General features: G+C 46.3%; 3 non-coding genes and 26 pseudogenes across 3 annotated transcripts; 19 read left to right on the forward strand and 10 right to left on the reverse strand.

Moving 5' to 3' along the window:
• Window positions 1–14,684: 14,684 nt before the first annotated feature.
• LOC141268110 (5S ribosomal RNA) lies at window positions 14,685–14,804 on the forward strand (annotated as a pseudogene).
• Window positions 14,805–15,746: 942 nt separating this feature from the next.
• Window positions 15,747–15,865, forward strand: LOC141269398 (5S ribosomal RNA; annotated as a pseudogene).
• Window positions 15,866–25,667: 9,802 nt separating this feature from the next.
• LOC141266838 (5S ribosomal RNA) lies at window positions 25,668–25,786 on the forward strand. Its single transcript, XR_012320859.1, has one exon. It is a non-coding gene; the product is annotated as a 5S ribosomal RNA (ribosomal RNA).
• Window positions 25,787–26,412: 626 nt separating this feature from the next.
• On the forward strand, window positions 26,413–26,532 carry LOC141267664 (5S ribosomal RNA; annotated as a pseudogene).
• Window positions 26,533–40,088: 13,556 nt separating this feature from the next.
• Window positions 40,089–40,208, forward strand: LOC141269662 (5S ribosomal RNA; annotated as a pseudogene).
• Window positions 40,209–46,964: 6,756 nt separating this feature from the next.
• Window positions 46,965–47,084, forward strand: LOC141268034 (5S ribosomal RNA; annotated as a pseudogene).
• Window positions 47,085–48,035: 951 nt separating this feature from the next.
• Window positions 48,036–48,154, forward strand: LOC141267452 (5S ribosomal RNA; annotated as a pseudogene).
• A 621-nt stretch (window positions 48,155–48,775) lies between these two features.
• LOC141269006 (5S ribosomal RNA) lies at window positions 48,776–48,895 on the forward strand (annotated as a pseudogene).
• Window positions 48,896–50,549: 1,654 nt separating this feature from the next.
• On the forward strand, window positions 50,550–50,669 carry LOC141267567 (5S ribosomal RNA; annotated as a pseudogene).
• A 4,048-nt stretch (window positions 50,670–54,717) lies between these two features.
• On the forward strand, window positions 54,718–54,837 carry LOC141269235 (5S ribosomal RNA; annotated as a pseudogene).
• A 934-nt stretch (window positions 54,838–55,771) lies between these two features.
• Window positions 55,772–55,890, forward strand: LOC141266445 (5S ribosomal RNA). The gene has a single exon (XR_012320481.1). It is a non-coding gene; the product is annotated as a 5S ribosomal RNA (ribosomal RNA).
• A 6,766-nt stretch (window positions 55,891–62,656) lies between these two features.
• Window positions 62,657–62,776, forward strand: LOC141269774 (5S ribosomal RNA; annotated as a pseudogene).
• Window positions 62,777–63,709: 933 nt separating this feature from the next.
• Window positions 63,710–63,828, forward strand: LOC141270429 (5S ribosomal RNA). Its single transcript, XR_012321665.1, has one exon. It is a non-coding gene; the product is annotated as a 5S ribosomal RNA (ribosomal RNA).
• Window positions 63,829–64,449: 621 nt separating this feature from the next.
• On the forward strand, window positions 64,450–64,569 carry LOC141268341 (5S ribosomal RNA; annotated as a pseudogene).
• Window positions 64,570–65,667: 1,098 nt separating this feature from the next.
• On the forward strand, window positions 65,668–65,787 carry LOC141269270 (5S ribosomal RNA; annotated as a pseudogene).
• Window positions 65,788–73,465: 7,678 nt separating this feature from the next.
• Window positions 73,466–73,585, forward strand: LOC141269175 (5S ribosomal RNA; annotated as a pseudogene).
• Window positions 73,586–74,509: 924 nt separating this feature from the next.
• Window positions 74,510–74,628, forward strand: LOC141268079 (5S ribosomal RNA; annotated as a pseudogene).
• A 621-nt stretch (window positions 74,629–75,249) lies between these two features.
• Window positions 75,250–75,369, forward strand: LOC141268746 (5S ribosomal RNA; annotated as a pseudogene).
• A 932-nt stretch (window positions 75,370–76,301) lies between these two features.
• Window positions 76,302–76,420, forward strand: LOC141269839 (5S ribosomal RNA; annotated as a pseudogene).
• Window positions 76,421–79,308: 2,888 nt separating this feature from the next.
• On the reverse strand, window positions 79,309–79,427 carry LOC141268947 (5S ribosomal RNA; annotated as a pseudogene).
• A 921-nt stretch (window positions 79,428–80,348) lies between these two features.
• On the reverse strand, window positions 80,349–80,467 carry LOC141268616 (5S ribosomal RNA; annotated as a pseudogene).
• Window positions 80,468–81,410: 943 nt separating this feature from the next.
• LOC141267565 (5S ribosomal RNA) lies at window positions 81,411–81,530 on the reverse strand (annotated as a pseudogene).
• Window positions 81,531–82,151: 621 nt separating this feature from the next.
• On the reverse strand, window positions 82,152–82,270 carry LOC141270288 (5S ribosomal RNA; annotated as a pseudogene).
• Window positions 82,271–83,211: 941 nt separating this feature from the next.
• On the reverse strand, window positions 83,212–83,331 carry LOC141268663 (5S ribosomal RNA; annotated as a pseudogene).
• Window positions 83,332–83,952: 621 nt separating this feature from the next.
• LOC141267575 (5S ribosomal RNA) lies at window positions 83,953–84,071 on the reverse strand (annotated as a pseudogene).
• Window positions 84,072–104,817: 20,746 nt separating this feature from the next.
• Window positions 104,818–104,937, reverse strand: LOC141267395 (5S ribosomal RNA; annotated as a pseudogene).
• A 1,502-nt stretch (window positions 104,938–106,439) lies between these two features.
• On the reverse strand, window positions 106,440–106,559 carry LOC141269814 (5S ribosomal RNA; annotated as a pseudogene).
• A 620-nt stretch (window positions 106,560–107,179) lies between these two features.
• On the reverse strand, window positions 107,180–107,299 carry LOC141269163 (5S ribosomal RNA; annotated as a pseudogene).
• A 952-nt stretch (window positions 107,300–108,251) lies between these two features.
• LOC141267673 (5S ribosomal RNA) lies at window positions 108,252–108,371 on the reverse strand (annotated as a pseudogene).
• Between the last annotated feature and the right edge of the window lie 7,446 nt (window positions 108,372–115,817).

Below are 115,817 nucleotides of genomic sequence, written 5' to 3' on the forward strand. Positions count from 1 at the left end.
AGCAGAACGCCGCCATCCAGCCTGTCATCCCGCAGACACTGAGAAGAGCAGGCTTGCTTGCGCTCCACATTGTCTCTCTGTGACGGCATAAAGATGAGCCGAGGTCATGTCCAATGAACTCGGCTCACCTCATGCACGTCACATACAGCGTGGGAGAATTCTCACGCTGAAGCGCTGAGTGCAGGAGAATTTTCCCACGCTGTCAGTGAGGTGCATGAGGTGAGCTGAGTTCATTGGACATGAGCTCACCTCATGCACGTCACTGACAGCGTGGGAGAATTCTCCTGCACTCAGTACTTCAGCGTGAGAATTTTCCCACGCTGTCAGTGACGTGCATGAGGTGAGCCGAGTTCATTGGACATGACCTCGGCTCATCTGGATGCCGTCACAGCGAGACACTGAGGAGCGCAAGCATGCCTGCTCTTCTCAGTGTCTGCGGCATGACAGGCTGGATGGCAGCGTTCTGCTGCGGTCCAGCCTGTCATCTCGATGTAGCAGAGCTGAAGCTGTCGTGGGAACCATGGAAAGGTAAGGATGAGGTTGGTTTATTATTTTTCTTTTATTGCAGGAGATCGTTGGCTTCAGCTGGAATGGGTGTGATGGTAAGTATAGTTTAATTTAGAACAATAAAGAATTGTGTGTTTATTTCAATTAAAGGACTTTATTCTGGGTGTTGTGTTTTTTTTAAATACTTTACTAGAAATTCATGGCGGTCATGTCTAATACTGGCGTGACCACATGAATTTTGGGCTTGGGGCCAGCTGATAATACCAAGCTGGCCCTAACCCCTTTATTACCCAGTGAGCCACCGCACCAGGGCCCTGGATGAGTTGGGTACAGCGCCAGAAGATGGCGCTTCTATGAACGCGCCATTTTCCGGGGTGGCTGCGGACTGCAATTTGCAGCGGGGGGGCCCAGAAAGCTTGGGCCTCCCTGCGCTGCAGATTCCAGCCCCCAGCTGCCTAGTTGTACCTGGCTGGACACAAAAATAGGGCGAAGCCCCACGTATTTTTTTTTTAATTATTTCATGAAATTCATGAAATAATTAAGAAAAAAAGGCCTTCCCTATATTGTTGTGTCCGGCCAGGTACAAATAGTCAGCTGGTGGTTGGGGGCAGCCCGTTCCTGCCTGCTGTACCTGGCTGGACACAAATATAGTGCGAAGCCCCACTTCAATATTTTTTAATTATTTCATGAAATTCATGAAATAATTAAAAAAAAATTGACGTGGGGCTTCGCACTATATTTGTGTCCAGTCAGGTGCAGCAGGCAGGAACGGGCTGCCCCCAACCACCAGCTGCCTATTTGTACCTGGCCAGACACAACAATATAGGGAAGCCCTTTTTTTCTTAATTATTTCATGAAATAATTTAAAGAAAATTGACGTGGGGCTTTGCCCTGTTTTTGTGTCCAGCCAGGTACAACTAGGCAGCTGGGGGCTGGAATCCCCAGCGCAGGGAGGCCCAAGCTTTCTGGGCCCCACCCGCTGCAAATTGCAGTCCGCAGCCACCCCGGAAAATGGCGCGTTCATAGAAGCGCCATCTTCTGGCGCTGTACCCAACTCATCCAGGGCCCTGATGCGGTGGCTCACTGGGTAATAAAGGGGTTAGGGCCAGCTTGGCATTATCAGCTGGCCCTAAGCCCAAAATTCATGGGGTCACGCCAATATTAGACATGACCACCATGAATTTCTAGTAAAGTATTTAAAAAAAACACAACACCCAGAAAAAAGTCCTTTAATTGAAATAAACACACAATTCTTTATTGTTCTAAATTAAACCATACTTACCGTCACGCCCATTCCAGCTGAAGCCAACGATCTCCTGAAATAAAAGAAAAATAATAAAGCAACATCATCCTTACCTTTCCATGGTTCCCATGACAGCTTCAGCTCTGCTACATCAAGATGACAGGCTGGACCGCAGCAGAACGCTGCTATCCAGCCTATCATCCCGCAGACACTGAGAAGCGCAGGCTTGCTTGCGCTCCACAGTGTCTCTCTGTGAGGGCATCCAGATGAGCCGAGTTAATGTCCAATGAACTCGGCTCACCTCATGCACGTCACTGACAGCGTGGGAAAATTCTCCTGCACTCAGCGCTTCAGCGTGGGAGAAATCTCACACTGAAGCGCTGAGTGCAGGAGAATTCTCCCACTCTGTCAGTGACGTGCAGGAGGTGAGCTGAGTTCATTGGACATGAGCTCACCTTATGCACGTCACTGACAGCGTGGGAAAATTCTCCTGCACTCAGCGCTTCAGCGTGGGAGAATTCTCACGCTGAAGCGCTGAGTGCAGGAGAATTCTCCCACGCTGTCAGTGACGTGCAGGAGGTGAGCTGAGTTCATTGGACATGAGCTCACCTTATGCACGTCACTGACAGCGTGGGAGAATTCTCCTGCACTCAGCGCTTCAGCGTGAGAATTTTCCCACGCTGTCAGTGACGTGCATGAGGTGCGCCGAGTTCATTGGACATGAACTCGTCTCATCTTTATGCCGTCACAGCCAGACACTGCAGAGCGCAAGCATGCCTGCGCTTCTCAGTGTCTGCTGGATGACAGGCTGGATGGCAGCGTTCTGCTGCGGTCCAGCCTGTCATCTCGATGTAGCAGAGCTGAAGCTGTCATGGGAACCATGGAAAGGTAAGGATGATGTTGCTTTATTATTTTTCTTTTATTGCAGGAGATCGTTGGCTTCAGCTGGAATGGGCGTGATGGTAAGTACGGTTTAATTTAGAACAATAAAGGATTGTGTCTTTATTTCAATTAAAGGACTTTATTCTGGGTGTTTGTGTTTTCTTTTAACTTTGACTATGGGGTTAGTAATGGGGGTGTCTTATAGACGCCTCTCCATTACTAACCTTGGCTTGATGTCAGCTGGCATTATAAGCTGACATCAACCCCAGCCCTATTACCCCCTGCCACCGCTACAGGGCAGCGTGGAAGAGCGAGGCTAAGTGCCAGAATTGGCGCATCCTATGAATGCGCCATTTCTGGGGCGGCTGACGGCTGGTGTTTCTAGCCTGGGAGGGGGCCAATATTCATGGCTCCCTTCCTGGGCTATTAATATCAGCCCCCAGCTGTCTGCCTAGCCTTTGCTAGCTATTAAATTAGGGGGGACCCCACGTCATTTTTTTTGGGGGGTCCCCCATTTTAATAGCTAGTAAAGGCTATGTATTCAGCAGGGGGCTCATATTAGTAGCCTGGGAAGCTCCGTGGGTATTACCCCCTTCCCAGGCTTCAAACATCTGCCCCAGCTGTCTGCTTAACCTCCGCTAGAGACTAAAATTAAGGGGAACCCCACGCCAATTTTTTTTAATAATAAATCCTTTATTTTAATACTAAATGACAAGTACAGTAACCAACACTATCACTGTACTTCATATATATGTGACTGACATGTTTCTATTTATCTAATCTATGTGTGAAGCTCTATTCTGTCTGTTATAAATTGTCGGGTACAGATGCTGAATTGCCGGCCGGCTTTTTTAAAGAGACGGTGCATGAAAACACTATTATTTTTTTAAATAAATCCTTTACACTAAATGACAAGTACAGTAAGCAACATTGTCACTGTACTTCATATATATGTGACTGACATGTTTCTATCTATCTAATCTATGTGTGAAGCTCTATTCTGTCTGTTATAAATTGTCGGGTACAGATGTTGAATTGCCGGCCGGCTTTTTTAAAGAGACAGTGCATGAAAACACTATTATATTTTTTAATAAATCCTTTACACTAAATGACAAGTACAGTAAGCAACACTGTCACTGTACTTCAAATATATGTGACTGACATGTTTCTATCTATCTAATCTATGTGTGAGGCTCTATTCCTTCTTGTCTAAATTGTCGGGTACTGGTGTATGCCGCTGCTGAATTGCCGGCCGGCTATTTTAAAGAAAGCGTCTTCTGAGCAGTTTGTCAGCTTTTGGACACCTTTGAAGGTGTTTTCTATGTGTTTCTATGTGTTTTTGTTTGCCTGCCATTGGTTTTAACGGTGTTCGACGGTGTTCTAAGGTGTTCGACGAACAGTTCGACGAACAGTTCCTCGAACATCCCGGTGTTCGATGAACCGAACCGAACCCGAACACTACGGGGGTGGCTCAACACTAATTATAACACTCAGCATTCACACCTGTTACCTTCTGAGACGTCCGGATATCAGTTGCTTCTTCTTGTAACTTTTGAGAATCTCTTTGATTTATAAAAATTAAAAGTCTTTATTAAGATAGAATTCATAATTGCGATGTCTTGATTGAAGTCTTCATTCCCTAATCTGATACCAAATCTGGCAGTTTTTCCTAACCTATAATATCACAGCGTACCATAGCAATCAGTAATATCCATCTAATTATTATCAAAATATTAAAATAAATTATGTTTGGAATAATAAACAATAATAGATAATAATTCATTATCAATCAAGTTCTCCATATGATAGAACATTTTTATGTCATAGGTGTAATTACCTTTTCCAACCCATAGGTGTCAGTGTATTTTGAAAAAACAAGTTTTTATATCTTTATTAAACCAATAATATCAAAGAATGTATACTCCTGAACCAAAATGAATAAATATATGAATGTATGAATGAATGAATGAATGAATAAATGAATGAATGAATTGTTGTGTTTACTCAGAAAATGTAAACATGTTTTTCCTTAGCAATATATATTTAATGAAGCAATACTCTTGTATTAGACATTACTTTATTAAATATTAATGTGTTTTCTCAATTGAGATATTGAACTCAAATAAAATCAAATGAGAATTAAAAAATGAAAAAATAGAAAAATAAGAAGCATAAAGTAAGAATAAAATTTTAAAAATGAAAAATAAAATTAAGAGTAAAAATAAGAATAAAAATAAAAATAAGGCCTTTAAATTTTAATGACAAATGCAGAGTAATTATATTCTCCATAAAAAATACCCTTATATCTCCATTATCTGGATGATTTCATATTTGTCATAACCTTGTACCACCAAAAAATATTAAATTATGCAACTTTGCATGTAATACCCTTCTTAGTTATACCATAGTACCTTATTATTTCTTCTTTATTAAATGTCTGTAAAATAAGTATTGATCAAAAGTGATTATGTAATAAGGATCAAAAACACATTTTCCCCCTTAATACCAAAAATATTATTTTATAAAATTTATGTATATATCAGAACCCAATTAAAAATAAATATTCTTCTAGAAATATTGGGCATAAATTTCATATCGATGAGTAGCATAGATGTGACTAAAGAGAGGTGTGTACCTATTTAGGTAACCATTAAAAATAATATTATAGTTATTCAAGAATATTATCATGTGGAAAATTATTCTAAATATAAATTTGCTTTGTAAACCATTTTGATGTGTGGTTGCCCTTATCCACTATTAGTTAAATCAAGAAATAATAATTATTAAAGAAATATAGAAATATATATATGTAGATAATACCTAATTATGTATTATAATTTCCTCAGAATTAAATATATTTTTGTACCTTCACATTAAGAAACATTTTTTTTTTAAACATACAAACATACGAGGCCTCTGTCACATCAATCACACTTAGCAGCTGCTGATTTACTCATCTGTCACCTTCACTCTGACATTCACAGATCTGTTCAACTCAAACATTCCACATATGAAGTTTTAGATATATATATATATATTTAACCCAAAATTGTTGTATCCCAATTTATTAATGCGCATTGCCATATCAATTGAATATCTTTATATTTCTTTGAATATTCCCCAAGTACATATTATATAATATGAGAGTAAGTCACTGGAATTTCAGACACTTGAAAAAACTCTTGTCTTAGATTCTTTTTTCACTGGCTGCCCGGTCTTAAGTTACATCAGTTGAAAATAGAATGAATGGGATCCTATACTATTAGCTCAAAGTTCAAAGGCCGCAGCTGTCACACGTCATGCTGTAAAGCTACTTTAATTTGCACGAACACTTCATGCACAGAAAATATTAGCAACACAAAAGAATTAATAAGTATTACATATATATTATAGTTCAACTAGATATATTGTTATTATTTTAAAATGTTATACACATAAAATCATGCAATTTTTTCACTTCCTGTGTGAATAAAGAAATAAATCCATTTTAGAGTTCTTTGATCAAATCCTGCTTTGGAATGAAAACTCTAAGGAAATATAAGAAAATAAAATTAAATATCAAATTCATACAGAAACAGAATTATTTAAATATCTTATACATATATTGGTTGGTTCTAATGTAATTCAAAATATTGCTACTTAAATTTATATATATGAAGTTCTAATTTATTAATTAATATATATATATATTTTATAAACGTATATATAAATACAATTATACGCCATCTCTACTTAGATAAGTGTATATATATATATATATATATATATATGAACTATTAGAAACTATGTAACTACAATTTTACTGTATGAGATTATAAATAAATATTGAGACATTGTATTACATTTTGATACAACATTATAATTACAGTTTTTCCTTAGCCACTCCCTAAACCAAATCTTCTGTCTCTCTCAAATATCTCCAGGAACGCCCTATTTAGGAAAGACATTTTTCTATCCTTCAAAACCTCAGAGAACTGCCTGTTCTTCTGTCCACATTCCATGACGTCACAGTGAGTTGGTCGTCTCACCTGTCTCTGTCCATCAGTTTCAGCCATTTTCCTTTTTAGAGAATCACAGTTCTGACTGAGAATTAACTCATTCTGTGGAGAGATGGATCTTTGCACTGGCTGATATGGCTTATAACATATATGAAATCTTCTGCGTATTTGATAGAGTTCACTATGGGGATGACTCAGTCTAGGAGAGTTTGATATTGGCTTTTGGTAAGATTTTACCTTTCCTGGTTTTATAAATTTAGCTTGATTTATTTTCTTTTCACGATTCTCATGTTTTCTAACAAAATCCAGCATCTGCGCACATTCAAATAATGAATTTTTTTGTGATGCCATAACTTGGGAAACTGAATTTAGGAATTTGAATTTTTGTACAAAAGTTGTTATCATATGTTGTACTTTTCCATTTTTGATGAGAGCTTTGTACAACCGTTCAAATATGGACATGAATGTATATGTACATTCCTTCCTACCAATCCTTAGTTTCTGCAGATCTTCTATGTTGGGAAAATCCTTTGTGACACAATAAATCAAATATCTTAATCTGTCCGAATCATTTTCCCATCCATTAGGAGAATCATTTTCACAGGGCATTAAATGTAAACGTCTGGACAATGTCACAGGAATCCATATTTTAAATAATTGATTCCTCTCCTCATTGGATAAATCAAACTTATCAGAGAAGCTCTCAAATGTCTCTGAATTTCTACAGGCATGGATTTTGACATCATATTTTGGCATGATTTTGTATAATTTCAGCAAATTTTTCCTCATTTTAATTTGGAGTTGAGCCTGGGTAATTCCAGAATTCTCTGATATTTTTAGTGGCTCTTGTACGTCCGTTCCTCCTACGTCACTCACGTCTCCTCCCACATCACCTAGTATGTCGGTTTCTCGTATGTCAGTCATGTCTCCTCCCATGTCAGGTTTCTGTATGTCCGTCTCTTGGTCAGACCCAAGGTCACCTTCAGTTACAGACACGTGTCTTACTTCTTGTTCATTTTCCACATTACAGTCAGAATCAGTATCGCCGTCTGACACTTCTACACTATTTTCCTGCTTAGAAATCTCTAACACAAGACTATGAAAAAAATCTACCAAATGTAGAATATTTCTCAATTTCTGTTTGTCTCTATTTACCAATTTAGAAGTTAACTGTAAATTCTGCAATTCACATTCTTTGTATAAACTGAGCCACAAAACTTCTATGTCATCTCCTACATTACCTTTGAAATTAATATTACTTTGTTTAGCAAAAGAAGAAATTATATCCATATTTTGCTTACCTTAAGATTCCTTGGCTTCTCTTTATCAGCACGTCCTGTCTTCAGTTCGTCTGATTCTTTTCCTGTGTGATTCTGTTCCTTGTTAGTACCTCTGCTTCCTGTCTTTCCTCAGTCTGTAGGTCCTTTCTGCTTCTCGTGACAAACTAGTAAATTTACTGACACGTGAACAACAGCTGTTCAGCTCGTCAGGACTCCCCCCTTGTTCACGGAAGAAATTCACTTACTTTATTTAAAAAACAAAAAAACAGGACTGGCTGGCTCACCATTGTAAAATAATACTCTTCCTGTATTATTTTTTTCTACTGAGGACTTCTCAAAGTATCAATATCACGATATTCTTATAAAAAAATGTATCTATTTATTCTTGGATTGTCCATTAAAAAGAATCAGATTGCAGCAGGTACATACAATAATTAGTTATAAAGTAATTGTCCATTTGTCCATAATTAGCTTAATTGTTGAGATTCACCCATCTTTCCTTGGATCCTGGCTGGTAAATCATGTGTTTGTCCAGCATGTGTCCAAGCCTACATGTCATCTGCTTCTCAGCATGAAGATTCTGTGTCTTGTGGGGTGGGCAGAGCAAGAGAGCCCCCCCTTTCTGTACCATGGGCTTTTATAGCCAGTCGTATGGACACCTGTTCTACATATGGTAGTGAGCCAAAAATACACACACAAATAGCGCATGTCAACTAGACACGATGGCTGAGGCATAGAACTCAGAAAAATGATTATCGATTAACATTCCAAATGAATTTCCATAATTAACCATTTAACATTTCCCCCTTTTTTGAGAATAAAAGGACTTTAATTGAAATTTCTCAAAAGAAGATACATTCATCAATCATTTTTTCTTTACTTCTTCCTTGGCAATATCATTAAATTTCCATAATAATAATAATAGTAATAATAGTATCAATATCGGATTATTGCTATATAATGATGTGAATTCATGTTATGGTAAGCCGTGACTAATATTCATTTAATATGTATAATTATACTTCCCTATATCTAAATTGAAGCAATCGCGGGTTCAATCGTCATCATCTGTTGTCATCGGGTCGTCGTCTCGTCTTCTTCTTGGTTCTTTTATAACACAGTCTTTAGATGAAAACTCCTTTGAAATAAATTACAGCATGTAGATATTGTACAGTCCACAATTGTGTTCATTATTGTTCAGTCCATAAACTGTACTCTTTATTAGAAAGATCATGTGTGTCAGTTGATAAGAAAACAAAGTCCATGGATGAAATGTAGCTTTAATATCTGTGCAGTGTCACCTGGACTTACGTTGAATCGTCTTTGGAATCTTCCGTGTGTCCGCACTGGTCTCGTGTCAATTTTGGAACAGATGTGACGTCTTTGGTCAGTAAAGCAAGGGTTAACTTGACACTTTCCTGCTTTATATAGCACCATAACCAGTACTCAGTCCTTTATATACAGGACACATATGCCAGGTATTACCTGTTCACCAGCTTTCATTGAAGCGTTGCAGGTCATAAGAAACCACTGGAACGTGATGAAACTTGAACACAACACAGTACATATAGGATCATCGTCCTCTGCCGTCCTGGTGATCAGTGGTGTGAATTGTATTGTATGTAATGGACACAGTCTATTATAACACTCAGCATTCACACCTGTTACCTTCTGAGACGTCCGGATATCAGTTGCTTCTTCTTGTAACTTTTGAGAATCTCTTTGATTTATAAAAATTAAAAGTCTTTATTAAGATAGAATTCATAATTGCGATGTCTTGATTGAAGTCTTCATTCCCTAATCTGATACCAAATCTGGCAGTTTTTCCTAACCTATAATATCACAGCGTACCATAGCAATCAGTAATATCCATCTAATTATTATCAAAATATTAAAATAAATTATGTTTGGAATAATAAACAATAATAGATAATAATTCATTATCAATCAAGTTCTCCATATGATAGAACATTTTTATGTCATAGGTGTAATTACATTTTCCAACCCATAGGTGTCAGTGTATTTTGAAAAAACAAGTTTTTATATCTTTATTAAACCAATAATATCAAAGAATGTATACTCCTGAACCAAAATGAATAAATATATGAATGTATGAATGAATGAATGAATGAATGAATAAATGAATGAATGAATTGTTGTGTTTACTCAGAAAATGTAAACATTTTTTTCCTTAGCAATATATATTTAATGAAGCAATACTCTTTTATTAGACATTACTTTATTAAATATTAATGTGTTTTCTCAATTGAGATATTGAACTCAAATAAAATCAAATGAGAATTAAAAAATGAAAAAATAGAAAAATAAGAAGTATAAAGTAAGAATAAAATTTTAAAAATGAAAAATAAAATTAAGAGTAAAAATAAGAATAAAAATAAAAATAAGGCCTTTAAATTTTAATGACAAATGCAGAGTAATTATATTCTCCATAAAAAATACCCTTATATCTCCATTATCTGGATGACTTCATATTTGTCATAACCTTGTACCACCAAAAAATATTAAATTATGCAACTTTGCATGTAATACCCTTCTTAATTATACCATAGTACCTTATTATTATTTCTTCTTTATTAAAATGTGTGGAAAATAAGTATTGATCAAAAGTGATTATGTAATCAGGATCAAAAACACATTTTCCCCCTTAATACCAAAAATATTATTTTATAAAATTTATGTATATATCAGAACCAAATTAAAAATAATTATTCTTCTACAAATATTGTGCATAAATTTCATATCGATGAGTAGCATAGATTTGACTAAAGAGAGGTGTGTACCTATTTAGGTAACCATTAAAAATAATATTATAGTTATTCAAGAATATTATCATGTGGAAAATTATTCTAAATATAAATTTGCTTTGTAAACCATTTTGATGTGTGGTTGCCCTTATCCACTATTAGTTAAATCAAGAAATAATAATTATTAAAGAAATATAGAAATATATATGTAGATAATACCTAATTATGTATTATAATTTCCTCAGAATTAAATATATTTTTGTACCTTCACATAAAGAAACATTTTTTTTTTTCAAACAAACAAACATACGAGGCCTCTGTCACATCAATCACACTTAGCAGCTGCTGATTTACTCATCTGTCACCTTCACTCTGACATTCACAGATCTGTTCAACTCAAACATTCCACATATGAAGTTTTATATATATATATATATATGTATATATATATATATATTTAACCCAAAATTGTTGTATCAAAATTTATTAATGTGCATTGCCATATCAATTGAATATCTTTATATCTCTTTGAATATTCCCCAAGTACATATTATAAAATATGAGAGTAAGTCACTGGAATTTCAGACACTTGAAAAAACTCTTGTCTTAGATTCTTTTTTCACTGGCTGCCCGGTCTTAAGTTACATCAGTTGAAAATAGAATGAATGGGATCCTATACTATTAGCTCAAAGTTCAAAGGCCGCAGCTGTCACACGTCATGTGTGAATAAAGAAATAAATCCATTTTAGAGCTCTTTGATCAAATCCTGCTTTGGAATGAAAACTCTAAGGAAATATAAGAAAATAAAATTAAATATCAAATTCATACAGAAACAGAATTATTTAAATATCTTATACATATATTGGTTGGTTCTAATGTAATTCCAAATATTGCTACTTAAATTTATATATATGAAGTTCTAATTTATTAATTAATATATATATATATATTTTATAAACGTATATATAAATACAATTATGCGCAATCTCTACTTAGACAAGTGTGTATATATATATATATATATATATATATATATATATATATATATGAACTATTAGAAACTATGTTACTACAATTTTACTGTATAAGATTATAAATAAATATTGAGACATTGTATTACATTTTGATACAACATTATAATTGCAGTTTTTCCTTAGCCACTCCCTAAATCAAATCTTCTATCTCTCTCAAATATCTCCAGGAACGCCCTATTTAGGAAAGACATTTTTCTATCCTTCAAAACCTCAGAGAACTGCCTGTTCTTCTGTCCACATTCCATGACGTCACTGTGAGTTGGTCGTCTCACCTGTCTCTGTCCATCAGTTTCAGCCATTTTCCTTTTTAGAGAATCACAGTTCTGACTGAGAATTAACTCATTCTGTGGAGAGATGGATCTTTGCACTGGCTAATATGGCTTATAACATATATGAAATCTTCGGCGTATTTGATAGAGTTCACTATGGGGATGACTCAGTCTAGGAGAGTTTGATATTGGCTTTTGGTAAGATTTTACCTTTCCTGGTTTTATAAATTTAGCTTGATTTATTTTCTTTTCACTATTCTCATGTTTTCTAACAAAATCCAGCATCTGCGCACATTCAAATAATGAATTTTTTTGTGATGCCATAACTTGGGAAACTGAATTTAGGAATTTGAATTTTTGTACAAACGTTGTTATCATATGTTGTACTTTTCCATTTTTGATGAGAGCTTTGTACAACCGCTCAAATATGGACATGAATGTATATGTACATTCCTTACTACCAATCCTTAGTTTCTGCAGATCTTCTATGTTGGGAAAATCCTTTGTGACACAATAAATCAAATATCTTAATCTGTCCGAATCATTTTCCCATCCATTAGGAGAGTCATTTTCACAGGGCATTAAATGTAAACGTCTGGACAATGTCACAGGAATCCATATTTTAAATAATTGATTCCTCTCCTCATTGGATAAATCAAACTTATCAGAGAAGCTCTCAAATGTCTCTGAATTTCTACAGGCATGGATTTTGACATCATATTTTGGCATGATTTTGTATAATTTCAGCAAATTTTTCCTCATTTTAATTTGGAGTTGAGCCTGGGTAATTCCTGAATTCTCTGATATTTTTAGTGGCTCTTGTACGTCCGTTCCTCCTACGTCACTCACGTCTCCTCCCACATCACCTAGTATGTCGGTTTCTCGTATGTCAGTCATGTCTCCTCCCATGTCAGGTTTCTGTATGTCCGTCTCTTGGTCAGACCCAAGGTCAACTTCAGTTACAGACACGTGTCTTACTTCTTGTTCATTTTCCACATTACAGTCAGAATCAGTATCACCGTCTGACACTTCTACACTATTTTCCTGCTTAGAAATCTCTAACACAAGACTATGAAAAAAATCTACCAAATGTAGAATATTTCTCAATTTCTGTTTGTCTCTATTTACCAATTTAGAAGTTAACTGTAAATTCTGCAATTCACATTCTTTGTATAAACTGAGCCACAAAACTGCTATGTCATCTCCTACATTAACTTTGAAATTAATATTACTTTGTTTAACAAAAGAAGAAATTATATCCATATTTTGCTTACCTTAAGATTCCTTGGCTTCTCTTTATCAGCACGTCCTGTCTTCAGTTTGTCTGATTCTTTTCCTGTGTGATTCTGTTACTTGTTAGTACCTCTGCTTCCTGTCTTTCCTCAGTCTGTAGGTCCTTTCTGCTTCTCGTGACAAACTAGTGAATTTACTGACACGTGAACAACAGCTGTTCAGCTCGTCAGGACTCCCCCATTGTTCACGGAAGAAATTCACTTACTTAATTTAAAAAAACAAAAAACAGGACTGGCTGGCTCATCATTGTAAAATAATACTCTTCCTGTATTATTTTTTTCTACTGAGGATTTCTCAAAGTATCAATATCACGATATTCTTATAAAAAAATGTATCTATTTATTCTTGGATTGTCCATTAAAAAGAATCAGATTGCAGCAGGTACATACAATAATTAGTTATAAAGTAATTGTCCATTTGTCCATAATTAGCTTAATTGTTGAGATTCACCCATCTTTCCTTGGATCCTGGCTGGTAAATCATGTCTTTGTCCAGCATGTGTCCAGGCCTACATGTCATCTGCTTCTCAGCATGAAGATTCTGTGTCTTGTGGGGTGGGCAGAGCAAGAGAGCCCCCCCTTTCTGTAACATGGGCTTTTATAGCCAGTCGTATGGACACCTGTTCTACATATGGTAGTGAACCAAAAATACACACACAAATAGCGCATGTCAACTAGACACGATGGCTGAGGCATAGAACTCAGAAAAATGATTATCGATTAACATTCCAAATGAATTTCCATAATTAACCATTTAACAGAGACCGCCTGGGAATACCAGGTGCTGTAGGCTTTTGCTTTTTCCTTCCTTCCACCAGCAGGGGGCACTCTCTTCTATGCCTTTTTTCCATTCCCTTTCACAAGTGCACACATTCATTCTCTTTTCTTTTTTTCATTTGCTTTCTCTCTTGCGCTATTTCATCTCTGCAAAATACCAGCATCCTTCTGATCACCGTGGGCCTCCAGCATTGTTGCTCATTTACTTTTAATACTAGGCTCCTTTTCACCAGGACCAGCGTCTCCCGGGTGGCTGGAGGCAACCACCGGTAACCCCAAGCAGAAGACCTTTGCAGGCAACACGACCCTCCCCCCTGAAGAGCAGCTCAAAGTCACTGGCAACCATCTCACCCTCTTCCTTCATTCACCCCTGGACGTCTCGCTCCGCCCCCAAGTTACGGGTCCAGCTTGCTCTTTCTGTCACATTACCGTGATGAAGGGTTTAGCCTGCAGGAGACCTTGCGCCGAGACATTTTTGAAGACACCTGATGCGGCGGGTGAATCACTGCTATACAAACCACACCTGTAGGGACGGCACAGACTTTGCATGGACCCTTCGGAGCCCGCCCCGTCACAGCCAGATTGCTCGCCACCAAGCGATCCTGAGAAAGGCTGGCCGGGCGATGGATCGAGCAGCGTCTACTGGCCATACCAGCTTGGATACACCCGATCTCATCTGATCTCGAAAGCAAAGCAGGGCTGGGCTCAGACAGTACTTGGATGGGAGACCTCCTGGGAACACCGGGTGCTGTAGACCATTTTGATAACGTTTTGCCCTACTGCCCAGCTCGGCTAGCATGGAACGGAGCCTTGCCTGACACCGACCTTAAGTAACTTAGATGATGGAAGCCCCAAGGCCTCTGAGCCAGTTGGCAGCTAAGTACGCTACCCCGGTGCCCTTCACGCAGGCCTGACACCGAGCTCCTTGTCACGGCTAGGAGTGCTTATTGACTCCGCAGCTCGCCGTGTGGAAATGATGGCGTTAAAAGCACCCGGGGCCGTGAAGGGGCCAGGCTTTCAGTAGGTGCCCAGGGAAGGTTTTGGATGCCGGTCGCCTAGCGAGGGCCAGCAGAAGTAACATGTTTCTCTGCAAAGAAGCTTGTGTAACCAAGCCAGATGGCTGACAAAGAGCTAACCTCAGTGCAAGGAAGGCAAGGAAGGTGCGGAAGGAATTGGGGAGGGGGGGGTGATTCCTGCTAGGGCCCTGAAATCATAAAACAGGCAGGAGAGTCTGACGCATGGTGACGGAGAGGTTGTAGGGGCAGATAGGGAGTGTTGTCACGTGCGAGCACGTGTGTATGCTGGCTTGTGTGTGAGAGTGCGCTTCCTAGGTGTGGCGCGCTGCAGACAGTCAAAGGGATTGTTCCCTTTCATTAAAAGTTAATCCCCGGCTGCAGGCTATTAGAAAGCAACTAAGCGCGCTCTACTCACCCTACCCGGGTCTACCGGTGAGTCTCGCCTCTGCTCCCAGCCTGTGGCATTGGCCGTGAAGCTGACGTTCCGTCGACAGCGCTGCAGCCGATCAGTGAGCTCAGCGGCTCTGAGTGGGGCGTTGTGTCTACAAGACCTTTTAAGGAAGCCAGCAAGAAAATTGAAGAGAAGGGAAAGCACAAAAGGACCTGGTCTTGCTGAGCACTGGAAAGGGCAGCCGGCAGCCAGACGTCAAAGTAGAAAAGCAGCAAGTGAGAGGCTTGTTTCTGCCTATGGCCACACCACCCTGAACACGCCCGATCTTGTCTCATCTTGGAAGCTAAGCATGGTTGGGCCTGGTTAGTACTTGGATGGGAGATAACCTGGGAATACCAGGTGCTGTAGGCTTTTGCTTTTTCCTTCCTTCCACCAGCAGGGGGCACTCTCTTCTATGCCTTTTTTCCATTCCCTTTCACAAGTGCACACATTCATTCTCTTTTCTTTTTTTCATTTGCTTTCTCTCTTGCGCTATTTCATCTCTGCAAAATACCAGCATCCTTCTGATCACCGTGGGCCTCCAGCATTGTTGCTTCTTTACTTTTAATACTAGGCTCCTTTTCACCAGGACAAGCGTCTCCCGCGTGGCTGGAGGCAACCACCGGTAACCCCAAGCAGAAGACCTTTGCAGGCAACACGACCCTCCCCCCTGAAGAGCAGCTCAAAGTCACTGGCAACCATCTCACCCTCTTCCTTCATTCACCCCTGGACGTCTCGCTCCGCCCCCAAGTTACGGGTCCAGCTTGCTCTTTCTGTCACATTACCGTGATGAAGGGTTTAGCCTGCAGGAGACCCTGCGCCGAGAAATTTTTGAAGACACCTGATGTGGCGGGTGAATCACTGCTAAACAAACCACACTTGTAGGGACGGCACAGACTTTGCATGGAGCCTTCGGAGCCCGCCCCGTTACGGCCAGATTGCTCGCCACCAAGCGATCCTGAGAAAGGCTGGCCGGGTGATGGATCGAGCAGCGTCTACTGGCCATACCACCTTGGATACGCCCGATCTCGACGTTTTGCCCTACTGCCCAGCTCGGCTAGCATGGAACGGCGCCTTGCCGGACACCGACCTTAAGTAACTTAGATCAGGGTTCCCCAACTCCAGTCCTCAAGGCCCACCAACAGGTCATGTTTTCAGGATTTCCTTAGTATTGCACAGGTGATGGAATTATTGCCTGTGCAGGTGATGCAATTATCACCTGTGTAATACTAAGGAAATCCTGAAAACATGACCTGTTGGTGGGCCTTGAGGACTGGAGTTGGGGAACCCTGACTTAGATGATGGAAGCCCCAAGGCCTCTGAGCCAGTTGGCAGCTAAGTACGCTACCCCGCCACCTTCACGCAGGCCTGACACCGAGCTCCTTGTCACGGCTAGGAGTGCTTATTGACTCAGCAGCTCGCCGTGTGGAAATGATGGCGTTAAAAGCACCCGGGGCCGTGAAGGGGCCAGGCTTTCAGCAGGTGCCCAGGGAAGGTTTTGGATGCCGGCCGCCTAGCGAGTGCCAGCAGAAGTAACATGTATCTCTGCAAAGAAGCTTGTGTAACCAAGCCAGACGGCTGCCAAAGAGCTAACCTCAGTGCAAGGAAGGCAAGGAAGGTGCGGAAGGAATTGGGGAGGGGGAGGGGTGATTCCTGATAGGGCCCTGAAATCATAAAACAGGCAGGAGAGTCTGATGCATGTGACTCGCCCCCTGGGCCGTGGCGCACTCGGATCCGGGCAATAGGGAGACGATGGGGGTAGTAGTGGCGACCCGGTTCCGTGGCTCAGGGTGGTCAGGCCAATGGTAGTCTGCTACGTTCTGCTAATAATGTCCGACTACGCCACCCGTGGATTGCGGTTAATAGGAACCGCTGCTGCATGCAGACCGCTGGGGCTGATGAGGTGTGCAGCTATGATAGTGTGACTCCCCACGGGAAGAGTGCGGCCCCAGGGCAGTATAATGGATGGTGGGAGTGATGGTAGTGAGAATCCCAGTGCTGATAGTGCGGGAGGAGCAAGGAGCACACAGACAACAAGTTGCAGTCCAGGGTCTTTACTACAACAGGTAAACTGACCCATAAACAGTCCCGGCTAGGAGGGGACCTGGACGTCTGAGACCAACGGGGAAATTGGCCCTGGTCAGGGTGAGGGTGTAGGCCTACCGTGCTTTCTGCGCTCCTTCTGGCTATCTCCTCCTGATAGGGTAACAGCCCACGTTTCCGAGCTTTCCGTGTATTCTCGCCTGTATGGCCTGCGATGTGGGTTCCTTTCTGCTCCCAGCCTTGTACGGCTTTACTGGTCCCTTCAGTTGTGGCAGGGCCTCCAGGCTTCTTAGGCCAAGGAATATACAGTCCCTTGCGGACTGGTTCTCTGCTGGGGGATGTGGAATCCTTCCAGCCTCAGACACCAAAGTCTGGTAAAATTAAGTCTTTTCTCTGCCAAGACAGGCTCTCTTCGCCTCTTGCCTCTGGCTTGTGGCTCTCCTCCTGCCACACTTCCTCTTAGGTGCAATCAACTTTCTGTCCCTGCTCCACTCTGGGACACGTCTCAGAGCTGAGACAGGCAATCCAGTTCTCTCTAACCCTGCCCCCAGCACCAGCTTTTATAGGGGCAGCCTGCTCCCCCTACTGGCCTGAGACAGGAGGCATTGCATGCTAATGTTCCCCTGACCAGAGAACCCCCCCTTGCTCTTAGACACAGCTTTAATACATTTTGTGGCATCCAGGCCAGGGTGACACATTCCCACCTAGTGAAATTTAGTACTCCGGGACTAAACAATAAACAAAGACAATATGCATAACAATAAAACATTAATAGACAGACGACGCACAAATTGAGTTCTTAAGGTCACAGTGTGGCCTGTGACCGGGTGTCCATATCACCAATACAACGGGAGCCTTAACCAGGTGGGGGTCTGTCCTACCCCAAGTCCTTCACAGTCTTAGTTCATTCCTGGGTTAGGCTCAGAATGCAGTCCATACAAGGTCCCGGTTATAAAAAGTCCATAACCTGTGAGTCCTTACGGTAGCTGCAAGAAACTGAAACACACTATTAATAAACATGCATTTAACTTGGCAAACATTTCAACATTTGGCAACAGGGTTATTTACAATCTTAGTACACTCTATATTCTCCAGCGAGTGGGTATCTGCCCCTTTGTGCTCCTGGTTGACCTCCTTAACCCACTGTCTGGTGGTGGACCAACCTGGCTTTCCCCACTAGCGTTAGGGGTACAGCTACCAGCTGGGTGTACAGGTACGGCAGGCAGCTGTCTGCGGGTTCTTTGGCTTACCGCAGGCATGGCAGGCTCACTGTCAGCAGAGGGTTGACTCTCCTGGGCTGCTGGTACAGGCTCTTCTGCCTCTGGAACTGCTGGCTCCTCTTCACCTTCCGGCTCTGGTGTTGGTTGTTGCTGGGCCAGTTGCAGGAAATGCAGGACGGGTACCACTATGGCATCATTTATGCGAGTCCAGGACTGAGGGAACTCTCCGAGAATGGTGCTGATCATTTCTTCCTTGTCCTCTGCGGGTTCAAGGTCACTCTGATCCTCTTCTGCACTATGGAGTTGCTCGGGACACCTTTTGAGGTGGTCTCTGGAGACGACACTAGTGGTTTCTCCTCCGTCCTTGGTGATTACGCACACCTTTGGGTTGTCGTGGTCAGACTGCAGTACGGTGTAGGGTTCCCTTTCCCACTGGTCGTCCAACTTATGTAGCCTTCTTTTTCGCTTTAGGACTTGCTCACCAGGTTCTAGGGGACCAGCAGGGGCGTGTTGATTGAAGAGTCTTTCTTGCTTCTCTCTCACCTGGGCCAGGCTCTTCTCCACACTCTCCTGTACCTTCTTGTACTGCAGTTGCCTTTCCGTATCCCAGTCCGCATCCGGGGAGGTGTCCTCAGGTATTAGGACTCCCATCTCCAGGTCTACGGGCAGCTTACCCGGTCTGGCTCGCATCAGGTAAGCCGGGGTGCAGTTGGTAGCATTCACCGGGATATTGTTGTATAGGTCTATCAGGTCCGGCAGTTTTTCTGGCCACAGGCTGCGTTCCTCCAGGGGCAACGTCTTCAGGAGATCAATGACTATATTGTTCATCTTCTCACACATCCCGTTGGTTTGTGGATGGTAAGGCGTTGTCCGAATTTTCTTACAGCCAGAGAGGTTGCAGAACTCCTGGAAGATTTCAGCCTCGAATGCTGGACCCTGGTCTGTCAGGACCTGTTCCGGATACCCGTGTGGACGGCAGAAGTATTGCTGGAAGGCTCTGGCCGCTGTTTGGGCTGTCAAGTCCTTTACCGGGACCACCACTAGAAAACGGGAATAGTGGTCCACGATTGTCAGGGCATAGATGTATCCTGACCGGCTGGGAGCCAATTTGACATGGTCCAGAGCTACCAGCTCAAGAGGCTGCGTGGTGACGATGGGCCTCAAGGGTGTCTTCTGGCTGGTGCGGTCCTTCCTCCTCAGGTGACAAGGGCCACAGTCTCTGCACCATTTTTCTACAGCTCCTCTCATGCCGACCCAAAAGAACCTTCCTCTTAGTAGGAACTCCAGTTTCTTCCAACCGAAGTGTCCCGCTCTGTCATGGAAAGCCCCCAGGACCATAGCTGCATCTCGCCTTGGGACCACGACTTGCAAGGTCAGCTCGTGCGTCCGGTGGTTGACAATCCTTTTGCACAACTTGCCTTCGTAGAGGAACAGCTTGCTCTTCTCCTTCCATAGCTGCTTAGCTTCCTCTGGGGCATCTGGATCTAGGCGGGCGTCTTCCCGGGTCAGCAGATCTTTCACCAGGCGGACTGCAGGGTCACTATCTTGGGACTCGGCCCAGCTGTGGTGAGGTAGGGGATTCATCATCACAGTTGTTAGATCCTCCTTCTTCACGCGGTGAGAGTGTTGAGCGGCTCCATACCGGTGAAACGCGGGGAGTTCTACCTCCTCCAGCTCTTCTGGGTCTTCGTCACCTTCAGGTAAGTGAGGCATTCTTGATAGGGCGTCCGCGTTGGCGTTGGTTTTGCCTGCCCGGTACTTGATCACGAAGTCATAGTTGGAGAGACGGGCCATCCACCGCTGTTCCAGGGCACCCAGTCTTGCATTGTCCAGGTGTGTCAACGGGTTGTTGTCCGTGTACATGGTGAACTTTGCGGAGGCCAGGTAATGCTTGAAGCGTTCCGTCACGGCCCACACCACCGCCAAGAATTCTAGCTTGAAGGAGCTGTAATTCTCCGTGTTCCTCTCGGTGGGCCTCAGCTTCCGACTGGCGTATGCGATCACCCGTTCTCTGCCCTGTTGGTTTTGGGACAGTACGGCTCCCAGTCCCACATTACTGGCATCTGTGTGGAGAATGAAAGGCTGGCCGTAATCAGGGTAAGCCAGGATCTCATCCCCCGTGAGGGCCATCTTTAGCTGGCGGAAGGACTCCTCTTCCGGTTTATCCCACTTGAAGGGTGGCTTTTGACTTCGGGACTTAGACTGTCCGATCAGGAGGTCTTGCATAGGAGCTGCCATCTTAGTGAACCCGGGGATGAACCTTCGGTAGTAGCCTACCAACCCGAGAAACTGTCTCACCTCTTTGATGTTCGAGGGGCTTGGCCAGCTCTTGATTGCCGTGACTTTGTCAGGGTCAGGGGCCACTCCTTCCGCGCTTACCACGTGCCCTAGGTACTGGACCTTTGGTTTCAGCAGGTGACACTTCCATGGTTTCACCTTCAGGCCATAGCCTGCCAGGGCTTCGAACACCTCGGCCAGGTGCTTTAGATGGTCCTCGTAGGTCTTCGAATAGACGATCACGTCGTCCAGGTAAAGGAGGACCGTCTCGAAGTTTCGGTGCCCTAGACAGCATTCCATCAGCCGCTGGAAGGTCCCTGGTGCGTTGCAGAGCCCGAAAGGCATACAGTTGAACTCGCTCAGTCCCATCGGGGTGGTGAAGGCGGTCTTCTCCTTGTCAGCCTCTGTCACAGGAACCTGCCAGTACCCGCTAGTAAGGTCCAAAGTAGAAAAGAAGTTAGCAGATTTTAGTGCGGCTAAAGACTCCTCTATTCTAGGCAGCGGGTATGCGTCTTTGTGGGTGATACGGTTGATTTGTCTATAGTCCACGCACATTCTCATGGTGCCGTCTTTCTTTTTCACCAGAACCAAGGGGGCTGCCCAGGGGCTACAGCTATCTCTAATGACCCCAACTTCCTTCATCTCTCTTAGCATGCCCTTGGCGTTCTGATAATGTGCAGGGGGTACAGGCCTGTGTCTCTCTTTTATTGGTGGGTGGCTCCCTGTCGGGATGTGGTGTTCTATCCCCTTTACTCTGCCGAAGTCCAGCGGGTGCTTACTAAAGACTCTCTCGTACTCCTGTACCACCCGGTAGACTCCTTGTTTTTGGTGCAGGGGAGTGGAGTCAGCACCCACATGGAGTTTCTGGCACCAGTCCTCCTTTTGTTTCTGGGAGCCATTACCCTCCGCCTGAGGAGATGGAGGCAAGGGTTCCACGGCCCTGATAGCTTGGTGTTCGACAACAAACAGTTTGGCGAGTGTAGCATACCTGGGTAAGTGTACTTCCCTCTCCCCAATGTTGAGGATGCGGACGGGCACCCTCCCATGACGGACATCAACCACCCCCTGGGCTGTCAAAATGGTGGGCCTGCTGTCTGAGTACACGGGTCCTACCATGGCTTGGTAGTCTCTACCTCTCAACCCGATTGCAGTCAGACACCAGATCATCATTTCACTTTTGGGAGGCATGGAAATGGGGAATGGGTCACTCAGTCTTACGCTACCGATCTCACCACCAGACAGTTCTACCTGCTGCCGTCTCATCAGGGCTTTTATCTCCTTGTTGAGGACCCTCTGTTGGCTGGAACTAGCATTCACCGCCACCTGTTGTAGAATTACAATTACCTCTGAAAGACAATTTTCAATTATGTTAGTACCCACAGTTATTTTAGGGTGACTTTCATGACGGTCAATGTCCACAATTATCACTCCCTGTGTCGGCAGTTCAACTTTACCAATTTTAATGGTCATCTCCTTGAACCCCATCTGCGGCACGGGTAAGCCATTACTGGCGATGATGCTCAAGTTACTGTCTGGATACCGTGTGATATCAGCATCAGTCCAATACTGCTTAAAAAGTACATAAGGGATTGTGGTTACTTGCGACCCAGTATCCAGCAAGGCGCTCATGGGGATACCGTCCAGCACCACGGGTAAAACCGGGTGCCCCCCAACGTACTTATCACGCCAATTATAAGGGCCTGGTGATCTTATGCCTGGGGGTCGGCCCTCTGCCCCAGGTTGGACCCGTTTAAATTACAGTACCTGGAAATGTGTCCGGGCTGGTTGCATCGACGGCAAATGGGCTGTCCATCCTCTGCGTAGCGGTCTGTGGGCCTCCCTCGGAACGACGGGATCCTCCTCTGTCGACGCCACGGGACATCCTCCGGACTTGAAGCCAGCTCGATGGGTCTTGACGGGTCCACTTGCAACGCCTGGACGGTTCTGGTCAACGCCGCGACGCTCCTGGTTAGCTCCTGGACTTGGTGGTGCAGGCCTTTCGACAGGGCTTGGTTCAGGGCCTGTGCATCAGCCTCCACGGAGTCCATAGAGGAGGGCGCCGCCTCCTGGTGGTAGGTGATAGCAGGGCGCCGGGGGTTTATAGCGCCACTGGTTGCAGATTCACGGAGCACCCTTATGGCCCTGTCCATAAATTGGGCAAAGGTCAGGTCGGGGTTCTGAAAGAACATGAGGCGCAGTTGGGCCCTGTGAGCGCTAGACAGCAGACCTTCTATGAATTGTTCTGTTAGCAGATTATCGGTTTCCTGCACACTGCCAGGGTCAGTTTGTTGAATAGCCCTCAAGGCTTCCTGCAGATTTAGGGCATAGTATCTGATGCTGTCCTGTGCTCGCTGCCTACATCCATAGAACCTCATTTTAATCTCAGCGGAGGTACATGTATCAAAGGTACCCCGCAGCCGGGCCAGGATACCCTTCACAGTCCTTTTCTCCTCAGTGGGCCATGATTTTACCTCCCTTTGGGCTGCGCCAGTTAACTGCCCTGTCAATATGCTGACCTTCTGTTCCTCTGTCAGGGGGTAAACCTGGAACAAACTGTATAGCCTTTCCTTAAAGTCAGTTAGGGCATGGGGCTCCCCTGAGTATTTGGGCAGCCAGGCCGCTCCAGGGATGTAGGGCAGGGAAAAGGGCATCACTGCTGCTGCAGCTGCGTTGGTGGTAGTGGGCGCCTCTGTGTCTGACATCTTCCTCCCCCCTAGTTAAGCGTGGCCTACCTTCCGGCGATCCTCTTCTGTAGGCCGCGGCTCCGCTGCTGCTGCTATGGACGAGGACCTGGCGTCGCGTCCTGATGACGTCAGCGTCGCTCTCTCTCCCTTCCAGGACCTTGCGCAGCGTCGGAGCGTGGGGCGGAGCTTTGGATCTCGCGCGGTTTTGACGTCCACGCCCCTCTTCTTCCCGCGCGGCGTCCTGAAGATGGCGTCCGATGGCGGGAAGCAGCTGCGGATGGCGGGAAGAAGGCAGAAGACGGCGGGAAACGGTCCAAGATGGCGTCCGATGGCGGGAATTGGCTCCGGATGGCGGGAAACTTCGCCACAGGTAAGTTTACAAAAGTCTTTTTCAGGCACGCAGTACCCGGTGGTTGCGGGCACGAAATCCTGCCGACTACGCCAAAGCTGACTCGCCCCCTGGGCCGTGGGGCACTCGGATCCGGGCAATAGGGAGACGATGGGGGTAGTAGTGGCGACCCGGTTCCGTGGCTCAGGGTGGTCAGGCCAATGGTAGTCTGCTACGTTCTGCTGATAATGTCTGACTACGCCACCCGTGGATTGCGGTTATTAGGAACCGCCGCTGCATGCAGACCGCTGGGGCTGATGAGGTGTGCAGCTAGGGTAGTGTGACTCCCCACGGGAAGAGTGCGGCCCCAGGGCAGTATAATGGATGGTGGGAGTGATGGTAGTGAGAATCCCAGTGCTGATAGTGCGGGAGGAGCAAGGAGCACACAGACAACAAGTTGCAGTCCAGGGTCTTTACTACAACAGGTAAACTGACCCATAAACAGTCCCGGCTAGGAGGGGACCTGGACGTCTGAGAGCAACGGGGAAATTGGCCCTGGTCAGGGTGAGGGTGTAGGCCTACCGTGCTTTCTGCGCTCCTTCTGGCTATCTCCTCCTGATAGGGTAACAGCCCACGTTTCCGAGCTTTCCGTGTATTCTCGCCTGTATGGCCTGCGACGTGGTTTCCTTTCTGCTCCCAGCCTTGTACGGCTTTACTGGTCCCTTTGGTTGTGGCAGGGCCTCCAGGCCTCTTAGGCCAAGGAATGTACAGTCCCTTGCGAACTGGTTCTCTGCTGGGGGATGTGGAATCCTTCCAGCCTCAGACACCAAAGTCTGGTAAAATTAAGTCTTTTCTCTGCCAAGACAGGCTCTCTTCGCCTCTTGTCTCTGGCTTGTGGCTCTCCTCCTGCCACACTTCCTCTTAGGTGCAATCAACTTTCTGTCCCTGCTCCACTCTGGGACACGTCTCAGAGCTGAGACAGGCAATCCAGTTCTCTCTAACCCTGCCACCAGCACCAGCTTTTATAGGGGCAGCCTGCTCCCCCTACTGGCCTGAGACAGGAGGCATTGCATGCTAATGTTCCCCTGACAAGAGAACCTCCCCCTTGCTCTCAGACACAGCTTTAATACATTTTGTGGCATCCAGGCCAGGGTGACACACATGGTGACGGAGAGGTTGTAGGGGCAGATAGGGGGTGTTGTCACGTGCGAGCACGTGTGCATGCTGGCTTGTGTGTGAGAGTGCGCTTCCTAGGTGTGGCGCGCTGCAGACAGTCAAAGGGATTGTTCCCTTTCATTAAAAGTTAATCCCCGGCTGCAGCCTATTAGAAAGCAACTAACCGTGCTCTACTCACCCGACCCGGGTCTACTGGTGAGTCTCGCCTCTGCTCCCGGCCTGTGGTATTGGCCGTGAAGCTGACGTTCCGTCGACAGCGCTGCAGCCGATCAGTGAGCTCAGCGGCTCTGAGTGGGGCGTTGTGTCTACAAGACCTTTTAAGGAAGCCAGCAAAAAAATTGAAGAGAAGGGAAAGCACAAAAGGACCTGGTCTTGCTGAACACTGGAAAGGGCAGCCGGCAGCCAGACGTCAAAGTAGAAAAGCAGCAAGTGAGAGGCTAATCTCTGCCTATGGCCACACCACCCTGAACGCGCAAAATCTCGTCTGATCTCAAAAGCTAAGCAGGGTTGGGCCTGGTTAGTACTTGGATGGGAGACCACCTGGGAATACCAGGTGCTGTAGGCTTTTGCTTTGCTTTTTCCTTCCTTCCACCAGCAGGGGTCACTCTCTTCTATGCCTTTTTTCCATTCCCTTTCACAAGTGCACACATTCATTCTCTTTTCTTTTTTTCATTTGCTTTCTCTCTTGCGCTATTTCATCTCTGCAAAATACCAGCATCCTTCTGATCACCGTGGGCCTCCAGCATTGTTGCTTCTTTACTTTTAATACTAGGCTCCTTTTCACCAGGACCAGCGTCTCCCCCGTGGCTGGAGGCAACCACCGGTAACCCCAAGCAGAAGACCTTTGCAGGCAACACGACCCTCCCCCCTGAAGAGCAGCTCAAAGTCACTGGCAACCATCTCACCCTCTTCCTTCATTCACCCCTGGACGTCTCGCTCCGCCCCCAAGTTACGGGTCCAGCTTGCTCTTTCTGTCACATTACCGCGATGAAGGGTTTAGCCTGCAGGAGACCCTGCGCCGAGCCATTTTTGAAGACACCTGATGCGGCGGGTGAATCACTGCTAAACAAACCACACCTGTAGGGACGGCACAGCCTTTGCATGGACCCTTCGGAGCCCGCCCCGTCACGGCCAGATTGCTCGCCACCAAGCGATCCTGAGAAAGGCTGGCCGGGCGATGTATCGAGCAGCTTCTACTGGCCATACTACCTTGGATACGCCTGATCTCATCTGATCTCGGAAGCAAAGCAGGGCTGGGCTTGGACAGTACTCGGATGGGAGACCTCCTGGGAATACCGGGTGCTGTAGACCATTTTGATGATGTTTTTACCTACTGCCCAGCTCGGCTAGCATGGAACGGCGCCTTGTCGGACACCGACCCAAAGTAACTTAGATGATGGAAGCCCCAAGGCCTCTGAGCCAGTTGGCAGCTAAGTACGCTACCCCGCCGCCTTCACGCAGGCCTGACACCGAGCTCCTTGCCACGACTAGGAGTGCTTATTGACTCCGCAGCTCGCCGTGTGGAAATGATGGCGTTAAAAGCAACCGGGGCCGTGAAGGGGCCAGGCTTTCAGCAGGTGCCCAGGGAAGGTTTTGGATGCCGGTCGCCTAGCGAGGGCCAGCAGAAGTAACATGTTTCTCTGCAAAGAAGCTTGTGTAACCAAGCCAGACGGCTGACAAAGAGCTAACCTCAGTGAAAGGAAGGCAAGGAAGGTGCGGAAGGAATTGGGGAGGGGGGGGTGATTCCTGCTAGGGCCCTGAAATCATAAAACAGGCAGGAGAGTCTGACGCATGGTGACGGAGAGGTTGTAGGGGCAGATAGGGGGTGTTGTCACGTGCGAGCACGTGTGCATGCTGACTTGTGTGTGAGAGTGCGCTTCCTAGGTGTGGCGCGCTGCAGACAGTCAAAGGGATTGTTCCCTTTCATTAAAAGTTAATCCCCGGCTGCAGCCTATTAGAAAGCAACTAACCGCGCTCTACTCACCCTACCGGTGAGTCTCGCCTCTGCTCCCGGCCTGTGGCATTGGGCGTGAAGCTGACGTTCCGTCGACAGCGCTGCAGCCGATCAGTGAGCTCAGCGGCTCTGAGTGGGGCGTTGTGTCTACAAGACCTTTTAAGGAAGCCAGCAAAAAAATTGAAGAGAAGGGAAAGCACAAAAGGACCTGGTCTTGCTGAGCACTGGAAAGGGCAGCCGGCAGCCAGACGTCAAAGTAGAAAAGCAGCAAGTGAGAAGCTTGTCTCTGCCTACGGCCACACCACCCTGAACACGTCCGATCTCATCTGATCTTGGAAACTAAGCAGGGTCGGGCCTGGTTAGTACTTGGATTCGAGACTGTAAAATAATACGCTTCCTGTATTATTTTTTTCTACTGAGGACTTCTCAAAGTATCAATATCACGATATTCTTATAAAAAAATGTATCTATTTATTCTTGGATTGTTCATTAAAAAGAATCAGATTGCAGCAGGTACATACCATAATTAGTTATAAAGTAATTGTCCATTTGTCCATAATTAGCTTAATTGTTGAGATTCACCCATCTTTCCTTGGATCCTGGCTGGTAAATCATGTCTTTGTCCAGCATGTGTCCAGGCCTACATGTCATCTGCTTCTCAGCATGAAGATTCTGTGTCTTGTGGGGCACAGCAAGAGAGCCCCCCCTTTATGTACCATGGGCTTTTATAGCCAGTCGTAAGGACACCTGTTCTACATATGGTAGTGAACCAAAAATACACACACAAATAGCGCATGTCAACTAGACACGATGGCTGAGGCATAGAACTCAGAAAAATGATTATCGATTAACATTCCAAATGAATTTCCATAATTAACCATTTAACATTTCCCCCTTTTTTGAGAATAAAAGGACTTTAACTGAAATTTCTCAAAAGAAGATACATTCATCAATCATTTTTTCTTTCCTTCTTCCTTGGCAATATCATTAAATTTCCATAATAATAATAGTAATAATAGTATCAATATCGGATTATTGTTATATAATAATGTGAATTCATGTTATGGTAAGCCGTGACTAATATTCATTTAATATGTATAATTATACTTCCCTATATCTAAATTGAAGCAATCGCGGGTTCAATCGTCATCATCTGATGTCATCGGGTCGTCGTCTCGTCTTCTTCTTGGTTCTTTTATAACACAGTCTTTAGATGAAAACTCCTTTGAAATAAATTACAGCATGTAGATATTGTACAGTCCATAATTGTGTTCATTATTGTTCAGTCCATAAACTGTACTCTTTATTAGAAAGATCATGTATGTCAGTTGATAAGAAAACAAAGTCCATGGATGAAATGTAGCTTTAATATCTGTGCAGTGTCACCTGGACTTACGTTGGATCGTCTTTGGAATCTTCCGTGTGTCCGCACTGGTCTCGTGTCACTTTTGGAACAGATGTGACGTCTTTGGTCAGTAAAGCAAGGGTTAACTTGACACTTTCCTGCTTTATATAGCACCATAACCAGTACTCAGTCCTTTATATACAGGACACATATGCCAGGTATTACCTGTTCACCAGCTTTCATTGAAGCGTTGCAGGTCATAAGAAACCACTGGAACGTGATGAAACTTAAACACATCACAGTACATATAGGATCATCGTCCTCTGCCGTCCTGGTGATCAGTGGTGTGAATTGTATTGTATGTAATGGACACAGTCTATTATAACACTTTATTAAGATAGAATTCATAATTGCGATGTCTTGATTGAAGTCTTCATTCCCTAATCTGATACCAAATCTGGCAGTTTTTCCTAACCTATAATATCACAGCGTACCATAGCAATCAGTAATATCCATCTAATTATTATCAAAATATTAAAATAAATTATGTTTGGAATAATAAACAATAATAGATAATAATTCATTATCAATCAAGTTCTCCATATGATAGAACATTTTTATGTCATAGGTGTAATTACCTTTTCCAACCCATAGGTGTCAGTGTATTTTGAAAAAACAAGTTTTTATATCTTTATTAAACCAATAATATCAAAGAATGTATACTCCTGAACCAAAATGAATAAATATATGAATGTATGAATGAATGAATGAATGAATGAATAAATGAATGAATGAATTGTTGTGTTTACTCAGAAAATGTAAACATTTTTTTCTTTAGCAATATATATTTAATGAAGCAATACTCTTGTATTAGACATTACTTTATTAAATATGAATGTGTTTTCTCAATTGAGATATTGAACTCAAATAAAATCAAATGAGAATTAAAAAATGAAAAAATAGAAAAATAAGAAGTATAAAGTAAGAATAAAATTTTAAAAATGAAAAATAAAATTAAGAGTAAAAAGAAGAATGTAAATAAAAATAAGGCCTTTAAATTTTAATGACAAATGCAGAGTAATTATCTTCTCCGTAAAAAATACCCTTATATCTCCATTATCTGGATGATTTCAAATTTGTCATAACCTTGTACCACCAAAAAATATTAAATTATGCAACTTTGCATGTAATACCCTTCTTAATTATACCATAGTACCTTATTATTATTTCTTCTTTATTAAAATGTGTGGAAAATAAGTATTGATCAAAAGTGATTATGTAATCAGGATCAAAAACACATTTTCTCCCTTAATACCAAAAATATTATTTTATAAAATTTATGTATATATCAGAACCAAATTAAAAATAATTATTCTTCTAGAAATATTGTGCATAAATTTCATATCGATGAGTAGCATAGATTTGACTAAAGAGAGGTGTGTACCTATTTAGGTAACCATTAAAAATAATATTATAGTTATTCAAGAATATTATCATGTGGAAAATTATTCTAAATATAAATTTGCTTTGTAAACCATTTTGATGTGTGGTTGCCCTTATCCACTATTAGTTAAATCAAGAAATAATAATTATTAAAGAAATATAGAAATATATACATGTAGATACAGTGCCTACAAGTAGTATTCAACCCCCTGCAGATTTAGCTGGTTTGATAAGATGCAAATAAGTTAGAGCCTTCAAACTGCAAACGAGAGTAGGTTTTATGAACAGAAGCATAAATCTTACAAACCAAAAAGTTATGTTGCTCAGTTGAATTTTATTAAATTTTAAACATAAAAGTGTGGGTCAATTATTATTCAACCTCTATGTTTAATATTTTGTGGAATAACCCTTGTTTGCAATTACAGCTAATAATCGTCTTTTATAAGACCTGATCAGGCCGGCACAGGTCTGTGGAGTTATCTTGGCCCACTCCTCCATGCAGATCTTCTCCAAGTTATCTAGGTTCTTTGGGTGTCTCATGTGGACTTTATTCTTGAGCTCCTTCCACAAGTTTTCAATTGGGTTAAGGTCAGGAGACTGACTAGGCGACTCTAACACCTTGACTTTTTCCCTCTTGAACCAGGCCTTGGTTTCCTTGGCTGTGTGCTTTGGGTCGTTGTCTTGTTGGAAGATGAAATTACGATCCATCTTAAGATCCTTGATGGAGGAGCGGAGGATCTTGGCCAAAATCTCCAGGTAGGCCGTGCTATCCATCTTCCCATGGATGCGGACCAGATGGCCAGGCCCCTTGGCAGAGAAACAGCCCCACAGCATGATGCTGCCACCACCATGCTTGACTGTAGGGATGGTATTCTTGGGGTCGTATGCAGTGCCATCCAGTCTCCAAACGTCACGTGTGTGGTTGGCACCAAAGATCTCGATCTTGGTCTCATCAGACCATAGAACCTTGAACCAGTCTGTCTCAGAGTCCTCCAAGTGATCATGAGCAAACTGTAGACGAGCCTTGACATGACGCTTTGAAAGTAAAGGTACCTTACGGGCTCGTCTGGAGCGGAGACCATTGCGGTGGAGTACGTTACTTATGGTATTGACTGAAACCAATGTCCCCACTGCCATGAGATCTTCCAGGAGCTCCTTCCTTGTTGTCCTTGGGTTAGCCTTGACTCTTCGGACAATCCTGGCCTCGGCACGGGAGGACACTTTCAAAGGCTGTCCAGGCCGTGGAAGGCTAACAGTAGTTCCATAAGCCTTCCACTTACTGATGATGCTCCCAACAGTGGAGACAGGTAGGCCCAACTGCTTGGAAAGGGTTTTGTACCCCTTGCCAGCCTTGTGACCCTCCACGATCTTGTCTCTGATGGCCTTGGAATGCTCTTTTGTCTTTCCCATGTTGACCATGTCTGAGTGCTGTTCACAAGTTTGGGGAGGGTCTTAAATAGTCAGAAAAGGCTGGCAAATAGATCTTTAATCCACACATGTGAAGCTCATTATTCTTGGTGCCTGAACTACTTCTTAATACTTTAGGGGGAACAAACAGAATTCTTGTGGTTTGAGGGGTTGAATAATAAATGACACTCTGAATTAACTTTTAACGTTTTAAAAAAACAAAAAAACAAAAAAAAAGTTGCTGCAGTGCATTTCCCACTTCCAGGCTGATCTACAGTACAAATGTCACAATGCCAAGTTAATTCCGCATGTGTCAACCACCTAAATCTGCAGGGGGTTGAATACTACTTGTAGGCACTTTAATACCTAATTATGTATTATAATTTCCTCAGAATTAAATATATTTTTGTACCTTCACATAAAGAAACATTTTTTTTTTCAAACATACAAACATACGAGGCCTCTGTCATATCAATCACACTTAGCAGCTGCTGATTTACTCATCTGTCACCTTCACTCTGACATTCACAGATCTGTTCAACTCAAACATTCCACATATGAAGTTTTAGATATATATATATATATTTAACCCAAAATTGTTGTATCCCAATTTATTAATGCGCATTGCCATATCAATTGAATATCTTTATATTTATATACTGGATTTTGGCTGTTGGAGCTGAAAAGAGGACATCGGTAAACCAGGGGAGGAGTCCTGAGGAGATAATTTGCATATTCCCACTGCATTTTGGGGTAAGTGAAGAGTCTCCGCGAGCTCAAAGAACACTGGATTTTGGCTGTTGGAGCTGAAAAGAGGACATCGGTAAACCAGGGGAGGAGTCCTGAGGAGATAATTTGCATATTCCCACTGCATTTTGGGGTAAGTGAAGAGTCTCCGCGAGCTCAAAGAACACTGGATTTTGGCTGTTGGAGCTGAAAAGAGGACATCGGTAAACCAGGGGAGGAGTCCTGAGGAGATAATTTGCATATTCCCACTGCATTTTGGGGTAAGTGAAGAGTCTCCGCGAGCTCAAAGAACACTGGATTTTGGCTGTTGGAGCTGAAAAGAGGACATCGGTAAAGCTTTTTTTTTAAGCTTTTTTCACTGTTTTCAGAACATTAACAATAAGAACATGGAAGAGTCCAGGAGCTATTTGGTGAGCTGCATATCCTGCTACATGTTCACAGACTTGCCAGTGGAAAAGCCAAACTTCACATGCCAGAAATGCAAGCTTGTGTCCCTGTTGGAGGAAAAGTTGCGAAATCTAGAAGAGAGGTTAACTACCTTGAAAATCATTAAGGAAGGTGAAGAGTTCTTAGACAGAGCAGAATTATCTCTTCATGATTCAGAAGGAGAAGAAATTCGAACTGCACCTGACGAAACAGAGGAATGGAAGCATGTGACCCACAGAAGCAGGAGGATCGAGAGGCAGTCAGCACAGATACTGCTCAGGAACCAGTACCAGGCTCTCACGCAGGAGAACCATGAAAAAATACAGCAAAATAAGACTTTGCCAGCAATGAATAACCTTGTAAGCCCTCAGAATCCTCCTGGATGGAAAAAGAAGAATGTTGTGAAGAAAAAACGGAGAGTGGTGGTCATGGGGGATTCCCTGTTAAGAGGAACAGAGGCCGCTATCTGCAGACCAGACATAACCTCAAGAGAAATGTGCTGTCTTCCAGGAGCAAAAATTAAAGATGTGTCTGACAGGATATCAAGATTCTTCAGACCTACAGATCACTACCCATTCCTGCTACTACATGTGGGGACAAATGACACGGCAAGAAAGGACCTGTAAACCATCTGCAGTGACTTTGAAGACTTAGGCAAGAAAGTGAAAGAATTGGGAGCGCAGGTGGTCTTCTCATCCATCCTCCCAGTGGATGGCCATGGAACAATGAGGTGGAATAAGATTCTACAGGTGAACAACTGGCTACATCGATGGTGCCGTCAACAAGGATTTGGATTTCTGGATCACGGAATGAATTACCTATACGATGGACTACTTGCTAGAGATGGGGTGCACCTTACGAAGACTGGAAAACATGTATTTGGAAGTCGCCTTGCTACACTCATCAGAAGAGCTTTAAACTAGAACAATGTGGGAAGGGAAGCAAAAGGCCAGAAAAAGCCATACAGCTGACAAATACTATTGAGATCTCTGCTACTGGAAGTGGAAAGGAAGAACAAAGACAAAACAATTTAAATAATAAAAATATGGGAGGAAGAGAAACCAATCACAAACTAAAATGTTTTTATACAAATGCACAAAGCATGAGCAACAAACAAGGAGAATTGGAACTACTAACGCAGGAAAAGGAATATGATGTCATTGGAATCACTGAAACTTGGTGGGACGATACACATGATTGGAATAAAAGGCTAAAAGGATACAACTTATTTGCAAGAAACAGACTTGATAAACGAGGAGGAGGTGTTGCATTGTATGTTAGAAAAGCGTATATCTGCACAGAGATTGAAGCTTCAGAGACTGGGAGTTCTGTGGAAACTGTTTGGGTAAGAATACAAGGAGAGAACAACGGAAAGGACACCATTGTAGGCATTTAATACAGGCCACCTGGGCAAGCTGAAGATATGGATGAACTCTTTATGTATCAAATGACCAAGTTCTCCAAAAAATATGACGTAGTGGTCATGGGAGATTTCAACTATTCAGACATTTGTTGGGAATCTCTGTCAAGTAAAACTAACAGGTCAAGCAAATTCTTATCCTCTCTTGCTGAAAACTTTATCTTGTAGGGGAGAAAAAAAGTGGATCTGCTACTTTGGATCTAATCCTTATAAACAGGGAGGAAATGGTTGAGGAGGTAAAGGTGGCTGGGACCCTAGGAGGCAGCGATCATGCTATTATAGAATTTTGGATAACTAGAGGAGGAAGACATGTGAAGACTCAAACTTCAAGGTTAGATTTTAGAAAGGCAGATTTTAAGAGACTCAGAAAGAGAATAGGAGGGATCCAATGGCTGGATGTCCTTAAGGACAAAAATGTCCAGGAAGGATGGGAAATTTTTAAAAATGAGATTCTCAAAGCACAATCGTTAACAATCCCGAAAAGTAGGAAGAATGGGAAGCATTTAAGGAAACCAGGATGGATGAACACAGAACTTAAACACATGCTAAAAAGAAAGAAAGAAATGTTTATTAAATGGAAAGAGGGAGGCATATCTAAAGAAGATTATAATGCAGTCTGCAGATCCAGTAGGGCACGTATCAGGTTAGCTAAAGCTGACAATGAGTTAAGGCTTGTAAGAGATGTCAAAAGCAATAAAAAAGGATTTTGGGGGTATGTCAAAAGTAAAAGAAAAGTCAAAGATGCTATAGGATTTTTACAGGATGAAAATGGAGAAATGGTAAGAGAGGATGTTGAGAAGGCCGAACGTTTTAATTCTTATTTTGCATCTGTTTTCTCTCAGAAAGAAAATGTAACATCAACTGATCTCCACTGTCCTTTTAAAGGAATAGAGGAATCCAAGTTATCTGTAAACAGAAAGATTGTGAGGGAATATTTAGCTAACATAAATGAGTTCAAGTCTCCAGGTCCAGATGAATTACACCCCAGAGTACTGAAGGAGATCGTAGAAGTAATTTTAGAACCACTCTCCATAATCTTTGAAAATTCTTGGAGAACAGGAGAAGTCCCAGAAGACTGGAGAAGAGCAAATGTTGTTCCTATCTTCAAAAAGGGGAAGAAGGTGGACCCAGGGAACTATAGGCCGGTGAGTCTGACTTCTATACCAGGAAAGATCTTTGAACAAATTATTAAACAACATGTATGTAAGTACATGGATAAGAATGAAGTGATTAACCAGAGTCAGCATGGGTTTGTAACTAACAAGTCATGTCAGACTAACTTAATTTCCTTCTATGACAGAATCACTGACTGGGTGGATCAGGGAAATGCTGTAGATATAGTATATCTTGACTTCAGCAAAGCATTTGACAAAGTATCTCACACCATCCTTATTGAAAAAATGACCAAGTATGCAATGGACCAGGCAACTGTTAGGTGGATTCATAACTGGCTTAGTGATCGGACTCAAAGGGTGGTTGTAAATGGCTTCACATCCAGCTGGATGAATGTCTCAAGTGGGGTACCACAGGGCTCCGTCCTGGGACCTGTATTGTTCAACATCTTTATCAATGATTTAGATGAAGGAATTGAGGGTAAACTGATTAAATTTGCTGATGACACAAAGCTAGGAGGGATAGCTAATACTAGAGAAGAGAGAGAGAGGATTCAAAAATACCTAAATAAACTGGAGCAGTGGGCAGCAACCAACAGAATGGTTTTTAACAGGGAAAAATGCAAAGTACTACATCTGGGCAATAAAAAATGAAAAAAGCATATACAGAATGGGAGGAATAGAGCTAAGCAACAGTACATGTGAAAAAGACTTAGGTATACTAATAGATCATAGACTGAACATGAGTCAACAGTGTGATGCAGCAGCAAAAAAGGCAAATACAATTCTGGGATGTATTAACAGAAGCATACAGTCTAGATCACGTGAAGTCATTATCGGTCTTTACTCCTCTTTGGTCAGACCTCATCTGGAATAATGTGTACAGATTTGGGCACCACATTTTAAAAAAGACATAGACAAACTGGAGCAAGTTCAGAGAAGAGCGACCAGAATGGTGACTGGTCTGCAAACCATGTCCTATGAGGAACGGTTGCAGGATTTGGGAATGTTTAGCTTGCAGAAAAGAAGACTGAGAGGAGACTTAATAGCTGTCTACAAATATGTCAAGGGCTGTCACATTGTAGAAGGATCATCTTTATTCTCATTTGCACAAGGAAAGACTAGAAGCAATGGGATGAAACTAAATGGGAGGAGACACAGATTAGATATTAGAAAAAGCTTTTTGACAGTTAGGGTGATTAATGAGTGGAACAGGCTGCCACGAGAGGTGGTGAGTTCCCCTTCAATGGACGTCTTCAAACAGAGGCTGGACAGACATCTGTCTGAGATGATCTAGTGAATCCTGCTTTGAGCAGGGGGTTGGACCAGATGACCAGGAGGTCCCTTCCAACTCTACCATTCTATGATTCTATGATTCTATTTCTTTGAATATTCCCCAAGTACATATTATATAATATGAGAGTAAGTCACTGGAATTTCAGACACTTGAAAAAACTCTTGTCTTAGATTCTTTTTTCACTGGCTGCCCGGTCTTAAGTTACATCAGTTGAAAATAGAATGAATGGGATCCTATACTATTAGCTCAAAGTTCAAAGGCCACAGCTGTCACACGTCATGCTGTAAAGATACTTTAATTTGCACGAACACTTCATGCACAGAAAATATTAGCAACACAAAAGAATTAATAAGTATTACATATATATTATAGTTCAACTAGATATATTGTTATTATTTTAAAATGTTATACACATAAAATCATGCAATTTTTTCACTTCCTGTGTGAATAAAGAAATAAATCCATTTTAGAGTTCTTTGATCAAATCCTGCTTTGGAATGAAAACTCTAACGAAATATAAGAAAATAAAATTAAATATCAAATTCATACAGAAACAGAATTATTTAAATATCTTATACATATATTGGTTGGTTCTAATGTAATTCAAAATATTGCTACTTAAATTTATATATATGAAGTTCTAATTTATTAATTAATATATATATATATTTTATAAACGTATATATAAATACAATTATACGCAATCTCTACTTAGACAAGTGTATATATATATATATATATATATATATATATATGAACTATTAGAAACTATGTAACTACAATTTTACTGTATAAGATTATAAATAAATATTGAGACATTGTATTACATTTTGATACAACATTATAATTACAGTTTTTCCTTAGCCACTCCCTAAACCAAATCTTCTGTCTCTCTCAAATATCTCCAGGAACGCCCAATTTAGGAAAGACATTTTTCTATCCTTCAAAACCTCAGAGAACTGCCTGTTCTTCTGTCCACATTCCATGACGTCACTGTGAGTTGGTCGTCTCACCTGTCTCTGTCCATCAGTTTCAGCCATTTTCCTTTTTAGAGAATCACAGTTCTGACTGAGAATTAACTCATTCTGTGGAGAGATGGATCTTTGCACTGGCTGATATGGCTTATAACATATATGAAATCTTCTTCGTATTTGATAGAGTTCACTATGGGGATGACTCAGTCTAGGAGAGTTTGATATTGGCTTTTGGTAAGATTTTACCTTTCCTGGTTTTATAAATTTAGCTTGATTTATTTTCTTTTCACGATTCTCATGTTTTCTAACAAAATCCAGCATCTGCGCACATTCAAATAATGAATTTTTTTGTGATGCCATAACTTGGGAAACTGAATTTAGGAATTTGAATTTTTGTACAAAAGTTGTTATCATATGTTGTACTTTTCCATTTTTGATGAGAGCTTTGTACAACCGTTCAAATATGGACATGTATGTATATGTACATTCCTTCCTACCAATCCTTAGTTTCTGCAGATCTTCTATTTTGGGAAAATCCTTTGTGACACAATAAATCAAATATCTTAATCTGTCCGAATCATTTTCCCATCCATTAGGAGAGTCATTTTCACAGGGCATTAAATGTAAACGTCTGGACAATGTCACAGGAATCCATATTTTAAATAATTGATTCCTCTCCTCATTGGATAAATCAAACGTATCAGAGAAGCTCTCAAATGTCTCTGAATTTCTACAGGCATGGATTTTGACATCATATTTTGGCATGATTTTGTATAATTTCAGCAAATTTTTCCTCATTTTAATTTGGAGTTGAGCCTGGGTAATTCCAGATTTCTCTGATATTTTTAGTGGCTCTTGTACGTCCGTTCCTCCTACGTCACTCAAGTCTCCTCCCACATCACCTAGTATGTCGGTTTCTCGTATGTCAGTCATGTCTCCTCCCATGTCAGGTTTCTGTATGTCCATCTCTTGGTCAGACCCAAGGTCACCTTCAGTTACAGACACGTGTCTTACTTCTTGTTCATTTTCCACATTACAGTCAGAATCAGTATCACCGTCTGACACTTCTACACTATTTTCCTGCTTAGGAATCTCTAACACAAGACTATGAAAAAAATCTACCAAAAGTAGAATATTTCTCAATTTCTGTTTGTCTCTATTTACCAATTTAGAAGTTAACTGTAAATTCTGCAATTCACATTCTTTGTATAAACTGAGCCACAAAACTTCTATGTCATCTCCTACATTAACTTTGAAATTAATATTACTTTGTTTAGCAAAAGAAGAAATTATATCCATATTTTGCTTACCTTAAGATTCCTTGGCTTCTCTTTATCAGCACGTCCTGTCTTCAGTTTGTCTGATTCTTTTCCTGTGTGATTCTGTTCCTTGTTAGTACCTATTTTTCCTGTCTTTCCTCAGTCTGTAGGTCCTTTCTGCTTCTCGTGACAAACTAGTGAATTTACTGACACGTGAACAACAGCTGTTCAGCTCGTCAGGACTCCCCCCTTGTTCACGGAAGAAATTCACTTACTTAATTTAAAAAACAAAAAAACAGGACTGGCTGGCTCACCATTGTAAAATAATACTCTTCCTGTATTATTTTTTTCTACTGAGGACTTCTCAAAGTATCAATATCACGATATTCTTATAAAAAAGTGTATCTATTTATTCTTGGATTGTCCATTAAAAAGAATCAGATTGCAGCAGGTACATACAATAATTAGTTATAAAGTAATTGTCCATTTGTCCATAATTAGCTTAATTGTTGAGATTCACCCATCTTTCCTTGGATCCTGGCTGGTAAATCATGTCTTTGTCCAGCATGTGTCCAGACCTACATGTCATCTGCTTCTCAGCATGAAGATTCTGTGTCTTGTGGGGTGGGCAGAGCAAGAGAGCCCCCCCTTTCTGTACCATGGCCTTTTATAGCCAGTCGTATGGACACCTGTTCTACATATGGTAGTGAACCAAAAATACACACACAAATAGCGCATGTCAACTAGACACGATGGCTGAGGCATAGAACTCAGAAAAATGATTATCGATTAACATTCCAAATGAATTTCCATAATTAACCATTTAACAGAGACCGCCTGCTAATACCAGGTGCTGTAGGCTTTTGCTTTTTCCTTCCTTCCACCAGCAGGGGGCACTCTCTTCTATGCCTTTTTTCCATTCCCTTTCACAAGTGCACACATTCATTCTCTTTTCTTTTTTTCATTTGCTTTCTCTCTTGCGCTATTTCATCTCTGCAAAATACCAGCATCCTTCTGATCACCGTGGGCCTCCAGCATTGTTGCTTATTTACTTTTAATACTAGGCTCCTTTTCACCAGGACCAGCATCTCCCGGGTGGCTGGAGGCAACCACTGGTAACCCCAAGCAGAAGACCTTTGCAGGCAACACGACCCTCCCCCCTGAAGAGCAGCTCAAAGTCACTGGCAACCATCTCACCCTCTTCCTTCATTCACCCCTGGACGTCTCGCTCCGCCCCCAAGTTACGGGTCCAGCTTGCTCTTTCTGTCACATTACCGCGTTGAAGGGTTTAGCCTGCAGGAGACCCTGCGCCGAGCCATTTTTGAAGACACCTGATGCGGCGGGTGAATCACTGCTAAACAAACCACACCTGTAGGGACGGCACAGCCTTTGCATGGACCCTTTGGAGCCCGCCCCGTCACCACCAGATTGCTCGCCATCAAGCGATCCTGAGAAAGGCTGGCCGGGCGATGGATCAAGCAGCGTCTACTGGCCTTACCACCTTGGATACGCCTGATCTCGTCTGATCTCGGAAGCAAAGCAGGGCTGGGCTCGGACATTACTTGAATGTGAGACCTCCTGGGAACACCGGGTGCTGTAGACCATTTTGATGACGTTTTTGCCCTACTGCCCAGCTCGGCTAGCATGGAACGGCGCCTTGCCGGACACCGACCTTAAGTAACTTAGATGGTGGAAGCCCCAAGGCCTCTGATCCAGTTGGCAGCTAAGTACGCTACCCCGCCGCCCTTCTCGCAGGCCTGACACCGAGCTCCTTACCACGGCTAGGAGTGCTTATTGACTCCGCAGCTCGCCGTGTGGAAATGATGGCGTTAAAAGCACCCGGGGCCGTGAAGGGGCAGGCTTTCAGCAGGTGCCCAGGGAAGGTTTTGGATGCCGGCCGCCTTGCGAGGGCCAGCAGAAGTAACATGTTTCTCTGCAAAGAAGCTTGTGTAACCAAGCCAGACGGCTGACAAAGAGCTAACCTCAGTGCAAGGAAGGCAAGGAAGGTGCGGAAGGAATTGGGGAGGGGGGGGTGATTCCTGCTAGGGCCCTGAAATCATAAAACAGGCAGGAGAGTCTGACGCATGGTGACGTAGAGGTTGTAGGGGCAGATAGGGGGTGTTGTCACGTGCGAGCACGTGTGCATGCTGGCTTGTGTGTGAGAGTGCGCTTCCTAGGTGTTGCGCGCTGCAGACAGTCAAAGGGATTGTTCCCTTTCATTAAAAGTTAATCCCCGTCTGCAGGCTATTAGAAAGCAACTAACCGCGCTCTACTCACCCTACCCGGGTCTACCGGTGAGTCTCGCCTCTGCTCCCGGCCTGTGGCATTGGCTGTGAAGCTGACGTTCCGTCGACAGCGCTGCAGCTGATCAGTGAGCTCAGCGGCTCTGAGTGGGGCCTTCTGTCTACAAGACCTTTTAAGGAAGCCAGCAAAAAAATTGAAGAGAAGGGAAAGCACAAAAAGACCTGGTCTTGCTGAGCACTGGAAAGGGCAGCCGGCAGCCAGACTTCAAAGTAGAAAAGCAGCAAATGAGAGGCTTGTCTGTGCCTTCAAAGTAGAAAAGCAGCAAGTGAGAGGCTTGTCTGTGCCTTCAAAGTAGAAAAGCAGCAAGTGAGAGGCTTGTCTGTGCCTACTGCCAAACCACTCTGTACCCGCCTGATCTTGTCTAATCTTGGAAGCTAAGCAGGGTTGGGCCTGGTTAGTACTTGGATGGGAGACTACCAGGTGCTGTAGGCTTTTGCTTTTTCCTTCCTTCCACCAGCAGGGGGCACTCTCTTCTATGCCTTTTTTCCATTCCCTTTCACAAGTGCACACATTCATTCTCTTTTCTTTTTTTCATTTGCTTTCTCTCTTGCGCTATTTCATCTCTGCAAAATACCAGCATCCTTCTGATCACCGTGGGCCTCCAGCATTGTTGCTTCTTTACTTTTAATACTAGGCTCCTTTTCACCAGGACCAGCGTCTCCCAAGTGGCTGGAGGCAACCACCGGTAACCCCAAGCAGAAGACCTTTGCAGGCAACACGACCCTCCCCCCTGAAGACCAGCTCAATGTCACTGGCAACCATCTCACCCTCTTCCTTCATTCACCCCTGGACGTCTCGCTCCGCCCCCAAGTTACGGGTCCAGCTTGCTCTTTCTGTCACATTACCGCGATGAAGGGTTTAGCCTGCAGGAGACCCTGCGCCGAGACATTTTTGAAGACACCTGATGCGGCGGGTGAATCACTGCTAAACAAACCACACCTGTAGGGATGGCACAGCCTTTGCATGGACCCTTCGGAGCCCGCCCCGTCACGGCCAGAATGCTCTCCACCAAGCGTGTTACAACTCTCCTGTTAGTTTTTTTTTAGTTTGCTGGTCACATGACCATTTTGCCTATTTAATCCGGCTCCGCCCTCTTGGCTTTGCTGGACTTCATTTGTATTTACTACTGTTGAGCTAGCTTGTTGCTCTGTTGCCGTTCTCTGTTAGTTTTGCTAGGTCTTCTGACCCCTATGCCTTTTTGTTGTGTGTTTGTCTTTGACTGCTACTATTTCTGCTAGGAGGTGTCCAACTTTTCCCAGTCCCTAGATCTTGTAGGGATCCCTCCCTCACATCTATATGTCTGCGTTCAGACTAGCCGAGGACTTTAGCGGTTCTGATCGCAGGATCAGGTTCCCCGTTACATCGTAGGGATCTAGTTTAGTTCTATTGTAGGGATAGATCTCCTTTCTTTCCTTAGTCTCTGTAGCAGATCATAACAGTAATTCCAGCCATAAAAAGAAAAAAAAAAAAAAAATTTCTCTAAGGAAAGACCTCCAGTTTTCCATTATGGTCTCGGTGCAAGATTTGGCTCAACGCTTGCAGGGACTCTCTCTGGAGGTGACCAAGCTCCAACAACACATGAGTAGCTGTTCTGGAGCGCATTTTGTGGAACCTAAGGTACGTCTGCCTGATCTATTTTTTGGCAAACAACAAGATTTTTTTTCTTTTAAAAATGCTTGTCTATTATATTTTCGTTTGAGACCCGGATCCTCTGGTGATGAATCACAGCGCATAGGGATCATAATGTCACTTTTGCGCAAAGATCCTCAGGGATGGGCCTTCTCTCTCCAACCTAGCGATCCATGCTTTAGATCAGTGGATAGTTTTTTTTCTGCTTTGGGTTTGTTGTACGATGATCCTGATCGTGTCTCATCTGCTGAGTCTGAATTAAGACGTTTGAGGCAGGGATCAGGTAATGTGGAAAAATATTGTTCTCACTTCCGTCGGTGGTCTGCCCAGGTGGGGTGGAACGATTCTGCTTTGAAAAGCTTGTTTCTTGCAGGGCTATGTGAAAGGGTAAAGGATTTACTGATAGCTTATCCCACACCTGGAAACTTGCAGGAGGCAATGCAATTAGCTATACGGGTGGACAGGAGACTGCGTGAAAGGGTTAATGAGAGCAAATCCTCTGCTGTGTCAGCTTCGAGTTCTGAGAGGTTCTGTGCTGAGAATGGAGAGCCGATGGAAATTGGGGCGATGGCACCCCGCTCTCAGAAAAAAGACCGCCGACTTTCTGAAGGCTTGTGTTTCTATTGCGGAAATTCTGGTCATTTTATTAAGAGCTGTGTGCTTCGTAAGAAGAAAGAAAAAAAAATGGTCAGTCATGCTTGTATTGCCTGTTTAAATTCTAAGGGAGTATTCCTATCTGCCACTACTGCTGCTCAGGATGAATTAATTGAATTTCGGGTATTTGTGGATTGTGGATCTACTCTGAATGTGATTGATGGGGGATTCTTGAAAAAACTTAGATTAGAACCTAAAACTTTGTCATCCCCTATTGCTGTGGTTTCTGTCGATGGCTCTCCCTTGAAGAGTGTTACTCACAAGGTCTGTGAATTTCCCCTCACTATTAATGGTATTCATCAAGAGAATTTGGATTTGGTGGTATTGGATAATTTGCCTTCTCCAGTAATATTGGGGTTACCCTGGTTAAAATTGCACAATCCTGTACTGGATTGGACTACCAATGAAATTAAGTCCTGGAGCCCTAAGTGTTATGACAAGTGTTGTAACGGGCGCATTGTTGCTGTGGATAGAGGGGAATTGCCTGTACCTATTCAGGATTTTTGGAGAGTTTTTTCTGAGGAGGAGTCGCAGGTTTTGCCTCCCCATAGAGACTATGATTGTACCATTGAATTTGTCCCTGGCGCGACTCTTCCTAAGAGTCGTTTATTTAATCTTACTATTCCTGAAAGAAAGGCTTTGGAAGAATACATACAGACAAACTTGGCCGCCGGTCACATTAGGCCTTCCAAGTCTCCTGTGGCTGTTGGATTTTTTTTTGTAAAAAAAAAAGATGGCGGTTTACGTCCTTGTCTGGACTTTCGTGAGATTAATAAAATTACTGTACGCAATCCTTACCCACTGCCATTGATTCCTGATTTATTTAACCAGTTAGTGGGGGCCAAGTGGTTTTCTAAAATTGATCTCCGGGGGGCATACAATTTGTTGCGCAAGAAGGAGGGTGATGAATGGAAGACTGCTTTTAACACTCCTGTGGGTCATTTTGAGAATCTGGTTATGCCTTTTGGTCTCACCAATGCTCCAGCATTTTTTCAGAATCTTATTAATGATATCCTTAGACCTTTAATCGGCAAAAATGTGGTTGTGTATTTGGATGACATTTTGATTTATTCGCCGGATCTGGAGTCTCATTGGCGGAGCGTACGTGAGGTATTACAGTTATTAATGGACAATTCGCTTTTTGCTAAGCTGGAAAAATGTGAGTTCGCTGTACAGAGAATTAGTTTTTTGGGCTACATTATCTCCAGTGAAGGTTTTGAGATGGACCCGGTTAAAGTTCAAGCTGTGCAGGAATGGCCTAGGCCTATTGGTTTGAAATCGATACAGAGGTTTTTGGGTTTCGCCAATTATTACAGAAAATTCATAAAAAAAATTTCTATTATTGTCAAACCGCTGACCGATCTCACCAGGAAAGGTGCTAATGCGGTTCAGTGGACTTCTGAGGCCATTGAAGCTTTTGTGTTTCTAAAGGAGAGGTTCACCTCTGCTCCCATCCTTATGCAGCCTGATGTGACTAAGCCGTTTTTGGTTGAGGTTGATGCTTCTTCGGTGGGGGTTGGTGCGGTGTTGTCTCAGGAAAACAAGGATGGAGTACATCCCTGTGCCTTTTTTTCAAAAAAATTTTCCGAGACTGAACTTAATTATGATATTGATAATCGGGAATTGCTGACGATTAAACTCGCATTTGAACACTGGCGTCATCTCTTGGAAGGTGCTGAATTTCCCATTCAGGTTTTCACTGATCATAAAAATCTGATCTATCTTGATGCTGCCAAGCGCTTGAATGCCCGTCAGGCTAGGTGGGCACTTTTTTTCTCGCGGTTTAATTTTTCCGTTACTTACATCCCGGGTACCAAGAATGTTAAAGCGGATGCTTTGTCTCGCAGCTTTTCTCCCATGGTCGGTGTTGAGGAGGAAGAGGAGACCATTTTACAAGAAGGTGTTGTGATTGCTGCTTTGGACTCCGTTTTGGAGGATGAGATTCTTAAAGCACAGGAGAATGCCCCATCTAACACTCCCCATGGGAGGTTGTTTGTGCCTAGGACCTTTAGGAGAGATTTGTTTGTTGAGTGTCATGAGTCTCGGTTGGCAGGTCATCCAGGAATTTCTGAGACCAAGAGACTTGTGGGTCGCAGTTTTTGGTGGCCTGGATTGCAGAAGGAAGTCATTAAGTGGGTGCGCCAATGTACTGTGTGTGCAAGATCCAAGTCTTCGCATGCTCCTGCTGCGGGGTTGCTTTGCCCTCTGGAGGTTCCTAGTGCACCTTGGACACATCTGGCTATGGACTTTATTACTGACCTTCCTCCCTCTGAAGGTTTCACGGTCATCTGGGTGGTCGTGGACCATTTTAGCAAGATCTGTCACTTGGTTCCCTTCATCAAACTGCCTTGCGCTAAGACACTCGCTAAGGCCTTTGTCAAGGAGATTGTCAGACTACATGGTGTTCCTACTGACATTATTTCTGATAGGGGACCTCAGTTCGTGGCTCGTTTTTGGCGTGCCTTTTGTGACAGGTTGGGAGTTCATTTGTCGTTTTCATCCGGATATCATCCTGAGTCTAATGGCCAGACAGAAAGGAAGAACCAGGATGTTGAGCAGTTCTTGCGTTGTTTTGTGGCAGACAATCAAGAGGGGTGGTCTGAGTTTCTGCCACTTGCTGAATTTGCTCTTAACAACCATACATCCTCTTCTGCTAGGTGTTCGTCTTTTTTTTGTTGTTCTGGGAGACATCCGTCTTTTGGGTCATTTTCCAAATTGGTTTCGGCTGTGCCTGAGGAGGATAGTTTTTCCGGTGATTTGGAGAGAGTTTGGACGGATGTGCGTGGTAATCTTCAGGAGGCTAACAAAAAATCTAAGAGGTACTTTGATAGGAAACGGCAAGAGATTTTGTTTGCGGTTGGTGACATGGTTTGGTTGTCCTCTAAGAATCTGCGATTGAGGATTCCTTCTAAAAAATTGGGTCCCAAGTTCGTAGGGCCCTTTAAGGTACTTCAGATAGTTAACCAATCTGCTGTTAGGCTGGAGGTTCATACGTCCTGGAGGATTAATCCGGTGTTTCATGTTTCTCTGTTGAAAAAAGCTGATGTGTCGGATGGTGACGCCTCTGCCACTGTTCCTCCGGTGGTGGAGGACGGGGAATATGAAATTTCCCGCATCCTAAATTCTAGACGGTATAGAGGGAGTTTGCAGTATCTCGTCGCTTGGAAGGGTTTCGGACCTGAGGATAACTCATGGGTGAGAGCGGATTATGTTTCTGCCCCCAGACTTGTCCGAGCGTTTCACAGGAGGTTTCCTGGTAAGCCTGGGCCTAGGGGATCCGGAGGATCCTCTTAGAAGAGGGGGTACTGTTACAACTCTCCTGTTAGTTTTTTTTTAGTTTGCTGGTCACATGACCATTTTGCCTATTTAATCCGGCTCCGCCCACCTGGCTTTGCTGGACTTCATTTGTATTTACTACTGTTGAGCTAGCTTGTTGCTCTGTTGCCGTTCTCTGTTAGTTTTGCTAGGTCTTCTGACCCCTATGCCTTTTTGTTGTATGTTTGTCTTTGACTGCTACTATTTCTGCTAGGAGGTGTCCAACTTTTCCCAGTCCCTAGATCTTGTAGGGATCCCTCCCTCACATCTATAGGTCTGCGTTCAGACTAGCCGAGGACTTTAGCGGGTCTGATCGCAGGATCAGGTTCCCCGTTACATCGAAGGGATCTAGCTTAGTTCTATTGTAGGGATAGATCTCCTTTCTTTCCTTAGTCTCTGTAGCAGATCATAACAAAGCGATCCTGACAAAGGCTGGCCGGGCGATGGATCGAGCAGCGTCTACTGGCCATACCACCTTGGATGCGCCTGATCTCGTCTGATCTCAGAAGCAAAGCAGGGCTGGGCTCGAACAGTACTTGGATGGGATACCTCCTGGTAACACCGGGTGCTGTAGACCATTTTGATGACGTTTTGCCCTACTGCCCAGCTCGGCTAGCATGGAACGGCGCCTTGCCGGACACCGACCTTAAGTAACTTAGATGATGGAAGCCCCAAGGCCTCTGAGCCAGTTGGCAGCTAAGTACGCTACCCCGCCGCCTTCACGCAGGCCTGACACCGAGCTCCTTGCCACGGCTAGGAGTGCTTATTGACTCCGCAGCTCGCCATGTGGAAATGATGGCGTTAAAAGCACCCGGGGCCGTGAAGGGGCCAGGCTTTCAGCAGGTGCCCAGGGAAGGTTTTGATTGCCGGCCGCCTAGCGAGGGCCAGCAGAAGTAACATGGTTCTCTGCAAAGAAGCTTGTGTAACTAAGCCAGACGGCTGACAAAAAGCTAACCTCAGTGCAAGGAAGGCAAGGAAGGCAAGGAAGGTGCGGAAGGAATTGGGGAGGGGGGGGGTGATTCCTGCTAGGGCCCTGAAATCATAAAACAGGCAGGAGAGTCTGACGCATGGTGACGGAGAGGTTGTAGGGGCAGATAGGGGGTGTTGTCACGTGCGAGCACGTGTGCATGCTGGCTTGTGTGTGAGAGTGCGCTTCCTAGGTGTTGCGCGCTGCAGACAGTCAAAGGGATTGTTCCCTTTCATTAAAAGTTAATCCCTGGCTGCAGCCTATTAGAATGCAACTAACCGCGCTCTACTCACCCTACCCAGGTCTACCGGTGAGTCTCGCCTCTGCTCCCGGCCTGTGGCATTGGCCGTGAAGCTGACGTTCCGTCGACAGCGCTGCAGCCGATCAGTGAGCTCAGCGGCTCTGAGTGGGGCGTTGAGTTTACAAGACCTTTTAAGGAAGCCAGCAAAAAAATTGAAGAAAAGGGAAAGCACAAAAGGACCTGGTCTTGCTGAGCACTGGAAAGGGCAGCCGGCAGCCAGACTTCAAAGTAGAAAAGCAGCAAGTGAGAGGCTTATCTCTGCCTACGACCACACCACCCTGAACACGCTTGATCTTGTCTGATCTTGGAAGCTAAGCAGGGTTGGGCCTGGTTAGTACTTGGATGGGAGACCACCTGGGAATACCAGGTGCTATAGGCTTTTGCTTTTTCCTTCCTTCCACCAGCAGGGTGCATTCTCTTCTATGCCTTTTTTCCATTCTCTTTCACAAGTGCACACATTCATTCTCTTTTCTTTTTTTCATTTGATTTCTCTCTTGCGCTATTTCATCTCTGCAAAATACCAACATCCTTCTGATCACCGTGGGCCTCCAGCATTGTTGCTTCTTTACTTTTAATACTAGGATCCTTTTCACCAGGATCAGCGTTTCCCGCGTGGCTTGATGCAACCACCGGTATCCCCAAGTAGAAGACCTTTGCAGGCAACACGACCCTCCCCCCTGAAGAGCAGCTCAAAGTCACTGGCAACCATCTCACCCTCTTCCTTCATTCACCCCTGGACGTCTCGCTCCGCCCCCAAGTAACGGGTCCAGCTTGCTCTTTCTGTCACATTACCGTGATGAAGGGTTTTGCCTGCAGGAGACCCTGCGCCGAGACATTTTTGAAGACACCTGATGCGGCGGGTGAATCACTGCTAAACAAACCACACCTGTAGGGACGGCACAGACTTTGCATGGACCCTTCGGAGCCCGCCCCGTCACGGCCAGATTGCTCGCCACCAAGCGATCCTGAGAAAGGCTGGCCGGGCGATGGATCGAGCAGCGTCTGCTGGCCATACCATATTGGATGCGCCCGATCTCGTATGATCTCAGAAGCAAAGCAGGGCTGGGCTTGGACAGTACTTGAATGGGAGACCTCCTGGGAACACCAGGTGCTGTAGACCATTTTGATGACGTTTTGCCCTACTGCCCAGCTTGGCTAGCATGGAACGGCGCCTTGCCGGACACTGACCTTAAGTAACTTAGATGATGGAAGCCCCAAGGCCTCTGAGCCAGTTGGCAGCTAAGTACGCTATCCCGCCGCCTTCACGCAGGCCTGACACCGACGTCTTGCCACGGCTAGGAGTGCTTATTGACTCCGCAGCTCGTCGTGTGGAAATGATGGCGTTAAAAGCACCCGGGGCCGTGAAGGGGCCAGGCTTTCAGCAGGTGCCCAGGGAAGGTTTTGGATGCCGGCCGCCTAGCGAGGGCCAGCAGAAGTAACATGTTTCTCTGCAAAGAAGCTTGTGTAACCAAGCCAGACGGCTGACAAAGAGCTAACCTCAGTGCAAGGAAGGTGCGGAAGGAATTGGGGAGGGGGGGGGTGATTCCTGCTAGGGCCCTGAAATCATAAAACAGGCAGGAGAGTCTGACGCATGGTGACGGAGAGGTTGTAGAGGCAGATAGGGGGTGTTGTCACGTGCGAGCACGTGTGCATGCTGGCTTGTGTGTGAGAGTGCTTTTCCTAGGTGTGGCGCGCTGCAGACAGTCAAAGGGATTGTTCCCTTTCATTAAAAGTTAATCCCCAGCTGCAGGCTATTAGAAAGCAACTAACCGCGCTCTACTCACCCTACCCGGGTCTACCGGTGAGTCTCGCCTCTGCTCCCGGCCTGTGGCATTGGCCGTGAAGCTGACGTTCCGTCGACAGCCCTGCAGCCGATCACTGAGCTCAGCGGCTCTGAGTGGGGCGTTCTGTCTACAAGACCTTTTAAGGAAGCCAGCAAAAAAATTGAAGAGAAGGGAAAGCACAAAAGGACCTGGTCTTGCTGAACACTGGAAAGGGCATCCGGCAGCCAGACTTCAAAGTAGAAAAGCAGCAAGTGAGAGAGGCTTGTGCCTGCCTACGGCTACACCACCCTGAACACATGTGATCTCAGAAGCAAAGCAGGGTCAGGCCTGGTTAGTACTTGGATGGGAGACCACCAGGTGCTGTAGGCTTTTGCTTTTTCCTTCCTTCCACCAGCAGGGGGTACTCTCCTCTATGCCTTTTTTCCATTCCCTTTCACAAGTGCACACATTCATTCTCTTTTCTTTTTTTCATTTGCTTTCTCTCTTGCGCTATTTCATCTCTGCAAAATACCAGCATCCTTCTGATCATCGTGGGCCTCCAGCATTGTTGCTTATTTACTTTTAATACTAGGCTCCTTTTCACCAGGACCAGCGTCTCCCGGGTGGCTGGAGGCAACCACCGGTAACCCCAAGCAGAAGACCTTTGCAGGCAACAAGACCCTCCACCCTGAAGAGCAGCTCAAAGTCACTGGCAACCATCTCACCCTCTTCCTTCATTCACCCCTGGACGTCTCGCTCCGCCCCCAAGTTACAGGTCCAGCTTGCTCTTTCTGTCACATTACCGCGATGAAGGGTTTAGCCTGCAGGAGACCCTGCGCCGAGCCATTTTTGAAGACACCTGATGCGTCGGGTGAATCACTGCTAAACAAACCACACCTGTAGGGACGGCACAGCCTTTGCATGGACCCTTCGGAGCCCGCCCCGTCACGGCCAGATTGCTCGCCACCAAGCGATCCTGAGAAAGGCTGGCCGGGCGATGGATCAAGCAGCGTCTACTGGCCATACCACCTTGGATACGCCCGATCTCTTCTGATCTCGGAAGCAAAGCAGGGCTGGGCTCAGACAGTACTTGGATGGGAGACCTCCTGGGAACACCGGGTGCTGTAGACCATTTTGATGACGTTTTGCCCTACTGCCCAGCTCGGCTAGCATGGAACGGCGCCTTGCCGGACACCGACCTTAAGTAACTTAGATGATGGAAGCCCCAAGGCCTCTGAGCCAGTTGGCAGCTAAGTACGCTACCCCGCCGCCTTCACGCAGGCCTGACACCGAGCTCCTTGCCACGGCTAGGAGTGCTTATTGACTCCGCAGCTCGCCATGTGGAAATGATGGCGTTAAAAGCACCCGGGGCCATGAAGGGGCCATGCTTTCAGCAGGTGCCCAGGGAAGGTTTTGGATGCCGGCCGCCTAGCGAGGACCAGCAGAAGTAACATGTTTCTCTGCAAAGAAGCTTGTGTAACAAAGCCAGACGGCTGACAAAGAGCTAACCTCAGTGCAAGGAAGGTTATCCTTATCCTCTCTTGCTGACAACTTTATCTTCCAAAAGGTAGGGGAGAAAACAAGGGGATCTGCTACTTTGGATCTAATCCTTATAAACAGGGAGGAAATGGTTGAGGAGGTAAAGGTGGCTGGGACCCTAGGAGGCAGCGATCATGCTATTATAGAATTTTGGATAACTAGAGGAGGAAGACATGTGAAGACTCAAACTTCAAGGTTAGATTTTAGAAAGGCAGATTTTAAGAGACTCAGAAAGAGAATAGGAAGGATCCAATGGCTGGATGTCCTTAAGGACAAAAATGTCCAGGAAGGATGGGAAATTTTTAAAAATGAGATTCTCTAAGCACAATCGTTAACAATCCCAAAAAGTAGGAAGAATGGGAAGCATTTAAGGAAACCAGGATGGATGAACACAGAACTTAAACACATGCTAAAAAGAAAGAAAGAAATGTTTATTAAATGGAAAGAGGGAGGCATATCTAAAGAAGATTATAATGCAGTCTGCAGATCCTGCAGGGCACGTATCAGGTTAGCTAAAGCTGACAATGAATTAAGGCTTGAAAGAGATGTCAAAAGCAATAAAAAAGGATTTTGGGGGTATGTCAAAAGTAAAAGAAAAGTCAAAGATGCTATAGGATTTTTACAGGATGAAAATGGAGAAATGGGAAGAGAGGATGCAGAGAAGGCCGAACTTTTTCATTCCTATTTTGCATCTGTTTTCTCTCAGAAAGAAAATTTAACATCAACTGATCTTCACTGTCCTTTTAAAGGAATAGAGGAATCCAAGTTATCTGTAAACAGAAAGATTGTGAGGGAATATTTAGCTAACATAAATGAGTTCAAGTCTCCAGGTCCAGATGAATTACACCCCAGAGTACTGAAGGAGATCGTAGAAGAAATTTTAGAACCACTCTTCATAATCTTTGAAAATTCTTGGAGAACAGGAGAAGTCCCATAAGACTGGAGAAGAGCAAATGTTGTTCCTATCTTCAAAAAGGGGAAGAAGGTGGACCCAGGGAACTATAGGCCGGTGAGTCTGACTTCTATACCAGGAAAGATCTTTGAACAAATTATTAAACAACATGTATGTAAGTACATGGATAAGAATGAAGTGATTAACCAGAGTCAGCATGGGTTTGTAACTAACAAGTCATGTCAGACTAACTTAATTTCCTTCTATGACAGAATCACTGACTGGGTGGATCAGGGAAATGCTGTAGATATAGTATATCTTGACTTCAGCAAAGCATTTGACAAAGTATCTCACACCATCCTAATTGAAAAAATGACCAAGTATGCAATGGACCAGGCAACTGTTAGGTGGATTCATAACTGGCTTAGTGATCGGACTCAAAGGGTGGTTGTAAATGGCTTCACATCCAGCTGGATGAATGTCTCAAGTGGGTTACCACAGGGCTCCGTCCTGGGACCTGTATTGTTCAACATCTTTATCAATGATTTAGATGAAGGAATTGAGGGTAAACTGATTAAATTTGCTGATGACACAAAGCTAGGAGGGATAGCTAATATTAGAGAAGAAAGAGAGAGGATTCAAAAAGACCTAAATAAACTGGAGCAGTGGGCAGCAACCAACAGAATGGTTTTTAACAGGGAAAAATGCAAAGTACTACATCTGGGCAATAAAAATGGAAAAAGCATATACAGAATGGGAGGAATAGAGCTAAGCAACAGTACATGTGAAAAAGACTTAGGTATACTAATAGATCATAGACTGAACATGAGTCAACAGTGTGATGCAGCAGCAAAAAAGGCAAATACAATTCTGGGATGTATTAACAGAAGCATACAGTCTAGATCACGTGAAGTCATTATCGGTCTTTACTCCTCTTTGGTCAGACCTCATCTGGAATACTGTGTACAGTTTTGGGCACCACATTTTAAAAAAGACATAGACAAACTGGAGCAAGTTCAGAGAAGAGTGACCAGAATGGTGACTGGTCTGCAAACCATGTCCTATGAGGAACGGTTGCAGGATTTGGGAATGTTTAGCTTGCAAAAAAGAAGACTGAGAAGAGACTTAATAGCTGTCTACAAATATGTCAAGGGCTGTCACATTGTAGAAGGATCATCTTTATTCTCATTTGCACAAGGAAAGACTAGAAGCAATGGGATGAAACTAAATGGGAGGAGACACAGATTAGATATTAGAAAAAACTTTTTGACAGTTAGGGTGATTAATGAGTGGAACAGGCTGCCACGAGAGGTGGTGAGTTCCCCTTCAATGGACGTCTTCAAACAGAGGCTGGACAGACATCTGTCTGAGATGATCTAGTGAATCCTGCTTTGAGCAGGGGGTTGGACCAGATGACCCAGGAGGTCCCTTCCAACTCTACCATTCTATGATTCTATGATTCTATGATTCTATGAAGGCAAGGAAAGAATTGGGGAGGGGGGGGGGTGATTCCTGCTAGGGCCCTGAAATCATAAAACAGGCAGGAGAGTCTGACGCATGGTGACAGAGAGGTTGTAGGGGCAGATAGGGGGTGTTGTCACGTGCGAGCACGTGTGCATGCTGGCTTGTGTGTGAGAGTGCGCTTCCTAGGTGTGGCGCGCTGCAGACAGTCAAAGGGATTGTTCCCTTTCATTAAAAGTTAATCCCCGGCTGCAGGCGATTAGAAAGCAACTAACCACGCTCTACTCACCCTACCCGGGTCTACCGGTGAGTCTCGCCTCTGCTTCCGGCCTGTGGCATTGGCCGTGAAGCTGACGTTCCGTCGACAGCGCTGCAGCCGATCAGTGAGCTCAGCGGCTCTGAGTGGGGCGTTGTGTCTACAAGACCTTTTAAGGAAGCCAGCAAAAAAATTAAAGAGAAGGGAAAGCACAAAAGTACCTGGTCTTGCTGAACACTGGAAAGGGGATCCGGCAGCCAGACTTCATAGTAGAAGAGCAGCAAGTGAGAGGCTTGTCTCTGCCTACGGCCACACCACCCTGAACATTCCTGATCTCATCTGATCTTGGAAGCTAAGCAGGGTTGGTACTTGGATGGGAGACTGCCTGTGAATACCAGGTGCTTTAGGCTTTTGCTTTTTCTTTCCTTCCACCAGCAGGGGGTACTCTCTTCTATGCCTTTTTTCCATTCCCTTTCACAAGTGCACACATTCATTCTCTTTTCTTTTTTTCACTTGCTTTCTCTCTTGCGCTATTTCATCTCTGCAAAATACCAGCATCCTTCTGATCACCGTGGGCCTCCAGAATTGTTGCTTCTTTACTTTTAATACTAGGCTCCTTTTCACCAGGACCAGCGTCTCCCGCGTGGCTGGAGGCAACCACCGGTAACCCCAAGCAGAAGACCTTTGCAGGAAACACGACCCTCCCCCCTGAAGAGCAGCTCAAAGTCACTGGCAACCATCTCACCCTCTTCCTTCATTCACCCCTGGACGTCTCGCTCCGCCCCCAAGTTACGGGTCCAGCTTGCTCTTTCTGTCACATTACCGCGATGAAGGGTTTAGCCTGCAGGAGACCCTGCGCCGAGCCATTTTTGAAGACACCTGATGCGGCGGGTGAATAACTGCTAAACAAACCACACCTGTAAGGAAGGCACAGCCTTTGCATGGACCCTTCGGAGCCCACCACGTCACGGCCAGATTGCTCGCCACCAAGCGATCCTGAGAAAGGCTAGCCGGGCGATGGATCGAGCAGCGTCTACTGGCCATACCACCTTGTATACGCCTGATCTTGTCTGATCTTGGAAGCAAAGCAGGGCTGGTCTCAGACAGTACTTGGATGGGAGACCTCCTGGGAACACTGGGAGCTGTAGACCATTTTGATGACGTTTTGCCCTACTGCCCAGCTCGGCTAGCATAGAACGGCGCCTTGCCGGACACCGACATTAAGTAACTTAGATGATGGAAGCCCCAAGGCCTCTGAGCCAGTTGGCAGCTAAGTATGCTACCCCGCCGCCTTCACGCAGGTCTGACACCGAGCTCCTTGCCACGGCTGCAAGTGCTTATTGACTCCGCAGCTCGCCGTGTGGAAATGATGGCGTTAAAAGCACCCGGGGCTGTGAAGGGGCCAGGCTTTCAGCAGGTACCCAGGGAAGGATTTGGATGCCAGCCGCCTAGAGAGGGCCAGCAGAAGTAACATGTTTCTCTGCAAAGAAGCTTGTGTAACCAAGCCAGACGGCTGACAAAGAGCTAACCTCAGGGCAAGGAAGGTGCGGAAGGAATTGGGGAGGGGGGGGGTGATTCCTGCTAGGGCCCTGAAATCATAAAACAGGCAGGAGAATCTGACGCATGGTTACGGAAAGGTTGTAGAGGCAGATAGGGGGTGTTGTCACGTGCGAGCACGTGTGCATGCTGACTTGTGTGTGAGAGTGCGCTTCCTAGGTGTGGCGCGCTGCAGACAGTCAAAGGGATTGTTCCCTTTCATTAAAAGTTAATCCCCGGCTGCAGGCTATTAGAAAGCAACTAACCGCGCTCTACTCAACCCTACCCGGGTCTACCGGTGAGTCTCGCCTCTGCTCCCGGCCTGTGGCATTGGCCGTGAAGCTGACGTTCCGTCGACAGCGCTGCAGCCGATCAGTGAGCTCAGCGGCTCTGAGTGGGGCGTTGTGTCTACAAGACCTTTTAAGGAAGCCAGCAAATAAATTGAAGAGAAGGGAAAGCACAAAAGGACCTGGTCTTGCTGAGCACTGGAAAGGGCAGCCGGCAGCCAGACGTCAAAGTAGAAAAGCAGCAAGTGAGAGGCTTGTCTCTGCCTACGTCCACACCACCATGAACACGCCCGATCTCGTCTGATCTTGGAAGCTAAGCAGGGTTGGGCCTGGTTAGTACTTGGATGGGAGACCACCTGGGAATACCAGGTGCTGTAGGCTTTTGCTTTTTCCTTCCTTCCACCAGCAGGGGACACTGTCTTCTATGCCTTTTTCCATTCCCTTTCACAAGTGCACACATTCATTCTCTTTTCTTTTTTTCATTTGCTATCTCTCTTGCGCTATTTCATCTCTGCAAAATACCAGCATCCTTCTGATCACCGTGGGCCTCCAGCATTGTTGCTTCTTTACTTTTAATACTAGGCTCCTTTTCACCAGGACCAGCGTCTCCCGCGTGTCTGGAGGCAACCACCGGTAACCCCAAGCAGAAGACCTTTGCAGGCAACACGACCCTCCCCCCTGAAGAGCAGTTAAAAGTCACTGGCAACCATCTCACCCTCTTCCTTCATTCACCCCTGGACGTCTCGCTCCGTCCCCAAGTTACGGGTCCAGCTTGCTCTTTCTGTCACATTACCACGATGAAGGGTTTAGCCTGCAGGAGACCCTGCGCCGAGACATTTTTGAAGACACCTGATGCGGCGGGTGAATCACTTCTAAAAAAAACACACCTGTAGGGACGGCACAGACTTTGCATGGACCCTTCGGAGCCCGCCCCGTCACGGCCAGATTGCTCGCTTTTATGCACACGCCCGGACTGACTGGCGTATGCGGGAGTAGTGGTTCCACTGGACCATGAACCGGAGAGTGCCTGGAGGGGCGTGACTAAGTATCTGGCCGATCCGACCAAGGTGGCACGACGGCATACAACGCCAGTGCACCTACGAGAAACCGGGCAGAGGGACCAGGTGCTACTCCAATTCAAACTCTGGACACGGGGGTTGACCCACACAGGGATTACTGGAACAGGCAGGTTAGGCTGGCACAGACTGGTGGATATAAGCGAACACGGCAGGTATGCAGACGGGTGGATACAGGCGAGTATGCAGGCGGGGAGGTACTGGCCGAAAGGACGGGCTGGAGCACAGAGAGGAAAAGACCCAGTACAGACTGGGTCACAGAAACAGAACCGCAGATGCGGTAGCCAAACACAGCAGAGAGGGAATGCCCAAAGCGGTGGGCAAGAGCAGAGCAGGACGGGACTGCCGGAGCAGCGAGCGCAAGCAGAGCAGGACAGGACTGCCGGAGCAGCGAGCAGATGCAGAGCAGGACGGGACTGCCGGAGCAGCGAGCAGAAGCAGAGCAGGACAGGACTGCCGGAGCAGCGAGCAGATGCAGAGCAGAAACCGCAGGAGTGGCAAGCAAGGCAAGAGCAGAGTGGAAACCGCAAGAGCGGCAAGCTAAGCAGGAGCAGAGCTGAAACCGCAGAGCGGTAAACAAGGCAGGAGCAGAGCGGAAAACCGCAGAGCGGTAAACAAGGCAGGAGCAGAGTGGAAACCGCAGAGCGGTAAACAAGGCAGGAGCAGAGCGGAAACCGCAGAGCGGCTAAGTAGGCAGGAGCAGAGAGGAAACCGCAGAGCGGCAAACAAGGCAGGAGCAGAGCAGAAACCGCAGGAGCGGCAAGCAAGGCAAGAGCAGGGCAGAAACCGCAAGAGAGGCAAGCTAAGCAGGAGCAGAGCGGAAACCGCAGAGCGGTAAACAAGGCAGGAGCAGAGCGGAAACCGCAGAGCGGCAAACAAAGCAGAGCAGGGGGGACAGGGCTCTGTTCACACGGAACAGACAGGAAGAGAAAGGCAGAGCCAGATACCCACAGGGTACTTGCAGTGAAGTAGCGAGTGGATCACAAACTCACAAACGGGAGTACAGAGACAACAAGCAGGAGTTAGGTACGAGTTCAGACTCTGCAGAAAAAGGAAGGGAACGGACATAGAGGCAAAACAGGTAAAGGATAGGAGAGAGTTCAGACTGGAACTGAGTGTACGGAGGAGACCGACACTGCAGCGGGATACAGGAGCGGGTCTGGGAATACGGCCCCCAGAGAGGCGGGACGAACAGGCAAGGAGCGTGTTCAGACAGGACAGACAAGATACAGGAGCGGGTCTAGGTAATCGGCCCCTAGAAGGCGGGAGGAACAGGCTAGGAGCGTGTTCAGACAGGACTGGAAATACAGCCTCCAGGAGAGGCAGCAGGCAAGAGTACACAGACAGGACTCAGTTCAGACACGGGAACTGATACCGCAAGGCAGGAGACATAGACAGGACTCAGTTCAGACACGGGAACTGATACCGCAAGGCAGGAGACATAGACAGGACTCAGTTCAGACACGGGAACTGATACCGCAAGGCAGGAGACAAAGAACGGGACCTGGCACCTTCAGAGTGCAAGCACACACTGAATGAAACACTATGCTCAGGCAGGGATAGATGGGAGCAGCTGAGCTATATACCAGGTGACAGACAGCAATAGGCTGAGGACGCACAAGGGGTGTGACCCACAGCAGGTACAAAAAGCAGGAAGTGATCGGGCGCCGCCCTTAAGCAGCAGAAACAGACACAAACAGACAGCATGGAGGGAAGCCAGAGAGACATTCTGGACAGGAGATCAAGTGCGCGCTCTTGCACAGTGGGAGATGGACCACTATGCAAGGACGCCGCCAGGTATGTTACAGTACCCCCCCCTTACGCCCCCTCTTCTTCAGGCCTGCCAGAATCTCCCGCAGGGAATTTGAGGGCCAATTCTTCCCTTCGAAGAGATCACTTCCACTGTCCACCGGAAAAACTGGTCTCCTCTGGGTAGCTAGGATGCTACCTCCCATCCAGCCACCCTTAGCAACAGACGAAATGGGTGGAGTACCAGGAACAGCACACAAGGAAGTCTCACTCCACATACTTTCAGGTGGCATCCCAGAGGGTACAGGAGACAACTGGAAGTCCTCCACCGGGTTGGAGGGGGACAGAGACTTGGGGGTAATCTCTGCTTCGAGGTACATCTTGTCAAGCTCACAGGAAGAAATAGACGGGTTATCAGGTACAGGATGAGGAAAAGTCACTGCCTCTTTGTTATCTGGTGGTACCCCGGAGGATTCAGGAAACAACTGGAGGTCCTCCGCCGGGTCAGAAGAGTGCAGAGGCTCAGAGAAAACATCTGCTTCAGAGTACACAAGGTCGGACTCACTGGACGAAGCAGGCGAGGTATCGGGTACCGAGTATAGGAAAGTCTCTGTCCATTCACCACCAGGTGGCACCCCGAAGGGTTCTGGAGACAACTGGCGGTCCTCCGCCTGGTCAGAGGGGTGTAGAGACTTACGGGTAACCTCTGCTTCAGAGTACACTAGGTCGGACTCACTGGACGAAGCAAGCGAGGTATCAGATCCAGGATATAGGAAAGTCTCTGTCCATTCACCACCAGGTGGCACCCCGAATGGTTCTGGAGACAACTGGAGGTCCTCCGCCTGGTCAGAGGGGTGTAGAGACTCATGGTTAACCTCTGCTTCGGAGTACACTAGGTTGGACTCACTGGACGAAGCGAGCAAGGTATCAGGTACAGAGTATAGGAGAGTCTCTGTCCTTTCGCTACCAGGTAGCACCCCGAAGGGTTCAGGAGACAACTGGAGGTCCTCCGCCTGGTCGGAGGGGTGTAGAGACTCGGGGGTAACTACCACTTTGGGGTACCCATTGTCAGGCTCACAGGACGAAGCGGACAAAGTATCGAGTACCGGGTGTAGAGAAGTCTCTCTCCATTTGTTATCGAGTGGTATCCCGGAGGATTCAGGAGGCAACAGGGGGACCTCCACCAGGTAGTAGAGGTGCACAGACTCTGAGGTAACCACAGCTTTGGAGCATCCTTGGACATGCACACCGGTTAAAGTGGGTGAAGCATCTGATGCCTGGTGCAGGAAGTTCTCCTGTGTGGAGTCTGGATGGGCAGAAGTCTCTTCGGGCAGGAGAACTGGTGCACTACCCACGCACATTACCCGTTGGGGCTTCTCCGGGATACAGGGAGATGAAGCTTCAGTAGGGACTTCAAGGTTGGGGTCAGGAGGTCTCAGGGAGGACAGACCCTGGCGTGACGGCTTGCCTCTACGTCTAGCACGTCTGGACTGCCTCTTGAGGTTGGGAGAAGTATTCCGGAAAGCATAGTCACCCTGTGAGGATTCTGGGTGGGCAGTAGTCTCATTGGGCTGGAGGACTATTGCGCTACCCACACACATTACCCATCGGGGCTGCTCCGGGATATTGGGAAGTGAAGCTTCAGCAGGGGCTTCAGGGTTAGGGTCCTCGAAGACCACACGAAAGGCCACCAGGAAGGCCTGCAGGTCAAGGACAACAGGATCCCATGCTTCCCATAGGGGGGTGACCCATTTCAAGGCATCACCCGCTAGGTAGTCAATCATAAAGGCCACTTTAGCCCAATCGGAAGGAAAATAGAGAGGGTAGGCCTTAAAGTGTAGCATGCATTGCTCCACAAATGCACGACACTGTCTTGGAACCCCATAGTAACGTGGCGGATCCGCAGGAACGAGAGCTGATAGATCCATCTGGACGGTGCGTAATTCGCCTGGAACTCAGCTAAGGGAAAAAAAAATGTATCTATTTATTTTTAATGCATGTATTCACTAGAAAACGTCTCAGAGAGCGAAGGCCGTGGGGCTCAACGGGAACCATGGCCTGAGCATGCTGTTATGCACACGCCCGGACTGACTGGCGTGTGCGGGAGTAGTCGTTCCACTGGACCATGAACCGGAGAGTGCCTAGAGGGGCGTGACTAAGTATCTGGCCGATCCGACCAAGGTGGCACGACGGCATACGACGCCAGTGCACCAAGGAGAAACCGGGCAGAGGGACCAGGTGCTACTCCAGGTCAAACTCCGGACACGGGGGTTGACCCACACAGGGATTACTGGAACAGGCAGGTTAGGCTGGCACAGACTGGTGGATATAAGCGAACACGGCAGGTATGCAGACGGGTGGATACAGGCGAGTATGCAGGCGGGGAGGTACTGGCCGAAAGGATGGGCTGGAGCACAGAGAGGACAAGACCCAGTACAGACTGGGTCACAGAAACAGAACCGCAGATGCAGTAGCCAAACACAGCAGAGAGGGAATGCCCGAAGCGGTGGGCAAGAGCAGAGCAGGACGGGAATGCCGGAGCAGCGAGCGCAAGCAGAGCAGGACAGGACTGCCGGAGCAGCGAGCAGATGCAGAGCAGGACGGGACTGCCGGAGCAGCGAGCAGAAGCAGAGCAGGACAGGACTGCCGGAGCAGCGAGCAGATGCAGAGCAGAAACCGCAGGAGCGGCAAGCAAGGCAAGAGCAGAGTGGAAACCGCAAGAGCGGCAAGCTAAGCAGGAGCAGAGCGGAAACCGCAGAGCGGTAAACAAGGCAGGAGCAGAGCGGAAACCGCAGAACGGTAAACAAGACAGGAGCAGAGCGGAAACCGCAGAGCGGTAAACAAGGCAGGAGCAGAGCGGAAACCGCAGAGCGGCTAAGTAGGCAGGAGCAGAGCGGAAACCGCAGAGCAGCAAACAAGGCAGGAGCAGAGCGGAAACCGCAGAGCAGTAAACAAGGCAGGAGCAGAGCGGAAACCGCAGAGCGGCTAAGTAGGCAGGAACAGAGCGGAAACCGCAGGAGCGGCTAAGTAGGCAGGAGCAGAGCGGAAACCGCAGAGCGGCAAACAAGGCAGGAGCAGAGCAGAAACCGCAGGAGCGGAAAGCAAGGCAAGAGCAGGGCAGAAACCGCAAGAGCGGCAAGTGAAGAAGGAGCAGAGCGGAAACCGTAGAGCGGTAAACAAGGCAGGAGCAGAGCGGAAACCGCAGAGCGGTAAACAAGGAAGGAGCAGAGCGGAAACCGCAGAGCGGTAAACAAGGCAGGAGCAGAACGGAAACCGCAGAGCGGCAAACAAAGCAGAGCAGGGGGGACAGGGCTCTGTTCACACGGAACAGACAGGAAGAGAAAGGCAAAGCCAGATACCCACAGGGTACTTGCAGTGAAGTAGCGAGTGGACCACAAACTCACAAACGGGAGTACAGAGACAACAAGCAGGAGTTAGGTACGAGTTCAGACTCTGCAGAAACAGGAAGGGAACGGACATAGAGGCAAAACAGGTAAAGGATAGGAGAGAGTTCAGACTGGAACTGAGTGTACGGAGGAGACCGACACTGCAGCAGGATACAGGAGCGGGTCTGGGAATACGGCCCCCAGAGAGGCGGGACGAACAGTCAAGGAGCGTGTTCAGACAGGACAGACAAGATACAGGAGCGGGTCTAGGTAATCGGCCCCTAGAAGGCGGGAGGAACAGGTTAGGAGCGTGTTCAGACAGGACTGGAAATACAGCCTCCAGGAGAGGCAGCAGGCAAGAGTACACAGACAGGACTCAGTTCAGACACGGGAACTTATACCGCAAGGCAGGAGACATAGACAGGACTCAGTTCAGACACGGGAACTGATACCGAAAGGCAGGAGACAAAGACAGGACTCAGTTCAGACACGGGAACTGATACCGCAAGGCAGGAAACATAGACAGGACTCAGTTCAGACACGGGAACTGATACCACAAGGCAGGAGACAAAGAACGGGACCTGGCACCTTCAGAGTGCAAGCACACACTGAATGAAACACTATGCTCAGGCAGGGATAGATGGAAGCAGCTGAGCTATATACCAGGTGACAGACAGCAATAGGCTGAGGACGCACAAGGGGTGTGACCCACAGCAGGTACAAAAAGCAGGAAGTGATCGGGCGCCGCCCTTAAGCAGCAGAAACAGACACAAACAAACAGCATGGAGGGAAGCCAGAGAGACATTCTGGACAGGAGATCAAGTGCGTGCTCTTGCACAGTGGGAGATGGACCACTATGCAAGGACGCCGCCAGGTATGTTACACTCGCCACCAAGTGATCCTGAGAAAGGCTGGCCGGGCGATGGATCAAGCAGCGTCTACTGGCAATACCACCTTGGATACGCCCATTCTCGTCTGATCTCGAAAGCAAAGCAGGGCTGGGCTCAGACAGTACTTGGATGGGAGACCTCCTGGGAACACCGGGTGCCGTAGACCATTTTGATAACGTTTTGCCCTACTGCCCAGCTCGGCTAGCATGGAACGGCGCCTTGCCGGACACCGACCTTAAGTAACTTAGATGATGGAAGCCCCAAGGCCTCTGAGCCGGTTGGCAGCTATGTACGCTACCCCGCCGCCTTCACGCAGGCCTGACACCGAGTTCCTTGTCACGGCTAGGAGTGCTTATTGACTCCGCAGCTCGGCGTGTGGAAATGATGGCATTAAAAGCACCCGGGCCCGTGAAGGGGCCAGGCTTTCAGCAGGTGCCCAGGGAAGGTTTTGGATGCCGGCCGCCTAGCGAGGGCCAGCAGAAGTAACATGTATCTCTGCAAAGAAGCTTGTGTAACCAAGCCAGACGGCTGACAAAGAGCTAACCTCAGGGCAAGGAAGGTGCGGAAGGAATTGGGGAGGGGGGGGTGATTCCTGATAGGGCCCTGAAATCATAAAACAGGCAGGAGAGTCTGACGCATGGTGACGGAGAGGTTGTAGGGGCAGATAGGGGGTGTTGTCACGTGCGAGCACGTGTGCATGCTGGCTTGTGTGTGAGAGTGCGCTTCCTAGGTGTGGCGCGCTGCAGACAGTCAAAGGGATTGTTCCCTTTCATTAAAAGTTAATCCCCGGCTGCAGGCTATTAGAAAGCAACTAACCGCGCTCTACTCAACCCTACCCGGGTCTACCGGTGAGTCTCGCCTCTGCTCCCGGCCTGTGGCATTGGCCGTGAAGCTGACGTTCCGTCGACAGCGCTGCAGCCGATCAGTGAGATCAGCGGCTCTGAGTGGGGCGTTGTGTCTACAAGACCTTTTAAGGAAGCCAGCAAATAAATTGAAGAGAAGGGAAAGCACAAAAGGACCTGGTCTTGCTGAGCACTGGAAAGGGCAGCCGGCAGCCAGACGTCAAAGTAGAAAAGCAGCAAGTGAGAGACTTGTCTCTGCCTATGGCCACACCACCCTGAACACGCCTGATCTTGTCTGATCTCAGAAGCTAAGCAGGGTTGGGCCTGGTTAGTACTTGGATGGGAGACCACCTAGGAATACCAGGTGCTGTAGGCTTTTGCTTTTTCCTTCCTTCCACCAGCAGGGGGCACTCTCTTCTATGTCTTTTTTCCATTCCCTTTCACAAGTGCACACATTCATTCTCTTTTCTTTTTTTCATTTGCTTTCTCTCTTGCGCTATTTCATCTCTGCAAAATACCAGCATCCTTCTGATCACCGTGGGCCTCCAGCATTGTTGCTTCTTTACTTTTAATACTAGGCTCCTTTTCACCAGGACCAGCGTCTCCCGCGTGGCTGGAGGCAACCACCGGTAACCCCAAGCAGAAGACCTTTGCAGGCAACACGACCCTCCCCCCTGAAGAGCAGCTCAAAGTCACTGGCAACCATCTCACCCTCTTCCTTCAATCACCCCAGGACGTCTCGCTCAGCCCCCAAGTTACAGGTCCAGCTTGCTCTTTCTGTCACATTACCGCGATGAAGGGTTTAGCCTGCAGGAGACCCTGCGCCGAGACATTTTTGAAGACACCTGATGCGGCGGGTGAATCACTGCTAAATAAACCACACCTGTAGGGACCTCACAGCCTTTGTATGGACCCTTCGGAGCCCGCCCCATCACGGCCAGATTGGTCGCCACCAAGCGATCCTGAGAAAGGCTGGCCGGGTGTTGGATCAAGCAGCGTCTACTGGCCATACCACCTTGGATACGCCTGATCTCGTCTGATCTCGGAAGCAAAGCATGGCTGGGCTCGGACAGTTCTTGGATGGGATACCTCCTGGGAATATCAGGTGCTGTAGACCATTTTGATGACGTTTTGCCCTACTGCCCAGCTCGGCTAGCACGGAACGGCGACTTACCGGACACCGACCTTAAGTAACTTAGATGATGGAAGCCCCAAGGCCTCTGAGCCAGTTGGCAGCTAAGTACGCTACCCCGCCGCCTTCAGGCAGGCCTGACACCGAGCTCCTTGCCACGGCTAGGAGTGCTTATTGACTCCGCAGCTCGTCGTGTGGAAATGACTACGTTAAAAGCACCCGGTGCCGTGAAGGAGCCAGGCTTTCAGCAGGTGCCCAGGGAAGGCTTTGGATGCCGGCCGCCTAGCGAGGGCCAGCAGAAGTAACATGTTTCTCTGCAAAGAAGCTTGTGTAACCAAGCCAGACGGCTGACAAAGAGCAAACCTCAGTTCAAGGAAGGCAAGGAAGGTGTGGAAGGAATTGGGGTGGGGTGGGGGGGGGGGGTGATTCCTGCTAGGGCCCTGAAATCATAAAACAGGCAGGAGAGTCTGACGCATGGTGACGGAGAGGTTGTAGGGGCAGATAGGGGGTGTTGTCACGTGCGAGCACGTGTGCATGCTGGCTTGTGTGTGAGAGTGCGCATCCTAGGTGTGGCGCACTGCAGACAGTCAAAGGGATTGTTCCCTTTCATCCTTCTGATCACCGTGGGCCTCCAGCATTGTTGCTTCTTTACTTTTAATACTAGGCTCCTTTTCACCAGGACCAGCGTCTCCCGGGTGGCTGGAGGCAAGCACCGGTAACCCCAAGCAGAAGACCTTTGCAGGCAACACGACCCTCCCCCCTGAAGAGCAGCTCAAAGTCACTGGCAACCATCTCACCCTCTTCCTTCATTCACCCCAGGACGTCTCGCTCCACCACCAAGTTACGGGTCCAGCTTGCTCTTTCTGTCACATTACCGCGATGAAGGGTTTAGCCTGCAGGAGACCCTGCGCCGAGCCATTTTTGAAGACACCTGATGCGGCGGGTGAATCACTGCTAAACAAACCACACCTGTAGGGACGGCACAGCCTTTGCATGGACCCTTCGGAGCCCGCCCCGTCACGGCCAGATTGCTCGCCATCAAGCGATTCTGGGAAAGGCTGGCCGGGCGATGGAACGAGCAGCGTCTACTGTCCATACCACCTTGGATACGCCCGATTTCGTCTGATCTCGGAAGCAAAGCAGGGCTGGGTTCAGACAGTACTTGAATGGGAGACCATCTGGGAAGACCGGGTGCTGTAGACCATTTTGATGACGTTTTGCCCTACTGCCCAGCTCGGCTAGCATGGAACGGCGCCTTGCCGGACACCGACCTTAAGTAACTTAGATGATGGAAGCCCCAAGGCCTCTGAGCCAGTTGGCAGCTAAGTACGCTACCCCGCCGCCCTTCACGCAGGCCTGACACCGAGCTCCTTACCACGGCTAGGAGTGCTTATTGACTCCGCAGCTCGCCGTGTGGAAATGATGGCGTTAAAAGCACGCTGGGCAGTGAAGGGGCCAGACTTTCAGCAGGTGCCCAGGGAAGGCTTTGGATGCAGGCCATCTAGCGAGAGCCAGCAGAAATAACATGTTTCTCTGCAAAGAAGCTTGTGTAACCAAGCCAGACGGCTGCCAAAGAGCAAACCTCAGTGCAAGGAAGGCAAGGAAGGTAAGGAAGGTGCGGAAGGAATTGGGGAGGGGGGGGGTGATTCCTGCTAGGGCCCTGAAATCATAAAACAGGCAGGAGAGTCTGACGCATGGTGACGGAGAGGTTGTAGGGGCAGATAGGGGGTGTTGTCACGTGCGAGCACGTGTGCATGCTGGCTTGTGTGTGAGAGTGCGCTTCCTAGGTGTGGCGCGCTGCAGACAGTCAAAGGGATTGTTCCCTTTCATTAAAAGTTAATCCCCGACTGCAGTCTATTAGAAAGCAACTAACCGCGCTCTACTCACCCTACCCGGGTCTACCGGTGAGTCTCGCCTTTGCTCCCGGCCTGTGGCATTGGCCGTGAATCTGACGTTCCGTCGATAGCGCTGCAGCCGATCAGTGAGCTCAGCGGCTCTGAGTGGGGCGTTGTGCCTACAAGACCTTTTAAGGAAGCCAGCAAAAAAATTGAAGAGAAGGGAAAGCACAAAATGACCTGGTCTTGCTGAGCACTGGAAAGGGCAGCCGGCAGCCGGCAGCCAGACGTCAAAGTAGAAAAGCTGCAAGTGAGAGGCTTGTCTCTGCCTATGGCCACACCACCCTGAACACGCCCGATCTCATCTGATCTCGGAAGCTAAGCAAGGTCAGGCCTGGTTAGTACTCAGATGGGAGGCTGTACAATAATACTCTTCCATATTTTTCTACTGCGGACTTCTCAAAGTATCAATATCACGATATTCTTATAAAAAAATGTATCTATTTATTCTTGGATTGTCCATTAAAAAGAATCATATTGCAGCAGGTACATACAATAATTAGTTATAAAGTAATTGTCCATTTGTCCATAATTAGCTTAATTGTTGAGATTCACCCATCTTTCCTTGGATCCTGGCTGGTAAATCATGTATTTGTCCAGCATGTGTCCAGGCCTACATGTCATCTGCTTCTCAGCATGAAGATTCTGTGTCTTGTGGGGTGGGCAGAGCAAGAGAGCCCCCCCTTTCTGTACCATGGGCTTTTATAGCCAGTCGTATGGCACACCTGTTCTACATATGGTAGTGAACCAAAAATACACACACAACTAGTGCCTGTCAACTAGACACGATGGCTGAGGCATAGAACTCAGAAAAATGATTATCGATTAACATTCCAAATGAATTTCCATAATTAACCATTTAACATTTCCCCCTTTTTGAGAATAAAAGGACTTTAACTGAAATTTCTCAAAAGAAGATACATTCATCAATCATTTTTTCTTTCCTTCTTCCTTGGCAATATCATTAAATTTCCATAATAATAATAATAGTAATAATAGTATCAATATCGGATTATTGTTATATAATGATGTGAATTCATGTTATGGTAAGCCGCGACTAATATTCATTTAATATGTATAATTATACTTCCCTATATCTAAATTGAAGCAATCGCGGGTTCAATCGTCATCATCTGATTTCATCGGGTCGTCGTCTCGTCTTCTTCTTGGTTCTTTTATGACACAGTCTTTAGATGAAAACTCCTTTGAAATAAATTACAGCATGTAGATATTGTACAGTCCATAATTGTGTTCATTATTGTTCAGTCCATAAACTGTACTCTTTATTAGAAAGATCATGTGTGTCAGTTGATAAGAAAACAAAGTCCATGGATGAAATGTAGCTTTAATATCTGTGCAGTGTCACCTGGACTTATGTTGGATCGTCTTTGGAATCTTCCGTGTGTCCGCACTGGTCTCGTGTCACTTTTGGAACAGATGTGACGTCTTTGGTCAGTAAAGCAAGGGTTAACTTGACACTTTCCTGCTTTATATAGCACCATAACCAGTACTCAGTCCTTTATATACAGCACACATATGCCAGGTATTACCTGTTCACCAGCTTTCATTGAAGCGTTGCAGGTGATAAGAAACCACTGGAACGTGATGAAACTTGAACACAACACAGTACATATAGGATCATCGTCCTCTGCCGTCCTGGTGATCAGTGGTGTGAATTGTATTGTATGTAATGGACACAGTCTATTATAACACTCAGCATTCACACCTGTTACCTTCTGAGACGTCCGGATATCAGTTGCTTCTTCTTGTAACTTTTGAGAATCTCTTTGATTTATAAAAATTAAAAGTCTTTATTAAGATAGAATTCATAATTGCGATGTCTTGATTGAAGTCTTCATTCCCTAATCTGATACCAAATCTGGCAGTTTTTCCTAACCTATAATATCACAGCGTACCATAGCAATCAGTAATATCCATCTAATTATTATCAAAATATTAAAATAAATTATGTTTGGAATAATAAACAATAATAGATAATAATTCATTATCAATCAAGTTCTCCATATGATAGAACATTTTTATGTCATAGGTGTAATTACCTTTTCCAACCCATAGGTGTCAGTGTATTTTGAAAAAACAAGTTTTTATATCTTTATTAAACCAATAATATCAAAGAATGTATACTCCTGAACCAAAATTAATAAATATATGAATGTATGAATGAATGAATGAATGAATAAATGAATGAATGAATTGTTGTGTTTACTCAGAAAATGTAAACATTTTTTTCCTTAGCAATATATATTTAATGAAGCAATACTCTTGTATTAGACATTACTTTATTAAATATTAATGTGTTTTCTCAATTGAGATATTGAACTGAAATAAAATCAAATGAGAATTAAAAAATGAAAAAATAGAAAAATAAGAAGCATAAAGTAAGAATAAAATTTTAAAAATGAAAAATAAAATTAAGAGTAAAAATAAGAATAAAAATAAAAATAAGGCCTTTAAATTTTAATGACAAATGCAGAGTAATTATATTCTCCATAAAAAATACCCTTATATCTCCATTATCTGGATGATTTCATATTTGTCATAACCTTGTACCACCAAAAAATATTAAATTATGCAACTTTGCATGTAATACCCTTCTTAATTATACCATAGTACCTTATTATTTCTTCTTTATTAAATGTGTGTAAAATAAGTATTGATCAAAAGTGATTATGTAATCAGGATCAAAAACACATTTTTCCCCTTAATACAAAAAATATTATTTTATAAAATTTATGTATATATCAGAACCCAATTAAAAATAATTATTCTTCTAGAAATATTGTGCATAAATTTCATATCGATGAGTAGCATAGATTTGACTAAAGAGAGGTGTGTACGTATTTAGGTAACCATTAAAAATAATATTATAGTTATTCAAGAATATTATCATGTGGAAAATTATTCTAAATATAAATTTGCTTTGTAAACCATTTTGATGTGTGGTTGCCCTTATCCACTATTAGTTAAATCAAGAAATAATAATTATTAAAGAAATATAGAAATATATATATGATATATATGTAGATAATACCAAATTATGTATTATAATTTCCTCAGAATTAAATATATTTTTGTACCTTCACATTAAGAAACATTTTTTTTTTAAACATACAAACATACGAGGCCTCTGTCACATCAATCACACTTAGCAGCTGCTGATTTACTCATCTGTCACCTTCACTCTGACATTCACAGATCTGTTCAACTCAAACATTCCACATATGAAGTTTTATATATATATATATATATATATATATATATTTAACCCCAAATTGTTGTATCCCAATTTATTAATGCGCATTGCCATATCAATTGAATATCTTTATATTTCTTTGAATATTCCCCAAGTACATATTATATAATATGAGAGTAAGTCACTGGAATTTCAGACACTTGAAAAAGCTCTTGTCTTAGATTCTTTTTTCACTGGCTGCCCGGTCTTAAGTTACATCAGTTGAAAATAGAATGAATGGGATCCTATACTATTAGCTCAATGTTCAAAGGCCGCAGCTGTCACACGTCATGCTGTAAAGCTACTTTAATTTGCACGAACACTTCATGCACAGAAAATATTAGGAACACAAAAGAATTAATAAGTATTACATATATATTATAGTTCAACTAGATATATTGTTATTATTTTAAAATGTTATACACATAAAATCATGCAATTTTTTCACTTCCTGTGTGAATAAAGAAATAAATCCATTTTAGAGTTCTTTGATCAAATCCTGCTTTGGAATGAAAACTCTAAGGAAATATAAGAAAATAAAATTAAATATCAAATTCATACAGAAACAGAATTATTTAAATATCTTATACATATATTGGTTGGTTCTAATGTAATTCAAAATATTGCTACTTAAATTTATATATATGAAGTTCTAATTTATTAATTAATATATATATATATTTTATAAACGTATATATAAATACAATTATACGCAATCTCTACTTAGACAAGTGTATATATATATATATATATATATATATATATATATATATGAACTATTAGAAACTATGTAACTACAACTTTACTGTATGAGATTATAAATAAATATTTAGACATTGTATTACATTTTGATACAACATTATAATTACAGTTTTTCCTTAGCCACTCCCTAAACCAAATCTTCTGTCTCTCTCAAATATCTCCAGGAACGCCCTATTTAGGAAAGACATTTTTTAATCCTTCAAAACCTCAGAGAACTGCCTGTTCTTCTGTCCACATTCCATGACGTCACAGTGAGTTGGTCGTCTCACCTGTCTCTGTCCATCAGTTTCAGCCATTTTCCTTTTTAAAGAATCACATTTCTGACTGAGAATTAACTCATTCTGTGGAGAGATGGATCTTTGCACTGGCTGATATGGCTTATAACATATATGAAATCTTCTGCGTATTTGATAGAGTTCACTATGGGCATGACTCAGTCTAGGAGAGTTTGATATTGGCTTTTGGTAAGATTTTACCTTTCCTGGTTTTATAAATTTAGCTTGATTTATTTTCTTTTCACGATTCTCATGTTTTCTAACAAAATCCAGCATCTGCGCACATTCAAATAATTAATTTTTTTGTGATGCCATAACTTGGGAAACTGAATTTAGGAATTTGAATTTTTGTACAAAAGTTGTTATCATATTTTGTACTTTTCCATTTTTGATGAGAGCTTTGTACAACCGTTCAAATATGGACATGAATGTATATGTACATTCCTTCCTACCAATCCTTAGTTTCTGCAGATCTTCTATGTTGGGAAAATCCTTTGTGACACAATAAATCAAATATCTTAATCTGTCCGAATCATTTTCCCATCGATTAGGAGAGTCATTTTCACAGGGCATTAAATGTAAACGTCTGGACAATGTCACAGGAATCCATATTTTAAATAATTGATTCCTCTCCTCATTGGATAAATCAAACTTATCAGAGAAGCTCTCAAATGTCTCTGAATTTCTACAGGCATGGATTTTGACATCATATTTTGGCATGATTTTGTATAATTTCAGCAAATTTTTCCTCATTTTAATTTGGAGTTGAGCCTGGGTAATTCCAGAATTCTCTGATATTTTTAGTGGCTCTTGTACGTCCGTTCCTCCTACGTCACTCACGTCTCCTCCCACATCACCTAGTATGTCGGTTTCTCGTATGTCAGTCATGTCTCCTCCCATGTCAGGTTTCTGTATGTCCGTCTCTTGGTCAGACCCACGGTGACCTTCAGTTACAGACACGTGTCTTACTTCTTGTTCATTTTCCACATTACAGTCAGAATCAGTATCACCGTCTGACACTTCTACATTATTTTCCTGCTTAGAAATCTCTAACACAAGACTAAGAAAAAAATCTACCAAATGTAGAATATTTCTCAATTTCTGTTTGTCTCTATTTACCAATTTAGAAGTTAACTGTAAATTCTGCAATTCACATTCTTTGTATAAACTGAGCCACAAAACTTCTATGTCATCTCCTACATTACCTTTGAAATTAATATTACTTTGTTTAGCAAAAGAAGAAATTATATCCATATTTTGCTTACCTTAAGATTCCTTGGCTTCTCTTTATCAACACGTCCTGTCTTCAGTTCGTCTGATTATTTTCCTGTGTGATTCTGTTCCTTGTTAGTACCTCTGCTTCCTGTCTTTCCTCAGTCTGTAGGTCCTTTCTGCTTCTCGTGACAAACTAGTGAATTTACTGACACGTGAACAATAGCTGTTCAGCTCGTCAGGACTCCCCCCTTGTTCACGGAAGAAATTCACTTACTTAATTTAAAAAACAAAAAAACAGGACTGGCTGGCTCACCATTGTAAAATAATACTCTTCCTGTATTATTTTTTTCTACTGAGGACTTCTCAAAGTATCAATATCACGATATTCTTATAAAAAAATGTATCTATTTATTCTTGGATTGTCCATTAAAAAGAATCAGATTGCAGCAGGTACATACAATAATTAGTTATAAAGTAATTGTCCATTTGTCCATAATTTGCTTAATTGTTGAGATTCACCCATCTTTCCTTGGATCCTGGCTGGTAAATCATGTGTTTGTCCAGCATGTGTCCAGGCCTACATGTAATCTGCTTCTCAGCATGAAGATTCTGTGTCTTGTGGGGTGGGCAGAGCAAGAGAGCCCCCCTTTCTGTACCATGGGCTTTTATAGCCAGTCGTATGGACACCTGTTCTACATATGGTAGTGAACCAAAAATACACACACAAATAACGCATGTCAACTAGACACGATGGCTGAGGCATAGAACACAGAAAAATTATTATCGATTAACATTCCAAATGAATTTCCATAATTAACCATTTAACAGAGACCGCCTGGGAATGCCAGGTGCTGTAGGCTTTTGCTTTTTCCTTCCTTCCACCAGCAGGGGCCACTCTCTTCTATGCCTTTTTTCCATTCCCTTTCACAAGTGCACACATTCATTCTCTTTTCTTTTTTTCATTTGCTTTCTCTCTTGCGCTACTTCATCTCTGCAAAATACCAGCATCCTTCTGATCACCGTGGGCCTCCAGCATTGTTGCTTCTTTACTTTTAATACTAGGCTCCTTTTCACCAGGACCAGCATCTCCCGCGTGGCTGGAGGCAACCACCGGTAACCCCAAGCAGAAGACCTTTGCAGGCAACACGACCCTCCCCCCTGAAGAGCAGCTCAAAGTCACTGGCAACCATCTCACCCTCTTCCTTCATTCACCCCTGGACGTCTCGCTCAGCCCCCAAGTTACGGGTCCAGCTTGCTCTTTCTGTCACATTACCGTGATGAAGGGTTTAGCCTGCAGGAGACCCTGCGCTGAGACATTTTTGAAGACACCTGATGCGGCGGGTGAATCACTGCTAAACAAACCACTCCTGTAGGGACGGCACAGCCTTTGTATTGACCCTTCGGAGCCCGCCCCGTCACGGCCAGATTGCTCGCCACAAAGCGATCCTGAGAAAGGCTGGCCGGGCGATGGATCGAGCAGTGTCTACTGGCCATACCACCTTGGATATGCCCTATCTCGTCTGATCTCAGAAGCAAAGCAGGGCTGGGCTCGGACAGTACTTGGATGGGAGACCTCCTGGGAGCACCGGGTGCTGTAGACCATTTTGATTACGTTTTGCCCTACTGCCCAGCTCGGCTAGCATGGAACGGCGCCTTGCCGGACACCGACCTTAAGTAACTTAGATGATGGAAGCCCAAGGCCTCTGAGCCAGTTTGCAGCTAAGTACGCTACCCCGCCGCCTTCATGCAGGTCTGACACCGAGCTCCTTGCCACGGCTAGGAGTGCTTATTGACTCCGCAGCTCGCCGTGTGGAAATGATGGTTTTAAAAGCACCCGGGGCCGTGAAGGGGCCAGGCTTTCAGCAGGTGCCCAGGGAAGGTTTAGGATGCCGGCCGCCTAGCGAGGGCCAGCAGAAGTAACATGTTTCTCTGCAAAGAAGATTGTGTAACCAAGCCAGACGGCTGACAAAGAGCTAACCTCAGGGCAAGGAAGGAATTGGGGAGGGGGGGTGGTGATTCCTGCTAGGGCCCTGAAATCATAAAACAGGCAGGAGAGTCTGACGCATGGTGACGGAGAGGTTGTAGGGGCAGATAGGGGGTGTTGTCACGTGCGAGCACGTGTGCATGCTGGCTTGTGTGTGAGAGTGCGCTTCCTAGGTGTGGCGCGCTGCAGACAGTCAAATGGATTGTTCCCTTTCATTAAAAGTTAATCCCCGGCTGCAGGCTATTAGAAAGCAACTAACCGCGCTCTACTCACCCTACCCGGGTCTACCGGTGAGTCTCGCCTCTGCTCCCGGCCTGTGGCATTGGCCGTGAAGCCGACGTTCCGTCGACAGCGCTGCAGCCGATCAGTGAGCTCAGCGGCTCTGAGTGGGGCGTTGTATCTACAAGACCTTTTAAGGAAGCCAGCAAAAAAATTGAAGAGAAGGGAAAGCACAAAAGGACCTGGTTTTGCTGAGCACTGGAAAGGGCAGCCGGCAGCTAGACGTTAAAGTAGAAAAGCAGCAAGTGAGAGAATTGTTTCTGCCTATGGCCACACCACCCTGAACACGCCTGATCTTGTCTGATCTCAGAAGCTAAGCAGGATTGGGCCTTGTTAATACTTGGATGGGAGACTGCCTGGGAAAACCAGGTGCTGTAGGCTTTTGCTTTTTCCTTCCTTCCACCAGCAGGGGTCACTCTCTTCTATGCCTTTTTTCCATTCCCTTTCACAAGTGCACACATTCATTCTCTTTTCTTTTTTTCATTAGCTTTCTCTCTTGTGCTATTTCATCTCTGCAAAATACCAGCATCCTTCTGATCACCGTGGGCCTTCAGCATTGTTGCTTCTTTACTTTTAATACTAGGCTCCTTTTCACCAGGACCAGCGTCTCCCGTGTGGCTGGAGGCAACAACCGGTAACCCCAAGCAGAAGACCTTTGCAGGCAACACGATCCTCCCCCCTGAAGAGCAGCTCAAAGTCACAGGCAACCATCTCACCCTCTTCCTTCATTCACCCCTGGACGTCTCGCTTCGCCCCCAAGTTACGGGTCCAGCTTGCTCTTTCTGTCACATTACCGCGATGAAGGGTTTAGCCTGCAGGAGACCCTGCGCCGAGACATTTTTGAAGACACCTGATGCGGCGGGTGAATCACTGCTAAACAAACCACACCTGTAGGGACGGCACAGCCTTTGCATGGACCCTTCGGAGCCCGCCCCGTCACGGCCAGATTGCTCGCCACCAAGCGATCCTGAGAAAGGCTGGCCGGGCGATGGATCGAGCAGCGTCTACTGGTCCTACCACCTTGGATACGCCCGATCTCGTCTGATCTCAAAAGCAAAGCAGGGCTGGGCTCGGACAGTACTTGGATGGGAGACCTCCTGGGAACACCGGGTGCTGTAGACTATTTTGATGACGTTTTGCCCTACTGCCCAGCTCGGCTAGCATGGAACGGCGCCTTGCCGGACACCGACCTTAAGTAACTTAGATGATGGAAGTCCCAAGGTCTCTGAGCCAGTTGGCAGCTAAGTACGCTACCCCGCCGCCTTTACGCAGGCCTGACACCGAGCTTTTTGCCACGGCTAGGAGTGCTTATTGACTCCGCAGCTCGCCGTGTGGAAATGATGGCGTTAAAAGCACCCGGGGCCGTGAAGGGGCCAGGCTTTCACCAGGTGCCAAGGGATGGTTTTGGATGCCGGCCGCCTAGCGAGGGCCAGCAGAAGTAACATGTTTCTCTGCAAAGAAGCTTGTGTAACCAAGCCAGACGGCTGACAAAGAGCTAACTTCAGTGCAAGGAAGGCAAGGAAGGAATTGGGGAGGGGGGGGTGATTCCTGCTAGGGCCCTGAAATCATAAAACAGGCAGGAGAGTCTGACACATGGTGATGGAGAGGTTGTAGGGGCAGATAGGGGGTGTTGTCACGTGCGAGCACGTGTGCATGCTGGCTTGTGTGTGAGAGTGCGCTTCCTAGGTGTGGCGCGCTGCAGACAGTCAAAGGGATTGTTATCTTTCATTAAAAGTTAATCCCCGGCTGCAGCCTATTAGAAAGCAACTAATTGCGCTCTACTCACCCTACCCGGGTCTACCGGTGAGTCTCGCCTCTGCTCCCGGCCTGTGGCATTGGCCGTGAAGCTGACGTTCCGTCGACAGCGCTGCAGCCGATCAGTGAGCTCGGCGGCTCTGAGTGGGGCGTTGTGTCTACACGACCTTTTAAGGAAGCCAGAAAAAAAATTGAAGAGAAGGGAAAGCACAAAAGGACCTGGTCTTGCTGAGCACTGGAAAGGGCAGCCGGCAGCCAGACGTCAAAGTAGAAAAGCAGCAAGTGAGAGACTAGTCTCTGCCTACAGCCACACCACCCTGAAAACGCCCAATCTAGGCTGATCCCAAAAGTTAAGCAGGGTTGGGCCTGGTTAGTACTTGGATGGGAGACCACCTGGGAATACCAGATGCAGTAGGCTTTAGCTTTTTCCTTCCTTCCACCAGCAGGGGGCACTCTCTTCTATGCCTTTTTTCCATTCCCTTTCACAAGTGCACACATTCATTCTCTTTTATTTTTTTCATTTGCTTTCTCTCTTGCACTATTTCATCTCTGCAAAATACCAGCATCCTTCTGATCACCGTGGGCCTCCAGCATTGTTGCTTCTTTACTTTTAATACTAGGCTCCTTTTCACCAGGACCAGCGTCTCCCGCGTGGCTGGAGGCAACCACCGGTAACCCCAAGCAGAAGACCTTTCCAGGCAACACGACCCTCTCCCCTGAAGAGCAGCTCAAAGTCACTGACAATCATCTCACCCTCTTCCTTCATTCACCCCTGGACGTCTCGCTCCGCCCCCAAGTTACGGGTCCAGCTTGCTCTTTCTGTCACATTACCGCGTTGAAGGGTTTAGCCTGCAGGAGACCCTGCGCCGAGCCATTTTTGAAGACACCTGATGCGGCGGGTGAATCACTGCTAAACAAACCACACCTGTAGGGACGGCACAGACTTTGCATGGACCCTTCGGAGCCCACCCCGTCACGGCCAGATTGCTCGCCACAAAGCGATCCTGAGAAAGGCTGGCCGGGCGATGGATCCAGCAGCTTCTACTGGCCATATCACCTTGGATACGCCCAATCTCATCTGATAATATCACAGCGTACCATAGCAATCAGTAATATCCATCTAATTATTATCAAAATATTAAAATAAATTATGTTTGGAATAATAAACAATAATAGATAATAATTCATTAGCAATCAAGTTCTCCATATGATAGAACATTTTTATGTCATAGGTGTAATTACCTTTTCCAACCCATAGGTGTCAGTGTATTTTGAAAAAACAAGTTTTTATATCTTTATTAAACCAATAATATCAAAGAATGTATACTCCTGAACCAAAATGAATAAATATATGAATGTATGAATGAATGAATGAATGAATGAATAAATGAATGAATGAATTGTTGTGTTTACTCAGAAAATGTAAACATTTTTTTCCTTAGCAATATATATTTAATGAAGCAATACTCTTGTATTAGACATTACTTTATTAAATATTAATGTGTTTTCTCAATTGAGATATTGAACTCAAATAAAATCAAATGAGAATTAAAAAATTAAAAAGTAGAAAAATAAGAAGTATAAAGTAAGAATAAAATTTTAAAAATGAAAAATAAAATTAAGAGTAAAAATAAGAATAAAAATAAAAATAAGGCCTTTAAATTTTAATGACAAATGCAGAGTAATTATATTCTCCATAAAAAATACCCTTATATCTCCATTATCTGGATGATTTCATATTTGTCATAACCTTGTACCACCAAAAAATATTAAATTATGCAACTTTGCATGTAATACCCTTCTTAATTATACCATAGTACCTTATTATTATTTCTTCTTTATTAAAATGTGTGGAAAATAAGTATTGATCAAAAATTGATTATGTAATCAGGATCAAAAACACATTTTCCCCCTTAATACCAAAAATATTATTTTATAAAATTTATGTATATATCAGAAAAAAATTAAAAATAATTATTCTTCTAGAAATATTGTGCATAAATTTCATATCGATGAGTAGCATAGATTTCACTAAAGAGAGGTGTGTACCTATTTAGGTAACCATTAAAAATAATATTATAGTTATTCAAGAATATTATCATGTGGAAAATTATTCTAAATATAAATTTGCTTTGTAAACCATTTTGATGTGTGGTTGCCCTTATTCACTATTAGTTAAATCAAGAAATAATAATTATTAAAGAAGGATAGAAATATATATATGTAGATACAGTACATGTACAGTAGATGTCTAATACAAGAGTATTGCTTCATTAAATATATATTGCTAAGGAAAAAAATGTTTACATTTTTTGAGTAAACACAACAATTCATTTATTCATTTATTCATTCATTCATTCATTCATACATTCATATATTTATTCATTTTGGTTCAGGAGTATACATTCTTTGATATTATTGGTTTAATAAAGATATAAAAACTTGTTTTTTCAAAATACACTGACACCTATGGGTTGGAAAAGGTAATTCACCTATGATATAAAAATGTTCTATCATATGGAGAACTTGATTGATAATGAATTATTATCTATTATTGTTTATTATTCCAAACATAATTTATTTTAATATTTTGATAATAATTAGATGGATATTACTGATTGCTATGGTACGCTGTGATATTATCAGATGAGATCGGGCGTATCCAAGGTGGTATGGCCAGTAGACGCTGCTCGATCCATCGCCCGGCCAGCCTTTCTCAGGATCGCTTGATGGCGAGCAATCTGGCCGTGACGGGGCAGAATCCGAAGGGTCCATGCAAAGGCTGTGCCATCCCTACAGGTGTGGTTTGTTTAGCAGTGACTCACCCGCCGCATCAGGTGTCTTCAAAAATGTCTCGGTGCAGGGTCTCCTGCAGGCTAAACCCTTCATCGTGGTAATGTGACAGAAAGAGCAAGCTGGACCCGTAACTTGGGGGCGGAGCGAGACGTCCAGGGGTGAATGAAGGAAGAGGGTGAGATGGTTGCCAGTGACTTTGAGCTGCTCTTCAGGGGGGAGGGTCGTGTTGCCTGCAAAGGTCTTCTGCTTGGGGTTACCGGTGGTTGCCTCCAGCCACGCGGGAGACGCTGGTCCTGGTGAAAAGGAGCCTAGTATTAAAAGTAAAGAAGCAACAATGCTAGAGGCCCACGGTGATCAGAAGGATGCTGGTATTTTGCAGAGATGAAATAGCGCAAGAGAGAAAGCAAATGAAAAAAAGAAAAGAGAATGAATGTGTGCACTTGTGAAAGGGAATGGAAAAAAGGCATAGAAGAGAGAGCACCCTGCTGGTGGAAGGAAGGAAAAAGCAAAAGCCTACAGCACCTGGCATTACCAGGTTGTCTCCCATCCAAATACTAACCAGGCCCAACTCTGCTTAGCTTCCGAGATCAGATGACATTGGGCGTGTTCAGGGTGGTGTGGCCGTAGGCAGAGACAAGCCTCTCACTTGCTGCTTTTCTACTTTGACGTCTGGCTGCCGGCTGCCCTTTCCAGTGCTCAGCAAGACCAGGTCCTTTTGTGCTTTCCCTTCTCTTCAGTTTTTTTGCTGGCTTCCTTAAAAGTTCTTGTAGACAGAATGCCCCACTCAGAGCCGCTGAGCTCACTGATCGGCTGCAGCGCTGTCGACGGAACGTCAGCTTCACGGCCAATGCCACAGGCCGGGAGCAGAGGCGAGACTCACCGGTAGACCCGGGTAGGGTGAGTAGAGCGCGGTTAGTTGCTTTCTAATAGCCTGCAGCCGGGGATTAACTTTTAATGAAAGGGAACAATCCCTTTGACTGTCTGCAGCGCACCACACCTAGGAAGCGCACTCTCACACACAAGCCAGCATGCACACGGGCTCGCACGTGACAACACCCCCTATCTGCCCCTACAACCTCTCCGTCACCATGCGTCAGACTCTCCTGCCTGTTTTATGATTTCAGAGCCCTAACAGGAATCACCCCCCCCTCCCCAATTCCTTCCGCACCTTCCTTGCACTGAGGTTAGCTCTTTGTCAGCCGTCTGGCTTGGTTACACAAGATTCTTTGCAGAGAAACATGTTACTTCTGCTGGCCCTCGCTAGGCGGCCAGCATCCAAAACCTTCCCTGGGCACCTGCTGAAAGCCTGGCCCCTTCACGGCCCCGGGTGCTTTTAACGCCATCATTTCCAGACGGCGAGCTGCGGAGTCAATAAGCACTCCTAGCCGTGGCAAGGAGCTCGGTGTCAGGCCTGCGTGGTAGAGTACTTAGCTGCCAACTGGCTCAGAGGCCTTGGGGCTTCCATCATCTAAGTTACTTAAGGTCGGTGTCCGGCAAGGCGCCATTCCATGCTAGCCGAGCTGGGCAGTAGGGCAAAACGTCATCAAAATGGTCTACAGCACCCGGTGTTCCCAGGAGGTCTCGCATCCAAGTACTAACCAATCCTGACCCTGCTTAGCTTCCAAGTTCAGACGAGATCGGGCGTGTTCAGGGTGGTGTGGCCGTAGGCGTAGACAAGCCTCTCACTTGCTGCTTTTCTACTTTGACGTCTGGCTGCCGGCTGCCCTTTCCAGTGCTCAGCAAGACCAGGTCCTTTTGTGCTTTCCCTTCTCTTCAATTTTTTTGCTGGCTTCCTTAAAAGGTCTTGTAGACACAACGCCCCACTCAGAGCCGCTGAGCTCACTGATCGGCTGCAGCGCTGTCGACGGAACGTCACCTTCACGGCCAATGCCACAGGCCGGGAGCAGAGGCGAGATTCACCGGTAGACCCGGGTAGGGTGAGTAGAGCGCGGTTAGTTGCTTTCTAATAGCCTGCAGCCGGGGATTAACTTTTAATGAAAGGGAACAATCCCTTTGACTGTCTGCAGCGCGCCACACCAAGGAAGCGCACTCTCACACACAAGCCAGCATGCACACGTGCTCGCACGTGACAACACCCCCTATCTGCCCCTACAACCTCTCCGTCACCATGCGTCAGACTCTCCTGCCTGTTTTATGATTTCAGGGCCCTAGCAGGAATCACCCCCCCACCTCCCCAATTCCTTCCGAACCTTCCTTGCCTTCCTTACACTGAGGTTAGCTCTTTGTCAGCTGTCTTGCTTGGTTACACAAGCTTCTTTGCAGAGAAACATGTTACTTCTGCTGGCCCTCGCTAGGCGGCCGGCATCCAAAACCTTCCCTGGGCACCTGCTGAAAGCCTGGCCCCTTCACGGCCCCGGGTGCTTTTAACGCCATCATTTCCACACGGCGAGCTGCAGAGTCAATAAGCACTCCTAGCCGTGGCAATGAGCTCGGTGTCAGGCCTGCGTAAAGGCGGCGGGATAGCGTACTTAGCTGCCAACTGGCTCAGAGGCCTTGGGGCTTCCATCATCTAAGTTACTTAAGGTCGGTGTCCGGCAAGGCGCCGTTCCATGCTAGCCGAGCTGGGCAGTAGGTAAAAACGTCATCAAAATGGTCTACAGCACCCGGAGTTCCCAGGAGGTCTCCCATCCAAGTACTGTCTGAGCCCAGCCCTGCTTTGCTTCCGAGATCAGATGAGATCGGGCGTATCCAAGGTGGTATGGCCAGTAGAAGCTGCTTGATCCATCGCCTGGCCAGCCTTTCTCAGGATCGCTTGGTGGCGAGCAATCTGGCCGTGACGGGGCGGGCTCCGATGCCTCCATGCAAAGTCTGTGCCGTCCCTACAGGTGTGGTTTGTTTAGCAGTGATTCAACCGCCGCATCAGGTGTCTTCAAAAATGTCTCGGCGCAGAGTCTCCTGCAGGCTAAACCCTTCATCACGGTAATGTGACAGAAAGAGCAAGATGGACCCGTAACTTGGGGGCGGAGCGAGACGTCCAGGGGTGAATAAAGGAAGAGGGTGAGATGGTTGCCAGTGACTTTGAGCTGCTCTTCAGGGGGGAGGGTCGTGTTGCCTGCAAAGGTCTTCTGTTTGGGGTTACCGGTGGTTGCCTCCAGCCACGCGGGAGACGCTGGTCCTGCTGAAAAGGAGCCTAGTATTAAAAGTAAAGAAGCAGCAATGCTGGAGGCCCACGGTAATCAGAAGGATGCTGGTATTTTGCAGAGATGAAATAGCGCAAGAGAGAAAGCAAATGAAAAAAAGAAAAGAGAATGAATGTGTGCACTTGTGAAAGGGAATAGAAAAAAGGCACAGAAGAGAGTGCCCCCTGCTGGTGGAAGGAAAGAAAAAGCAAAAGCCTACAGCACCTGGTAGTCCCAGGCTGTCTCCCATCCAAGTACTAACCAGGCATGACACTGCTTAGCTTCCAAGATCAGACGAGATCAGGCATGTTCAGGGTGGTGTTGCCATAGGCAGAGACAAGCCTCTCACTTGCTGCTTTTCTACTTTGAAGTCTGGCTGTCGGCTGCCCTTTCCAGTGCTCAGCAAGACCAGGTCCTTTTGTGCTTTCCCTTCTCTTCAATTTTTTTGCTGGCTTCCTTAAAAGGTCTTGTAGACACAACGCCCCACTCAGAGCCGCTGAGCTCACTGATCGGCTGCAGCGCTGTCGACGGAACGTCAGCTTCACGGCCAATGCCACAGGCCAGGAGCAGAGGCGAGACTCACCGGTAGACCCGGGTAGGGTGAGTAGAGCGCGGTTAGTTGCTTTCTAATAGCCTGCAGCCGGGGATTAACTTTTAATGAAAGCGAACAATCCCTTTGACTATCTAGAGCGCGCCACACCTAGGAAGTGCACTCTCACACACAAGCCAGCATGCACACGTGCTCGCACGTGACAACACCCCCTATCTGCCTCTACAACCTCTCCGTCACCATGCGTCAGACTCTCCTGCCTGTTTTACGATTTCAGGGCCCTAGCAGGAATCACCCCCCCCTCTCCAATTCCTTCCGCACCTTCCTTGCCTTCCTTGCACTGAGGTTAGCTCTTTGGCAGCCGTCTGGCTTGGTTACACAAGCTTCTTTGCAGAGAAACATGTTACTTATGCTGGCCCTCGCTAGGCGGCCGGCATCCAAAACCTTCCCTGGGCACCTGCTGAAAGCCTGGCCCCTTCACGGCCCCGGGTGCTTTTAACGCCATCATTTCCACACAGCAAGCTGCGGAGTCAATAAGCACTCCTAGCCGTGGCAAGGAGCTCGGTGTCAGGCCTGCGTGAAGGCGGCGGGGTAGCGTACTCAGCTGCTAACTGGCTCAGAGGCCTTGGGGCTTCCATCATCTAAGTTACTTAAGGTCGGTGTCCGGCAAGGCGCCGTTCCATGCTAGCCGAGCTGGGCAGTAGGGCAAAACGTCATCAAAATGGTCTACAGCACCTGGTGTTCCCAGGAGGTCTCCCATCCAAGTACTGTCCGAGCCCAGCACTGCTTTGCTTCAAAGATCAGAAGAGATCAGGCGTATCCAAGGTGGTATGGCCAGTAGACGCTGCTTGATCCATCGCCCGGCCACCTTTTCTCAGGATCGCTTGGTGGCGAGAAATCTGGCCGTGACGGGGCGGGCTCCGAAGGGTCCATGCAAAGGCTGTGCCGTCCCTACAGGTGTGGTTTGTTTAGCAGTGATTCACCCGCCGCATCAGGTGTCTTCAAAAATGTCTCGGCGCAGGGTCTCCTGTAGGCTAAACCATTCATCGCGGTAATGTGACAGAAAGAGCACGCTGGATCCGTAACCTGGGGGCGGAGCGAGACATCCAGGGGTGAATGAAGGAAGAGGGTGAGATGGTTGCCAGTGACTTTGAGCTGCTCTTCAGGGGGGAGGGTCGTGTTGCCTGCAAAGGTCTTCTGCTTGGGGTTACCGTTGGTTGCCTCCAGCCACGCGGGAGACGCCGGTCCTGGTGAAAATGAGCCTAGTATTAAAAGTAAAGAAGCAACAATGCTGGAGGCCCACGGTGATCAGAAGGATGCTGGTATTTTGCAGAGATGTAATAGCGCAAGAGAGAAAGCAAATGAAAAAAAGAAAAGAGAATGAATGTGTGCACTTGTGAAAGGGAATGGAAAAAAGGCATAGAAGAGAGTGCCCCCTGCTGGTGGAAGGAAGGAAAAAGCAAAAGCCTACAGCACCTGGTATTCCCAGGTGGTCTCCCATCCAAGTACTAACCAGGCCAAACTCTGCTTAGCTTCCAAGATCAGACGAGATCAGGCGTGTTCAGGGTGCTGTGGCCGTAGGCAGAGATAAGCCTCTCACTTGCTGCTTTTCTACTTTGACGTCTGGTTGCCGGCTGCCCTTTCCAGTGCTCAGCAAGACCAGGTCCTTTTGTGCTTTCCCTTCTCTTCAATTTTTTTGCTGGCTTCCTTAAAAGGTCTTGTAGACACAACTAGTGTTGAGCCACCCCCTTAGTGTTCGAGTTCGGTTCGGTTCGTCGAACACCCGTGTGTTCGCCGAACTGTTCGTCGAACACCTTCGAACACCGTTAAAACCAATGGCAGGCAAACAAAAACACATAGAAACACATAGAAAACACCTTCAAAGGTGTCCAAAAGCTGACAAACTGCTCAGAAGACATAACTAACACATGGAAAAGTGACAAGTACATATAGTCATGCGAAAATAAAAGAGGTGGAGGAGTAAAAGGAGGGGGAGACACAGATATAGGCATGTCATGCCCTTCTAAAATCCAAAAAGTGAGAAGCCGACACGGCCAGTCCGCTCCTGCCCGTGCCACCTCCGTGTCGCCGGGTTTGTGCCAGAGCCGCGGTGGACCCTGACGGCCAGCCCCCCTCTCCTAATACTGGTGCCTGTCCGCTGGTGGGTGGAGCCCCCCGCGGTGGAGGGGGAGTAACATCTGCAGAAGAAAGACCATCTTCCAGCCAAACTAACATGTCGACTTCTTTTCGTGGACAATGTGATGCGATCCCTTTGTTACGGACACGCCCATCGCTACAAATTCCAGATGAGGCACAAAAACAGCAGGTGCTTCAGCGGATATCAAGTGCTCCTTCAAGTGGGCTCTCCTCCACCTCAACTTCAACATCACAAATACTCCAGTCCTCAGAGGTGTCACCCCAATCGCACTTGCTTCCTCACAGCTCCCAAGTCTCCAGCTGCCCGTCTGAGTATGGGGTAACACAGATGGTTGAGTCTGCACAGCTGTTTACTCATACTATAGCCTGGGAAACGGAGGTCTGCTCCAGAGCTTCTGTTAATCCAGACGAGGAAATGATCTGCACTGATGCCCAGAATCTTTATAAGTCGGATCCAGGACCAGATGAAGAAGGTTCTGAGCATAATGTAGACCCTCGTTCCCAAACTGTAACTCCTGTTGGTGGAGACAATGATGAAGACGATGATGAGACTCAAATACCTGATTGGAGCGACAACTTGACTTTTCGGTCAGGGCAGGAAGAGGTTGGCTTTGAGGACGACGGGTGTGATAACACACAGGGTGATGATGACAAGGTTGGAGATCCCACTTACTGTCAACCCACAGTCAGCCAGTCGATGAGGTCACCCGGGCCTTTGCCTGGCCTTTGGGATGTCGCGGTGGTCGGCTCCCTGGCCCGTACCCTGGGGTCACTCTTTAAAAGGGTGGATAATTGTTAATTTTATAAGAGTTTGTGACACCACCTGTGGTATCTGGTGATAAGCACCAGCGCTGCAGCAGTCCACTGAGGCCCGTGATAAGGCAGCTTGATAGTATAGCTCCCCACAGGTGGAGCTACGTCTCAGGGCAGCGTATGCAGGGGGAATGCAGGACAGGCGAGACCCAGCTGGGTCAGAGCAAGAACGGAAACGGACACGGTAGTCACTTCAGTACCTTTTACTGGAGGAAATTCAGGCACATCCTGGAGCACTGTAGGGTGAAGGGTGCATATCAGGATCATCCCCAATGAGCGGGTGTAGGGCCTCCTGTTTCTTGCCTCTGCGCAGTAAGTTTCTGACCTGCCTGGAGCTAGGCCTAACTTTGTCTCTGTCCTGCGCTGGCTGACCTTGTGGTAGGGCCTTCTCTTGAAGTTCACGCTCCCAGTATGCGGGGCCTAAGCGTCTCCTGGCTCTGTTACGTATCAGCACCTTAGCGATCCTGGGACTTGTAGTTCTCCAGGGATTCCGGTTATGCCTTACTGGGTCATAGAGATCCCGGTAAGCTCGGATCCGGTGTCCGGTAAATGCTTCGGGGTGAGCTGGTTAAGCTCCTCTGCCCCTTATGTACTAACTCGCCACTCGCCTTCGGCCTACTCGGGCCCTCAATAGGCTATACACACTAACGGCAGCTTGCCGCGCTTCACCGATCTTATGACGCCGGCACACGTTAAGCTCTATCTGGGCTCCCTGAATCTAGCTAGCAGGAGCCTCGTGCTCCACTGTTGAACTATTAACTGAGTTCTCTAGACTAGACTGAGCTCCACTGCAGACTGACCTCTCTTAGGCTTCTCTACTGCAGGAACTCTTCAGAGGAACTGAACTGCCTAGCTCCACCTTCCCTATTTATATCCCTAACGGGCTCCCTCTGCTGGTCTGAGGTGGAAGGTGGAGATGTGTGAATGTTTATGGGGGCCTCTTGTGGAGGATTCCATCAATACACTCTTCTAGGATCTGTGATACCAAGCGCAGCGGGGCGTCACAGATGCTATTGACGACGAGGTTAGGTTGCGCCTTCCTGGACAGAGACGGAGTACTGGAAGCACGTCAACAACTGCATCCTCAACCACAACTCCGCCTCTGACCACAAGTCATAGTGGCTCTTCAGGTCGCATGGGCTCTAAGCCTTGCATAGCCTGGGCATTTATTCAGATCGATAAGGATGACCCAACTCGTGTTATCTGTAATATTTGTCACCAAAAGCTAAGTAGAGGCCAAAAAATCCATAGTTTGAGTACTTCATGCATGTACCGTCACATGGATATGAAGCATAAGTTGCAGTGGGAAGCTCACTGTGCTACAATGCGGCCTAGCAGGCTGGGCCAACCACCGTCTGCCCCATCTTGTGCATTCGCGGCCTCTTCATCCTCTGTGACTGGGGGGACAGAAGTCACACATGTTTTTGGACGCAGACCTGCCACCTCTTTACCTGCAACAGCCAGTGTGATTGGCAGGTCGTCAGTTCATTGGGAAGTGGAAACACCTGCTGGTGTTGAGAGCTCTCTGACATCGAGAGCACCACCTTTGGATCAAGGCAACCTAACATGTCCGCCTGCATCTTCCTCACAGACCGGCAGTTTGCCAGGGACACCCTACTCAACCCCGTCAAAGCACAACAGCCAGCCCTCGGTCCCTCAGATGTGGACAAGTAAAAGACCATTTCCTCCTAGCCATGAGAAAGCTAAGAGGTTGAATTTCACCATCTGCAAGCTGTTGGCTACAGAAATGCTGCCTTTCCGCCTGGAGGACACAGTGGATTTTTGAGACCTTATGTCCGTCGCAGTGCCACAGTGTAGCATCGGCGTCTCTGCCCCGTTCTAGGCAGAGACGCCGTCCCTCTCACCTCCCCGCTCCTGGCGCGGTGTCCTCCAGCGCTGCTCTCCCCGCTGTTTCCGGCACTCGCTCCTTCCCCGGCAGTGTGCTTAGGGCGCGGGCGCGCGCTCCCCCTCTCTTGAAGGGACCGCGCGCGCCGTCCTAAGGAGTCCCCGGCCAATTGCCGGAGGACCTCCCATATAAAAGGCACCTCCTCCAAAATGGAGGTGCCCGAGCAATGTTGTAGCACTGTTCGCTACTCTGCTTCAGCCCTCAGGTCCCGTTGCCAGTTACCTGCCAGATACCTGCCAGATTCCTGCCAGTCTGCTGTCTAATTCCTGCCTGATATCCTGCTACCTGCCTGCTAGCCTGAGGTCCGACGGTCTGCCTTACTACTCCTGTCAGTCTGTCTAAGGACCAGCTTGCCCGCTCACCTGGGAGCGCACATCAACTACCTGCCTGCTTGCCTGAGGTCCGACGGTCTGCCTTCCAACTCTTGTCAGTCTGTCTATGGACCAGCTTGCCCGCTCACCTGGGAGCGCACATCTGCTACCTGTCTGCTAGCCTACCTGGAGACTGTCCCGGTCACCTGCTGTGACTGCCTGCCTGGTCGCCACCCGCTCCCTTACAAGGACCGCCCCCTTGTATAGTAGCCCAGAGGTTCCGCCTCCCAGACCCGTTACAGTTTGCTCGGGCCATGGAACCCGGTGGCCCCCAAGATCCCTCGCTCTCGGACCTGTGTCATGAACTGTCCCGTCAGAGGACAAAACAGGAGTCCATCCTGGGTCACCTGCGGAATGTCAATTCTCGCCTGGACACTCTGACTGCTCTGCCTGCAACCACCGCCAGTGCCATGACTCGCAATCCGGCAGCTCCACTGCCCACTAATAACAACGTATCCTACCCCGGACCCCGGCTTTCTACACCTCCTCGTTTCGGAGGCGACTCCGCCCAGGCTCGGGGCTTCATAAATCAGTGCACCCTGCACTTTGAACTCCTGTCTCACCAGTTTAACTCCGACAGGGCCAAAATTGCCTTCATCATGTCCCATCTCACCGGAGAGGCCCTGGCCTGGCTAAATCCTCTATGGGAGAGAGGAGACCCCCTGGTGTCCGACTTGCCTGCCTTTCTCACGGCTTTCCGGAAAGTCTTCGACGAACCCGGACGGAAGACCTCATCCGCATCATCTCTGCTACGCCTCCGTCAGGGAAGTCTCACCGTGGGCCAATATGCCATACGGTTCCGTACCCTTGCCTCGGAGCTGGCCTGGGATAATGACGCTCTGGTTTCCGTCTTCTGGGAGGGTCTGTCCGGCCATATAAAAGATGAACTTGCCGGTCGGGATATTCCTACCACTCTCGATGACCTAATAACTCTTGCCACCCGGATTGACCTGCGGTTCCAGGAGCGTGCCAAAGAGGTCACCCGTGAGAGGAGGTTTCCACGTCTAGCTCCTACTTTTCAGAAACCCGTCACTCCCTCCGTCTCTCCTCAGCTACACTCTCCTGAGCCTATGCAGGTCGACCAGACCAAGATGGTCGGTTCTCGCCAAGAATCTCGCCGACCGAGGGAAGCTGTTTCTATTGTGGCAGTATGAAGCACTTCATCCGTTCCTGCCCGGAAAAGCCGGGAAACGCCAGTGTCTAGGACCACTCGGAGAGGTCGTCCTAGACAAAAGTAAGCCCTCTCCGTCTCTGACCTTACCGGTCTCTATTGCTTGGGGAGAAAACCGTCTCTTTGAACTCGCCCATCTGGATTCTGGAGCTGCTGGAAACCTCATCTCCCAGTCTCTGGTAGAGAGATACCATATTCCCACCAAGTCCCTGGCTGAACCATTGTCAGCCGCCTCCGTGGATGGAAGACTTCTCTCGGAGACCATCCTGCTCGTCACAGAACCCATAACCCTGCAGGTGGGAATGCTGCACTCTGAGGAGATCTCATTCCATGTGCTGTCCGGACTTTCTCACTCCCTGTTGCTAGGTCTACCTTGGCTCCAGACACATGAACCCGTATTGAACTGGCGGTCCGGTGAAGTACTCCGATGGGGTCCTGATTGCCATAGGACCTGCCTGGTCCCGGTCCGTCCACTTCGCCCTCAGCCTACTCCAGCTAACTTACCTGGTCTCCCGGCTCCCTACTGGCCCTATGCGGACGTCTTCGGTAAGAAGAAAGCTGAGACGTTGCCACCCCATAGGCCATACGATTGCCCGATCGACCTGGTACCTGGCACCACTCCTCCCCGTGGGCGTATCTACCCGTTGTCTGCAGCCGAGACCCGAGCCATGTCTGAGTACATTGAAGAGAATCTGGCTAGGGGATTTATCCGAAAATCTACCTCCCCGGCTGGAGTCGGATTCTTCTTTGTCAAAAAGAAAGACGGCTCGCTACGTCCCTGTATTGACTACAGAGGACTCAATCTCATCACGGTAAAAAACAAATATCCCCTGCCACTCATCTCCGAATTGTTTGACCGTCTCAAGGGTGCCAGGATCTTCTCCAAGCTGGATCTACGAGGAGCGTATAATCTGGTCCGTATCCGTCAAGGAGACGAGTGGAAGATGGCATTCAATACCCGGGACGGTCACTACGAGTACCTTGTGATGCCCTTCGGTCTCTGTAATGCTTCCGCGGTCTTTCAGGAACTAGTCAACGACATCTTCCGTGACCTCCTGTACTCCTGCGTAGTGGTATACCTGGACGATATCTTGGTCTTCTCTCCGGATCTCCCCACACACCGGAGGGATGTTCGTCAGGTCCTGCTTAGGCTTCGGCAGAACCACCTTTACGCCAAATACGAGAAGTGCCTCTTCGATCAGACCTCCCTTCCGTTCTTGGGCTATGTCATCTCCCAAACAGGTCTGCAAATGGATCCCGAGAAGCTCTCTTCCGTTCTAAAATGGCCTCGTCCTGAAGGTTTGAAGGCGCTACAGCGATTCCTGGGCTTCGCTAATTATTATCGTCTTTTCATCCCACACTTCTCGTCTCGGACTGCTCCCATGTCTGCACTTACCCGTAAGGGGGCTAACCCCAGAACATGGTCGCCTGAAGCCGAGGAGGCCTTCCTTTCCCTAAAGAAAGACTTCGCCTCTGCTCCCGTCCTGCACCGTCCGGACTGTAATAAACAATTCTACCTGGAGGTTGATGCCTCCTCTTCCGGAGCCGGAGCGGTGCTCACCCAGAAGTCTTCTACTGGGAGAATGGTAACGTGCGGCTTCTTCTCCAAAATCTTCTCCTCGTCGGAGCGCAACTACTCCATTGGAGACTGGGAATTGCTAGCCATCATATTGGCACTGGGAGAGTGGCGCTATCTGCTTGAAGGGGCTCTCTACCCGGTAATTATCTACACGGATCACAAAAACCTGGCATATCTCCAAAATGCCCAGAGACTCAATCCTCGCCAGGCCCGGTGGTCGTTGTTTTTTGCCCGCTTCGACTTCATTCTTCATTTCCGTCCGGCGGACAAGAACGTCAAAGCTGATGCCTTGTCCCGGTCCTTCCTGTCCTCCGATCAAGAGGAGGAACCTACGCACATCATCGACTCCTCCAAGGTGATGAATGTGGCCCCCTTGGATCTGACTCGTCTTCCACCCGGTAACACGTTCGTAGCTGTGCCAGATCGGGAGAGGGTTCTTCGCTGGGGACATTCTTCTAAACTAGCTGGCCATGCTGGCCAAAAGAAGACCTTCCAACTTATTACCCGGCATTACTGGTGGCCTACCCTGCGTAAGGACGTGGTAGACTTCGTCGCGGCCTGTTCATCCTGTGCCCGTAACAAAGTTCCCCGACATCTACCTGCCGGCCATCTCCTGCCCCTTCCCGTACCTGCTGCTCCTTGGCAACACATCGCTATGGACTTTATCACCGACCTTCCAGTTTCTGCCGGTTGCACTGTCATTTGGGTTGTCGCTGACCGTTTTTCTAAGATGGCCCACTTCATTCCCCTGCCTGGTCTTCCGTCTGCACCCGAGCTGGCTAAAGACTTTATCCGCCACATCTTCCGTCTCCATGGTCTGCCCCTCCACATCGTGTCGGATCGTGGGGTTCAGTTCACCTCTCGCTTCTGGAGAGCCACATGTAAGCTGCTGGACATTACCCTGGATTTCTCCTCCGCTTACCACCCTCAGTCCAATGGTCAAGTGGAGCGGATCAATCAGATCTAGTCCAGCTACCTCCGGCACTTCGTTGATGCTCACCACTCGGACTGGGTGGATCTCCTACCATGGGCCGAGTTCTCTTATAACAACCATGAGAGCGAGTCCTCTTCCAAATCCCTGTTCTTTATAGTCGGTGGCCAACATCCCCGGATTCCACTTCCTGTCTCCGTTTCTGTGGACATCCCTGCTGCGGAGTCTCTTGTCAGCGAATTTTCTACTATTTGGGAGAGCACCAGGTCCGCTCTTCTTCTCTCCTCTGAGCGGATGAAGAGATATGCTGATAAGAGACGTCTGGATCTGCCCCAATTCCGTCCTGGAGACAAGGTTTGGCTCTCATCCAAACATGTGCGGCTCAAAGTACCCTCCTACAAGTTGGGTCCTCGATTCATCGGCCCCTTCGAAGTCCTCAGGCAAATTAACCCTGTGGCCTACAAATTAAAACTCCCGGCCACCCTACGGATCCCCAACTCCTTCCACGTATCTCTCCTCAAACCCGTTGTCTTTAACTTTTTTTCCAAAAATCCAGGTGCCCCTCCTACTCCGGTTTCTGCTGATGACATCTTTGAGGTAGAGAGTATTCTGGCCTCCAAGAGGGTAAGAGGAAAAACCTTTTTTCTGGTAGATTGGAAGGGATTTGGTCCTGAGGAGAGAACTTGGGAACCCAGGGAGAACATCAACGTCCCGCTTCTCCTTGAGAAATTTCTTTCTGGCCAAAAAAAGAGGGGGCCTAAAGGGGGGGGTACTGTAGCATCGGCGTCTCTGCCCCGTTCTAGGCAGAGACGCCGTCCCTCTCACCTCCCCGCTCCTGGTGCGGCGTCCTCCAGCGCTGCTCTCCTCGCTGCTTCCGGCACGCGCTCCTTCCCCGGCAGTGTGCTTAGGGCGCGCGCGCGCTCCCCCTCTCTTAAAGGGACAACGCGCGCCGTCCTAAGGAGTCCCCGGCCAATTGCCGGAGGACCTCCCATATAAAAGGCACCTCCTCCAAAATTGAGGTGCCCGAGCAATGTTGTAGCACTGTTCACTACTCTGCTTCAGCCCTCAGGTCCCGTTGCCAGTTACCTGCCAGATACCTGCCAGATTCCTGCCAGTCTGCTGTCTAATTCCTGCCTGATATCCTGCTACCTGCCTGCTAGCCTGAGGTCCGACGGTCTGCCTTACTACTCCTGTCAGTCTGTCTAAGGACCAGCTTGCCCGCTCACCTGGGAGCGCACATCAACTACCTGCCTGCTTGCCTGTGGTCCGACGGTCTGCCTTCCAACTCTTGTCAGTCTGTCTATGGACCAGCTTGCCCGCTCACCTGGGAGCGCACATCTGCTACCTGTCTGCTAGCCTACCTGGAGGCTCTGCCGTCACGTGCTGTGACCACCTGCCTGTCCAGTGACTCCTGCCCGCTCACCTGGGAGCGCTCATCTGCCGCCTGTCTGTTGGTCTTCCTGGAGGCTCCGCCGTCACATGCTGTGACCACCCATTTATCCAGAGACTCTCGCCTGCTCACCTGGGAGCTCACGTCTACCATCAGCCGCCACAGGTCGTACCAACCCTTTACCCAGAGACTGCCCCGGTCACTTGCCGTGACCATCTGCCCGTTCACCCAGAGACTGCCCCGGTCACTTGCCGTGACCATCTGCCCGTTCACCCAGAGACTGCCCCGGTCACTTGCCGTGACCATCTGCCCGTTCATCCAGAGACTGCCCCGGTCACTTGCCGTGACCTCCTGCCCGTTCTTCTAGAGACTGTCCCGGTCACCTGCTGTGACTGCCTGCCTGGTCGCCACCCGCTCCCTTACAAGGACCGCCCCCTTGTATAGTAGCCCAGAGGTTCCGCCTCCCAGACCCGTTACACCCAGTACCAGATGCCCAGTCGGCACTACTTCTCAAAGAAAGGTGTGCCTGCGCTCCACCAGCATGTCGCACACAACATCACCGCTTCTTTGAGAAACTCTGTGTGTGACAGGGTGCATTTCACCACAGACACTTGGACGAGTAGGCATGGACAGGGGCGTTACATGTCGCTGACAGGGCACTGGGTAACTATGGTGACAGCAGGACAAGGGGCTGCTGTCCAAGTCTTGCCGTCCCCGCGAGTTGTACGTCAATCCTCTTTATCTAGAAGTTCCTCCACTGCTTCTGCCTCCTCAACCTCCTCTCGGTCCTCCACCTGCACCCAAAGCCTGTCTGGTAATGCCACCTGCTTTCTAAGTGCGCACCTCCTTACTATGCTGGCAGCAGGGCTCAACGGCATCAGTGTTTACTTTGAAATGTCTGGGAAATGTGAGTCACACAGCTGAGGACTTGTGGTCAGCTCTGGAGACCCAGTTTCATGAATGGTTGTCTCCACTGGACCTGCAACCAGGGAAGGCCGTGTGCGACAATGCTGCAAACCTGGGTGCGGCCCTTCGCCGGGGCAATGTTACACACGTGCCTTGTATGGCTCACGTGTTGAACCTGGTTGTCCATAAATTTTTAGCCCACTATCCCGGACTAGATGGCCTTCTGCAGAGGGCACGGTCGCTGAGTGCTCACTTCCGCCGTTCGCATCCCGCAGCTCAACGACTTACATCTCTACAGAAGTCGTTGGGCCTGCCAGTTCACCGGCTGAAATGCGATGTTCCGACGCGGTGGAATTCAACTCTGCACATGTTGCAGCGACTGTGGCAGCACCGACAAGCCCTTATGCAATAGTTTCTGACGTATAGCCTGGGCCAACGAGATCCAGAGGTGGGGCAAATCACACAGCAGGAGTGGTCTCAGATCAGGGACCTATGAAGTTGACGCGCCCCCTGGGCCGTGGGGTACCCGGAGCCGGGCCGGTAGACGCTGGGGGTTGTAGTCACTGTGACGGTGACCCGGTCCGTGACCCAGGGCGGTCAATCCAACGGTAATTTGTATATATGGATTTTATAATCTCCGACTACGCCACCTGTGGAGTGCGGCCAAAGGGGCCGCCGCTGCGGAACAGTCCTCTGAAGCTGGTGGTTTTGCTGCAATGGTATTATTACTCACCACAGGAAGAGTGTAGCTTCAGGGCAGTGTGGGTGGATGATGGTGGTTGTAGTGCAGGGAGTCAGTAATGAACACAGAGTCCATGTGATGCAGTCCCAAGATCTTTACTCACAGTTGTTGCAGTCCAGATTACAGGTACCAGAGCTATCTCACCCGTCGTGCTGTGCGTACTCAGTGAGGGGCTCAGTCCACCCCCAGATAGCTCTGGAGTACTTAGCAGGACCCCCTTCTGTGTGTCCTTTCTCTGGCCTTCTCCCTGCACCTCACACCCAGTGACACTTCTATCCGGTATCCTCGGGCCTTGGCGGGCGACTTGTGTTCCGTCCCCTGGGTCCTATGTGGCTACCTTCTTAGTGAGACTGGTGTGGACTTTTGCCTGCAGTACATGAAATGCTGCAGCCTCCGGTTTCTAGTTGAGCCTTGCTGTTTCTCCTCTAGTTGAGGGACCGGTTCCCCTTATCTGGCCTGACCCCTCTACCTCCTGGTAGCAGCGGGAGTACAGGTGGCCTTCTGCACGGCCCGTAGCCCTAGGGTCCCTTCAGTTCCTGGAGCCTTCCTGCTCCCACTCCTCTCTTCTCTCCTTCAGTCCTGGGCCTCCCAGGCTAGGCCCGCCTCCGGAGCATAGCTCATGCCGAGCCTCTGCTCCTGTCACTTTTCCTCCTCTGACTGGCTTGCTCTTTCTAAGATGGCTTCCTATTTATACTCTCCCTGTCATGTGCTCCCCTAAACTGCTCCCCTAAGCACCCACTACATAGGATCCTCCCACCAGCTAGGGACCTGGGACTGTGCTCTCCCTTAGGAGCAATCTCGCCCTAACCCCACTGCGGGTATGTGTTGGATGCAGGTGTTAGGGTCCCAAGCCATACGCCTTCCTTACCTGAGGGTGAGATACCACACCTCTGGGTGAGATGCAGTAACTCTGTGGTGACTGCACCCTCAGGGGCGCCACACACTTTTCTGCACAGTTTTGAAATGGCGACGAAGATGTTTAGTGCTGACAACGATGCCATTATCAGTATAACTATTCCGGTGATTTACATGCTGGAGCACACATTAAACAGAATTCAGAGTCAGGTGGTCGGACAAGAGGAGTTGGAGGAAGTAGAGGAGGAGTCGTATGCGGAAGGGATAACATCTCCAAGGTCCAGACGGTTGGCAGCACCAAGGAGGCAGGCATGGGAGGGTGGGGGAGAGGGATTAAACAGGGCGCATGGTAGCAGCCAAACTGTTGAGGAAGGTGCAGGAGCCGAGGAAGAAGTGGAGGATGAACTGGCGATGGGCATGGAAGACTCATCAGATGAGGGAGACCTTGATCACATTTCTGTTGTGCGAGGTTGGGGGGAGAGGGCAGAGGAAAGAAGCATGATTCTTACCTCGCTACCAACACAACAAGGACTTGGTCCTCCTGGATGCGCAAGACACATGAGTGCCTTCTTGCTGCACTACCTGCAACATGACCCTCAGATTGCAGAATTCGAAGTAATCTCGACTACTGGGTTGCCACACTCTTAGATCCCCGGTACAAAAGTAAATTTGCCGAAATAATTCCTGCCATAAAAAGGGATTGACGCATGCAGGAGTATCTGCAGACGTTGTTGCAGAATCTTACATGTGCTTTTCCACAAAACACCAGTGGTGCACGAAGTGAATCTCACAGTTCTAACTTGCCAACCGCGGGACTGTCGAGTCTTCATCACTCAAACCGTAACAGTAACACAGTATCTGCTGGTAACAGCAATTTTGTGAAATCGCTTCACCACTTTTTTAGACCATCCTTTGCAAGGCCACAGGAGACAAGAAGTCTGACACATAGTCAATGCCTAGAGAGGATGGTGCAGGAGTATCTCCAAGTGAACATCGAAGCCATGACTGTGTCACTGGACCCTTGCTCATTTTGGTATTCCAATCTGGAAAAATGGCCGGAGCTCGCCACTCACGCCTTGGAGATCTTGTCATGCCCTGCAGCCAGTGTTCTCTCTGAACGTGTGTTCAGCGCTGCTGATGGTGTGCTGACAGATAAGCGCACGCGGCTGTCCACTGAGAATGTAGACAGACTCACGTTCATAAAGATGAACAAATCATGGATTCGCAAGGACTTTTCTAATCCTGTGTTATCCTTGGGAGGCTAAAAGCTTGAGGATTTGGTAATATCACCTCACCAACCGTTTTAAGCAACTGTGGGGCAATTGATGCCACTTAACCCTAGAACGCATGACCATAAAAATCTACACTTTCATATACCTGGGGCCTTTTAGGCCCGTGTGCAAATAACATTGAATAACTCAAACTCAAATGACAAACAACTATATACATGAAGAATACCTAGAGTTTCAAAATTCTAACTAAAGTAATCTTGCAGAAAATAGAAAACAATTAACAGGGCGGGACTGCGAGGCCCCAGGTATGCGTTCTAGGGTTAAGTGGTGTCTGTGCCACAATTTTGGGAAAAAATGGAAACTCTTTTTGGAGTCCCCTTGCTGTGTCTTACGTGACGTTGGCATCGTCAATTCCAGGTGGGTTGGGTCGCTCCTCCCCCCCTTTTAACTGTAAGAAACTACATACACTATGGCTTGGGGTAACACAGATGATTGAGTCTGAAGAGCTGTTTACTCAGAGGTCTGCTCCAAATCTTCAGTGTCTGCTAGTCAGCGTAGAATTTTTAACTACATCTAGCCTAGGCAATACTTTGGGCGTAGTAGCCCAGCTGCGAAGCAAGCTGCACCGCCTGTGTATCTAATAAGAATTTTTAAATGCATCTAGCCTAGGCAGACTGTGGGGACCCCCAACCAAACCCAGACGCTCAGCCCCCCTACCGCCCCCCTTTCCTTGACAATACAATAATGTAACTCTTACAACTGGATGGGTGAGGATCGGTCACAGCTTTATTAACTCTTTATACTCATTCCATTAGAAAGACATTTTATTTCTAAAATAATTCAGCTTGTTGCAGCATGCCCTGGGTCTCCACTCCGGCAACTTGGCCAACAAGTGTAACTCTCCAACATGTCCTTTCTATTTCCAGGCCACGGAGGATCCTGCGTACTCGTATGCAGGACTCTGACCCCCACCCATCACTCTTAACGCTTGTTCCACTCCGTCCTGGAGTCCTGACAGGAATATGTCCAGTCCAATATCCATTAAGTGAACACCGTCGGGCCATATGAGGCCTGCTTTATCTCCTTCCAGTTGTCGGTGTCGTACCACTACACCGCCTCTGTCTCTTCTAAATTTTGCCATCCGAATATTTATTACCCGCCTTGTCCGTTCGATGGCCGTGATGTCTCGCGCACCTTGCCATACCGCTATCGGCACAATCTCTGACCATACTATAGCTAATTTTGTGAAAAATTCTCTGAAGCGCTCAGTGTCTAGTTTCATTATTGCCATTAGTTATGCGCTCTTGTGATGACCTAGGTTGTTTCCCCCGGCCTGTATAACTAAGATGACCAGACATCTTGCCTCTCTCCCTACCTTGATTACCTCCATTAGTACCTGTGGCCATAGCAGGCCTCTAATACCTCTCCAGTTGAAATATGTGTTATGAAACTCTAATTTCCTCCCGCCTGGGCGGACTTTCGCCCTTTAATCTGCCCAATATATATACGAGTGGCCTATAACCCACACTGTTGGCTTAGCGTCACCTGTAAAAGAAACAAACCACGTTAGGATAACAAGTCCGGTCTTATGTATCTTGCCAAACACGTGGATCACCATCTCTCTATCCTCTGAACTTCCGTTTCTGACAGTCCTGCTCTTGCTGCTTCTGTGGCCGCGCCTATGCGGAATGAGTGTGTCCCGTAATCTTTGGGGTGGTTCCCTGCCGATGTTATGCATTTATTAAATATAGCTTGAAACTGGTATCTTGATAATGGCGTCCCATCAATGTGTGATAGGAACAAATTACTTTGTGATCTGATGGTTAGATATGGTTTTACTATTGTTACCCGACTCAGTGTACCGTTTGTGGGTTGTAGAAGTACCCAAGTGCCCCTGCCCGCTGGAACCATTTTCAATTTGTGTATGCGTAGACGTATTGCATTATTGCCTATGACTACGTCCTGGTGTAATAAGCCTCCACTGGTGGTAATTTTGGATTGAGGGACTAATTCGCTTATGCATAGCGCCCCGAAGAAGGCGATCACAAATGCAGTAGACAGTAGTGTTGCTTCAAATTGTGAGTGTCATGTTAATGGTGTTAGGGATATGATGTGAGAAATCAGTTTTAGTGACACGGGACGGGACGTCTACACTCCTGACTTGGCTGACCCCTTTTCCACCCTTTTATGGATTGTCTGATGATGAATCTTTGTCACATCTCCCCAATTCAGTAGTTGGAAGTGAAATGCTACTCCGGTCAGACACCGCTGCGCTGACGCCCCTGATATGCCCCTCATCATTAGCTGGTGGAGAAATTCTATGGTGACTTGTGATCTGGCTTGTTCACATTGGTCAACCCGTCTGCCTGCTACTAGTCGTGTCCACTCTTCCCATGCCTTACCGTATGCTTGCCACGTCGACGGGGCAACTGACGCTCTGATTAATGGCATCAACTATTCGCCACTAGATCCCATAGGGAAGGTGGGCAACTGTTGTCCCGATGGGTGGGCATTGTGGAAGAGCTCTGTGAAAATCTGCCAATTGAATTGTTATAAAGCGTTAGCAGCAGCTTTAGACCACTCAGCATAGTGGCTAGCGCGGACCCATACATTGTGTTTTAGGCACAGGAATGCTAGCCTGGGTAGTAGGCCTAGCACTGGGAGAGACAATGATGCCATCTTATTAATGCAGTGCGCTAAGCTGGTGTTTTTTGTTATGAAGCGTATATTTTTGTAAGCCAGGAGCGCGCCCCATATTTCTATTGCTACCACTATTGGGAAGAAAAATTATTTTCAGGGCTAGATGCAGCGAAAAATTATTATTAATTGAAAAGCTGGTGGAGCTTGGTATAGATGGCCTAATACAATGAGACCCACACACTGCTAGAAGGCCAAATATTTTTTCAGAGTTAGATGCAGAAAAAAATTATATTCAGTTTGCAACCTGATGGAGGTCAGTATAGATGGACTAATAGAACAAGTCCCACACACTGCTAGAAGGCCAAATATTTTTTCAGAGGTAGATGCAGACAAAAAATTATTTTGAATTTGCAACCTGATGGAGGTCAGTATAGATGACTAATAGAACAAGTCCCACACACTGCTAGAAGGCCAAATATTTTTTCAGTGCTAGATGCAGAAAAAATTAGATTCAGTTTGCAACCTTATGGAGGTCAGTATAGATGGACTAATAGAACAAGTCCCACACACAGCTAGAAGCCCAATATTTTTTCAGAGGTAGATGCAGAAAAAAATTATATTCAGTTTGCAACCTGATGGAGGTCTGTATAGATGGATTAATAGAACAAGTCCCACACACAGCTAGAAGCCCAATAATTTTTCAGAGGTAGATGCAGAAAAAAATATATTCAGTTTGCAACCTGATGGAGGTCTGTATAGATGGATTAATAGAACAAGTCCCACACACAGCTAGAAGCCCAATATTTTTTCAGAGGTAGATGCAGAAAAAAATATATTCAGTTTGCAACCTGATTGAGGTCTGTATAGATGGATTAATAGAACAAGTCCCACACACAGCTAGAAGCCCAATATTTTTTCAGAGGTAGATGCAGAAAAAAATATATTCAGTTTGCAACCTGATGGAGGTCAGTATAGATGGACTAATAGAACAAGTCCCACACACTGCTAGAAGGCTAAACATTTTTTCAGAGCTAGATGCAGAAAAATATCATATTCAATTTGCAACCTGATGGAGGTCAGTATAGATGGACTAATAGAACAAGTCCCACACACAGCTAGAAGGCCAAATATTTTTTCAGAGGTAGATGCAGAAAAAAACTATATTCAGTTTGCAACCTTATGGAGGTCAGTATAGATGGACTAATAGAACAAGTCCCACACACAGCTAGAAGCCCAAATATTTTTTCAGAGGTAGATGCAGAAAAAAATTATATTCAGTTTGCAACCTGATGGAGGTCAGTATAGATGGACTAATAGAACAAGTCCCACACACTGCTAGAAGGCCAAACATTTTTTCAGAGCTAGATGCAGAAAAATATTATATTCAATTTGCAACCTGATGGAGGTCAGTATAGATGGACTAATAGTACAAGTCCCACACACTGCTAGAAGGCCAAATATTTTTTCAGAGGTAGATGCAGACAAAAAATTATTTTGAATTTGCAACCTGATGGAGGTCAGTATAGATGACTAATAGAACAAGTCCCACACACTGCTAGAAGGCCAAATATTTTTTCAGTGCTAGATGCAGAAAAAAATTATATTCAGTTTGCAACCTTATGGAGGTCAGTATAGATGGACTAATAGAACAAGTCCCACACACAGCTATAAGCCCAAATAATTTTTCAGAGGTAGATGCAGAAAAAAATTATATTCAGTTTGCAACCTGATGGAGGTCTGTATAGATGGATTAATAGAACAAGTCCCACACACAGCTAGAAGCCCAATATTTTTTCAGAGGTAGATGCAGAAAAAAATATATTCAGTTTGCAACCTGATGGAGGTCTGTATAGATGAATTAATAGAACAAGTCCCACACACAACTAGAAGCCCAATACTTTTTCAGAGGTAGATGCAGAAGAAAATATATTCAGTTTGCAACCTGATGGAGGTCTGTATAGATGGATTAATAGAACAAGTCCCACACACAGCTCGAAGCCCAATATTTTTTCAGAGGTAGATGCAGAAAAAAATATATTCAGTTTGCAACCTGATGGAGGTCAGTATAGATGGACTAATAGAACAAGTCCCACACACTGCTAGAAGGCCAAACATTTTTTCAGAGCTAGATGCAGAAAAATATTATATTCAATTTGCAACCTGATGGAGGTCAGTATAGATGGACTAATAGAACAAGTCCCACACACAGCTAGAAGGCCAAATATTTTTTCAGAAGTAGATGCAGAAAAAAATTATATTCAGTTTGCAACCTTATGGAGGTCAGTATAGATGGACTAATAGAACAAGTCCCACACACAGCTAGAAGCCCAAATATTTTTTCAGAGGTAGATGCAGAAAAAAATTATATTCAGTTTGCAACCTGATGGAGGTCAGTATAGATGGACTATTAGAACAAGTCCCACACACTGCTAGAAGGCCAAACATTTTTTCAGAGCTAGATCCAAAAAAATATTATATTCAATTTGCAACCTGATGGAGGTCTGTATAGATGGATTAATAGAACAAGTCCCACACACAGCTAGAAGCTCAATATTTTTTCAGAGGTAGATGCAGAAAAAAATATATTCAGTTTGCAACCTGATGGAGGTCAGTATAGATGGACTAATAGAACAAGTCCCACACACTGCTAGAAGACCAAACATTTTTTCAGAGCTAGATGCAGAAAAATATTATATTCAATTTGCAACCTGATGGAGGTCAGTATAGATGGACTAATAGAATAAGTCCCACACACAGCTAGAAGGCCAAATATTTTTTCAGAGGTAGATGCAGAAAAAAATTATATTCAGTTTGCAACCTTATGGAGGTCAGTATAGATGGACTAATAGAACAAGTCCCACACACAGCTAGAAGCCCAAATATTTTTTCAGAGGTAGATGCAGAAAAAAATTATATTCAGTTTGCAACCTGATGGAGGTCAGTAAAGATGGACTAATAGAACAAGTCCCACACACTGCTAGAAGCCCAAACATTTTTTCAGAGCTAGATGCAGAAAAATATTATATTCAATTTGCAACATGATGGAGGTTAGTATAGATGGACTAATAGAACAAGTCCCACACACAGCTAGAAGGCCAAATATTTTTTCAGAGGTAGATGCAGAAAAAAATGATATTCAGTTTGCAACCTTATGGAGGTCAGTATAGATGGACTAATAGAACAAGTCCCACACACAGCTAGAAGCCCAAATATTTTTTCAGAGGTAGATGCAGAAAAAAATTATATTCAGTTTGCAACCTGATGGAGGTCTGTATAGATGGATTAATAGAACAAGTCCCACACACAGCTAGAAGCCCAATATTTTTTCAGAGGGAGATGCAGAAAAAAATATATTCAGTTTGCAACCTGATGGAGGTCTGTATAGATGGATTAATAGAACAAGTCCCACACACAGCTAGAAGCCCAATATTTTTTCAGAGGTAGATGCAGAAAAAAATATATTCAGTTTGCAACCTGATGGAGGTCTGTATAGATGGATTAATAGAACAAGTCCCACACACAGCTAGAAGCCCAATATTTTTTCAGAGGTAGATGCAGAAAAAAATATATTCAGTTTGCAACCCGATGGAGGTCAGTATAGATGGACTAATACAACAAGTCCCACACACAGCTAGAAGCCCAATATTTTTTCAGAGGTAAATGCAGAAAAAAATATATTCAGTTTGCAACCTGATGGAGGTCTGTATAGATGGATTAATAGAACAAGTCCCACACACAGCTAGAAGCCCAATATTTTTTCAGAGGTAGATGCAGAAAAAAATATATTCAGTTTGCAACCTGATGGAGGTCTGTATAGATGGATTAATAGAACAAGTCCCACACACAGCTAGAAACCCAATATTTTTTCAGAGCTAGATGCAGAAAAAAATTATATTCAATTTGCAACCTGATGGAGGTCAGTATAGATGGACTAATAGAATGATGCTATGCCCAAAAGATTTTACTTCACTAGGTGCAGTAAAAAAATTGGTATTCTATACACAGGTGGTATATCTTGCATCACAGATAGGCTACTCCACTGACTAACACACTCTGCAATAGGCCAAAAAGGATTAGCTTTGCTAGATTCAGCCAAATGCTGTGAAAAAAACTTGCACAGCACTGGCACAGACCTGCCTGGCAAAAACTGATAGGAACTGATGTAACCTAGTCCTGAAAAGGACTCCAATTACAATTAGTCTTTACTCCCACAATCTATCTATTTAAGAGCACAGACCTGCCTGATAAAAGTCGTAGGAAATGCTGTAACCTAGTCCTTAAAAGGACTGCAATCACAACTATTCCCTACTCCCAAGCTATCTGTAGATTTGTGCGAAAATTGGCTTGAAATTAACAAGGTATAGCGCACACAGCAACAGCGGTGCCGTCTAACACGCAGCTGCAGCAGTGAGAAAATGGTGGCGACGGGGAAAATGGCTTGGTCTTATAGGGCAAGGACATGTTACATACACTGCCAATGACACATGCCCTTGCTTGTGTGAAAAAAAGCACTTCGCTCCGTGTGTGCGCTGCTGATAGGCTGACAGATTGCACCTCCCCACTGCAAATGCAGGAAAGAGAAAAAAAAATGGAGATCTTCATTGTTCCTGCAGAGATCCATCCCCTGCCCCTCATCCGACCCCGCTGTACACTCAAACTGCGTATTAACATTAATTTTCATCATTACTGAGAAAAAATCCAGTTATGATTTTCGTGCACGAACAGTTATCGAACATAACCTCGAAGAGCCGAATTTTTCTCAAATTGTTCGTGTTCGCCGAACGGCTCGAACACCGCCCAAAACAGCTCTAATTTGAGATTGGCGAACAGTTCGAGTAGAACAACGCTCATCTCTAGACACAAATCCCCACTCAGAGCCGCTGAGCTCACTGATCGGCTGCAGCGCTGTCGACGGAACGTCAGCTTCACGGCCAATACCACAGGCCGGGAGCAGAGGCGAGACTCACCGGTAGACCCGGGTAGGGTGAGCAGAGCGCGGTTAGTTGCTTTCTAATAGCCTGCAGCCGGGGATTAACTTTTAATGAAAGGGAACAATCCCTTTGACTGTCTGCAGCGCGCCACACCTAGGAAGTGCACTCTCACACACAAGCCAGCATGCACACGTGCTCGCACGTGACAACACCCCCTATCTGCCCCTACAACCTCTCCGTCACCATGCGTCAGAATCTCCAGCCTGTTTTATGATTTCAGGGCCCTAGCAGGAATCACCCCCCCCCTCCCCAATTCCTTCCGCACCTTCCTTACACTTTGTCAGCCGTCTGGCTTGGTTACACAAGCTTCTTTGCAGAGAAACATGTTACTTTGCTGGCCCTTTCTAGGCGGCCGGCATCCAAATCCTTCCCTGGGCACGTGCTGAAAGCCTGGCCCCTTCACGGCCCCGGGTGCTTTTAACGTCATCATTTCCACACGGCGAACTGCGGAGTCAATAAGCACTCCTAGCCGTGGCAAGGAGCTCGGTGTCAGTACTGCGTGAAGGCGGCGGGGTAACGTACTTAGCTGCCAACTGGCTCAGAGGCCTTGGGGCTTCCATCATCTAAGTTACTTAAGGTCGGTGTCCGGCAAGGCGCCGTTCTATGCTGGCCGAGCTGGGCAGTAGGGCAAAACGTCATCAAAATGGTCTACAGCACCTGGTGTTCCCAGTAGGTCTCCCATCCAAGTACTGTCCGAGCCCAGCCCTGCTTTGCTTTCGAGATCAGACGAGATCGGGCGTATCCAAGGTGGTATGGCCAGTAGACGCTGCTCTATCCATCGCCCGGCCAGCCTTTCTCAGGATCGCTTGGTGGCGAGCAATCTGGCCGTGACGGGGCAGGCTCCGAAGGGTCCATGCAAAGGCTGTGCCGTCCCTACAGGTGTGGTTTGTTTAGCAGTGATTCACCCGCCGCATCAGGTGTCTTCAAAAATGTCTCGGCGCAGGGTCTCCTGCATTCTAAACCCTTCATCGCGGTAATGTGACAGAAAGAGCAAGCTGGACCCGTAACTTGGGGGCGGAGCGAGACGTCCAGGGGTGAATGAAGGAAGAGGGTGAGATGGTTGCCAGTGAATTTGAGCTGCTCTTCAGGGGGGAGGGTCGTGTTGCCTGCAAAGGTCTTCTGCTTGGGGTTACCGGTGGTTGCCTCCAGCCACGCGGGACACGCTGGTCCTTGTGAAAAGGAGCCTAGTATTAAAAGTAAAGAAGCAAAAATGCTGGAGGCCCACGGTGATCAGAAGGATGCTGGTATTTTGCAGAGATGAAATAGCGCAAGAGAGAAAGCAAATGAAATAAAGAGAATGAATGTGTGCACTTGTGAAAGGGAATGGGAAAAAGGCATAGAAGAGAGTGCCCCCTGCTGGTGGAAGGAAAGAAAAAGCAAAAGCCTACAGCACCTGGTATTCCCAGGCGGTCTCCCATCCAAGTACTAACCAATTTTTTTGCTGGCTTCCTTAAAAGTTCTTGTAGACACAACGCGCCACTCAGAGACGCTGAGCTCACTGATCGGCTGCAGCGCTGTCGACGGAACTTCTGCTTCACGGCCAATGCCACAGGCCGAGAGCAGAGGCGAGACTCACCGGTAGACCCGGGTAGGGTGAGTAGAGCGCGGTTAGTTGCTTTCTAATAGCCTGCAGCCGGGGATTAACTTTTAATGAAAGGGAACAATTCCTTTGACTGTCTGCAGCGCGCCACACCTAGGAAGCGCACTCTCACACACAAGCCAGCATGCACCCGTGCTCGCCCGTGACAACACCCCCTATCTGCCCCTACATCCTCTCCGTCACCATGCGTCAGACTCTCCTGCCTGTTTTATGATTTCAGGGCCCTAGCAGGAATCACCCCCCCCCCTCCCCAATTCCTTCCGCACCTTCCTTGCCTTCCTTGCACTGACGTTAGCTCTTTGTCAGCCGTCTGGCTTGGTTACACAAGCTTCTTTGCAGAGAAACATGTTACTTCTGCTGGCCCTCGCTAGGTGGCCGGCATCCAAAACCTTCCCTGGGCACCTGCTGAAAGCCTGGCCCCTTCACGGCCCCGGGTGCTTTTAACGCCATCATTTCCACACGGCGAGCTGCGGAGTCAATAAGCACTCCTAGCCGTGGCAAGGAGCTCGGTGTCAAGCCTGCGTGAAGGCGGCGGGGAGCGTACTTAGCTGCCAACTGGCTCAGAGACCTTGGGGCTTCCATCATCTAAGTTACTTAAGGTTGGTGTCCGGCAAGGCACCGTTCCATGCTAGCCGAGCTGGGCTGTAGGGCAAAACGTCATCAAAATGGTCTACAGCACCCGGTGTTCCCAGGAGGTCTCCCATCCAAGTACTGTCCGAATCCTGCCCTGCTTTGATTTCGAGATCAGACGAGATCGGGCGTATCCAAGCTGGTATGGCCAGTAGACGCTGCTCGATCCATCGCCCGGCCAGCCTTTCTCAGGATCGCTTGGTGGCGAGCAATCTGGCTGTGACGGGGCGGGCTCCGAAGGGTCCATGCAAAGGCTGTGCCGTCCCTACAGGTGTGGTTTGTTTAGCAGTGATTCACGCGCCGCATCAGGTGTCTTCAAAAATGTCTCGGCGCAGGGTCTCCTGCAGGCTAAACCCTTCATCGCGGTAATGTGACAGAAAGAGCAAGCTGGACCCATAACTTGGGGCGGAGCGAGACGTCCAGGGGTGAATGAAGGAAGAGGGTGAGATGGTTGCCAGTGACTTTGAGCTGCTCTTCAGGGGGGAGGGTCGTGTTGCCTGCAAAGGTCTTCTGCTTGGGGTTACCGGTGGTTGCCTCCAGCCACCCGGGAGACGCTGGTCCTGGTGAAAAGGAGCCTAGTATTAAAAGTAAATAAGCAACAATGCTGGAGGCCCACGGTGATCAGAAGGATGCTGGTATTTTGCAGAGATGAAATAGCGCAAGAGAGAAAGCAAATGAAAAAAAGAAAAGAGAATGAATGTGTGCACTTGTGAAAGGGAATGGAAAAAAGGCATAGAAGAGAGTGCCCCCTGCTGGTGGAAGGAAGGAAAAAGCAAAAGCCTATAGCACCTGGTATTCCCAGGCAGTCTCCCATGCAAGTAATCAACCAGGCCCAACCCTGCTTAGCTTCCAAGATCAGACAAGATCGGGCGTGTTCAGGGTGGTGTGGCCATAGTCAGAGACAAGCCTCTCACTTGCTGCTTTTCTACTTTGAAGTCTGGCTGCCGGCTGCCCTTTCCAGTGCTGAGCAAAACCAGGTCCTTTTGTGCTTTCCCTTCTCTTCAATTTTTTTGCTGGCTTCCTTAAAAGGTCTTGTAGACACAACGCCCCACTCAGAGCCGCTGAGCTCACTGATCGGCTGCAGCGCTGTCGACGGAACGTCAGCTTCACGGCCAATGCCACAGGCCGGGAGCAGAGGCGAGACTCACCGGTAGACCCGGGTAGGGTGAGTAGAACGTGGTTAGTTGCTTTCTAATAGCCTGCAGCCGGGGGTTAACTTTTAATGAAAGGGAACAATCCCCTTGACTGTCTGCAGCGCGCCACACCTAGGAAGCGCACTCTCACACACAAGCCAGCATGCACACGTGCTCGCTCGTGACAACACCCCCTATCTGCCCCTACAACCTCTCCGTCACCATGCGTCAGACTCTCCTGCCTGTTTTATGATTTCAGGGCCCTAGCAGGAATCACCCCCCCCCTCCCCAATTCCTTCCGCACCTTCCTTATCTTCCTTGCCTTCCTTGCACAGAGGTTAGCTCTTTGGCAGCCATCTGGCTTGGTTACACAAGCTTCTTTGCAGAGAAACATGTTACTTCTGCTGGCCCTCGCTAGGCGGCCGGCATCCAAAACCTTCCCTGGGCACCTGCCGAAAGTCTGGCCCCTTCACGGCCCCGGGTGCTTTTAACGCCATCATTTCCACACGGCGAGCTGCGGAGTCAAGAAGCACTCCTAGCCGTGGTAAGGAGCTCGGTGTCAGGCCTGCGTGAAGGGCGGCGGGGTAGCGTACTTAGCTGCCAACTGGCTCAGAGGCCTTGGGGCTTCCATCACCTAAGTTACTTAAGGTCGGTGTCCGGCAAGGCGCCGTTCCATGCTAGCCGAGCTGGGCAGTAGGGCAAAACGTCATCAAAATGGTCTACAGCACCCGGAGTTCCCAGGTGGTCTCCCATTCAAGTACTGTCTGAGCCCAGCCCTGCTTTGCTTCCGAGATCAGACGAGATCGGGCGTATCCAAGGTGGTATGGCCAGTAGACGCTTCTCGATCCATCGCCCGGCCAGCCTTTCTCAGAATCGCTTGATGGCGAGCAATCTGGCCGTGACGGGGCGGGCTCCGAAGGGTCCATGCAAAGGCTGTGCCGTCCCTACAGGTGTGGTTTGTTTTGCAGTGATTCAACCGCCGCATCAGGTGTCTTCAAAAATGGCTCGTCGCAGGGTCTCCTGCAGGCTAAACCCTTCATCGCGGTAATGTGACAGAAAGAGCAACCTGGACCCGTAACTTGGGGGCGGAGCGAGACGTCCAGGGGTGAATGAAGGAAGAGGGTGAGATGGTTGCCAGTGACTTTGAGCTGCTCTTCAGGGGGGAGGGTCGTGTTGCCTGCAAAGGTCTTCTGCTTGGGGTTACCGGTGGTTGCCTCCAGCCACCCGGGAGACGCTGGTCCTGGTGAAAAGGTGCCTAGTATTAAAAGTAAACAAGCAACAATGCTGGAGGCCCACGGTGATCAGAAGGATGCTGGTATTTTGCAGAGATGAAATAGCGCAAGAGAGAAAGCAAAGGAAAAAAGAAAAGAGAATGAATGTGTGCACTTGTGAAAGGGAATGGAAAAAAGGCATAAATGAGAGTGCCCCCTGCAGGTGGAAGGAAGGAAAAAGCAAAAGCCTACAGCACCTGGCATTCCCAGGCGGTCTCTGTTAAATGGTTAATTATGGAAATTCATTTGGAATGTTAATCGATAATCATTTTTCTGAGTTCTATGCCTCAGCCATCGTGTCTAGTTGAAATGCGCTATTTGTGTGTGTATTTTTGGTTCACTACCATATGTAGAACAAGTGTCCATACGACTGGCTATAAAAGCCCATGGTACAGAAAGGGGGGGCTCTCTTGCTCTGCCCACCCCACAAGACACAGAATCTTCATGCTGAGAAGCAGATGACATGTAGGCCTGGACACATGCTGGACAAAGACATGATTTACCAGCCAGGATCCAAGGAAAGATGGGTGAATCTCAACAATTAAGCTAATTATGGACAAATGGACAATTACTTTATAACTAATTATTGTATGTACCTGCTGCAATCTGATTCTTTTTAATGGACAATCCAAGAATAAATAGATACATTTTTTTGTAAGAATATCGTGATATTGATACTTTGAGAAGTCCTCAGTAGAAAAAAATAATACAGGAAGAGTATTATTTTACAATTGTGAGCCAGCCAGTCCTGTTTTTTTGTTTTTTAAATTAAGTAAGAGAATTTCTTCCGTGAACAAGGGGGGAGTCCTGACGAGTTGAACAGCTGTTGTTCACGTGTCAGTAAATTCACTAGTTTGTCACGAGAAGCAGAAAGGACCTACAGACTGAGGAAAGACAGGAAGCAGAGGTACTAACAAGGAACAGAATAACACAGGAAAAGAATCAGACGAACTGAAGACAGGACGTGCTGATAAAGAGAAGCCAAGGAATCTTAAGGTAAGCAAAATATGGATATAATTTCTTCTTTAGCTAAACAAAGTAATATTAATTTCAAAGTTAATGTAGGAGATGACATAGAAGTTTTGTGGCTCAGTTTATACAAAGAATGTGAATTGCAGAATTTACAGTTAACTTCTAAATTGGTAAATAGAGACAAACAGAAATTGAGAAATATTCTACATTTGGTAGATTTTTTTCATAGTCTTGTGTTAGAGATTTCTAAGCAGGAAAATAGTGTAGAAGTGTCAGACGGTGATACTGATTCTGACTGTAATGTGGAAAATGAACAAGAAGTAAGACACGTGTCTATAACTGAAGGTGACCTTGGGTCTGACCAAGAGACGGACATACAGAAACCTGACATGGGAGGAGACATGACTGACATACGAGAAACCGACATACTAGGTGATGTGGGAGGAGACGTGAGTGACGTAGGAGGAACGGACGTACAAGAGCCACTAAAAATATCAGAGAATTCTGGAATTACCCAGGCTCAACTCCAAATTAAAATGAGGAAAAATTTGCTGAAATTATACAAAATCATGCCAAAATATGATGTCAAAATCCATGCCTGTAGAAATTCAGAGACATTTGAGAGCTTCTCTGATAAGTTTGATTTATCCAATGAGGAGAGGAATCAATTATTTAAAATATGGATTCCTGTGACATTGTCCAGACGTTTACATTTAATGCCCTGTGAAAATGACTCTCCTAATGGATGGGAAAATGATTCGGACAGATTAAGATATTTGATTTATTGTGTCACAAAGGATTTTCCCAACATAGAAGATCTGCAGAAACTAAGGATTGGTAGGAAGGAATGTACATATACATTCATGTCCATATTTGAACGGTTGTACAAAGCTCTCATCAAAAATGGAAAAGTACAACATATGATAACAACTTTTGTACAAAAATTCAAATTCCTAAATTCAATTTCCCAAGTCATGGCATCACAAAAAAATTCATTATTTGAATGTGCGCAGATGCTGGATTTTGTTAGAAAACATGAGAATCGTGAAAAGAAAATAAATCAAGCTAAATTTATAAAACCAGGAAAGGTAAAATCTTACCAAAAGCCAATATCAAACTCTCCTAGACTGAGTCATCCCCATAGTGAACTCTATCAAATACGCAGAAGATTTCATATATGTTATAAGCCATATCAGCCAGTGCAAAGATCCATCTCTCCACAGAATGAGTTAATTCTCAGTCAGAACTGTGATTCTCTAAAAAGGAAAATGGCTGAAACTGATGGACAGAGACAGGTGAGACGACCAACTCAGTGACGTCATGGAATGTGGACAGAAGAACAGGCAGTTCTCTGAGGTTTTGAAGGATAGAAAAATGTCTTTCCTAAATAGGGCGTTCCTGGGGATATTTGAGAGAGACAGAAGATTTGGTTTAGGGAGTGGCTAAGGAAAAACTTCAATTATATTGTTGTATCAAAATGTAATACAATGTCTCAATATTTATTTATAATCTTATGCAGTAAAATTGTAGTTACATAGTTTCTAATAGTTCATATATATATATATATATATATATAAATATATATATATATATATATACACTTGTCTAAGTAGAGATTGCATATAATTGTATTTATATATACGTTTATAAAATATATTTATATATATTAATTAATAAATTAGAACTTCATATATATAAATTTAAGTAGCAATATTTTGAATTACATTAGAACCAACCAATATATGTATAAGATATTTAAATAATTCTGTTTCTGTATGAATTTGATATTTAATTTTATTTTCTTATATTTCCTTAGAGTTTTCATTCCAAAGCAGGATTTGATCAAAGAACTCTAAAATGGATTTATTTCTTTATTCACACAGGAAGTGAAAAAATTGCATGATTTTATGTGTATAACATTTTAAAATAATAACAATATATCTAGTTGAACTATAATATATATGTAATACTTATTAATTCTTTTGTGTTGCTAATATTTTCTGTGCATGAAGTGTTCGTGCAAATTAAAGTAGCTTTACAGCATGACGTGTGACAGCTGCGGCCTTTGAACTTTGAGCTAATAGTATAGGATCCCATTCATTCTATTTTCAACTGATGTAACTTAAGACCGGGCAGCCAGTGAAAAAAGAATCTAAGACAAGAGTTTTTTCAAGTGTCTGAAATTCCAGTGACTTACTCTCATATTATATAATATGTACTTGGGGAATATTCAAAGAAATATAAAGATATTCAATTGATATGGCAATGCGCATTAATAAATTGGGATACAACAATTTTGTGTTAAATATATATATATATCTAAAACTTCATATGTGGAATGTTTGAGTTGAACAGATCTGTGAATGTCAGAGTGAAGGTGACAGATGAGTAAATCAGCAGCTGCTAAGTGTGATTGATGTGACAGAGGCCTCATATGTTTGTATGTTTGAAAAAAAAAAAATGTTTCTTTATGTGAAGGTACAAAAATATATTTAATTCTGAGGAAATTATAATACATAATTAGGTATTATCTACATATGTATATTTCTATATTTCTTTAATAATTATTATTTCTTGATTTAACTAATAGTGGATAAGGGCAACCACACATCAAAATGGTTTACAAAGCAAATTTATATTTAGAATAATTTTCCACATGATAATATTCTTGAATAACTATAATATTATTTTTAATGGTTACCTAAATAGGTACACACCTCTCTTTAGTCAAATCTATGCTACTCATCAATATGAAATTTATGCACAATATTTCTAGAAGAATAATTATTTTTAATTGGGTTCTGATATATACATAAATTTTATAAAATAATATTTTTGGTATTAAGGGGGAAAATGTGTTTTTGATCCTGATTACATAATCACTTTTGATCAATACTTATTTTCCACACATTTTAATAAAGAAGAAATAATAATAAGGTACTATGGTATAATTAAGAAGGGTATTACATGCAAAGTTGCATAATTTAATATTTTTTGGTGGTACAAGGTTATGACAAATATGAAATCATCCAGATAATGGAGATATAAGGGTATTTTTTATGGAGAATATAATTACTCTGCATTTGTCATTAAAATTTTAAGGCCTTATTTTTATTTTTATTCTTATTTTTACTCTTAATTTTATTTTTCATTTTTAAAATTTTATTCTTACTTTATACTTCTTATTTTTCTATTTTTTCATTTTTTAATTCTCATTTGATTTTATTTGAGTTCAATATCTCAATTGAGAAAACACATCAATATTTAATAAAGTAATGTCTAATACAAGAGTATTGCTTCATTAAATATATATTGCTAAGGAAAAAAATGTTTACATTTTCTGAGTAAACACAACAATTCATTCATTCATTTATTCATTTATTCATTCATTCATTCATATATTCATATATTTATTCATTTTAGTTCAGAAGTATACATTCTTTGATATTATTGGTTTAATAAAGATATAAAAACTTGTTGTTTCAAAATACACTGACACCTATGGGTTGGAAAAGGTAATTACACCTATGACATAAAAATGTTCTATCATATGGAGAACTTGATTGATAATGAATTATTATCTATTATTGTTTATTATTCCAAACATAATTTATTTTAATATTTTGATAATAATTAGATGGATATTACTGATTGCTATGGTACGCTGTGAAATTATAGGTTAGGAAAAACTGCCAGATTTGGTATCAGATTAGGGAATGAAGACTTCAATCAAGACATCGCAATTATGAATTCTATCTTAATAAAGACTTTTAATTTTTATAAATCAAAGAGATTCTCAAAAGTTACAAGAAGAAGCAACTGATATCCGGACGTCTCAGAAGGTAACAGGTGTGAATGCTGAGTGTTATAATAGACTGTGTCCATTACATACAATACAATTCACACCACTGATCACCAGAACGGCAGAGGACGATGATCCTATATGTACTGTGTTGTGTTCAAGTTTCATCACGTTCCAGTGGTTTCTTATCACCTGCAACGCTTCAATGAAAGCTGGTGAACAGGTAATACCTGGCATATGTGTCCTGTATATAAAGGACTGAGTACTGGTTATGGTGCTATATAAAGCAGGAAAGTGTCAAGTTAACCCTTGCTTTACTGACCAAAGACGTCACATCTGTTCCAAAAGTGACACGACACCAGTGCGGACACACGGAAGATTCCAAAGACGATCCAACGTAAGTCCAGGTGACGCTGCACAGATATTAAAGCTACATTTCATCCATGGACTTTGTTTTCTTATCAACTGACACACATGATCTTTCCAATAAAGAGTACAGTTTATGGACTGAACAATAATGAGCACAATTATGGACTGTACAATATCTACATGCTGTAATTTATTTCAAAGGAGTTTTTGTAACGGGTCTGGGAGGCGGAACCTCTGAGCTACTATACAAGGGGCGGTCCTTGTAAGGGAGCGGGTGGCGACCAGGCAGGCAGTCACAGCAGGTGACCGGGACAGTCTCTGGGTGTACGGGCAGGAGGTCACGGCAAGTGATCGGGACAGTCTCTGGAAGAACGGGCTGGAGGTCACGGCAAGTGACCGGGGCAGTCTCTGGGTGAACGGGCTGGAGGTCACGGCAAGTGACCGGGGCAGTCTCTGGGTGAACGGGCTGGAGGTCACGGCAAGTGACCGGGGCAGTCTCTGGGTGAACGGGCTGGAGATCACGGCAAGTGACCGGGACAGTCTCTGGGTGAACGGGCTGGAGGTCACGGCAAGTGACCGGGGCAGTCTCTGGGTGAACGGGCTGGAGGTCACGGCAAGTGACCGGGGCAGTCTCTAGGTAAAGGGTAGGTACGACCTGTGATGGCTGAAGGTAGGCTCCAGGTAGGCTAGCAAGGCAGATGGAGGATGTGTGCTCCCAGGTGAGCAAGCGAGAGTCTCTGGAATAGCAGGTGGTCACAGCACGTGACGGCGAAGCCTCCAGGCAGGCAAGCAGGCAGGTAGCGGAGAAGCGCTCCCAGGTGAGCGGGCAAGAGTCTCTGGAATAGCTGGTGGTCACAGCACGTGACGGCGGAGCCTCCGGGCTGGCAAGCAGGCAGGTAGCAGAGAAGCGCTCCTAGGTGAGCGGGCAAGAGTCTCTGGAATAGCTGGTGGTCACAGCACGTGAAGGCGGAGCCTCCGGGCTGGCAAGCAGGCAGGTAGCGGAGAAGCGCTCCCAGGTGAGCAGGCAAGAGTCTCTGGAATAGCTGGTGGTCACAGCACGTGACGGCGGAGCCTCCGGGCAGGCAAGCAGGCAGGTAGCGGAGGAGCGCTCCCAGGTGAGCGGGCAAGCTGGTCCATAGACAGACTGACAGGAGTAGAAAGGCAGACCGTCGGACCTCAGGCTAGCAAGCAGGTAGCAGGAATAACTGGCAGGAAACAGACAGCAAACTGGCAGGACTCTGGCAGGAATCAGGCAGGTAACTGGCAGGTAACTGGCAACGGGACCTGAGGGCTGAAGCAGAGTAGAACAGTGCAACAACATTGCTCGGGCACCTCCATTTTGGAGGAGGTGCCTTATATATGGTGAAGTCCTCCGGCCATTGGCCGGGGACTCCGTAGGACGGCGCGCGCGGCCCCTTTAAGAGGGAGGGAGAGCGCGCGCGCGCGCCCTAAGCACAGTGGCCGGGAAGGAGCGCGCGCTGCCAGCAGAGCGGGAGGAGGACGCCGGGCACGGAGCAGGGAGGTGAGGGGAACAGCGTCCCTGCCTAGCAGAGGGCAGGGACGCCAGCGCTACAGTACCTCCCCTTTAGGCCCCCCCATTTTTAGGCCAGACAGAAATTTAGCAAGGATAAGAGGGGCATGGATGTTCTCCCGGGGCTCCCACGTTCTCTCCTCAGGACCAAACCCCTTCCAATCTACTAGAAAAAAGGTCTTTCCTCTTACCCTTTTGGTGGCAAGTATGTTCTCTACCTCAAACTCGTCCTCAGCAGAAACCGGAGCAGGAGGCGTACCTGTAGACTTGGAAAAGAGTTAAGTACCACAGGTTTGAGGAGAGATACATGGAAGGAGTTAGGGATCCGTAAGTTGGC

This window comes from Phyllobates terribilis, unplaced genomic scaffold (assembly GCF_046119375.1).
Source record: "Phyllobates terribilis strain yellow unplaced genomic scaffold, ASM4611937v1 Scaffold_4__5_contigs__length_816908805, whole genome shotgun sequence".
NCBI classification, from domain to species: Eukaryota; Metazoa; Chordata; class Amphibia; order Anura; family Dendrobatidae; genus Phyllobates; species Phyllobates terribilis.